Below are 144,179 nucleotides of genomic sequence, written 5' to 3'. Positions count from 1 at the left end.
CATGTAATGTCCAAATAAGCTGACTCAACACCACAATAATTCTGGCAGCTCACAAAATACAGATCTGAAGGTACCTCCTGAGACACAAAAGTTTATGGCTGCTGCATGCACTGCTTCCTGCAGTCCCCGATAAAGTGATCTGAATCCATGTTTAAAATCCTCTTTCTTTCCTGATTTACATCTATTGGAGAAAACTTCAAATTTCCAGCCAAAAGGTATTCAATTCCAGTTTATCCTCGTTCATCGTTATGTTGTGTTTTCCTTTAAATAGCTCTTTTGTCTCTCAGGCATTCACCCGTCAGTTTGCCTCACTTTAATATTTCAGACTTTATGTCATCACACATGACCTTTTCTACCAAGGTCATTAATAAAAACTGGTCTAAAATAATATCAGCTTCTGATGATTTAGTAAGTTAAGAAAAATTTGTCTCAACCAGGACTAAATAATAGTACTTATTTTTCTTCTTCTACCTATGTCTATGAAATTAAAAACCCTTCTAAAGAAAATTCCTAGTACAGTATCTCTCTAATAACAATAAAGATACCTCCACCCATATTGAGTTCTGCCTCTGCAGACCTACAGTTCTCCTCCAGAGTGCTATAGGCTCAAACAGATTTTGTTTGATCCATGCTATGTTCTCATGTAACTTTCTGCGTTATGGCGACCCACTGTGGGAAACCACGTGACAACATACATAATAAAATAAAAATATGAGAAAATATGTACTTCACACAGATAAACAGAAATGATTACAGATATCGTATTAGCATTGATGTAATCTAGGAAGGATATCTAATCTGATTAAATAACAATCCAGAAAACACAACCATATAGATACAGCCACATAGAACAGAACGTCCAGATCAAAAAAGGGAGGTTTTGCTCATTTGGAGTCAAATTAAATGACTGAAATAATGTTGTTCACATTTTCAAAATTTTATATCCCTTAAACAACAGTTAAGAAAATCTCCAAATTAAATCTCTGAAACAAGTTAAAATGTTTAATATTGAAAACGGCAAAAGAATTCATTCAAATCACTGACCTGCTCTTTTCAGTCAAGCCTCATATCTGAATTTGGTCTAAATTAACAAATAAATTTTGCATTAGCATGGCATTTTTAACTGTTAGTATGAAAAACTTTACTCTAATTCTGACCACTGCTTGGCCAGACCTTTATCTTAAGGTTGGCGTTTTGAAACTTAATGGAATTATTAAGGGCATGAATTTACACTGGCACATGGTAGATTTAAATTGTGAAAACATGTGGCTACTTCCGATTCGTACTAATGTCCCCACAAAATGTGTAATAAGACTGTGATTTATCTCTTACCTAAAAATAATGCAAATTATAAAGCTGGAAGAATTTACTTGATACACATATAATTTCCTTCTTAATATTGAGACTCATTTGTGTTATAAGAGGTGTTTTTTAGAAACGGAAATTTCAGTGTCTCCATTTCTCACAGAAGAAGAAAAGAACACAAGATTAAAAAGAATTTTAACATTTCACTACATAAAAAATTTATTAGAGGAGAGTGCAACATTTGAAAGGCTATTACTGAAGTACCCTAAAATCTGTTTCTTGAGTCTAAAAAAAAAAAGGCTTGAAAGTAGACAGCAAAGTGCCAAAGCCTCCGTGGCCTTTTCCTCTTTTTATTCACCGTGCAAATGACCAGCAGCGTGCAAATCCCAGCCATTTCTCATGCAGTCATGGCTATTCCTTTTCCCCACAAGCTTTACAGCTGGATCCAAGTATCTCAGAAAGGGGAAGACCAGTAAATGAAAGAAAACAAAAAAACTCAAAACAAACAAAGAGAAAGGAACTGAGTAAATTAACACAACTGAAATGATAAAGTTTGAGCTGGGTTTGTATGTGGGGAGAGGGTTCAAGAATTCTCCAATTCACTCTGACAGGAAAGGTTTAGAAGTGAACTGGGAATCTTATAGAAGGTCTGACATGAGATACGCTTGGAATATGGTTCTCTTACTTGCCCTCTGCACAAAGATAATTAACAGACAGAAACTCCACAGAACAAAATCAGAAACAATGTTCTGTGGAGGAATTGTCGGTAAGGGCTTTCTCAAGCATGCTGTTTATAAGAAATAGTTCCCTACTTTTTATTTCTGTCCTAACTCTAATTTTTTGGGGGAGGAACTTAACGAGTTCCCCCCCCCCCCTCGTTTTAGAACAGAAATCAAGCCTTGGCACATGGATTTTCCTAATGTGTCCTAGTCTCATTGAAAATAAATACTTCATTTTCAACTCACTGAAACATAGCAGTCACTTCTAGTGTTTTGCAAAGCATTGGAGGACTGGAGCCAAATGTGCTGCTTTGAATTTAATTTAGAGAAAAAAAATCAAAAATAAATCAACAGTCTTGTTGGATAGCTATAGTAGAAATCATATTACATTATGTCCTGGAGGTATGCAAATTCCAGTTCAAATTTTCTCTCCTTTAACATAATCACTTGTTTCATGTTCATCCCTCATGCAGAGCACCACTAATTACAGAACGATAGCGCGTATCAGCCTTTGTGTCACAGTGATATATTCCTCAGTTTGAAAGACTTGCGATATCTCTAATGAATGTTTAAGATAGGACACTTCTCTGCACCGCATTTATCTGAAAAAAAATTAACATGTAATGCAGCGTGGTGCTGATGTCATCACCAAAGTGGAAATCCCATCTGTTTAAAATATAAATGTCACAGGCAGATGTACTGAGCTCGTGCAGCATGTGTGAACAGAAGAGCACATGTATAGATCATCGTTATCTGGGACACCTGACTGAGTGCAGAGGGCTGTCATTGCCCAAAGCAAGCCTTTCCAAAACCAGTGATAACTAAGAAAATACTAAAGCAAGAGCTTTATGCCAATAACCAATGCAATCCTTGGGGATGCATGGAGTTCATGGCTATGTGAACACAAAAACAATTAACAATAATTCAGGAGTGGATACGCATACGAGTTGGCTCTTAGACAGCTTGCAAGTGAACATGGCCAGGTGACTGTTTTAACAATTAGCTGTTTTTATCTTGTAGTAAATGTTATGGAAAAAAATGTTCATTAACAGATGATACCTAAATCCGTGTCAGCCTACAAGAGTGACACTAAACTATAAAGAAAAAAATACGTCCTGCTCCATCTTTACTTTTCCCTACCTCTAACCACAATAAAGCAATATGTAGCTCCAGATGGTTAGGGTACCTGATTAGCGATGGCAGGTTAGCCTATAGTCACAGGTGATGGGCATGCGAACACATACACCGAGTATGAAACTCACTCAGATTCACTCCAGGACAGCATTACGTTCTGTGTAACTTTCACCAGCAAATAATGTCAGCAAGCACTACACAGCAGTGTAAAATTGTATTTGTACTTCAACACTGAATGTACTTCATGTCTCTAGGCCTCTGAGTTCAGTTCAGATATGGATAATGATTCTTTGGGGGATAATCATGCCAAGAAATCAAACATGCCAAGAAATATTTTATATTCCCAAATGAAAATGATCTATATAAATAAAAAACAAAGTTAACTTCCTCACAGACTCCCAGCATACAACCACTCTCTTCACAGCATAGCTGTGAGGCATCGGCTTAAGCAAGCTACAGTGCAACGTGACTCAAGTGACAAACCCTCTGTTGCAAAAGAAGGGTGAAGTAATCTTCAAGCTAATTATTAAGCCAAGCTTCTTTTTCAGGTTACACTGTTCTTTATACTAAAATTGTTAATGAAAGCAGTCTACAAGCTAAACATTTGCAGCTATACCATTTAAGTTTTGGCAGGAATACATGTGAGGACACAGAGTTCTCAGCACAATTAGTTCTGCAAAGTCCCAAAGCTCCTTTGTTAGTCATACATCTTCGGTGATAATGTGGTCTGAATGCCTGTCATAGTACACAAAGACTTACCTCTGGCAAAATATAGATTCAATCCTTGCTCTCCCTTTCCTAATGAAAATTTGTAATGCTTTCCGTTTGCTACAGATTGCACTTCCACAGAAGCAGAGGAAAGATACACATTTCCAGTTCTTCCACAGCACACTTGCAGAACCTCATTCCTCATTTTCAATAATCATTCTTAAATAACATATGTAGTGTGCTGGCACGGAAATGCAGGAGACAATAGGTATGACAGAGGAGGAAAGCTGTGCCAGCATATTACAAACTAGCGGCAAGATCAGTCTGCTTTAGGAAGATACATGCATTCCAACCTGACTAAGCACACAGTGAAGACCCATGGATAAGGTTATGTATTAAGATTACTGTGGTGTCTAAACTAAATTTATATTGGCAATTTATTACTTATTTCCAGTACCATGGACTGTAAGAATTACAGGAATGAGCATTTTGTGATCCAGAATTTGACTGACCACATTTCTTCGACTAGATCATGCCTTGGTATCCTGCTTCAGACCTGTGAGTATGCTTTCCACAAAAATCAAATGTTTGGTAGCTAAAACACTACATTTCTGAATTACGTTGGATTACTACTTTGCAAATTTGGAGCAAACAGCATAACTGGAGGATAGAGAGAAGTGTTTCAAAGTCTGTTTAAATGTAAAAAAGTTCTGAGATACAAAACCTGGTAAGTACTGCATCCTGATCCACTCGTGACACAGAATGGCTAATGACTGCCTCCTCCCTCCAGAGGGAAAACACTATCAAAAATCACAAGACCAAATTAGCAAACACTAGAAGAGCGAGCCCCACACAGATGCCTTATTCTTTGATCTCATCCTGTATGTGGTTCTCCTAGTTTTATTTTCCTCCAAAAGGGATGCTTGTTCTAAGAGGCAGAAAAATAAAAATTCTGTGGACATCCCCGTTTTGAGGCTGAAGTCACAACTTCTCCATTTGAAAGATGGTGGCTTGAGCAGACTAACAATTAGGGCGCTCACACGGGCTACAGACACAAGTTTGTCCATTCTTCTGATTCAGAGTGATCCAGGGTGAACAGTTACACCCTCAGACAGAACAGGGCTTTGATCCAACCACCTTCTCCATACTGTATAACCAATTTACAAAATATCTCTTATGGATAAGTAAACCCAAACTTGCAAAGAATGTACAACTAGTTACAATTAATTAATTAATTAATTAATTAATTAATTTTATAATTACAAAATTACAACTAGTACAGCAGAGAAAGTAAGTCGCAGAGAGAGGATTCTCCTACGACTATGTTTTAGACCTTTCTGGAAGGAAGCCAGTGTTCGGTGTTGGACTGGCTCCATCACTACATGGACCACCGCCTTCAGGGGCACTAGAGCCTGTGCACTGTCCTCTCTCTTTTTTCACCCTCCCCTCCCCACTTCTTCTGACCACAATGAAGAACTTCTCCCTTGAGGAAGAAACTTCAGAAGGAATCAACACCAGACTGAAGCCACCAGGAGCAACTCCAGAGCATTTTACACAAGAACCAATAGAATATTTTAGAAAATTTGAATTTACCTCATGCATGCAAAATGGCTGCTTGTTCAAGCTTTATTTCACCTCATGAGCATTCACCTCAGCTGCTTCCGCAGCAGCAGCCCATACTTCTGCTCTTTGATCTCACCTACTCTGTTCTTCTGCTCTTTGATCTCACCTATTCTGTTCCTTCCACACACTCTGTTTAATTTGCAGGACAGATCATCACCCTTCACATTCATCCTCCTTCTCTAGAAAGAAAGTGTAAGAGGTTAAATAGAGTGGGCAGCTACCGCTTCATTCATTCCACTTACATTTTACACTTCTTTAATGAGTGTAAAATAAGTGTAATGAACCTTTAACTTCAAGTAAGATAAGTGTAATGAACCTTTAACTTCAAGATGAATTTTGGATGCAAGTTGGAAGATGAACTTTGGATGCAAGTTGGAAGAACAGAACTGATGACTCAGAGGAACTGAGTTCAGAATGCTCTAAAGGAAAAAGAAGACATAAGCAGGAACAGCACCGAAGAGAACGTACTCAACTTAGAACAAACAGAAACTGAAGTTGAACACTGATAAGGAAGAAAAATATCTACTACTAAATAACTTAATGTAATCAGCAATGTCAAGAATGGCACTAATCAGCATTATGTATTAACCAATAGCTTTGTTTAATCAACCATGATGTAATGCTAGCAAGCATATAAAAGAGGGAAAATAAAAATCGACTGGGTCCCTCTTCGGAGGCACCCAGCTTGAGCTGCTTTTTACTACGCGTCCAACTCTTTATTCTTGAGATCCCAAATTTTTCTTTTACACCAAGTCACTCTTACCTATTTAGATTTCAAGTTCTTTAATAACGGTGCTATATATTACTCCTTGCCTGTAGAGTACTCATGATTTTGTGGTCCTGATCTTCACTGATATTAAGGCACTGCAAAAATTAGCAGTTACAACAATAAATGTTCCACTTAAAGTCCAAAAAGACATGGCTATGCATGTATATGTGCTTTATCATCCGTGACTGTGGGACTTACTTCTTTAGCCTAAGTTGTTTTTTTCTTTAAACTTTTCCTTTTTTCTTCTGTTCAATCTCTAGTTGTAATCAAGATGGCCGTCCTATACAAGCCAAAAAGAAAAAGCTAATCATCTCCCTACTGGATTAATCTTTGTGGCTGCAGGCAGGCAGGCAGGCAGCTCCTGGGAAGCCCAGTCTCACTCCCATACATATGTGAAACATCTCTCTCAATAGACCGCTGGTTAGCCAAGGCTGTCAAGAGTGGAAATTCCACGTCCACCTGGGCAACCCTAGCCAAAACTGAAACTTACCCATGCAGGAGCCTCAGCTTCCCAAGGAACAGGCAATGTACGAGGAAACAGCTGGGATCTACTCTGCCCTAAGTATGTATCTTCCTGAGGTACTGCAAAGCCTTTTAGTGCAGGCTTTTAGGAAGCATATCCTGCTGTTTTCCTGGCAGCTAGTTAGTAACTGTGGTGCACATGTTAAAGTTGTGCATTTATTAGTTTATATCACAGACTTCAAGTGCTCTGCAACCGAATTTCATGCAATCTTCCAAGCTCCAGAGAACATCTATTCTCATTGTTGGCCTCTTACAGCGTCTAACATGCATGGGGCCATTCATAATTAAATCTACCACAACAAAATGAATTTACAGGAAATTTCCTTTTTTTTCTGTCCGCACTTATTTGTAAATAACAAGTAAACTGCTTTTATTATCTTGTCTTATTAAAAGAAAATAGGTAAAATTTGATTAAAATTGGCAGTGCAGTGCGTGTGATTTCATGGCAGTAGTTGAACATGAAAACCACCTAGGAAAGGGAATAAATTTAACTAAGTATATGCATACCAAATTCTTTGAAAGACACCCTTAGGTGCCATACATTGTCATAACTCCACTGGTGTCTGATCACCAGCAAAATGGTGGGAATCTATCCATTATGAATTTATCAAATATACTGCTTTATCAAATGCAATAGTTAACACATTTGCTTAGGAAACTCTATTTATTATGTTAAGTCTCCTGACAAATACTCTTTCTACAGAAACAGTGGAACAGTCTTTTGTGAATTCATACGCAGAACTTCACCATGAAACAAAAATGATAACTGATTCATTTCCATTACTACCACTCTGCATTTTTTGTGCCAGGAATGTCAAATCGACATAAATATTCTGACAGACAATCACAAGTAATTGTACATTGAATCTCACTGAAATATGCACAGACTAATGAAACAGTAATAGGAACACACTACAGAACAATATTTTTAAACCCATTTGAGATCATTTGTAATGCTGATTTCTATAAATTCTGAATTATACAGAAATGTGGCATTAAAAAGAACATGAAAAGGTAGACCAAGAGCTGATTATATTGGAGCAGCTATGATACATCAATGCTGTGCATTATAAATTGTCAGTATTCAGTACTATGTATTATAATTTGATCCACAATATTATAGTAGTTCCTGTATTGATTTTGGCAAATGTTTCACCAATGTGTAACGTTAATTGCAAATTAGTGAGGTCTCATTTCGTAAATCTTTGGTCAAACAGAGATGGGCCTTAACAAAAACCATGAAAATGGTATCAGTGCTATGGCATTAGCACTATGTGCCAGTAATATAGCATAGACGGGAGAAGAAGCTTGAAATATCCCTTATATCAGGCTCAAAATCTCCCCACTGTTTTTGTCACAGATGTGTGAAGCAGTGCCACATGGGCTAATGTGTTCGAGGAGGCATACATGACATCAGATGCCTAGCATAGGCAGCTGTGTGAAAGGGAAGGTCCCCTCCACGAAGCGTGTGGCACATAACAGACGTGCGTAGGAGCGGGTGTTTTTTAAGCATGTGGTACACGCGTGCCCCCAGTTTGTTTCTTCCTAACTGATCCACTGTGCCAGCCACATCTGAAAAACAGTTTAGAAGATAAGCCTATTAGCTAGTTCTTTCTGATGGTGTCATGGAATGGACAGAAGCCACAGCACTGCTAACACGTGGGAGGAATCCCGGCATAGGAACCAGTTGCCTGAGTTTGACCCTCAGTGCAAGAGATTTAGCAGGTTCATCAGTTTGAATTTCTTGAGTGGTCCCTTGTCTCTAAATTTGGCTAAAGCAAAGCTCAGCATCCAAACTGAGATAGGAAAGCCCAAGAATCAGATACCAGCAGGTATTTAATTTAATATTTAAGCTTATTGATTCCATTTTCACTAACCAAGTCACGAGCGAATAAAGACTAACCTCCACTGACTTCTTCAGCACTGATCAGCAGCAGTGCATATGGCCTCAAAAAGTAGAACTGAGATGCTCACACAGGCTCATACAAGTAGCAGCACAGCCACAGCAGCATTTTTGGGTTTTACTTTGTAAATAAGCAAATAACAAGAAACTAACGACTGGAAAAATTAACAACAAACTTAAAAGACTGGAAAGGACTGTATCTCACAATCACAGAATGGCTGAGGTTGGAAGGGTCTCTCTCGTACTGGGAGCCCAGCACTGGACCCAGCACTCCAGGTGTGGCTTCACCAGTGCTGAGCACAGGGGAAGGATCACATCCCTCAAACTACCGGCAAAGCTTTTCCTAATCTAGCCCAGGATACCATCAGGCTTCTTTGCAACAAGGGCACGTTCTGGCTCGTGTAATACATATACAGACAGATCATGTAACCAAAATCACGAGAATCCCTCCTCATGAGACTGATAGCTCTTGACTATCCTGAGGAGATGTGACTTACAGATTCCTGGAGACTAGTTTTAACGTTGCTTGGAGAGTCAGAACGTGATTTTATCCTTATCTTTTGAAGGGGAAAATTTTCTGAATTTTAAAGAGAAAGTAACTTGTACCAAAAAAAGGTACAAATACATACAGGAAGGAGTTTTTATTACTGTCGATATTCACAAACATTTAAAATAGTCAGTGAATTTAATAAAATGTTGATTCAAACATCCGTAAATCTTGAGCAGCTAAATGAGGTGCATCTGAACTTTAAAATGGATGGGGAAAAACATCTGTTCTAGGTTTATATAGTTAAGAAGGAAAAATATGGCAAAAAACTTCCACTAATGTATCCAAAAAGCAGGCTGAACCAAAAGAAGATGCATTCCAGTGAACTGGGAGGGAATACATTTACAGTAAAGGCAATTCAGGACCATAAAGATGCATACAGGAAAAAAAATCCTGTGTCTTTCCTCCTTATCTTAAGAACGTTGCCATTTTCAAATAAACTGCTGAAAGAGTTTACCTCCTCTAACAAATCGGTAAATAAGGTACGTGGACCAAATTCATCACGGGCAGCAGTCAGTGGTAGGTGAGTTAGTGCTCAATATTTGCAATTCAAAATTTCTATTGAACTATCCTATGACTGACACTGGTCGCAACAGAGCAAATCATTTGGGGGCTGGGAACGATACATTTTTCTTAAAGTTGATGGCTCAAGTTCTGGACAAATCCCCCAGGAATAGATTTACAACAGATTATAGCCTACTAACCAATCCAAATCATAGTGTGGTCTCCAATGTTGTACATTTCATTGCTCTTCTATCATGGTTTTGTCCCTATATTCAACATCCCTGAAAGTATTCATTTAGCTATCTTCACTATTGTTGGTCATGGCCTCACTTCTTTCATTATTCTCTTCTCATTTACATGACTATGGACTCTCCTAGAACTTGTTTGAATTTCCTTTGCCAGATCCAACTCAGCTTGGCTTTTGACAATTACCTTTATCCCTAAACTTCCTGGACTCTATGATGTAGCACTTTCTTCTAATTAATTCCTTTTTCCATTCCCTGTAAGCTGTTTGTTTACTCCTAACAACCTTTCATCCCGAAATTTCTCTGCCTGGTGAAAGTCCCTGTCAACGAGGGATTACTAGCCCACCCTACATTTAGGAACATGAGGTGATGCAGTACAATCATTGTAAAGGGACCTCAAATCCATCTTTATGCTGAAAGTATCAGCATTCACAGAGGGGAAAAGCACTCTAAAACATTTAGCTTTAAGAACAAAAAGATAATGGATGATAACAGCCTTCTTGTTCCCTCGGATTAACCACTGTGCTGTCCACAATTTCTACCAGAAGTAAATGCTTTTATTCTGTACTTTTCATCTACTCTTGTTTTTCCAGGATCCATCTATTTTCCTGGAATGTGTTGCCTGTATCTGAATATAAAATACAGAGCAACTTCAAACCACAGTGGTAAGAGCTGCTGTATCAGGCACAGAATTACTTTATGTCTCATTTTCTCCGAGTTAAAAAAGAAGCTAATTATACAGCAGCCAGGGCGAAACCTGGGTTCCAAAGAAAAACAGATGCCCCATTTATTAACCTACAACAGCCTTTTCAGAGATCTCAGGCATTTGGCTACTCCTTGCAAGTCTAGTATCATTTGCCACTTTTATCTCAAGCTGTGGCAAGTCATAGGGAAGTCTTCAGTGGAATGGATCTCGTAACATCCCTTTGAGCTGGGAACACAGGGCTTTTGTAAAAATCATGAAAACACAACATCCCCAAACACACCTTGACAAGCACATTCAACTCTCGAAGTCTGCCCACTGTTTGGGTGGACATTCACAATAGCTAGACACTGTGGTAGAAACTGATGGAGCCCGGACGACAGTACAGATCATTTGGCTGCAGAAAATCTGTGATGGCTGACTTCCAGTCTAATTTTCTGCTTAAAAAAAAAAAAAAACTGACAGTTTCTAACATTCATGGCTGCAAAGGAAAAGGTCCACCAGCTCTTGGTCATATGAGACAGATGTAGTCAATACAGTAAAATGAAAAAATCTAAGACAGTGGTCTTCAGCAAGTACGCTCTGTTCAGTGGTGTCTTATTCTAAAAGACTGTGCTGCACATTTATTACAGGTTTGACCTTATTCCTGTAACTCAATTTATCTTCCATAGCTATCGTCGGTGTATTAAGTAGATGTGCTGCTTGGTCAGAGCCACAGCATTTGACCCTTTTTCTGTCAACCCATAGTAGCACATAACTGTGATCACTGAAATACAAAACTGCCTGGCATACTTCACAATTGCATGCATCCTTGGCAAGTACCTGACAACAGTTCTTTGATACACTCACTCACCTGATGGACAATTCATAATCTTCAATAGGGTAACTAAACAAAACCAAAACCCAAACAACCTCGCAATTTTAGGAAAAAAAAGTTATGATTGAAAGTACCATTGACCAAATGACCAGGTGGGGAAAGAGAATCAAAAAATGTTTAAAGTTAGTGGGATTCCAGAATAGGCTGCTACAAGGTGGATCCTGGTTTTGGTTTATTTATTTTTAGTCCACTCCAATATACTATTAAAAAAAAAAAATCAAGAAATAATTAGCTTAGCTATTTTCCAGGAACGAGCAACTGCTGCTTTCCTGCTCAAAATGATCAGACAGAAAAATCAAAATAAAATCCCTCATTATGTTCACCAACAGAAATTATACTTAGTTGAAGGTATACTGAGAAACTCCACCAAGAAATCTGAAATGTTTTTAGTGGTGCCTAGTGGCAAACCCCTATAAAAGCATATCTGAAAAACTGTACTTCTGCAGCAGCTTTTTGACCAGTTGCCAAATGAAAATTGACTATATGCTCTATGCAGCCATGAACAGTTTGACTCACTTTTCCTTTTCCCAAATGTGCCCTTAAAAAGGAAAAAAGAAATAATTTTTTCAGATATGCTGTTACTTTACCAATCTTCACCTGAAACTGCAGGGTGAAACTGCAAAGTCTATTAGCTGTAGAATTGCAAGAGATATTTCCATTAAAGAAAGCTGTGGTATCTTATCCTTAACATAATAAAAAGCATCAAAGGAGTCTACAGAAGAAGTACAGTGAATGCACATTAAAAATAGACTAGGTCAGTTTCAATATTGTTCATGTTCTTAAGAAGTAGCGGGGAAGACCTTCCAAAACAAGTGAACTCCTAGTGAAAACTTTTTCAAGTTAAGAAGAATCTGCAAGACTTGAGTAGAAAAGACCTGGCAGCACTGCTTAAAAGCCCATATATCTTTAAATCTTTATTAGAGAGGTAATATTATTATTAAGCTGTAGGTGAAGCAAGAAATCTCTCTTGTAAAATAAAATATATGCTGCAAGTGTTTAGAAAATACTTTGTTTTTGCTTAGTAAGTGCAATGTCTTCATGTTACCTACCTCTCACAGCATCATGTGAATTACGTTCATAAGTTCGACCCAAAGAATGTGAAGAATTTGTTTAGGGAAGGACAGTTTCTAAAATATATTAGCATTTGCAATGATGCAAAATTTCTCCGTCATAAAGACTTAATGTAGGAGTATTGTTAATACCTTGCTCTTCTTATAAAAATAAGAACATCCTTTTTCCTAAATCCTTCCTCTGCACAAACTGCTCCAGTTGCAGGACCTGCATTTTCAGTTCTCAAAAGTGAAGGAAATAATAGAGAATATATGAACATCTGAGAGTGTCTTATATCTCAAATAATGCAAAAAGTTCCGGACTCTGTAGACTGAAGTACTGCTTTGGCTACTGAATTCCAGCTATCTCTTTGCTTCCAGATAACATTTCTTTAGAGTATAAACTAGAGAAAAGCATTGTTTTATTCTGAGAGTTACCCTTGAAAACTAAACGGAAGATATGGGAGTCTAACCATGTCTGTGTGCATGTGTGAGGGAGCATGTTACTGAGATGGTTTAAATTTAATTGAGGTGCTAGCCTGAGATAAGACTCTCTGACTAAAGTAAATCAGCAGTTCTGAGGTCATGCAGGAGGCACAGGAAATCCTGGTATCCCACAGCAATATCAGGTCAGCAGTGTTTACAGGAGTAAAGAAGAGTGAAATGTTATTTTTGTACCAAAGACAGAAAATACAATTCCAAACACAGAGAGGAAGTGGTTTATATTGACCACAGAGATGTTATTTGAATGTTATCAAATGTCTAATCCTAAATTCACTTCAATATGAGTAAAATCTAATTCTTCCATTTTAAAATAATTGTCCTGTATTTAGCTGTGATAACAAGGCAAAACAAAGTTCCTAATCTAAGAAAGAATCTCAGAAAAAAGAGAAGGAATAATTGCCACACATAGATCTTCCTCTAAAAGGTCCGCGATGTCACATATACAGTTTTCGCTAGGAGGCTCATTATTGCAGGAACGAGGAATAGAAATTACTATGAGTCATTGAACACATTCCTGATACCAGTCAAAGCCACACACTCTGCAATTTAGCAGCTAATCCACTTCTGTTGATTAATACTTGTACTTAGGTAGCAATTCAAGGTCAAACAGGTCAGAATCAAGATGCGCTAGGTGCTGCGCTAATACAGTCAGTCAGTGACGGTGTTGTGCTGCAGAGTGGGCTGAATAACCATTGCTAGGAAACACACCATTGTTAATTGTCCATAATCATAGTAATCTCCCTGTGAATTAGCAATTTACATACCATATCTACAGAATAAAATGTACCAACGTATACTGCTGTTAGCTTCATACTTACAGGGTTCAAGCCCTCTTTTTAATAAACGGAAGAGTCAGAAAGTGAAAGCCGAGCATGTAATAGGTACTATTGCACATGTAACTCCCAAACATGAAGGCAAAAACATTTATGTGAGTTCCTTCACAGCCGACCAAGACTCATTTCTTTGACTATGGGCCTCAAGAGGTCTGCCAGCACTTTTCTTTCTCTAAGAGGATATTTTCAAGCCTAGGAGAGCAAAATGCCCACTTGTTCACTGGCTGAACTTTGGACACTTCCAAAAGCCACTGTCCGATAACTATAGTGGAGGGACCGTTCTGAATGCAAAACAGGATCCAGCATGGGGTCTATCTAGATTGTCCCCCTTTGCATGCTCTGGATATTTGCTATTGTTTGGTTAGGAATAAACGTCTGTGGGTCTCCTTGTGTTCTTATGCCTTCATTTTTGGTCAGAATTCCTTGAATAGAAAAGAACAAACTGAAAAATCAGGAAACAATAAGACTCCAAAAGGTTCCTACTTTGACCTGTAATCCTTAGCATCCCCAGGCTCCTAAGGATAAAGGGCACTAGTATGAAAAGCTCTAGCAGCTGTTTTGAATAATCTTTCTGGAGAGCGTCTAAGGCCACCAGAGATTTTGTATGTGTGAATGGAAGGAGAGGATCTAGCAGGTTTGAAAGTCAACAGCAAAGTGAAAAAAAAAAAAACAGTTGAGCAGAATAACAACTGAGACAGAAGACAAAGAGCACTGAACTGAAAAAGCAATGAAGAAGAACTATTACATTGCAAGAGCGAAAAAAACCCACTGACTATAACCAGACAACAGTACATCTCAGGTGCAATGTGGAAGCGAAGTAGGAAAGTACTAAGAATACTTTTGGAGCGTATTCTTCAGAGATTCTGCTTCCCTTCTACTTAGAATATGAAATGCAGAAGCCACATGAAAAGGAATGACCAAGTGTGTCAGCCACTATACCACAGCATTATTTCGTCTAGGAAGGAGTCAGAAGAAATAATGTATTTTTGAAAAGTGCCAAAAGCAAATCTGTATCAGTATCTGGCCCTCTTCCCACAGAGGGTGTGAGACACCTATTCTGAGATTGCCACTAATCGCAGAGGGAAACAGAAATAAGGGTATATGGCATTTGCTAGACCACCCCTTTGTCAGAATTAAATTCACCAAAAAGTTCACAGACTCGAGTCAAACAAATGCTTCCTTCAACTGTTTCATCAACGTAATTTAATGGTTTTAAACCTATATGGAAAACATGAGTGCATTACATCCAGTGTCTGGTGAGCCCATGGCAAATAACCACCTCTCTTAAGAGAGTTTGTATTTGAATCTACCTATTGACTGAGACCCTTCTCCAACCAGGAAGTTCGTTCTAGGCTCTTCAATGATGTGCAAGGGTGCAAACCCAACCTTGCCTGAGAACAACCGTTCTATCTAGATATTCACCATTCTAGGACAAAAGCTAGCAAAAAAGATGGATTTCATGAATATCAGATGCAAACCTGTAATTCTGCTCTCTGACACTACAAAACTTGATCTCAACTGGGACCCGCCCAGCCATCTTCCGTTTGCACCCAGCTAAGAAAATTTGGTATCAGGTCTTTATTTGTCACTTAATTTTTACCTATTCCATTTGCAAATACCCTAAAATCTCACTTGTCCACCTGGTAGGAAAAAGCAGTTAGAAGTTTTGAACCTTTAAAGTTTTCTGGTCATGAAGATCTGGACAAAACCTGACAGTTTCAAATTCAGGTTAGTACGCAGGATTTGATTATCATAACTCACAGAGATGTCTAATTTGCATTAGTGTGCCCATTCAAAGTGGGCTGTTGAAATGCATCTGAAATTCTAGCACAGCACTGGATTCAGCACAGTAATACTACCTTCTATTCCAAAGATGCTGTTAGTAAATTAAAATAGAAGGACTAGAACAAAACAAGACACATTCGTAAAGAAGAAATAGACATAGCTCACAAGAAAATAACAGAAAGGGTTATGGGTTTTTCACCCGAGTAGTTTTCCTCAGAGATGACTGGATTTTGTAAATTCCACAGAAATCTGTCATTTATACAATAATTAAAGAGCCCAATGGAGAGTTCTGAGCGACATATTTTAAATATCATAAATTAAAAATTGCCTGCCTAAAGCTACTCACATAGATATTACTGAGGTAAGTATGGAAACTCAGCCAATAAACATAGCAAAAAAAAAAAAAAAGGAAGGTAGAGGACTTCTGTCCCATCAGAACAGCATTCTGCAAATAGTTCAGTACTGCAAATGTGATTCTTCTCAATAGGACAATGTGAGAAGGTAGTACTGATAAAATTAATTGCAGGATCAAGATCTAGAGGGAGGCAGTAAATGTATGAAGGATAAACAGAGGATTTAATTTGACAGGCAGACAAGAAGTCACATCTCATATTTTGAGACAGATCAAGGAACAGTCAGAAAGGAGTTCAGTACAGAAAAGGGGAACAACAGATCTTTAAACAATGGATGATATACTCTATTTTAGAACTGGTGAACCGTGTAGAAACAACATAATAGCAAGGAAAAAAGGAGATGGAAAAGGCAGACGCAAGCAGAGCCATCACAGACATTCAAGGTAGTGAGGGCTTCTGAACTTATTACAGGAATAAAGAGAGCTCATGAAAACATTGAAGGCAAGACAAGACAGATGTTTTAGCTGCTGAATTTTCACTGCATATGCAAGAGAGAGACAAAATACAGAATTTATGACAAAGTGAACTGTAGTAATAAGATGGGTTGTGTGGCTGAAGATGGAGAGAAGATAGTATGTTTGGAAAAGGTAAAGAAAAAGAAGTGGTAAGATCTAGTAAAAGGTTTAATGTGACTGTTCAAAGGAACTGCTCAAAAATTATCCTGACACAACGAACTGGTGGACAAGGGAAACAGTGAAGCTGTCATAAACGAAATGAGTGAGGGAGCGGCCCAGGAAGGAAGTCATCCCCACAGCACCATCAGGAGATACTGACAATGAGATAATGAGATGAGGGATTTAAACACTGTAATAAAGCTTTCAAAAATGTTGACTGCTCAAACATAGTATTAGTACAAGTAATCTGATACCTAAACATATGCAAAAATATATTGCTACGTCAGAGATACAAGAATAAGATGTTGCATCTCTCACTATGGGAAAAGTAAGAGATAAATAGGTCTCATTTTGTGCCATCGTATAAGGTAGTCTGTCAATAATGCAATTTGTCAACATTTTTGATAGGAGTGTTCCGTGCTGTGAAGTATTTGCTTGGGAAAAAACATTCTAGGAGATACTGTTCTATTTCGTTTGTTGCTTTCATATAAGCTAAATAAAACCTCAAAAAAATCACTGCACATTTAAACCTTTTATTTTATAATTGCCAGAGTTGTCATTTTCTTTTTTCAAACAATATCTTTGAATGTACTAAACATCCAAAAACTCATATTATCAAGTGTTTATGTCCATAACAGCCCTTGGAAAACTGGCCCTCCCTGGTAACAAAAGTGGTAAAAATCATCCTTACTGCCTCTGCTGTCCTGTATTCTCGGAACAGTCAGGAAATTAGAAGACAGTTGTCTCATGGGTAGAGGTGAGTTACAGGTGACATGCAGTCAATCCCATGGTAACTGTATTTACAGCATTCTTAATGGTCTTACATCTGCAAATCATTTGAACAGAATTACTACACGGTTTTAACAAGGTCAAAGTGACTTTTCTTTCAATACCATTCTTGAAAAGATCTGAGTCAATATCCTTCTAGAAGAGAATAGTAATAGAGAAGGTTATTATTTTCATTTGTATGAAATAAATGCTGTACAGACACAGAAAGACAGCCTAAGCTAAGGGTAAGATTTAACAGGCAGTCAGAATGAATGGGATGTCAGGGTAGGGAAGATGAGGCAGTTTCACAGATGAATTTTCCTACTATCTAAATGTATATATAGAGATTCTTTTCAAAGACACAAGGAAATTCTACATTTTATATGCAATGAAAGTATGTCCTCAAGAAAGTATGCACGACACTTTAACTTCTGACTTTACGTAGATGTTTCAGAATGTTTCATTCAGTGGAATTTTCTTGATTTCAAAGGGATCAAATCAGCTCCAAAATCAGAAACCGTCTCTGAGCTTAATTATTTCTGTCACTGTTTTTTGGAGAAAACAATAAAGAATATGAAGGTCAGAACTAATGAGCTGGGATGTGATTCTTTGTGCTGTTTAATTACTGCAAGTATTTCCCTGCCAGGGGTTTTGGGTAAAATTATTCCATGCCCCTCCTCTCTTCTCTCTCTGCTTAAAACGTGAAGAAATAGATTTTTCAGAGTAGCCAAAACAAATTTACCTGTTGCCATTTCAGAAGCTTTTGTGGGTGGAAAAAAAGAGTTTATTCTGTCAATAAGCTTGTACGACCTTAAAAACATGTTTGTCAATGTGAAGAAAAGGGAAAGTTTTACTGCAGTATTGGTGCTATTTCTTTTCAATATTTGGTTTCATTGTATGATCAGAGCAACAACATAGTGTGATGTACATCAGCTATTTATGTAAGTGCTGTAATGCAGTCACAAGCAGACAATATCTTTCCATATAAATGTTATAAAAACATTTAAGAGAAACATGATATTCAAGTAGGAAAAAAGAAAAAAACTAGCACAAAATCTGTTATCAGTTATAATCTGAAAGAATAAATTTAATATCTTTTCAAATTGAGAGAAAATGGCAGATATTTTCCCAGAGTAATTCAAAACCATGAAACAAGTTCAGTCATGACAAGAGAAGCAACTGTAAATACACATCTATAGTGAAAATGAATGAACACTTGTCTGCAACCTTAGGGCTTAAAGAAAACTCTTTGCCTGCTAGAACAGCAATGATCCATCCTGCCTATTTAATGAAAGACACATGCGTCAGCATGATGTAGGTGCGTAAAGAATTGACCTCAGTGAGAAATTCAAACTGTTCCCTTGATGGAAGCTGTCTTAAAGATGTGCACGTTGCACCTTATGTGAGGAAACCGCTGGGCAGACATGCTTCCGATACTCACAGCCTGTGCCCTTCCATACTCCCTACCCAGAATAAAGGACAAAAATTAAATTTACCTCAACATACCAAGAAAAAATTGAAAGAAAGACACTTCAGTTATTTACTGTCTTCTGAGAAAAGAAAAGAAAACCTGCTTCATAAAACTGTTCTCTAAACCCAAGAGTAAACTTATTTAAAAGAGGCTATGATGGATAGGAAATACTCAACTAATCAATTATAATGGATATATTTTTTCTTTCCTCTTCTGTTCACAAGCTGTGTAGGAGCAAGTTGTATAGTCTCTCCCTAAATCACCACACCCACACTAAGTAGGGCTTACATTGTTGTAAGCGTAAGACGGGCAGATATTTTTACTTCTACTTGGGTTTGCCTCCACTGATTTTCCTATACTGTCTGCTCTGTTTTCTCCTATTTTACTTATTTTGTAAATTACAGGCCATAAAGATACTCCTGAGTTCCAGAGCTCCTCCACCTACTTGGAATACAACACTTCACAAAAGTGAACGTAGCACAGAGCTCAGGAAAGCCTGTCTCCTAAAAGGAGCTCAACACACATACACTTTTTGTGTCAAAGAGAAAAGCATGTATATGGTCTCCTCAGTTCCCGTATTTGTTCTGTGCATGTTCCTGAGCACAGGTAATTCAATTTACTAGCACAATAACCCCATTCACAAAAGTACGACTAGAAAGATGTTTCCAGGGTTTTGCATTACCTGGCTTTGCACAGGGTTGGTTACTACCTGACACCAGCAATTTCTTAGTAAACACCTTCTTTTAATTACCTCCCCTGAGCTGGGATTCGGGGTAAGTTCTTTCTGAAATAAAAAAACAAATAAAAACCCCAACAAAACAAAAGAATAGTACTGTGTTGGCTTTACTTTGCTGGGGAAAAAATTAATATGGGAGCTTTGTGGTTACACTATAAGAAGGTGACTTACACTCTTACGCTGCCACCTCTGCCAAAGTGAGTTTGTCCTGCAAAAGGTTCTGCATATAAGCCTGACCTATGAGGAGGGAGGCTACTGCAGAGCAGACAGGACTGGTAACCCGTAATACAACTGCCAAATATGACATATGTTCCAGATCATGCAACAGGGAGAGACTGAAACGAGTAACAGCCCCCTTCATGTCCTGTATCACACCTGCACACAATCCTGAGATATGCTGCTTACTTCTATATGATCTAAGATGTTTTCACGGCTTTCAGTGTGCAGAGCACCCGGAATGTCATGTCTTCAGACTCAGAACAGCAGGAAGTCAGAAACCTACTTCTCAGCAAGGGTTTTACTGCAACATTCAGTAGCTGGTGCTTAGAATTGTACTGAAAGGTTAGTCTTCAATGAAGCATAGCATATTTTTGAGAAGTAAGCACTTGAGATTTTCTGTAAATGTCTGTAACTGAAAGTAAATCTAGGAGCTTGTATTTACTCATTCAGTTTTCAGCTGGTAAGTTGGATATAATTATGTGAAGTTGATTAGCTTGTTCTGAACATGATTCATAGCAACTGTAACCTAACAAAAATTTATTTTCAATCTTTATTTACAATCTCAACTCTTGATGGGCCGTAAGAAGGAAAATCAAAATTGGGTTTTTCAGGATTTTCTGGGGAACACTCTTTCTTCAAACGGCTTACCGTGGTTGATGTTATTAACCTTGCTGTACCGTGGTTTTACCAGTGGTCATAACTTATGCTAGTAACTGAATCAGGATTCAGAACAAAAGTCTGCAAGTTAGTGCTGCTGATTCTTTTCTTATCACTCGTAACTGAAAACAGGTGGATGTACGGGCTAAAGTAATCATAGTTTCATCTTGCTAAGAGATTAATGTTATCACCTCTAAAAATACTCTGGTATAGTACAAACCTCTGTTTTTTTTAATTAGCTCTTTCATTAGCTGTTAAACAACACTTTACTTTGACAGCATTACGCAAACATTCATCAGTTCATTCCCAAAGCCATCCTCTGAAAGCAGGTATCCTCATTGTTATCCTCATTTGGGAAAATATAGCTGAACAGACTTAAACTGAATTTAAGTTTATAGTCCAGGAGCTCACTTGTCCTCCAAACCAGTGCTGGATTCATCCTGAGGTCACTCTCTTTACAAATTCCTCGCCATTAAAGGAGGTTATCCTTCTTTCAGTACATGGGAATATATAATGTGCTATGGTCTGCAACACTTGATTATTCTACCAACCTTCATTTTCAGTATCACAAAACATTGATTATCCTAATAAACACAAATGCAATTTTTACAGTTTTTTCCCCCTCAGAATATTAATCTCAGCTGAAAAGAATTTAGGAAATTCATTGTGCTGTGCAGAAACGTATCTGAATGACTGAACTTCAGTAAGGTAACTCCTTATAACAAATCTGTGATATAGTAACAGATCCGTGCTGTAATTCCCTATTCCAGACCTGCAGGGAGTGGGAGGAATACAAGTGCTGCTAGGCTTGGGATTAAATTCGTTACAGGAGACAAAGGCAGGATTTCCTGTATCAACTCAGTGCTGAACAGCTGCCTCTCCACAGAATGTGTATTAAGTCAGTTTTATGTCTCAGCTTCTTCATTCTGGAATAAAATGTAACAACTTGAGAGGCTCCCAAAAATGATTCTGGAATCCATGAATCTACTGCTTGTTTTATTCAAGGAGTGGGTATCTTCAAGCAAATGGCAAGACGGGTACCAACAGAGAAGAAACTGAGATGTCTTATTCTTGTTGTTGAATTATCAGCAACATCCTGCACTGTTTGCTACTGATGCTTTGGCCAGTCTGGGGTGCTTATCTCTATGATGTTTGAACAACATACATGAGTTGGTGTGGACCTATATATACCACAGAGATGAAAGTTTCTACGTATTAATTTTTGCCCTTTGTCCCACAACCCATCATTTAATTCAAAGGAGAAGAAATCTAAGAAATACAATATACATTATGTGTAGTTTGCTGTTAAAAAGAGAAATCTTTCCACTTTCTAGTATCAAATAGATCATGCATCAAAAAAAGCTATGCTATTATCCAGTTCCTTGTTTCCCTAAAATGCAATGGCCAATGACTCACTGTAGATCTAAAAATAGCTTTCATCTTGAATAAAATGTATCAAGCTGCTTATTTATACACAACTCCATATTTTCAGCTCCTCTCTCAATAAAAATGATATGCTGGAGGGAGAGATCTATAAAAAGCTTGAGTAAGACCTGAAGCAAAGGATCCCTCCCGCTCCTTCTGATCCTGCAACTTCAGTAACGCATATGGATACGCAAGTTCATAGTCTTGATGAGAGTGCAATCCCCCAGGTGCATATCTAGGTTTAACTCATGGCTCCATGAAGTTGTGAGGGCAATGACTATGGGTAGGCAGAAATTCACAGGAAATAACTTCCACTGATTGCAATCAGAACTGGATTAAGCACTTTAACCATCTCTTATGCTGATGCTTCACTTGAGAATGTTTCCTGTCACCACAGAGTGCATTCACGTAAATCTTTTATTTGGATCAGCACCGTACCGTTGAAGAGAATCACCTGTCTTCTCCATCTACTGCTCTGTATCACAGAGCAAGATTGGCGTGCACAAACTGAATTTCTTCAGATGAAACTAAACTGAGAGATGTGCTCCAAACGCTAACTGGCTCCTCACCAAAAAACAGTTAGTGTGAACATAGAGTCCTTAGATACAATTGATTTACACTACAGGTCAGCCCCTACTGCTAACATAATCCCTGTTCGCTAAAGCAGACATAACTCAAAACAGCTGTGGAGCACCACAGGGTGGCATATCAAGAAAAAAGGAATGATACTCTGCATGTGAAACTAATTGCTGCATCTAGAGCTAGAACGGATTGGTGTTACCCTTCAGAACACATTAAGATTGCCCTCAAAAGATTTACAACTTTACCATATATCTGCCATAATTAAGATTTAGCAGTTACAACATCTTGTTACATAATTACAAGTATATACTTCTAGTATCGGGAAAAACAGTATTTATTAAAAATAAGGTTAAATTGAACTTTCGATCAGATGTTCAATTCTTGTTTCTTCAGAGAACATTAAGCTACTAGTGGTGGTGGGGAACAATGTTGTTTATTAGCGTTACCAGACAACGCGTCAAAAGACACAGCAGTTCCAAGAGCAATGTAAGTCAACGAGCAATGGAGTAAGTAGTTCATCTGGCAGGCATTAAGATTAATATCTTATCTATATCAACTGTGTTTTCACTAATTCAAAAAGAAATAAAGCGACATCAATAACATGAGAACAAAATATAATTAACTAAGACCATTAGAATCTGCATAGTCAGGTTTTGTTCCTCATTATGTTGCTCACCCATATCTTTGCATTTGGAATGGAATCCCTTCTTGTTCTTGATTATCTTTTAGTTTCTGGTTAGGTGTTACAAAGGAGAGATTTAACACTCACTATGCAGTTCTGGCAGGGTGAAAGCCCTGTCATTCTCAACAACTATGTATGGCTTTTGTGCAGACTATATAAGGGTGAGCGGAACTGTCCTTTCTTTTTCTTACAAAATCAAGCCATAACCTGCCCCAAACTAGGTAAATCCATCTGCCAGAGACTTATGTTACCTTTTATCCATACACTTAACTTCCTTTCCTGCATTTTTTTTTTATTCTTGGCTGAAGGACATACAATTCAAAGACAGTAAAAAGGTGGTGGTAGCGTGAGCTGGTTTAAGTGAGAGGGGAGAAAAGAGCCAAACCCACATACAAACGATCTGAGGTTTTGGACACAACTGGTTACAAAGCATTTAGTAAGTTATTTAACTCCTACTAATATAATATATTCAACACCATCACAGGCCTTACCTTTTCCTCTACACTGCTCTTCACAACTGCTCTACACTTTAAGGTAGAACTGTAAGATCCTTTTAAAGGCAAAGGACCAACAATAACTCCAGCTGCATGGGACTGACATGCTTTGAAAAAGAGAAGTCACTAGTGACTGAACACATGGGGTCTGCTGCTCTGTTACCCAGAAAGTTCTTGTGCCTTTTGCACAAGGCATAACAAGTTGTGCGGCGCAGCTGATTAACTGCATACAGGTGAGTATAAATTACAGCTGTCTGACTGTCTCACATCCCTGTATCTGAGCTAGGAATATTACTGGTAAATTCACTGTTTCAATAGCAATTCTTACAGGAAACTAAGGGCTAGTTCCTCAGCAGCATCACTGCAACATTATGTAATCCTATCTTTGACCCATTCATTTTATTAATAAGCATTATCTGAAATCATTTTGTGCAGAATTCTGTCTCCTTTGAGTCCAGTTTTAGCAGTTGTGGACCATCTGGAGGAACAAAATAGGAAATAGGTGACTTGCTTCATCATGCTTGAATTTAAGAGAAACAATATGCCTTGAGTTTTCAATAGCTTCAAAGAGGCAAGCAAGCAGTGTCCCCCAGTGTTCAGGAATGCAAAAACAAGGTGCAGAACGCAGTCACAGCAGCTAAAGCAGCCATCTCAACCTGAGGGTCAACCATTTCATTGTATTGTAGCAGACAACATTGGCTTTAGAGGGAAAACAAGGCTCAGGATGACAAGGACAGTAAACCGCATGTTCTAATGCCACTCAGAATGAAGACAACAAACTGTAGAGCTGCCCGAAACTGAACCTCAGAAGGAATGACAACATGTTCACTTGCCATTCACTTTTGAATACTTTCAGCATAAAAGGAATGCAGGAATGGATAAGCTTTCTGGGATTTCAAACATTGCTACCACGTTTAGTAACAATTATCCCAGAAAAAACAAATGTCCTCACTTGGATTACAGAACAATGAGGTTTGTGTTCTTAATGCAGTATTTTCTCAAGGTACCAATCAAAGCCAAAATCAAAACCAAATCCCAAATACAAAAACCCCAACAAAAAAGTTTCTCTAGTCTCAGTACTGTGCAAACAAGCAAGAAGAAACCATGCTCTGTTGCAGGATAAGTTTATCAGGACAGATGAAACAGAAAAATGGAAACAGAAGGCCAAGGGAACAGTGAAATGCAACACTTCGCACTGTAGCAGTAAAATCAGCTTCCACGTTTTTAGCGCGACAAGTTCTTTTTTCTAGATCAATTTTCTTGGTGTTGCTATAGCTGTGTGAACCACACACTTTTTACAATGAATGATGCCACTGGGGAGCAGCATTTCCTTCTGCAAGAAAGTGGGCATAAAGCAGCTCCACTGGTTCCAGGCTAAACTTGATTAACTCAAGACAAACTTCAGCAGCTGTCCAGGATTACCTCCCTGTCTGGGCTGACAGCACAGTGGGACACAATGGGGTGTTTGTTTCTTGCTACCCCATGAGAGAAGGTTCATAATATACACTTGCCAAGAACACAGAGCTATGAGAACTGTTTGTTGATATGCTCATCTCATATATGGGCATTCTAAAGAACAGAGGTAAAATGAAAGGTCTGAAAGCAGAGACAGGACTGGAACTTAAAAGTTTTGACACGTAACTGTTCTTCTAATCATTAGTTAATACTTTCTGCCTTGAGAGGAAGGCAACTCAATAGCGGTAAGATTTCCCCATCTTTACCCTTTATTTGCTGAGATATGGTAGGGGAAATATCTCCACTTTTTTTGTAGTGTCCATTTAGTCCTGCTTAGTTTGGTAGAAATGCTTTTGCAAGAACTTCCTCTAATCTGTAACCAGAACTTCACTGTTTCTTTTTTCTTCATGTTACAGTACTTAAATAGACAGAAGAAATTTGGTTTTCTACCCGTTAATTAGTAGTGTGAGAAGTAAAAATGAGCTTAGCAAGTGTGGGCAACAGCCCTCCGCTACAGACTTGACTACTGTCAAGTATGCTGACATATATGACATCATTTATCTGCTAGCTGTCAGGGTCTCTTCCAGAATCTCATACTTATTCCACCATTCTGAATCTGTGCTTTTCAAAATTATTTGATCAGGGCGTAATCTTGTAAAGCACTGACATCTTCCTGCAGAATTCTCAGTATGCTCAGTTTTGATTGAAAACTGGTTGGTTAGCACATTGTACAAGCAGATTTGTAGAGAAGCTTTTCAATTGGGCTTTGTTTGAAACTTAACCGCTAAACAGAAATGCAATTAAAATAACAGAAAAACACTACTTCTCTTTGTCATCCAGCTCTTTAGGAGTTTGCTCTTTTCCACAATGGTTGCTAGATTCCTCTGTGCAGCTATTTTTGTATTTTACTCTCTCAGGTGCTTTTATGACAACCTAAGGCTCTATCACAGAATTGTGTGCATTTACATTCTGTGTATACTGCACATGTGTAGATGTATATACAGTTACCGCTTTGGGGAAGAAGTAAGTTTAGTGAGCATTTTCAACACATGAAGAGGAGGTTATCTATTTAAATATACATATGTTTATGGAGGAGAATAAATTCTTCATAACTAGATAAAAGGTCTAATACAGTATGAACGTTATTGCAAAAGGTAGTGTTAGCCACTGACTCAAGCAAAACATCGCATCTCCTTTCCTTTCCTTAAGGGTGGCCATTCTGGCTGCCCTAACTGCAAACACTAGAGTGGACTGCCTGTCACCTCTGGAGCGCACGGCAGGTTTCAGCAGAACAGAAATGGCATCTAGCACCTGGTCCTTACAAGGTCGGGAGTCAAGAAGGCACTAACAGCACTTAACATTCTTGGTCATAAAGAGTAAAGAAACAGAATTTTTCAACAATACCTTACACAGTCTTTCTGGTCAGTTTTGAAAAGGTAATGTTCTAATTCTGCATTTGTTCAGGAAACCTCCATTCACTTTCATTGAATTATTCCTGATTTATATGGCTGAAAAATCAGAACTTTTCAGCACTAACTACAAACATGACAGCGCTCGACTGCTTCTGAATGTTTGCCTTAGATCTCATCTGTGCATCTATCCCCACAAGCAGATAGGCAGATCAGCAGAGTGATGGAACCTGACCTCCTTCCCCATAACAGTCCTTGATACCGTTTAGTCTTCCAGGCCCACAGAGCCCACCTCAGAAGTTAATTCTATCCCAAGTGGCTCCCAGGTCATTCAGAATGATCTCTAATTCTCATGTCAGCCACAATTTAGAAAACTATAAGGTATGTATGTTACAAGTACCAATAAGAGCAGCAGTAGTCCAGACTGATATTCTTCTTTCTGTTCTCCATATGGATACAGTCACTAGAACAGAGAGAAACTTTTCAGCTAAAACTGTTTGAGGGCAAAAAAAATAAATGAAAAGTCCAAGCATCAGAGTATGAAAATTTTTGCCCATCTGCACCAATTTAACATAAGCATTAGATCTGAAAAAAATAGGGCAAATTTTTAAAAAATATATAAACACTGCCGCATTTCTAAAGTTACATTTCTTGAGTTTCCAGTTCAGAATGACTTTGCATTTAAATTCTTTCAAGCTTATCTTAGCATACATTTAAAAATGCTAAAAAAAAGAAGGGCTGCTACTGCTAACACGCAGGGGTGCAAGAGAGAGTTAATGTACCTCAGTGTACTCCTGCAAAGGGCAGCACAGACACAACTGGAGCACTCCACGAGGGCCTGGGCCCCTGTAACACAGACCCAACAACAGGCACCATTTGTCTCAAGAATTCAAGCGCACAGGCAGGCACTGTTACCAGGGACAATACAGACACAGATAATATGGGTAGTGGATGGCTAAAGCCACAGTCTTTGTATAGAATTCCTTATAGAAGGATACTACAACATAAACTAAATTTTTCAGGCTCAGTCCACAGAACGATAATCGTTAAACACTTTTTTCCCAGCTCTGACACGTCGCTTCTTTATGTTGAATTCAGCATAGACCTCATAGCAACTTAACAAGAAGCATGAAACTTTTCCTCAATTAATGCCAAGGGCATAAGAGACGAAAAGGATATTCGTAGTCCTCTCCCACAACAGAATTAGTTTAGAAAGCTTCAGAACTCACCAAAGCTCACAACTAGCACATGGAATAAGTAGACATTGTTCTACACTAGGACAACATGACTAGATTTCATTACTTATTCACATTCTTACATCGGTCTGAACATCTGCATTTTGTTGAGATTTCAAATGTGCTTGTTCAGCCAGGATTAGAAAACAATTTAGCATGTGTGAGAGAGGGTTCTGGTATGACACAAGGAAAAAAACCAAAGCTTGATAATATCTCTTATGATGTCATTTAAGAATTTTTACTTTTCATTCTACTCTTATGCACCTTATTTATCTCTTTTTACAACTCGCTCATGGATGTGTAGTTCATAGTTCTCGTCTCATTTTCACTCAGGTAAAATTCCACTGACTTCAGATAGCGAGGTTGATTTGACATTCTGAAAAGAAAGTACTGTATACTTTTAAGCAAAGGTTAGAACAGAGTGATTAAAGATATATTGTTCTTCGTTGCATACAGATACCTCTCTGCCAAAAAGCTGGAGATCATGTGAGGGGGAGTGAGATACAAGCATATTTCACTTCTGCTTTGTTCAGTCATGATATATTAAGTTCAGTTTTTCCTGATAATACTGAGCAGTTTGGTTCTATTTTTATTTTGTCAAACATGGGATAAAGATAATGTCCCTAAAAGCAGAGTAAGAACATCAGAACACCTTTTGCAGCCAAAGTTCAGCCACTGGAATCAAGGAACCCAATCTTTTTAAAAGGCCCCTCAGTACATGCACTAATGCCAGAAAATAGGTTTTAGACTTGATATTTTGGCATGCTAATGCATGAAGCAATGAATTAGAACTCTGTATCCTGTCTAGAGATATAATGCTATTAAAAGAGTTCAGGGAAATGGAGCCAAGATGCCTTAGCCAAAGGAAAGGTTTCCTCTCAAGAGACAGTTTGAGATAGTCTTGAATTAATTATAACAGAATTTGGAAGAGACAATGAGATTTTTTAAAATATGGAAATCCTTACTCCTTAAATTAACTGAATTTACCTAGGAAATAGAGGCAAAAATTAAGGATGTTAGGAAGCATTTGGCAAGCTGTCCTTGGGAATATTGAAGGATTTTGCTTTAGGAAGAGCAACCTTGACATCACTCTGCACTTGCTATTAAGCAATCACTTGACTATAAGTTTTGGCGCTACACAGCTGTCTCTTTTGCAGCACAAGTAGAGGGGATACAGGTGGACCGCTGATCTGCAAGACTGCTGCTCCTGTACGTTCAGGATGGTGGGTGAGGTATGAGAAGATGAACATCAGCCCATTTTTCTTGTTGTTTTAATTTCTTTCGCAGCTCTTGATAGCTGGTAGTGTCAGGTTAATGGAATGTTTGTCCTCTCCTTTATTCATTGCCAGGGTTACTGTAGCACAGGATATGGGGGGCATTGGAAAATTACAGAGAAGATGACTTCTATTTTTCCGACTTGCTTTTCTTTTTTCTTGTCTTTCTTAATTACTTGTAAATTTATACTGTCAATGTAACCTTTCCTCTCTGAATGTCTCCCAGTTTCAACTTAGTTGCCTTCACTGGAGAGCCTAGCAGCAGAATTATTTTAGATAGCTGGACATACATGCCAAAAAAAAAAAAAAGATACTATAAATAAACAATCATTCTTTCTCACATACAGTGTGCTAAAAAAGCCAAGTTCTCCTCTTAGTCGCACGTTAGTGTGTTCACAGAAACCCCCACTAAGCTCTCATACCACCACTGAAGACAGTGGAGTTCATGTTAATTTTCGTGATTAAGCGGTAAGATCAGGCTGGAACACATCTGGCTGAATAAAGAGAGTGAGATGTAGGCATATTTCTTCACTAGAGACAACTATTCCTTAAATGAAATCCTCCCATCGCTAGCGAGGTCTGAAGCTGATAAATATCTTGAAACACAGAACACGGTTAATAACCCTGTTAATAAAATGTTCACATTGCTGGGTCACATTAATTTTCCAAGTGCAGATTTCCGATTGACCATAGTCATCCGACATTCTGAATATGCAAAGTGATCTCCCCAGTTAAAAATTCTTTTCATGTGATACAGCCAAGACAAGTGGAACGACTGCCTGTAAAGTTCTTTGAATCCTACAAAGCCTAGATGTTATTTCCAATACAGAAGCTTCACTTCAAAGGACTGGAATATAGGAACTACTCTGAGAAATGACAAGTGGCAATCAAGCTAAAAAAGCAGCTCAGATCAACTGGTTGACTTAAACGCACTGGTGTTTCCACACAGACAAATAAAGGGATATGGATAACAGTGACTTTCACATTCCACTGTATAAGTTGTTGCCTGGAAAATACAGAAACCCCCATCTCTGCAAGCAGTATAAAAAGCAGCACATGTTATGTATTAGAGAAAGCTGCCTTAAGAAATGGTCAAAGTGATGAGTCAGTGAGTCTCAGTAACGTATTCTGTTAACTGCCTCTATAGCTGTATGCATCCATTCTCTCCAGTGTAATACATTAACTAATTTACTAAGTAATAAATTCATTAGACTGACATAATAACGACTGGGTAAATATCTTCCCCTTACTGATTAAAAAAACCACATTACTGTAATGAACCGAGTATACTTATTTTCAGACTACACTACAATCACTGCTAATATCCATCCTATTAAACTCAATGGAATTACTTAAGAAAGGATGGAGAGCAGAACTCACCTTTGGAATTAATACCAGTTTTCAGTATGTCCAATGTCAAGTGTTTTGAGTGATTTTACCACATATTTGCTGTCTTATATTTTGCTTTATGTAATGAAACAAAAATGATATCTTGACACAGTATGAGACAAAATGCTTTCTTTCCCAGTCTCTGCTCAATTCAAGTATTTCCTGTGTGCATTTTCCAGAGCAGGTACTTGATTAGATTTTTCTCTCAAAGAAGCAGATTTTTCCACATCTGCTTTCCAGAAACAAATTTTCCTGTTGTTCAACAGTGAATAATCAACTGGAAAGCTACAAAAGTAGAGGACTAATCAGCAAAGAAAAATAATGATTTAAAGGGCTGCCAAAGAATATATGAAGTATGAAAAAATTGCTTTGATTTGGAAGAAACTAGGCTAAGTACAGATCAGTTCCTGTGGGTTTCCAATAGCCAGGTTTTTCTCAGATAAAATGCTCCCAATATTCATGAGAGGTCACAGAGCAAGAGCCTGACAGGAGAATAATTTTTCTCATGTACAAGCAGCCCTAATTCTTGTTACGTTAAGGAAAAAATAAGAGCAAAAGTAACATCTCCATGACAGAGGAAGAGAGTAAAAGTATTTCTCAAAATCATATCAGCATTTAAACTTCACCACCTAAAAGAGAAGAAACTGAAAATTTAATGTAGAGTGAATATAATTTCTAGGAAAAACAAGTTCAGACTGTGACTTGATTCATGTTTAGAGCAGAAAAACCCAGGCAAACAGAAAAACAGAAAAGCAACAGAAATTGAAAGTTCCACATAGACACTTACATGTACCTTGCAAGTGGTATTGATTTGAGCTTCAAATGTTCAAGGTTAAAACATACTGTGTAAATATTTTTGAAACCTCACAAATACTCTGTCAACATTACAGGGCATTTTAAGAATAACGAGAATTTTCCGCATAAGGGCAAAATGATCCTGGAAGACAGATCCACACTCTGTCCATGATCAGTTTTACAGTCTTATTAATCTCAACCAGCGTCTTCATGTACTTGAAGTTAAGCTAAACATCACAATTGAACGGCATCTAACTGCTTTGCTGGAACCAGGTAAAATGCCTAGCACCTTTCAGAATCAAGTCCTCGACAGTTCCCCGAAGAGTACGGAGTGGGCTCAGTGCTTCATGGAGAAGGAGGATTTGTAATTTCAGACAATTTCAACCTCCACAACACACTGAGTGAGCAAACTAGCAAAACTTAACTGATTAATTCTGCAGTATGAGGGTTAAAACTAATTGAGTAAAGTAAGATCACGAAAACACAAGAAAATACAAAGGGGATAATGAATTACACATTTTTTGCCCTAACTCTAACGCAATTAAAATACCATTTTAAGTTATTTTTAAAACTCCATTGGCACAGAAATACTGAACTAATTAACAATGAACGGCACGAGCTCTTGCGTTTCAGTTGAGCAATGCATGCAAGCAAGTTCATGAAAGTAACTTACTGAAGTTAACATTTCTCTGAATGAGATATACATATGTATTTGCTGAATCAAGGCCACAGTTTGCAAGCTTTTTGTTATTCAATTCTATTTGCCTTGGAAAGACAGATGGAAATTATGAACGTTTCTTATCACTAGGGGGAGCTACTGTCACGTAATAATACACTGCTAGCCAAATGCAAACACTGATAAAAAAAATTGGATGCTCTTTGCATAAATTCCACAAGCAAGATCATACAGTCGGGTTCACCAGAGCTGAGTTAACTCGCAGGTCCAGGGATATATTTTATGTTTCCAGGCTTTGCAAAGGGGCCTTCAGAAGGCAAAAAATAGTTGTCTTTTATGTCTCAGATCTCTTTTCTGCTTAGTTTAGTTTAGCAGTGAGCAATCTACCATGGCTGTCTGTCCTTCTGTGTTGCGGACAGACCATTTTTATTCTTGCTGTGCCCAGATATCACAGGGAACAGCATATAATAAGAGAAAGAAAAGAATGTGGTAGAATAAAAAAGAACTTCTATACTTATTTCTCAACCTGTAGCCCAAGGCCTGGCTCCAGCTGTTCTGACAACAGTTCCCTCTGTGTCCCTAATCCTGCCAGAGGTAAAGATTTCTCAGGGATTTGTGGAGTTAAAAGTGCTACCACTGAATTGACGTGAGTGGGTTTGCATGGGTGTGAGAGGAGAATCTGGCCGAAAGCATGTTTTCTTTTGTTTCAGTGTGGCATTTATACTACTTACCCCATTGCAAGAGCAAAACAAAATCAACCTGCGGAGTTACCTCTTAAAAATCAGCTCTGCCAAATTAGAGATGTCTGTATTGTTCTGGCTGTGAAGGCAGCAACATAAGAAAAAATGTTTTAAATGCACTCCCCTTTGCTTCAAGAGAACTTAATGTCAATAAAGATACCTCTTCTCTCCCTACCGCAAAGGTTCTGATAGGGGAAAACAACTTTTCATTGCCGCTGGGGCTCAGTAGATTACAATTGCCAGGGATGTAGGTCTCAAATCAGGTCTCACAGCCATCTCTGGGATACCCTCTTATGGCTTTCACGTCCTAAGTAGAAGTAAAGTTGCCACAATTTCTAGACGGACTGTCAGCTGCTGGGAACCCAGAGCAGAGGGTGTTTTGTGGCAAAATTAAGTAAAAAGAAGAGCTAAACTAAGCCTGGATAGTACAAGAAATTTTTTTTTGAAATCAATGTTTTCTCTGTACTTGTTTTTTCTCTGTGCGTGTTTTAGTTCTTCTGGATGAGCAGATGAGAAAACGTAATTTTCTGGCCCTTTTCTTGGCAACACACTGATCTCTCTGTGATGGAGTCCTTCCCATGTCTTGCCATGATATCCATTATTAGCTAGTATTTATGTTTTCATCTTTGTGAGAAACTTTATATGCTACAGAATAAACCTTACGTCTGAGCTGTACCTCTCATGAGAAATATGGGGAAAGACAGCTTTCAAACCCGCCTTCTGCATCCGCCTGCCTCCTAGCTTTACCTCCTCAGGCTCTCAGGCTTCCCTCACTTACGATACTTCCTCTAGCTGCCTTTACGCTCTTCTGAGCCTTAAGCAGAACTAAACATAACAGCACTTTGAACATCCCTCCTCCCAGTTCCTGTCATGGTACTATAAAGAAACTCGCATGGTGGGATTAACTCATGGGATATATGACATGCTTGGACCTACTTTGGAACTGGGGTCACAATTTCTGCCCTCAGAAGCTTAGAATTTTTAATGTTGTCAAGTGGGTGGTGGTAGCAGATACCAACCGTGAAGCATAAAATCGTGACAATAAAGAAATGCTGCCTAAAAGTATGGATTTTAGCTTGGCTCTTCCCAAGCCTTCAGTCAGCGATTAAGTCTTGTCTGAAAGCTTAAGTCTACTGAAATGATCGCTATCAAAATATTTTTAACAGCTGTTTGCCTCACGCCACCCCCTTTCCCTCACTGAGAGGACACGCTGTCACATTAACATTCTTCATAACTAAAACAGCAGTTGCAAATTGCAAACGTTAAAAGATATAGCTGCACCATGAAAGTTAAAGGCAGATCAAATACCCTGCCTCTTAACAACGCCTTTAACAGAGCAGAGCTTTTCCTGCCTCTTCAGTGATTACACAGATAATTACTGCTAATCCTGTTTGGCTCTTTATGTTCATTACAGAACGTGGGCTGCAGTTACTGCTACACATCATACTATGTCTGCTGAACAGATAGATGTCTTTGTACTTAAAGAGATTTCATTGTGACCACCACCAGTGACTCAGGGCTAATTAGCATAAATCCAAAAAAAAAGAAATATATATCACAGATAGAATGTGTGGGAAATAATGCTGCATATCTATAGCATCATGAGGAAGCCAGCTTATTTTCCTCTTTCTCTTTAATGTTGTGATCTGTTGTTGACTTAATATAATATTGCCATCAAAAAAGGGAAATAGTTTAGTCCTATTAGTTTAGTACTATTAGCCCTGTAAGGACAGCATCTCCAAATTCAGTGTTAGCTCCAAAACCACCTGACGACCCAGGAAGTCTGCCCAGTTCACTGCTGCGATCTCTACTAGCCATACCAAACTCTAACCTGTGTCTATATGTTTAAATGAGTTGCAATCACAGGTATATTCAAAATTAAGTTACTTTTGATCTCTTGTTTGATAGCTCTGGAAAATCTATTTGAAACCAACAGTCTTGGTAGCCATGTTACAAATAATAACAGGATTTTCAGAACTCTGTCTCTCAAGACTGTATGTAACACCAGCTCATCTGAGAGAATTGTCCCCAGGTTCTAGTCATCTTTCTTAGTAGGGAGTTTACTTTGAACAACACTTCTAACTCTGCAGGCATACCAAGTGGTGTGCTACGAGTTCAAATATGCAACTTCTATTTGCAGTAGAATTAAGGAAGATTTATGGTTCTACCTCCTTTTCCATTAGTGGATATCAAAAACTTCCAGCCATGAACTCGCTCAGGCCTGCGAGGAAGACAACTATTTATAATTCTCCATGAATAGGTAAGGAAATTGCAGCTCAGAATGAGGAGGAGGTCAGCATAGCAGAGTGCAAACAGAAACTGTGAGCTTGCAAGCAAGGACTGAATGTAATCCTTTTAAAGCACTATAGGCTATTCTTTAGTAATGTCCCACCATCATCCAATGGCCAAAATTTTTAAGAGGGTGTTGCCCTGTTTGGGAGAGTGAAGTGAGAATTTCTAAGCAAGTTATAGGGAAGACAAGAAAGATCACTTAGAAACCTCTTTCACTCACCCATGACTATTTTGGCTACATCTGATCATTTTCCAAAAGGAAATAAGAGCAGAGCTGGTCAACATTGCTACATTTTCATTTATCAATTTACAGAGAAAGGAAAAATACTGATAACAATTTTTTGTTATTTTCTCTTCCTTCATATTCTGATCAGCCTTAAATGGGGACAGACATGAGTCTATACCACACTGCACAAAGATCATGTCTCACTGCTCTTTTTCAGAGGGACTCCAGTTAAGCCCGGGTCTACCCCACCTACAAACATATGCAAACTTGTACTCTAATGTACCCTTCTGATTCCCCTCCTGTGCAGACAGTGACTTGAAAGGAATCCCTCTGGCTCACTATTACATAAACAAGGTCAGAGTTACACCATGTGCTTCTTTCTGCACCTGGCAACTTTGCAGGAACGAGAGCCAAGAAGCTGGTGCAGACAGCTCTAGCTGCAGCTATCCACACTGTGAATGTCTCTGCCCAGGGGTTCAAGTTAGGAGAAGGCACCTCAAGCTGCAATTTGACCCATTTATGTGTGGCCGAAGCGAGTACTGTCTGTGATTAAATACTACACGCTGCCATAAACTACTCAACTTCAAAGAGAGATTTCCACAAGAATGTGGGTGTCTGTGGGAGTCGGCATGTAGAAGAATGTACATGGATTTGAAAATAGGATGAATGTTCAACTTTACTTCACTTTTAATTCCAGCTCATCACTACATGCCAAAAGTCACTGCCCTTCAACACCTGTTTCAAAGCCCAGATAAAAAAGAGTTGGCAATTTCAATCCAGCCAATGCTGACAATGTTGACAGCCACCGTTATGAGCATCATGCTAACTGGCAGCTTCAGCGGATGCTCAGAAACCATGTGTCTGGAAGTAGAGGCTACTCAATTTTTCTCCTGAATGTTAAACAGAAGAATTTCAGCTAATTTTGACGTGAGCTTGTTTGAGAAAGTTTTAAATAAAAGCTAAATTAGGAAGTAAGGGCTGTGAATGCAGATTCCACCCAGGATCCAGCTCAAACAGAGGCATGTTGACTGAATTGTGAGAGAATGACTCCCCAAAGCTATTATCTGTGTAAGGAGATTTCTATTCTCCAGCACTGTGAAATCAGCCTTCACTAGCATCAAATGCGCTCCACTGTTTTGAGGGGGAAAAAAATAAAAATTTGGAAATAAATTTTGCAGGGAACTCTGCTAGTGTGAATGATTCTCCATCATCCCATCTTTTACATGTTTCTAGTAATGGGATATATATTCACCTCTGTAAAGTTAAAGAGGTAATTACCACCCACTTAAAGCTCCATTTGGAGAGGAATAAAAATAGCCTGGTTAACAGCAATCTGGCCCATTGTTTAAAATGATTATTAGAAATGTAACTAGAATAATTATTTTAGTTTCACTAATAATATGAAAATCAGGTACAAATGTGCCTTTGAACATTCTGTGAAAATTTCCTCAGCCATTAGAGCTAAGAATGTGGTTTTCTGCAAAGATCTGTTCACTCTTTCATGATACTCCTTCCCTCTTCAACTGACCCAGTCAAAAGAATATAATAATTCTGGAAAAAAACAAATACTCCCTGTGTCACGCACTCTGTGACATGCAGATATTTTGCCTCTAATCATACAAATTTGAAAAAGGGTGAGATATACATTTAAAATAGGAGGCATAGTCTGCTGTGTGATTTGTAGCGATATTCTGGAGGAAACCATTATCACCAACTTTGAGAATTTCAGATCGCTGTAGATTTTCAGACAGAACCTATTTTCTCAGCTAATGTCCCAACTCCTGTGCAAAGTCTCAGGCCATTAATTTTTCCATATTTAATAGAATGACTTCTTCCCTGTTTAAAAAATATTTCTATCAGACTGATTCTTTGTGAGAATGCATGTAAGGAATTCCTTTTTCTTTTAAATATTAAAAATTTAATCATAGAATTATGTGGATGTTGTTTACTTGACTGTAGTAAGGCTTTTGACACTAACTCCCATCACATCGTTATAGACAAGCTGATGAAGTGCGAGCTGGATAACTGGTCAGTAAGGTGGGGTTGAAAACTGGCTGAACTGCTAGGCTCAGAAGGTTGTCATCAGCAGCACATCATCCATCTGGAGACCAATCACTAGCAGTGCTCCCAAGGGGTTGATACTAGGGCCAATACTGTTTTGCATGTTCATTAATAACCTGGGTGATGGGACCAAATGCACCCTCAGCAAGTCTGCAGATGATATAAAACTGGGAAGAGTGGCTGATACACCAGAAAGTTGCTCTGCCATTCACGGGCCCCGACAAGCTGCAGAACTGAACAGAGGAGGAGAGGAGGAGAGGAACCTCATGAAGTTCAACAAAGGGAAATGCACAGTCCTGCCCATGGGGAGGAATAAACCCATATACCAGCACAGGCTGGTGGTGCCAACCAGCTGGAGAGCAGCTTTGCAGAAAAGGACCTGTGGGTCCTACTGGACAAGTTGAAGGTGGGCTAGCAGCGCACCCTCGTGGAAAGGAAGACAAATGGCATCCTGGGTTGCATTAGGCAGAGCATTTCCAGCAGGTTGCCCGTCGTGTCACTGGACACCATGGAGAAGAGCCTGGCCCCATTCTCTTGACACCCTCCCTTCAGAGACTTGTACACATTGAGCAGATCCCCCTTCAGTCTCCTCCAGGCTGACCAGGCCCAGCTCTCGCAGCCTTTCTTCAGAGGAGAGATGCTCCAGTCCCCTCATCATCTTGGTAGCCCTCCGCTGGACTCTCTCCAGGAGTGCCATGTCTCTCTTGTACTGGGGAGCCCAGAACTGGACACAGTACTCCAGGTGAGGCCTCACCAGGGCTGAGTAGAGGGGCAGGATCACCTCCCTCGACCTGCTGGCAACACTCTGCCTAATGCAGCCCAGGATGCCGTTGGCCTTCTTGGCCACAAGGGCTCAAGCTGGCTCATGGTCAGCTTGCTGTCCACCTCGACTCCCAGGTCCTTCTCGGCAGAGCTACTTTCCAGCAGGTCAGCCTCCAGCCTGTCCTGGTCCATGGTCCATTCCTCCTCAGCAGCAGGACCTTGCACTTGCCTTTGTGGAACTCCATGAGGTTCCTCTCCGCCCGTCTCTCCAGCCTGTCCAGGTCCCTCTGACTGGCAGCACAGTCTTCTGGTGTGTTAGCCTCTCCCCCCAGTTTAGTATCATCAGCAAACTTGCTGCGGGTGCACTCTGTCCCTTCCTCTGGGTCATTGATGAATATATTGAACAAGACTGGACCCAGGACTGAGCCCTGGGGGACACCACTAGCCACAGGCCTCCAACTTGACTCTGCGCCATTCACCACAACCCTCTGAGCTCGGCCATCCAGCCAGTTCTCAAGCCACCTCACCGTCCACTCGTCTAGCCCACGCTTCCTGAGCTTACCTGTGAGGATGAGATGGGAGACAGTGTTTTCAAAAGCCTTGCTGAAGTCCAGGGAGACAACATCCACTGCTCTCCCCTCATCTACCCAGCCAGTCATCCCATCCTAGAAGGCTATCAGGTTGATCAAGTATGATTTCCCTTTGGTGCATCCATGCTGACTACTCCTGATCACCTTCTTGTCCTCCACATGCTTAGAGATGGCATCCACAGAATCACAGAATCGTTTAGGTTGGATGGGACCTCTGGAGATCATCTAGTCCAACCTCCCTGCTCAAGCAGGGACCTCTAGAGCATATTGCCCAGGATCACATCCAGATGGCTTTTGAATATCTCCAGGGAAGGAGACTCCACTACCTCTCTGGGCAACCTGTTCCAATGCTCTGTCACCCTCACAGTGAAGAAGTTTTTCCTCAGGTTCAGGCAGAACTTCCTGTGGTTCAGTTTCTGCCCGTTGCCCCTTGTCCTGTTGCTGGGCACCACGGAGAAGAGGCTGGCCTCATCCTCTTGACACTCCCCCTTCAGATACTTGTACACGTTGATGAGATCGCCTCTCAATCTTCTCTTCTCTGGGCGGACCAGGCCCAGCTCTTGCAGTCTTTCCTCATAGGAGAGGTGCTCCAGCCCTCTAATCATCTTGGTAGCCCCCCGCTGGACTCTCTCCAGGAGTGCCGTGTCTCTCTTGTACTGGGGAGCCCAGAACTGGACACAGTGCTCCAGGTGAGGCCTCCGCAGGGCTGAGTAGAGGGGCAGGATCACCTCCCTCCACCTGCTGGCAACACTCTGCCTAATGCAGCCCAGGATGCCGTTGGCCTTCTTGGCCACAAGGCCACACTGCTGCCTCATGCTCAACTTGTTGTCCACCAGCACTCCCAGGTCCTTCTCGGCAGAGCTACTTTCCAGCATGTCAACCCCCAATCCAGGATCAACTGTTCCATTATCTTTCCAGGGATGGAGATGAGGCTGACAGGCCTGTAGTTCCCTGGCTCCTCCTCCTTGTCTTTTTTGAAGACTGGAGTGACATTAGCTTTCTTCCAGTTCTCAGTTACCTCTCCTGTTCTCCATGTCCCGTCAAAGATGATGGAGAGTGGCCTAGCAACAATGTCTGTCAGCTCCCTCAGCACAATGTCCTCTACATAAAGAAACACCTAAAAACATGCTTTGCAAGTGCATGTCCCCACCGGAATCTCACAGAAAATAAGTTAAGACCTCAAGTAAAAGACTTAAACTACATCTGCGCTGCAGCAGAATGATGGTGGTCAATCACAATTCTGTGCTAACTGGTATGGCAGTGATGTCATAGCAAAGGCCTACAGTTTCACTGTGCCATTTGCTGAATCTACTATGCATGGTCACAGTGCCAGTAACACTATGATTAGGGAGCATTCACAAGTGTTTCTTTTGACTGTAAGACTACTGTTGGTGGGCATTTAGCACAAGAAACATAGTTCATCCTCACAGTTTTGTGAGCAAATCTCTGATTCAAAAAGGCACTTTTTTAATCCACTCATTTAAGTGGATCCTGACAAGTGTAAAATAAAAGTAGTAAGAGAATCAAACTTCATTTCAGCCCCAGGAAAACAAATCTAAACTTTCTAAGAATGTCAGTTATTGAAAATTTTATGGGACAACATTGCCATTTCTTGCAATGCTTGATTTACAAAAAAAAAAAAAAAAAAAGATCACTTCATCAAAATCCATGCTTGATAATAATAAATTTATGAGATAATAAACGTGCATCAAATCAATTTATTATCTTGCAGTATACCATTGCGGTGACATAAACTAGCGGAAATGTGGTCTTTTATTCCAGGTCATGAAGAAAATCTGTTAAAAAAATGAAATTTTTCTTTTTTTGTTTGTTCAGGTTTCATCAAATATATCAGCTTCATCAGCTACAATTCAAGAAATTAGAAGTTGGAAACATTATCCATATCAAAAGTCATTCTTTGAGCAATGGCAGAGGAGTAAATGCTCTGTCTGGACTTCTCTAAGTGTTTGGTAATAATTTACATACCACTTACTGTCACCAGATTGGCACGAGAGCAAATTCCAGAATCTGCTTTGGTGTTCTATGCCGTGTACCATTCTAGCGTACGTAACTGTAACACACACTTCTGTAGGGAGTGGTATTGGTTAGTTTCACAGAAAGGTCACCTTATTTGATGCGGAGGGGGAACTTCCCAAAACATACTGTCAGGGAACAATTTAAAATTGAAAAGTTTCCACCACAGATTTAGCAAACCATTCAAGAAGAGAACCTGCTGAGATTTAACTTTACCTTCTATTTATGTGGGTACTGACATAAAATCTGGAGAAAGCATATGAAGAAAATCTATATTGCTATCAAAATAAAGATGAAATTTCTTATTATCATGCAAAATCTTCTAAGTTTTGATACAGATCTAGTGCTTCTTAAAATGAGAAGTTCCCATTCAGCAAATCTAAAATGCCCAACGTTTTAAAGCCAACTGTTTCTAATTGGGTTGCTGTACTACGGGAGCAAGAAGAAGAATATACCGTCATTAGATTGCAATGAACTTCAGAGGCTTTCCTGTGGAGGACTGCAAGATGCATCTAACTTCATTCACTCTGAACCTTAGATTCAAATTCAGCCAAAAGCTTATAGTTAAATTTAGTCAATTAATCTAAGAAATACGCCAATTCTGTGAAAAAACATCAATTTGGTTGCATGCCAATACAGATTCATAAGCCTCTTCACTGGAGCCCACTTAAGATTTAGTTCAAGAAATAAAAAAGATTTGTGAAGTTTCACAAAACTTTTATCAAGCATGAGCTAAATGTTGAGCTTCTGATAAAGTCCGAAAGTAAGTCAGCAGAATATGAGTTAAAAGGCTTACTGTGAGCACGCAGAACAGTCTGAGCTATAATTATTCCACTGGATTTAGAAAGCCAGATACTACTCAGATCTCTAGGACCTTAAACGCATTAGCAGAATTTTATGAGAGCTTTTACAGAACTCTCTATACTGCAACTAGCTACTTCCAGTAGTCTAATTTCTATAGGAACCAAATATACCCAGTTAAAAGAAAGACAATAAAAAGTAAAAGAGAAAAGCGTTATTAAATTATTCCCATTTTTAGTAATGGTAAAATAAAAATCCTTCAATATTCTAATCTTATTGGCTTTGTGGAGAAAAGTCAACACTAAGCAAGGCCCAGCATTAGGCCTACGTAAGAACTGAACTGCCAGTGCAATTGGAGTTTAGGATGTGGACTGACTGGTCAAACAATGCAAACAGATTAAAATTAATGAAATTTTATATTAGACTCTGCAGAAGAGGAAATTTCCCTTCCATGTTTGGAACTCCCCTTGATGTTCTATACAGGGAACTAATTCTGACCTGTTCCTTTTGAGATCCAAGGGGTAAATCTAATAAAAATAATCTTAACGCAAAGTAAGTATCTATGATGTAGTTTTTATTCAGAAGAATTTAAAGATGGCCTTCTACCTCAAGACAGAAGGTGTAAGAAAACATTATGATAGAAGTGAGGGGCAGAACAGAGATTGTTATTCCCAAATCTAGTGATTCTAACCTTAAATGCCTTGGTAAAGTGAGCAGCATTGTGCTGAGGAATCAACCAGAATTCTGTTTTCTCTTCCCATCCTGCCTGAGCAGCTGAATGAAGAAAAATATCAAGAATGGCCAAAAATGCCTTTTCTCAGGCCACTATGTGTGGATGCTAACCATGACACCCAAAAATGTTTTGCAGGAAAATAGACGCTGGATTGTCATAATATCACTCTGATTTCTATGGCAAGCTTATTTTGGGGTTTTCCCTCGGGAAATTTCAGGATCTGGTCTTTCACCTTTTCCAGGTACAAAATAACCACTAATTTCAGTGAAGAGGTTTAATGATAGCCTAGAGCTAGAATTGGGGGCGGGGGGGGGGGGGGAGTTTGTTTTACTTCTTAAAATTAATCTATGTTAACACCTGCTGAGCAATCTCCCTCATCTTTTGTAAAAAGGTCTGCAATAGGTGCTGACATCTGGGAAGATAAACATATCACATACGATAGACATGTGGGACAGAGAGAAGCTGCAAGCCTGCTATTTAATGCGAGTGGAGGAGAGTATTTCACTCATAAGGGCTCAAGTTCTCTATTTATAGATCAAATAAAGAAGAAGCAAGCATAATGCGATGCCTCCTCATCTGCCTGCCAATGACATCAATGATTACCCAGAATGGCGACTCCTTCCGGGTAGATGGTTAGGTCACTTTAAATTCTCTCCTTGGCAAAGCCAGCCAAATAGGCTCAGGAGAGTATTTTTTTTGTACCTAAAAGGAAAAACTGTTGACCAAAAGAAAACAGAACACAGTATTCTAATGAAGTGAAACTTCTTCACATAGGCCTTTAATTGTAGCTAACAGAGATGGCAAATAACTTGCTTATTACACCCAGGAAATCTCCCATTCTCTCTTAAACTGAATGCCCCGTACTTTCCTGTATTTCAGAGAGTCTTGCAGGTGTGTACAGAAAAACGGAGTTTGTGTGTAACATAATGTAACTAACCAGTTTTACCCTTTGAAAATCATCATGAGCCATGAAAATTGCCTGACTCATTTTTTTTCCCCTATGTGTAAGACTTTACAGTAAAATTATCCATGAAACCCATAGTGAAACACTGCTGTTTGTCAAATTTCAAATATATATGAAGATAATTCTTAAATGTCCCATTCCCTTTATGTACTGGGGTATAAAAATGTTGCTTTACCAGTATATGGAACATTTATTTAAGCATTTTAGAATAGCTTCTGATGACAGTAAAATTAGTCTTTGCCTTACTGTTTACTTTTTAGAGTTCACGAGTGCTTTCCCTCTGCAACAAAAAGAGCTGAAATCCAGTTCCTTTGTAAGCTCAGAAGTCTGTAATTTCAATTTATACTTTCAAAAGACCAAGACCAAAATTTGAAACTATCCACACTGCCCTTATCAAGGACCTGATTCAAAGTTCCCTGAAATTTAAGTCTCCAGTGATTTTAATGCAGTTTGGACCAGATGGCAGAAAAGAAAAAGAAAAAAATTAACAAAGAACAGAAAAATAAGGAACGTGCAGATCCTATAAATGACTTTCTGCACTGAGCAGTCCCTATACAGGTTAGTAGCATTTGCAGGGTTCAGTCCAAACCTATATACCCAAAAAGACAATGACACAAGCATACCACTCTCCACTTCAACTGTCAGGGTAGTATTTCTTTGTAAGATGCCTTCTGAGACAACATGTATGCCAGACTGTACATTACGCAACTGAAAAATTAAACATTCAAAGGTTCCTTTTCTAGACTGGCTGGGCTTAATTCATTCAGTACAGCAGTGGTCTCCCAAGATTCTCTTAGCAAACTAAATGGGTTAAACTGATGAAGTATTTTTAATGTGTGTTGACACAGATCCAGGATGAATGTACAGTCACATTAGTTAAGTTGGCCCTCACACGTAGAAATGTCTTCCTCTTTTATTATTTAAGGCTTCTGTTTTTTAACATTTTATTATGTAGAGAAAAGTACATCAAATACTAGCTCACTGAGAAAGCATTTCTGCATTTTCTGCAAAATCGCACTGCAAAAACCATTGAAAGATGTATTTGTTTCATTTTGATGATTTTCCTTTACACTGAGTTTGTACACAACCTTTCTCCTTTTCTTTTCCTTCTTTCTTTGTAGGGGTGCAAGAAAAAAGGAAAGTTAAAATAACTTTTTGTCCTCCTGACTATTGGAAAGCATTAGAGGAGGATCCTGAGTTTATGCCCAACCTAAGATGTCCAAGGGACTATCGCTTTATGCCTCTTTCAATCCAGCTATGAACTTGGGTTAAAAGACGACTCACAGTTAACCACGTGCTGCGTAAGAGAAGAGCTTTACTAGGAAACTGGCACTCTCTTGTGGTATTTTCTGATGCCCTGCCAGCATGTCTGCTCTGTCAGACACTAATAAAAGATATTTTTGATTCATGCTGCATATGTGGTCCTCACAGATGAGGCCACCCTATTCATATCCATTAGTAGCAAAGGAGAGTTTCTAATGAATCACGTGAGTGACGGCAAATCAGTTTCATTCTTGTGTTTCTCCAATGCAGGCTTTAAAAAGCTATAGATAGAAAATAACTTTGTTTTTGCTGTCTCCTGCTAATAAAAATGACAAAATTCTTTCACCGTTTTAGGTGGCATTTGCCTTATGTCAGTGTTTATGACTTTTTGACATTTCTGATTAAGCTCTGTGACCTCTTGATGGTCTCACTGAAGGCTGTACAACACCACAGACTGATATGAATGAGGTAGCTCTGGTACTTTGGGCACAGCAACATGACAAATTGCTCCACGGCAAGCTGTGCTGTGAACCTTTTAGTTTGTGCTGAACTTTTTAGTTTATGCTGAACCACACTGGACTAATTTAGCTATGTTGCAGTAACCTTTCATTTTAGTTTTAGTCAGCCAGTTCCAGGTTTATTTTCAACTACAGATCACTATGAGAGTAAACTGTGAATCTCATCAAGAGTGTCAGAATATTCACAGTGGAAGCCTATTCACAGTGGCTCTGATTTCAGCATATAATTGTCAATATATGCAAACAGATAGTGAGAGAGGTGGGCTTGCTCTTGAAACACTTGTTTTCTAAAGATCAAAGTCCTGGAAGTGCAGATAACAGCCTCTCTGGCAAGGCAGCAAGATTTTGTTAAGAAATCAATAGTATTTTAAAAGAAATTTAGACATAATATTCATTTATGTCTGTGATAGAAATCAGTGGTACCATTTGCAATCTCTGTGGTTTTAGTCCACATAGTGACAAGCAGAGAAATATAGTCTAGAACAAAAACTCAAACTGTGATTTTCCTTATCTTCATTTAAGAGTACATGGTCGCACGCATTTTTCAAATATTTTCAAAGACATCTCAGCAATTCAGGAACATCCATTACTTTTCAAAAACTTTTCTAACTGACATTAAATCCCACTGTAATATAGTGCCTTGACCCTTCACTACCAATCTGTCCGAATATTTTCCTTCACTGGAAATTGCAACTGTATTTTGAATGAATTAGGAGGCAACTGTGTTGTAACTTGGTCTGGCAACACCATTATTGTGTTGTAAAGGATTTGAATTTGACCACAAACCCTTGGTACAAGGAGGAATTCCGTTTTGGTGACCTGAACCGTTTTAAAATGTAACAACGAACACTACCCAAAAACCATGCCAGGAACACACAGACACAGTCTAATGATTATGGAAAAAGAAATCTATGCAAAAAAAAGTATACGTTTTAGGAGCAATGTAAAAAACATGACTGAGCACTAGATAACTTTCAGCTTTTTTCTAGAATCATGCAGATTTCTTGAGGAGTGGGAGAGGGGAGAGAAAAGAACCAATACAGGCCTGATAGCCCCCCTTCACCCTGCACAATCAATATGATTTTTATTTATCAATTATAATAGTCCCTTCTCATAAAGTCTGCAAAAGGTAACTTAAGACTCTCATTCCCTTCTGGAAGACAAGGGGTCTGACACGTTTACTGGGACAAGTGCGTAGCGAAGCCTCTTTTGGCCTCCCGAACTCATTGATGCTCATCTCGTTTGGTGTGCTCTGTCTCCTTCCTGCTCTATACCATCCTCTAGTCTTTGCTGAAGCCTGGCGTTTTTAGACATATCTTGCTCTAATAAGGTGATCTCAGCTAAAGACTACACTGCTACATTACTCAGACTCAGTTTGGCTCTTGGACAGCTGCTCTGAAAGCATTTCTCTTTCTACAGCTGACACTGATACACTCTAATAAATCCTTTTGCCAGGGAAGGTATGACATTTTAAGTCCATTTCTTCCTCTCAAAGAGGAAGGTGAAGGATGGCTGGGGCTTACAGCATTAGATTGTAATTCATAAGTTCAGAAGTGTTTGATTCCCAGTACAGCATAACTTTTCCCTAACTATCCCTTTACTGCATAACACAGGGATTTCTTATTTGAGATCATGCTTAAGACAAATTTAAATAAGTGTGAATTGACAGATATTATTGCCAATCTCTACCTGTGACCCCACAAATAGTAAAAAAAAAAAAAAAAAAAAAAAAAAAGGAGTACTCCTCTACCATTGTTTCTCCTCGTAGCCTCCACAACCCCATGTTTCCCAGCAGAAATACCCTAAAACAAAGTTTCTGTCATCAACTACTTTTTCCCTATTTGTTGATTAATTCAGTTTGGCTTGGTTTCATTTTCATTAGTAATCCATCCTCTTTGAAGGAGCATTCAAACTCACCTACCATCCCAACTCCTCCCTAAGTAGCAAAGGAAGAGGAGAGAGGTTAAAATAAAGTGGGAATTTTATTTGAATAGTCTCACCAGGATTGAATGTTTAGGCTAGTAATTTAACAATTTTGCTAGTACAAAGACAACACTGAATTATTTATTTTACTAATGGTAGCACCAATTATAATAACCCCTTCTAAAAGAGAAGCTGGACTGCATGATAAATTGGCACTGCTCCTGTCTAGGTGTTGACATAAGGTAAATGCAATTCCTCTCCTGAGCCTGTGAAAATAATGACTACAGGAATTAAGATTAAAAGATTGTATTACTTGCTTTTTAAAAAGCAAATGAATTCAAAACATTAATTTATACTAAAATCTTCATTTCTTTTTAGCTTGCATGTTTCATCTAGTCACAGGGAAAGATGAAAAAAGCAAGAAATGATCAGACTGCCCATGCAATTTGTTTATTGACAACCTTCTCTAAGTTTATGAGGCAAGTCCCCTGGATCACAAAAAGCAACATGTCTTTGTTTTTACATAGACTAATGAAGCTGAACGCTGACAAATTTAAACTTTCCCATTATACCTCTAATTCAGTAATTTGCTTAGAAACATGGGAGAAGGTTATAAAACCGTGGAGTTAAGGCTGAACAGACCTTTAATGAGTTCAAGTGTTTCTACATTCTGGAGTAAAACAAATAGCCTAACTTTGTGAGTGCTTAGAAATAATTCAATCTAAAAATTACACTCCTCTTTGTCAGAAGGGGAACCTATGTTGTGTATTCCTGCCCTGTCAGAAGCTGAGTGCAGTGCAAAGGGGATGAGCGGGGTGAGCCAAGGCCAACAGGGCAAGTCAAACAAGAATTGACAGCGATGAGCCTTGGCATGGCCCAAGGATTAACAACTGACAGAAGACGACTATCTGAGGCTGCTGGTATCATGATTATCGTCGTGGTCTGATCTGTTCGGCAGCCTGTGCCTATACCCTGCTATAAAGCCCCTCAGTGACAGAGATCTGAGAGGTGGAGGGGAATCATTACATAGACATACAACTGCACACAGAAGCAGAGTGCTGAGGAACCATTACATGTTTGTGCTGGGCTGCCCCTAAAGAGCCCCACACTGAGACTGTCTGAGGGGGTGCTGCATTCCCCGGGGCTTGACTGAGCCTACTCAGTCCCACATAAGGCCAGTCCCACATAACTTTGTGCATGTGTGTATGTGTGATCACATGTGTGTGGAAGTGTGAGAGAGAGGGAGTGTAAAGCTCTTCCCTACACACCCTATTCCTCACTTGGTCCATTTCATAAATTGAGTTTCTTAGTCTCACGTTGTTTGGTGTTCCTTTCCTGATATGACATTATTGAAACAGCTACAAATCTCTCCAAATCCTCCGTGAAGTTATTTTTCTACCCAACCTCTCATCTAGAATACTGTCAGCATCCCTTTTCCAGCCAGATACAAGCTGTATTTTCTTCTTGCCTGAGTTCTTTAATTCCTCTTCCATTCCCTCCATACTCACAATAAAGACTGCAATTGCAGTCTTTTCAACATCTTCAATTATTTTTGGCTATGTACCTGGTCTCCCCCATACACAACAGACAGAAAACACACACACACTTACAACGGCAAAAGAAGCTGGTACACAGCTACAACTCATACTCCAACTGAATGATGCAGTATAATGAAACTGATAGTTCTCCTTAAGGGAAGAATAATGAAAACGACCACTGTAATAGTATCAGACCGTGTGGCATCAGGAGTCAAAGGAAATTTAAGTCACACTTAGCTTTGAAGAAACTTCTCCCTTTCTGAGTTTGAATTTGAATTTTTCTGAATTTCTTCAACTTAAAACATGGGAGTGTACCTGTCAATTTCCACAAAGATCTCAAGCAGGAGTCAAATTCTGTTTCCAGTTGCTATTATTTTAAAAGCACTCAATTACATATCCTGTATTCTTGAACTGAAACTCAGGTATGTTTTTATATTAAAAGAAAGCATTCCTTTATATTAAGCTGGGCCCTGACTACTGCTAAAAACACTTAGAAGTGCTATGTTCCCATTACAAGTAATAAATAGGGAATTAATCCTGTATCACTTTTCCCTGTGTCCACACCCCGTCCCTCCACCCCTTCTTCCCAGATGAAATTCGGATGCCAGAGAAAAAACAGTGTGACATTGCTAAGCTTGTTTTACTAAAAAATATGTCATATTTGCATATATTATAAACAAAGCTACAGATTTAACTCTGATCAGAAAGACAACGCTTCCATACAGAAATTTCCCTATTTTAAAAAAATGCATCAGTCTCGTATTACAAATAACATGAGCATAAACAAGTTTTATTGTTATGACTTTAAATAAAATCCTTCTCCCCTTCCAAAGGTTTATATAATTTCACACTTACAGGACAAAATCCCAAAAGTTTTTCTAATGGGATTCAGTCACAGCTGCTCTACCACAAATCTAGCAAATTAAAATGTGCAGTCAGATAATTTGGCTAAAGAATGCAAGTTTTGGCTTAATTTACTTCACGTGAACCAGTCTGTATAAACATTAACCACCACTGTGTTAGGGAACTTTTTCAGAATATGTATATGGACAGAAAGCAAGAAAAAGGAAAGAGGAAACACAGCAATAAAGAAGGATGAAAGAGGAAGACTGCAGGAATATACAGTGTAACTAATGATGAGAATTAACAGACAAATAATTAAATTCTCTGGAGCCAGAAAAACACTGGAGGAGGCGGCAGCACACTCCCCTCAGCCAGATAAAGTAAGATCACAAGTTGATGATAATGAGGAAAGCCCACTGGAACCACTGAAAATAAAAATGGGAGCAGGAAGCAAGGTACATAATCTGGCATAATCCATGTAGTTCGAAGGGGGATTTAAATTTACCAGTCCATGAAAGAATGCAGTTTTTCAGTCAAACAGAGTGATTGCCTTGTAGTCTTCCCAAACCAATTATTACACTATTTAAACGCAATTCTCTCTCTGAAATGGCCATTCCTGAATCCTGATAAGATTCATCCATTCCTGACTACATACTTCTTCTGTAAGATACTTGTTTGCATCATGCCAGCTAGCAGTGAATCCTAGGTATAGGCGACCTATAAAAATACTGCAGATCTTAGCAGGCACTCATAGCTTACAGCATCAATGAACTTTCTTCAAACAGCTGAATCAGGATTAATATTAAACCCAAAGGTAATATATTTGCACATGCCATATGAGCTATTTCCTACTCTTGTACCACTAGCCAAACTGGCAGTGGGCCATTCCTAATAAGAATACCTAAAGAAAAAAAAAAAAACTACTATAGAGTTTACCTCTCACTTGATTAATCATAATGAAGATAGTGGGGGCTAATAACAGGAGAAAATTTTCTGTCTTCTCCCAATACAAGCAACCAGATGACAACTAAAAGATGCCCACTAAAAGAGTCCAAGGAGACTCGCACGAGTTTTTCCTCCTCAGCTAATGTGTACATTAGGTTTGCATTAGCAGTAACACACAGTAATCAAGCTAACCAGAGGCAGGCAAGGAATAATCATAAACAGGAAGCAATTATAAGGCTTAGAAAACGAAGCTGATGCACTGCAGTGACATGAACTCCCAAATCAGAAGGTGCTACGTACTATTCTAAGTAAGAACAGTGAGGGAAGTGCCACTCTCTCCACCTATCTGACACACAAAGACAATCCTGGGATGGAAATCCTTTAGCCTTATATCCAAGCACTAAGCCCAAATTCCAGATATCAATCACACTCAACTACTAACTGAGTAGTCATTGGCACCTTGGAAGATCACATCCAAATGTCATACTAAGAGTTGTTCAATAATTGACACAACTTGAATTCTTCTGCCAGCAGTTCTGTTTGCCACACAGAAATATTATTTCTTAAACAATAGCATTATCCCAACGCAAAGCTAACACCTGTCTTTATGCATCAGATGCCAGTGTCTGTAAGAATCCTAGGAATGCCAGTCTTTCTGGTTGCTTAGTCATCATGTTGTGCCATGAAGCACAGCCCTACAAAGCTGCAAGGGAAGAGCAATATCCTCTGCAGAACACTATAATAGCAAAGGTTTTCTTTGTAATCTCCTGAACAAGTAGCAAGATTGATACTATTTTGTAGCCACCCAAACTGAAAGGCTCTGGGGCGGAGAGCTTTCCCGTTGCAGTTGCACTTTGAAGGAATAGCTTCTTGAAGCCTTGGAAGAGCTGGTTTTATTTTAGCAATTTGCACGAAATTCCTTCCTGTCAGATCATACACACTGATTACACCAGATTGTGCAGATATAATTCAGGATTTTTCCTGTCCTTGGTTTTAGACCTCGCATTTATATCCCAGTCCTACCATAAGAGGTGTATGTAGCTGAAAGCTTAAAAGCCAGTCTTCTGTGTTTTCCTCCTCCATAATGTCTCTGTGGCTTGGGAACTGACAGCTTCTCTCCAACAGGGCTGGTTGAAACACAATCCACAAGCTGGCATTTTACAGACCTCTACCTTCCTCTGGTTATTTGATAAAATTGTCTGCCAAGTTAAACTTTGTGGATATAACGAGAAATGTAACACACACTTTGATCACATGCTTCACTTTCCATAACACAGTACTCATACCACACTCAGCTACTGGAAAGGCACAACAGTGGACTATGTGCACTAAATCAGGAATTCTGTGGCGCACACGTAAGCTACCCCGACTGCCAACACTGAGTAACATCGCTCCACTACGAAAAAACGATTAACCTCATATTCACTGTGGATCATATTTCAGTAAAGGTCAAAAACTCACCCAGCCTCCTGCTATACATGAGTGTCTTCAAATACTAATAACCTCTGTCATCAGTTTAGCTATATTGTTATTTCTCAGTGGCATATGCCGTCAGGAAAAATAGGCTCTGTAGGCACATACTAAAAACCTTCTTCTCAAAACTATTATTCAGTAGCCAAGTCCGACCAGAGTCATTTCCACACTGGTCAAGAACAGCAGGAAAAGGGAGGGGTGCAGAGGCACTGAGTATAAGCTATGATTATTCACCTGACAGGAGACTAGAAGGAAGTCTAACATGCTGAATTCTTTTACTAAGAATTCTGTGGTTTAGTTTGGCAAAGTGCATATGGTGAGGGTAATAATAATAATAGTAATAACAATAAAAAAACAAAATTGAGAATAAACAATCTACCTGATATCAAGTAATCACAGTGTGGGACCCCCCCCCCACAGATAACGTGAACCCTCATACAGATAGATCTGTGTCTTCTTTGGCTTTCCTTTCCTCCCAGTTAAGTCCCTCCCTACCTTGCTGAGATATGTGTCTGGAGTTTTGTTTTTCCCCATGCAGCTCTTTCAGGTTCATCTTATATGCCTGATTTATTACCATTCCATTTGCCATACCATCTTAAAAATGCCAAGATCTGTCCTTACTTTCATTCATGGCTATATTTTATGCCGGACTCAGTCCAAAGCAGCATATCCACTCCTATGCTCCCACTTCCACATTTGTAATATGAACATCAACCACTTTTGCTCTTATGTTGGACTTTCCGGCCATGCTTAGAGATACTAGGTAAGACAGACTATGCCTAAATTGCAAGGGAAGCCTTGAAGCCAGATACAAGACCAACTATGCCAGTTCTGAGACTGACTGCCCTCCAAAGACCAGAGTGAAAAACCCCGTGATCTGCTCTGTCCCTTAGAGTACACTTGAAGGTTACTTTCTCAGTTAAGAAAGTAATTCGCTTGTGCAACTTGCTTGCTTGTGCACGTTACCTGTGCTTGGTTACAGACATGCCATTGTTTTCATATTCTCGACCGTCCTTGCTGCAGGTTTCTCTGACCAAAGCCAAATAAATAAAATAGCTCCTGTTTTTTCTTAGAAGTGGTCCAAGATGATTTGCCACAAGAACAGGTGGGATTTGTAGGCAGCTTGAGTTCTATCTGTCTATAAAGGCATTATGGGCATGTGGACATGTGGTCTTAGATGTACCTTTGGCTTTGTGACAGTCATGGAACCACAGTCCTAGAACACAAACACAGTTTAATTCCACCTACTGACTTTCCCACTGTCACCACTATTACCCCGTAGCAAACATGAGCTACAAAGAATCAAACGGATCTGTACACAGCCTTCCTAAGAAAGGCTGAGTGTTTTAAGATGCAAAAACATGCACAAAATTAATTTGATTGGTGCATGGGAATGCAGTGAGCATGCGAAAATTGGGCTTCTGACTTCATGAAAATCCATCACAACATATGCTCATTAAAACACATTTTTTCTTTGAAAAACAAAAAATCAAAAACCAAACAGATATAAATTGTATACAGGTACACTGCAGAGATTAGTTTGATTCCCATTACTGGAGACCAATATGGTCTTAATCGAGACCAAGACCATAAAGAACAGACGGATCCGAAGATCACCAGAATTAGCTCCTGACAAACAATAATGTCAGTGAGATTCAAAGTAAATACTAACATCGAAGGCAAACATATGAATGAGTCCAGGAGAGAATTAGTAATACTGAATTAGCAGTTATTTTGCAGTTATCATTCCATAACAATTGGTTAACATAGCCACGGAAATTCATATATTGTGATGTAATATTGTTTCATTGAAATATAATTCTGTCAGCTGGACACAACAGAAAGCTGTCAATACTTTGTTACAGGGATAAAATTTGGGCTTGGTGGTAACTCAGTGCAGAGACCTGTAGAGTTGCACCTGTCATGGTTGTAAACACATTCTTCTGAGATGAAACTTTTGCTAACAAGGCTCATTATATAGCCTGCACGCAAAACAGCTCGAGGGTGGCACTGCCTCCCTACTGGTTTGCCACCTGTTGCAGCTCAGAATATTACACATCCAGTTACCATCCAGTCCATTCTGTCTTGACCTGTTTCCCAAGGCCCTCGCAGTTTTCATGTACTACTGCGTGGTCAACGTATAGACACTAGTTACATCCCCAAATACCTTGTGTATTTGTGGTCATATGACAAATGCATATCCAGCTGTGTCATAGGAGAAGAGTGTTATTTACAATCCCTTGGGCATTTTTAAGAAATTTTGCCCTCCACAGTAGTAAGGCTGGACATCACTGCTCTAGGGAATAATCTAGCTACTGTGCTGGTGAAGCAGTTTGATATTCACACATGATCAGATAGCACATGGTATATTTCCTTTGACATTTTAACAGAGAAGCTACATAAGACCTGATAAACAAAGAGTTGTGATTCAGATATTAAAAGCACAAAAATACCATAGTAAAGCTGTACTTCAGTGCAGACTTACTTGAACAATATGTCTGCAGGGGGAAATACTACAAGCAGTCTTTCAGGATTACAGTTGGTTAACGGCAACCTTTTCACAAAAGGTTAACTGGACACTTGGTACAGACCTGTTTCAGATTTTGTACACATCTGGTTTACAATGGTGCAACTTAATTGACTTCACTGAAGTCACTCTTGATTCACAAAAATGTAAATGAGATCAGAGTTAAGGCACATAGGTAGACATGGATTGACACTTTACTGTGCTATTAACATCCTGGATTATAGTCAATAATCCAAGGAAGCTGAGTATACTCTCCCAAGAAGATGGTGTGATTTTTCTTTCCAAAGCAAGTTTGTTAACGTTAAACGATAACGAATGAACGGTCCATCTACAGTTCCTGTTCCTGTGACGTTTCACAGTATCTCATACATATTTATACCTGAAGATTCATGCATTTTCACACTAAACAGACAAATTGTTCACATAATCATACTCAGAATTCTACCTAATTTACAAATGCTAATGTCCTTAACCACACATACAAGTTAGGTATCTGCATTAACAAATGCCACTTAGATTCATTTAATCAACCAGGATTAACTACTTAAAAGCTAGGTTGCAACTAGTGGGCCAAAGAGTTCACCTTCAAAAGAGGTGCAGTGTTCCATGGAGCTTAATAACGTTCCACACGGAATTACTAATGTCTTCATTCCTCTGAATCTATGAGGACTCCACTACTTGCAGCCAAATGCCTATCATTATGACCATCAATAAAAATTCCACAATGTATTCTCTAAGTCTAAGCACAAGATGTCCTAAGTCTCTGGGTAGCATACTGACTCTCAAATTGAAGCTCTTCAATTTACCAGAAGTCTGATGAGCCTGCTTGCAGCACCTGCTTGCAGTGCGCATTATGGCAATCACACTGCCAACAGTACCTTTCCAGTACTGCCAAGCAATGATAAGAGAGCCTTCTTCAGTTCAGCGGAGGTCCTGGAGCTACTTGTGCAGCCTTTCACAATTCAAATCTTGCTCAGTTTTCATTTTTCCACGTTGAATCACTAGAGTTTTCGCAGAACAGATATACTCCTAGAAAAGAGTGGTGAGAGTTCCTATCCACGACGACAGACTCCTAGAAAGAAACTGCTGCGATGAAAAGCAGCTGTGCAACACAAGAAGCTCGGAGGAAGCCAGAGAGAGAAGCAGAGACTCCAGCCTAATGCAGTATCCTATTCCAATTGGTTCCCTAGCATAAAATGTACAGGGAATCCATTAACACATACATCCTCAAATATTCTTTCATATAGTCTGAAAAGGGAAAGCACTGTGGGTCTTCTAAGTACTATTCTGGCTGTTGATCAGGCCAAACAAATGAGAATTAATTCTGTATATGCTGTATAAAGTCAATGTTTCCTCTCTCATTTATGAGATACCTAGCCCTCTTACTTTTCTGAGTTTTGGATTAAGTGTGCAGTTACAAAGAGCTGTCTGTTCATGGCTGCACATTTTTAAGTGCCTAGATAAAGGGTAAAGCCTTTGCTTCATTTTTGCAAATGATCACCCTGGTTAATAATTCTGACACCTGCTGCAGCTGCTCTATCTGCTGCAAACAGAATGGATAAGATTTCAATTATTGCTCAACAAAAGATATTTTGTTGTGACTGTATATTTGGACTCTGAGGTTCATGGTGCCAAACACCTGCATTTATTCAGACAGTTGTGCAAAAGAATAATATTTTGTGATTGCCTTGTCAGATACCAACCTTTTAATAACTAGGTAACTAGTAAAAGTCAATTGGGAAATCTGCTGCAACATTCCATTTGTAGCGTTCTTCACACATCGTATAGCGAGCCTGAATGAGCAACAAAAAGCAACTTAGCTCATTATTAGGGCAGCAGCAGAACAATTTTGCATTAGCTCTCTGTTCAAACACCCATGCACTGCATGCCTTTTTCTGGTATAAATTTGCCTAGTTTGCAAGCTGACTGTATGCAACTGCTCAAAAGCACTCACAATGAGCAACAAGTGCGCATTTCAAGTGGCTATCACTAAAAAAAAAAAAAAATACTGCTTTTAAAATGCTCCCTGTGGGTTGTTCACCTACTAGAAGTTCACCTTAACTGCCTGGTGCCTCGCCTTATTTAAGTCTTTTCATAATACAGGAACTACATACTTCATTCACTTTCTAATTAAGCCCCACATATTACTGCAATCGCAGCTTATTATTGACTCAATTTGTGAAATAATTCTTAGGGTAGACCTTCAAGATTCAAGATGTTTTCAGCATCTTGATTTTGGTCTCATGTCCACATGTGCCATAATCTACTACCAGCACCAACACGCACACTGGACTCTTGCTTCTCTGTCCTAGAGGTTATCTTTAACTTGTGATCTTTGTGCCTGTATATTTGTTTGGGTTTATGCTATTGTTCTATTTCAGATCTTTTTTTTTTTTTTTTTTGGGGGGGGGGAATGACTGGGAATGTATTGTGGGAAAATTTAGACACTTCTTCGCTTAGACAGTTTTTCTTTCATACTTTTTCACGTCAATCCTGACTTGCTTCCCTTTATACGGAAAACTCAAGATTTGCCCCTTGGTTCTGTTCTAAGTGGTATACTTTATTTACGAGCACAGGTAACATATTTGGTATACATCTCTTAAGAAACAGGACTTTTCCTGACTTACCATGTTTAGATTGAAGGTATCTTATGAGCTGAAAAACTAATAAAATTTCCAGAGACCACTGCTGCGTCCTATACCTAGAACAGTAGTGTGACTACTGAGCTTAATTCATCAGGTTACTCATGTTGCCAGAAGCTCTACAAAAGTATTTTAGCATTGACTTCTAAAGTTTTTTTACTCTAAAATATTTTCCTCAGTTAAGGCAATAGAGATTAAGCACAGAATTGTATCCATATATTAAAATATTTCTTTCCTGTAAAACTGCTGGAACACTAATTACGTTGCTATTCATCATGTCCCTCACTTTTGGAAATTCCAGTCAAGCTCATCCATGCCAGTGATACCAATGATGTCCCTCTTTAAAAAACATTACAAGAGACATAGCTGAGGTAGAATAGATGAAATAACAGTTCTTCCACTGCATCGTTGTGGGAACTTGGAACAATGATGATTAGCTGTAGCATGGTGCATAGGTGGATGTGTATTACCCAGCTGAATTAAATTTGAGATGCTGAGATTTTCCTCACAACAGGAAGCCACAGCCAGTTAAGGCCGTTAAACTGATACCATTCAGATTTGATAAGAGCTACTCCGAACCAATCACTTTTCTACTGTTATACTGACTTCTCATCCAGAACTACTCTTGAACTGTTCAAGTTATTTTCTAATTTCACATGCATCTGTCTGAAAACAAGAAAAGTTTGAACAAGCTTGACAATTTCTGGAGTAGTTTCACACTTAACTCAGTTGGTATTCATGGAAGGTGAAGTCATATTGCATCATTTCCAACATTTACACATCTCCTCTTGTTTTGTTTCTTGCGTAGAATAAATGACTTCCATATGTATTTTGAATTTAACGAATGCATCAGAGACTCTTCATGATCCATAGTAATTACTCTGCAATCTAACAAAACAATACAGTTCCTATTTTTTTTCTTAAATAGAGAGCAGGGAGAAGTTTACGCAGGGTTCCAGCTCCTGCTGTGTTTTATAAGAGGGGTTTTATGAAAGTACAAGAATATAAGAATTAGCTCTCCGGCTCTGATCCCTAGCAGAACTAATTCTTATGTTTTTGTTAGAAATGCCCACTACACTGGGCAGACTTCAGAGGAAATGCTAAAAATGCAAGTATGGATTAGGTCTATAAGGCAGTAATTTTCTGACTCCTCATAATCATGGCTAATTTATACCAAACAAAAAAAACAAAAAAAACAAAAAAAACCCTGAAAGCTCCTATCTTTGATTTTAGATTAGTCTTAAAGTTTCCCATACTCTTAATAAACACTAATCTGCATTTTAAAGTCTTCATGATTATTTTTAATAACCATTTCTCTTGTCAATAATGAATACAATGAATGCTCTATGTTGCTGAAGAGAAAAGCATCATCCCAGAAAGCTGTGTAATTTTTGTTTATATTTGCCTTCATTATTTTTGACTGTGTTGCCTTTATACTTCTTTTCAAGTGTTATAAATTGGCACCAGCCTATGCGTAAAGGAAAAGGAATGGGAAAGGTGAAAGGTGATCTCTAAAGTCAGAATAACTTAAGAGATGAAGACAGAAAACAAGCACAGAGATGGAAAAGAGGAAAATTACAAACTCTGTTTGCTAGAGCAGCGTTAGAAACCAGAACCAATTTTCATCCAGGACTGCTCTTACCACACTGACTTCATTGTTGGGGATAATACTGACAGAGAAAAAATACTTTCCAAATGTTTAAATATTAATAGTTGAATTACCAATTCAGTTACCAATTAATCTTTCATTCAAAGCTGAAGACCAGATATCTCCTTTCTATCCTGAATTTTCTAGGAATGGGGCTATGCCCATTTATATTTCAGTGAACAAGTTATTTTCTAACAGTGGCAGAGGTTCAAAAGGCCAAAAGCACTCCTTTGTTACAGTCACAGCACTCCTTTTTCATAGTCACATGCTACTGATGTTCACACTCACTTTATGCATGCATCTCCACTCATGAGTTACATTACTAAGGAGAGCTTCCACAGTGATGCATGTCTGTGGTTCCCAAGCAGCACAACGCTGCCACAGTGTTCCAGACAAAACAGCCCAATAACAACTCTCATCAAGGAAGATCCTAGAACTCCTGTAGTTTTTCAGAGCACGTTCTTTGAAACTGAATCTGTCCACATGAAGCATTGTACAGAGACTGCACCGAGCCTGAGATGGTATGTTCAATTATTCAACACACCAGCTATTTCATATCTATATTTAATTAGGCAGCTTAAAAGGAAAACAAGCACCTCCTATTTTGGCAAAAGATTCAGTGTACTATCAGTATTTCTGGTGTCTTTCTGCTCTTAAGTTCTTCTTAAAAGACCTTAAGGTTCACGCACGTCACTTAAATAGACTTTTCATGGCAGTGCTGCAGGTTCCAGAAGCTCAGCTAAAGTTTACCAAGGAGTTAAAGAGGTTTTTATAGCACAAATGTAGGAACAGCTGCCGAAACAGTTTCTCAGGTAGCGCATGAAAACTCTCCATTCTCCCCAGGGCCATGCTTCATTCCCTCTAAGAATCACATTTAGAATATTGAACAGTTGCATCACAGACATGGGCTCTTTTTTGCACTTACCCTTTCCAGTCACCTACAGAACAGCCAGGCACAGACTAGCCTTTAATTATCAAATAGAAGCATCTTCAACTGGATCAAGTAAGAAAAGATGCAAGAGGAAATCTTTCTTTAGATTTCTCCCTTAAAAAAGAATAAATTTTATATAGGATCTTAGCATCCACGGGATACAGAGTAGCATATGAAAATTTCCTATGTAAAGTACAAATATTCAACACAGGAGGAGAAGCTACTTAATACAAGAAAACTAATTGGAATTTGGGCTTATTAAGCCTTTGCCCTATCCGTTAAACACACCAGCTAGAATGCCAGGTATGAGATTAGGTTTTGACATAGTAACACCCAACTACAAGGAGTTTAAACAAGTTTTAATTAACCCTAAAAGAATTCTCGTACAAAGGCGTTGGCAGAGCTGAGAAATGCCATTTAATCACTGACAAAAGCCAAATTTGTACAAGCAACCCCAGGGCTCTTAATCTAGATTATGGAATTGCAAAGAGTAAATCAACAGAGACTTCCACAATCATATGAGTCCTTAAATCAAAGTCAATTTTGTGGAAGTATATACAATTCTACCAGCTTCAATGAATTCATGTCTACCTTGCACTAATCCTGAATTTGACCCAAACTAAACAATCAAAACTTGAATCAGGATATATAGCACATGGTACAGTTTCAGTTACTTTTTGGAAAACTGAGTGACGCCAGGATTTTTTCTTCTCTTTTCTTTCAACTCTTAAAATTAAATATTTGCTTGGTTTGTCTCAGAGCTACTGAATTTTTACATCCTTCCAACAGCCCGCTCAGCTGATGGCTATGCTGCTTTTATACTGTCATTTTATTTAGAAGGCACAGTCCATTAACCCAGTAATTTCCCAATAAGCTTGCTCCTGAATGATCCAGATAGATAGCATTTGCTGCCCAAGTCGCATCACAGAGCTTTTCATTTGTGTACATCTACCTCTGTTCTGTTGCTACAGCTGTTCACGCTGAGACTTGTCATCTCAGAACTGTTTTATTCTCCACATTACTCTAAATCTTTGGATCAACTGGAAAATGGAGGTGGTATAAAATAAAATGTCCTGCTTTTTTTAAGCTGAGGGCATACAAAACAGAACACTCCTTGCCAACAGCAGTGTTTGACCGAATGGAATTTAAGATATTAACTTTCAGCTTTAATGTTGTAAGGAGTTGAGCAGATAGCTAAGAGAACAGTTTTCTCTCCAGACAACACTGTCATGTCCATAGTCACGAGAGGCAACTAGCGGTGAAGTCCCCCAACTGGAAACTTTTTGGTAGTGTATTCTCTATACTCTGAATCAGGCATATGATTCTTGGTCTTCCAGTGAGCCAATCTGTTAACAATCCAAGAAAACTGAAAATACCACCTTTCTTTCAAGTATTTAAAGGACAGACAGATAGAGACGAAAGGATTTTGGTATTAATCCACTTTGTCACTACCTAGCTAGTGTAAAGACTGAAGAGCATTTTATACTATAGCCGATTCTATTTAATATTGTGACAATTACATGAGAGCTATGAACATGACTTGTAAAGGTGAGTTCAATCAACAATTAAAACTATGTTATATTAGGATTATAAGCAACTAATTTTAAACCCTTAAAATAACAGGTTCTCTATCATTACAAAAATTTCTATTGAAAGATTAGAACATATGTGACCAAAACATACCAGTTGTCAAAGTATTTAATATCACCATTGTTAGACTTCAAATCAACATATACTGTGGAGGGAAAAATCAACATATACTGAGAAAGAAAGAAGCATCACTGACATGTAGCATAACATCTTCAGAAAATATTAGCAGTTCCTGAATGGATTATTATTTATTTTGCATGCGCAGTGACCTCAAGTGCATGATATTTAATTCATTACATCATACAATCTGCCATTAAAGTACTGTCACCAACTATGTACACATAGAAATCATAAATACTACTAGTATGTAATTTTCGGTAGAAGTTAATTTTTAGGTTTTGTTTTTTCAATAATGCACAAATACCTTCTTTGGGTAAGCATTAACAAAACAGTTAATACCTTAATACGATATAGAAAGTGGGGGAGGTGGGCTAATTAATTTATAGAGGCTCAAGCATGAAGATTAAGGAAGACTTATACAAAAAGAAACGACAAAGGAATGTGAAGAAAAGCTCTTCTGTCAAGACTGTCGAGGTACCCCTAGGAAAAAATCTGGTAAACTTTTGAGGTGAGATAGCAACCAATCATCAAGGAAAGGCACGAAGTGAAGAACTTTCTATTTCCAAAGGTGACAACAGTATCCAGCATCACTGGGCAAAAGCAGATGAATGACAGTGCCTCAACACCAGTCCTTTCTAAGCACTATACTAAACTGGCATCCAGATATAACTGCTTACTAAATAAGAGTGGGATTTTTTTTTTTTTTTAAACCCACACACTTCAAGCAATTACACAAATGCTAACTGGACTTCAGTTTTCATAAAAAAAACTCTTCAGTTGTACTGCTGAAATGGTTTGTTGAATCCAGGTGTCAATTCATATCCAGAGGTCATCATCTCACAGATGAGCGTGTAACTAAAAATATAGTGTCGCATACACAGCTGAAATAGGGCTATCTGAACAGATTATGGCTTATAAAGCTGTCACAAAGCATTTATGCATACTGAGACTCTAAATCTAGTCTGGTCTCTAAACCACACAAGCCTGACACATGGCAATTTGGTTCAGGCTACAGAAAGAGCCCTCCACAAGCTGGGAAAATGATGTCTGGCTTTGAGTCACTCAGGTTTTATAATCTCATTGAAATAAATCCCTGGTTAGTAAGAGTTGCGTATTCACACAGCTGGAATTCTGCTCCACTCGATTACATGAACTGTTATATTAATAACATGACCTGGGTTGAAGTGCTGAACCTCCAGAAACAAAAGCCTTACTAATTATAGCGTGAGTCAAATGGCTGAGAATCCCTTGACCACAGTTGTCAGAACTACAGAAGGATCAGGGCAGTTAAGAGTATATAGCCCGTGAGGTATACAAAGACTTCTAGCTTTTAAAAAAAAAAAAAAATTAATTTTGAAATACAAACATTTCTTCAGCTCCATTTAGTAATCATCTAGAACATAAACACCTTCTCAACCCTCTATCTACATCTCTCCTATAGATCCAATTTACCTTGCCTTCTGCTGGGTCTGTTTTCTGTCCTAATTCTCATTGATCCCTTGGGAGGAGACCAGGAACTGTGCTTGAAACTGAAACAGGATATTCCCTGATAATATAACCAGCTTTGCAACTGGGCCTATAGTATCATACATGCCTCTATCTGAAATAGATGACTAGATCTCTCTTTGCTATCTGTATAGTACAGTTCACTTAGTGTATAGATCAGTGAGCGACAGAGTGGTTGCTGCACAGAACGAAATTCTATATATTCTGAGTATATAATCAAGCTGATTGGGTTTCAAGCGTTACTATATTTTAATCTATTACAACTTTAACTATCAATGCCATTAAAATGGCTTTTATTACATAGATAGCAAAAACTTATTTTTCTCCTATGCAAAATAGTATTGAAACACTGGATCATATTCAAACATTTGTAAGTATAGCCTTAGAAAGGGTAAGACTATGGAAAAAAAATGAAGTTTGATTTCCAAATCAGCCATTGTTTTGCTTTTTTGAGTTACTTAATGTTCCACTCCTATGAAGAGGAGCTCCACTAAATCTAGTAACAATAAAGGGCTTTGAAAAACATTGTTTTCATCTGCTGGAAGTTGCAATAGAGAAATTTGAATTTACGTATTTATTTTAAAATATGTAAAAGAGAAAAGCAGATCTTGGGATTCCCTCCATCTTACTGAGGAAAGCTGCCACTCACACTTCCCTCCCCCCCCCCCCTTTTTTTTTTTTTTTTTTGAAACAGCACAGCCAGAACAAGAGGAAATGCACGTAGAAAAAGGTGCGTAAATGATTATCAGGTAAAAAGGTGTGTAGATCCAAAGCTTAAAATCAAGAGAGACAAGAGGGGGGGTCACACTGGTCATGTAGAATCTCCGATATGACCAAGCATGACTGTGGGACAGGGAAAGGTCCTTGCCTTCTGTTATAACTCAGCGAAAGCTGAAAACAGCAGCATCTCTGAGAATAAGGTCGTTAGCGTTGAGTAAAAAAATAATGCAGAGCACTGTGAGACATGAAGAACTGTTATATTCGTGTGCTGATTCCAGTTTGCAAGGATCCTCAGACTGTCTCCCTTTTCGTAGGTAATAGAATAATTCTACTTTAACATTAAGTTGTAAAGAAAGGCTGAAGACAGTAAGGAGCTGTGTCTAAAGCATGAGAACAATCCCTAAAAATTTCCGTTTTATTAACTCATCAATGTACTTCATATAAATAAGGGCTAGATTCTCAGTTCACATTAGTTGGCTGAAGATTCAGCTTTTAAGTCTTGGACTTCTTTTGACTGGGGAGTCGTATGACACACCTCCTGTCCCAAACCACTCTTCCTGCTCATATATTTACATGAATTTTATTCTGAGATCAAATCCTTGTGTTTTGAATCCAACTATTCCAGATGTGCTTAGAAGATATGCTTTTGATGGGTTTTGGGCTGCTTCCCAGTCTTCATTCTTCTAACGCTAAACTATTCAGATTTCACCATGTGAGGATGCCCTTTGACAGACAGTCATATTACCATGGCAGTGCTTCGTATTTCAGAGCACCCATTTCATCACAGGCATTGCTCTCAGCTTCAAATAACTTCTGCTTCGGTTCAGTCAGTGATACTGCACTACACTACTCCATCATACATGGGCAATTCACATTCAGTTAAAATACAGCATTTCAGCAAAAGTCACAAAGCTGGCGGAATAAAAATAAATGAAAAACCCTAGCAATAGCAGCCGACTGATTGATAAAGAACCAACATGTTCATAGAGGCCTAATTAAATCCATTTTCTGGTGCAGTAAGGGGGAAAAAAACTTATAAGATGGGTTAGAATTTTCCAAAAGCATGCAAGTAATTTAAGAGCTCAAGTTCTAATGGAAAGCAGGTGGGACTTGCGCTATAAATGACTCCAGCTCTAGAAAATTGGAAGTATTCACCAAAACTACTCTGTCAGGTAGCCACCAAAAAATTTCTTCTTTAGGAAAATACTAAAAAGCATGAACCAGAAATGTTAATTTTTCCAGCAGGGCATAACTCTAGTATGCTAAAGTTCATCTTAAATTGCACCCAGAAACAAACAAATCATCATAGAAGTACATGTTATCTATGCCAACTATGCTAGAACCTTCTGGGGGATTTTAGACTTCCTTGCATTGCTTCTTTTTTACTTTAAAAATACTAAACAAACACCAAATGAGAGTACCTTGAAAAAAATCCAGCAGCATTACAGAAACACTCACATGCAGAGACAGAATCAAAGACAGATTTCATATGTGTCTCATGCTCAATATGAGGGAAATACACTGAAACACAGTGTGCCTAATATTTTTAAACTTAGGAATTTTGTTTTCAAAATTCCAGTGATTTGAGTGGCAATCAAATTCCAGTGACTTCAAGGGTACCTCTGCCTACCCACCCACATATTTAGGTTTTGGTACCTTAGCTTTTCTTTCTGGGTCCTTCATTTATTACACAGTGCCCTTGCAGAATTTCACAGGAGCTACTTCTATCAAGAGTAAAATAGTAGCATTTCAAAGCACAGGATAACAAGGACTGTGTTTCTGAAAATGTGCAAGCTTCCATACGCTTCCATCTTCTATCTTACTTTGGCTATCGTTAGAGAAGAATTTTAGTATTTATAAGAAAAATGGGCCAGGAATTCCTTTTAACACAGCATTTTAAAGTTACTCCTGATAGAGCCTCTGATTAGCCCCAGGGAAGCCATAATTTCACAGCAGGGTATTAATGCAGTCTTCCATTAAAGCAGATACATATAAACAAAGCATGTCACAGCTTAACAAAAGGAAGAGTACAATTGCATTTGCAACTAAAGCATGTATTATGACTGGCATTTTCTATGCTAATTTTTTTCAGTTGCAATAAATAGTAAATAAACCTATTCATTAATTTTAACAAAATCTGTTTGCAACAGACAAGTCAGTAGTATCATCTCTTCAGATGGTTCTTTATTTAACTAAGATGTGCTTCTTATATGAGCAACTGAGCTCTTTCTAAGTCTAGCAAACGGTCCAGCAAGGCAAACTTTCAAAACTTCAGAACTTCTAAAGCTCTTGAGTCTCAGCTGTGATCATACATGGGACAGACATACAGCTCTCAGAGGGGGATAATAATATTGATTTACAAATATAATATTTCTCAAATGTTGATAAGGCTCAAGAATATGTCACAAACCTATATCCCACTCTTCTAAATGCTTTCTAAGCTTTGTGTGCATCTCAGCTCAAACAACTGAACTTCAAGCGCATTCTTATTTTAATAGAGTCCAGTATAGAAGATTGATATTTTATATCTAGCATGATAATTACTTGTCAATACCTTTAAGTTAGCTAACGTTAGAATCTCAGAATTCATCTTAACAAACCTATGAAAATTTAAACTGGATAGCAGCCAATTCAAATTTCTAATCTCTTAAAATGCTACAAACAGAAATGCTTAGTTTTTAAATCCCAAAACAATTTGTTTTATTCCCTCTAATCAATATTGGGCCACATGAGATAAAAACTTCTGTTTTAATCATTACTAGCAAAAACATCTGAGGAATTCTACCTTCAAAATCTCCATATAGCTGAAACGTTAGGATGACTATTTCAGCAACGATGGTATTATACCTCTCAAAATCATAAGCTTACATCTTTCGAGCTTTAAATATGCTTGTAATAGGCAAGCTGCAGCCAACATTACTGCTACTGGAGACCGTTCCTATGTTTATCTGAACGCTAGCAAGGTTTTTCCACCGAGTACAAGCTCATCAGAAAAAAAAAAAAAAATCAAAATAGATCATTTTAGCATACATTTAAGTCTTTTCTTTCACACACTTCAAAATTTATCATTCTACCTAGCTGATCTTGTAAAAGATACATCATCTCATTTATCACCCCAGCAAAGTTTCTGATCTTTAACACTTTGCCAGCTGCTTAATTACTTAATTACCTCTACCACATTCTTCAGCACTCTGTTCTTCATGCTTTCTTCTGAACTGCTTTCATGTAACAGGACAGTTCTTTGATAAAATCTCTATAGCCTCTAATTTGTCATCTTTCAAATCCCTCCTTAACATTTCTCTGGTAGGATGCTCTTAAAAACAAACAAACAAACAAACAATCAAAGTGGACTCATTTGATCCTACTCCTTCTAACAGTTCCCTTCTCTTCCATTACTACCTAACTAGTTCTTCCCTTAACTAAACACCATGTTCATATACAGCTAAGAAAGCTCTCTTGACCGTTCAATATACTCAGTTTTCATATGCGGTACCTCTAATGCTCTTCCTTTACTTACGAGTTTTTACTGTAATCCCTCCTGAGGAAGAGACAGTCATTTTTCTGGGTTTAAACAGCAAAGGGTATAAGTGATCAGAATCAAGAACATATACCTTCGTATGTGGAAATGAGTACAGAATTTGGTCAGGACACGTCCTTATCAAAGTCCATATCCACATTTTTCTACCACACGTTAACATAAACGGAATTTTAAGGCTTGATCCACCAAAGTCAACGGAAAGATTTTGATTAAACTTGACAGGTACTGCATCAGGCATCTGAGCTATTACATTTCCAAGACAGGGCATATGTGAACCCATCTCTAAAATGACAGATTTCACGAGGCTGCAAAAGAATGACAGGCTTCAGTATTGCTATGAGAGGTATTTTTGAACCCATACATTAAAAAAATCATGCAATGAATAAAATAATTGAGCAGTGAGAAGACTGTGGTAAAGACGACATTTTCATAAGAGGCATGGAGAATATGAGAAACTGATCTAATGTGATCTAATATTAACAATAAAAGATATGTATCTTTTCATTATCACCACCATTCCATATCAACTAGGATGACCATCCAAGAAGCCTGAAGTTAAGCTATCCAAGATGTGGCAAGGTGTGCCAGTGGTATTTCACAGAACATGGTAGATAACATAGGGAAAAAGTGGGAAAGAAGTATTTACAGACATTCTTGTGAAATTTTGTTTTGGCTCAGCCATCTTAAACTGAACAGAATATTGTTTATACAGTACAAGTGAATTCTTAGCTGTAACCAAGAATTACTAATCTGAGACTAACATACACTGAGGACGAATTCATTTTATCTCAGGTGAAAACAGATGCAACTTACAAACATTAGAGCATTCATTCAGTGAAAGACCATGAACATAGCATATAACGTAGTTTGAACTGATCTTTCCAAATGCAAAACAGCCATTGTAAATGTTGCATAAGTAAATGCAATATATTTACCAAGAATTGTCAATAAATGCTTGCATAAAATATAAATCAACAAAAAAAAATCTGCCTAGGAACAAATAATAATACACATCAGGAAAACACAGTGTGAGGTTGTGAGGATGGTCAAGACCAGATGAACAACCAAACAAGTGTACTGTCTATGTTGAAAGAGTAAATAAACACGGCTCTTATCTCCCAAGATCTTCCCCTGGTTCTGTTATCACCGGCAACGTTTGTAAGTTCATTGTGAACAAATTCACAAATGAGCAAGGTTGTCTTTGCTGCCTGTGACAGCTTATGTCAGATTTTCCAGAAGGGTAAGTGTAATATTGGTATCTTCTGGCAGATTCTTTCAACATTTGGGCTTGTTTGGGATCATCCACAGAAGGAAAGGGCTGCTGGAGAGATACACCATTCCCATATCAAAAAAGCAGAGCAGATTAGCTATAGAAAGCGATTTGGGAAACTGCAGAAAGATTCAGAAATGCTGTAAAACTACATACACAGAATAAGGAAAAAAAAAATGCTAGTGAGGACTTTCACTGTTTCGTAACCAATACTTTGCACGATTTGCTCACATAAATTAAGAACAACGCTGCTGAGTAAATTGTATCAATATACAAACCGCTGTGGAAGGAATTCTTATTTATGATGTCATTTAAAGTCAATTTGAGTCATAATTCCTTCCTCACAGAAACCTTTTGAGAAACATCCTCAGAAACTGTAAGAAAGGTTTTGAAAGATAAAGTTTTGACTAATATGCTGCCAGCTGTTGTAGCAAGATCTGTCTAAGTATTTCTCTAAGCCCTGTCATTTCACCAGTTCATGAGATTCAGGTCAGTGTTCATCTCTTCCTGTATCATTTATACAAAGATTGAACTGGTGTTGGTTCCCCAAATCAGTATTTATTACTACTCACCGCTCTCATACCACTCTAAAACTATAGTTTAGCCTTAAAGAAAGCAATCATAAAATGTGCTGGAATAAGAAACTGTCCAACAAAGATCTAGAAAACATGTCACATGAAGAAAGACTGACCTAAATAGGGTAGTTCAGAGAACGCTGGAGGACGATCCGAAATGATCTTCGAATACTCAAAAGCGAGTCACAAAGAGGAAAAACAGATCTCTTCTCCAAGTCCACTATGAATAGAACAAAAAGTAACAGGCCTAAATTGCCACAAATGAAATTATGAAATTTAGGGTAGGCATACAAAAAAAGCTTCTCTAATGGAAAGGACCACTGAATACGAGATATCCCAAACTGATTATGAAGTTTCAATCTGTGAAAATTTTTTGAAGAACAATTAGTCAAATAGCTTTTGAGAACCCAAGATGCCTCCTTTGGACAGATAATAAAATGACCTCTTGGGAGTCAAATTACTTCTAGTTATTCTTTATTTCTGCCAGTGAAAGTGAACAGCGTCAACTGCTATGATATTGGTATTAATGATATATTTTCAAATTAAGGTAAAATTTTACTATTACAGTGCAAGCAATTGGATTTTCAAACCCCCCCAACTTGTAACCTTACTTTGTTAGCAAGAATTCTCTACCAATTAAGACACGGCAGAGATTTATATTAGTTCTGAGTATTTCTCAGCGTTTTTCAGTACAAGTCTTGCTGGAGTCAAGGTCAAATCATAGTAACAGTATATAAAACAAGAAAAACTTAAAGGCCTATGAAAACATTTGCAAATTACATTAATACAGTATTGCATCCCATAAAAATTTTCACAAAAATAAAAACTTAAATTTTCAGTATGCAGAAATGAAGAACAGATGTCAAAGTTTTCATATAAAGACATTTGAACATTTGCATTTTCTAAACATTTACACATGGTGAGAAGGAAGTAAGAATTTGCATGCGCCCCTAATAGGTAAGTACCATTATCACCCAGAATTTCTTCTTAATAATATTTAGTTTTCTCCATCCATAGGACCTAAAATGCTTTGCAGAGGCAGACACAGGTACCGTCATCATCAACACAAATGAAAAAACTGAGACATAAAAGTCAAATTATTTCCCCATGGCTGTACTGCAAGTCTGCAGTAGCCCCAGAAATAACACAAAAGCCTCTGTACAACTAGTTCCCTGTGTGTGCATCTACTAGGTTAGAGTGATTCCAGTTACCAAACTCACGGTAAAGCAGGGGTTGTGGCAGAACTAAACCCATGACTTTCTCTAGACTTCTGCAATGTATCTACAAAACCTGCTACAGTTACTATGTCCTTCTCATAGCACAATATTTCAAGGCATGATTCCTTTATCAATCACTTGTTTCTCTTGTTTATGCTACACCTGGCATCCTTCCCCATCTGATACAGCACTTCATATTTGCTCTTTCTCTTTATATAGGAAGGGAATACACTTAAATGGTCCACAAACCAGGTTTTTATTTTATTTTATTTTTTTAATGTTAATATGGCATTCCCTGGGGTTTTCTCACTGAGTGAGAGAGAATAACAACACACTTCTGGAATGGGCTTGGTGCTTCAGCCAGATCCTCTATTCTCACTTCCGCCTGAGTCACTCTCTGATCCCCTAGGCTTCTCCACAGCTGGGTGTCAGATTATTTTGGCTGGGAGCTATACTTGCACAGTTGGTACCACCTGCTGTAAATTCTTCAGTCCTTGTTATCTCTGCAGCAGCTCTTGGCCTTTCAAAAGCTAATTCAGTGAAAAAAAAAGAGGAAAGGACAGTCTGTGCTTGATGTTTAAACTGCAGTTTTGTTTTCCAAAAACTCTTCAGATTGATAGTTCCGAGTATATTTTAAGAATTCACAGTGTGACACAATGAACTATCAACTCCTGCTGCTGCTATTATTTAAAGGCGGCCAAACTCCATACTGTTAAGTTGGATGAACTTATTTTAACTGCAGGTAACAGAGCTACTCTGAAGTTGTGTAAATAAGATCATAAAACCTCTTTGTACCTCTTTATTTAGATAAAGAGCAAACTATTAGGCACAAGGCTGGCTATAGTATTTTTCTGTTTACTCTACTAGTCCCAACAGTCACCATTTTTAGAAACACCTGTCTTTTAGTACTAAGGACGCCACCCGCCAAGTAATGGAGAGGTAGGAAAGATACTGAGCAATTACCAAAATGACTGAATTTACATTCTTACATTTAAACAAGACTTACTTAAATTCACTCAGCTGCAAGACCTGAGCATTCAATTGGAATTAACAGAGACTTAACATCAACAAATGCATTCAGATGGATAAAGACAAGAGAGAGGGGTACGGATCCAAACTAGACTGATACACCGATACACTTTACAACTGAATAAAATTTGGATTTGACTCTAGAGCCAAATTTTACAGGTCAAACACACTGCTTATCCAAAAACAGATTTGAACAGCTCAGATTTAAATAAGGCTCTACACTCTCTTTGCTGAAGCTCATAGCTATCGTCTTTTTATAGGATAATCGTTGAAAGAAGAGAAGAATGAATCTAGCCATGTTTTGGGCATCTCCAACCTTGAAAAAAAAAAAAAAATAGTAGTCTTGTGCTACCATGAGAGAACTAACAAATTGTTTTCTGTCCTTCCTTGGGGGATTTTTTTTATTTTTAGGTCATATGTAGATTGCGCTTTCTCTCTGCAAAGTAAATAACAAAAGTTTGCTGTCTCGATTATGGCTAATAACAAACCAGGACTTCCATAATAAAATATAGTAATATAGTTTGACATTTAACAGGCACTATCTGCTCTCCCTAAGATCTATGAAGATTCCGAGGCCTTACGTATACATCTCCATATATTTCAAACAGGTAGAATGCAGAAATATAAAGACTTAGTGATTTTTTCTTAAATGCAATTATGCATTCTAGAATCAAAAAGTGAGCTATAAATACCTACAGTATGATGCATATATATAGTGCTTGGTTAATGTGAATTGTAACGTTAATTTATTATATGTGCAAATTCTAATGCTAAGAGAAAGTATGCATCATACAGTTTACATCAGCCACATTTCACCAAGATGATTTTGAAAAATCTATTTTCACATTTTAAATTATAAATTCTTTGAAACCTATTCTTGTTTTCCAGGAAATAAACATTTTCCTATTTCTTATTTCTCAGTTTTTCTGTGTATTTAGAGATACCCTAGTTGAAATCTTTCCTTGCCTAAACGGGTGTTGTCTTTAAAACACGTTAGGAAATGTAATAGGTTGGAAAACTCTCAGTAGGCTACTAAATCCCTTTGCAAATCCTGGCAAATTCCCAGACTGCCCATTGTCACAGAGATAGATGGCCTAATTACAAATCCATTAAACATTTTAAGTTCAAGGGTCTGATTTAACCCTGAAATTATTTGATCTGCCTTACACTGCTTGCTTCAGTGAAACCGAGAAGAGTAAAAAAAGAACAAAGCAAATAAGAACATTAAGTGAAAACAGGGTCAGAGAGCTGGCAAACTAAAAACAAAGAGGGAAAGCAGAAGCAGGAAGAACACTTACAGGTAAGGGGAAGAAGGAACACTGTTTATATTGTAGAAGCATTACATCTACATTCTATCTTTTAGCCAAGTGTAAATAAACCAAGAAAAGATACTAAGAGGCCAACATCATGCCCCCTTTCCACATAACAGTGCTATGGGACGAGTTCTTTGTTTCTGCTCTCAGATCTACCAAAGACGGTATGCTTAACCGGCTAGATCCAATCACTGAAAGTGAATAGACGTCACTGTAGAATTCCACCAGACACAAGACCGAAGACGCCTTTTAAGCTGCATGGTGAGCCAATAGTTGCTTTTATTGTATACGTTCATTTCACATATGGTCCTACCCCTTTGACTGTGCTTTATGAAACTAAATCACAGAATGATTAAGGTTGGAAGGGACCTCTGGAGATCATCTAGTCCAACCCCCCTGCTCCAGCAGGGTCACCTAGAGCACACTGCTCTAGGATCGCGTCCAGATGGCTTTTGAATATCTCTAGGGAAGGAGACTCCACTACTTCTCTGGGCAACCTGTGGCAGCGCTCTGTCACCCTCCCAGCAAATAAGTTTTTCCTTATGTTCAGATGGACCTTCCTGCGTTTCAATTTGTGCCTGTTGCCTCTCGTCCTGTCACTGGGCACCAGTGACAAGAGTCTGGCCCCATCCTCTTGACGCCCTCCCTTCAGAGACTTGTACACATTGAGCAGATCTCCCCTCAGCCTGCTCTTCTCCAGACCCAGCTCTCGCAGCCTTTCTTCAGAGGAGAGATGCTCCAGTCCCCTCATCATCTTAGGAGCCCTTCGCTGGACTCACTCCAGGAGCTCCATGTCTCCCTCGTACTGGGGAGCCCAGAACTGGACACAGTGCTCCAGGTGAGGCCTCACCAGGGCTGAGCAGAAGGGAAGGATCACCTCCCTCCACCTGCTGGCAACACTCTGCCTAATGCAGCCCAGGAGACTGTTGGCCTTCTTGGCCACAAGGCCACACTGCTGGCTCATGGTCAGCTTGCTGTCCACCAGGACTCCCAGGTCCTTCTCTGCAGAGCTGCTTTCCAGTAGAAAGCTACCAAAGAAGCACCTAACTAAATGACTTGATTTTTCAGAGCAGCAAGGTGACTTAGGATGTGATCTCCTACTGTTAAAGTTACTAGAAGCTTTACCAGAGACTTCAGTGAAGGCGGGACACGTTCTCACTTAGACAATCAATGCAGATTTATTTGCCTGTTTTCAGACTCATGCACACACAAGTTTTACCCTTTTGTATTTCAAGGCACTCCGCAGAAGCTGTCAACTGTTAGGAAAAAACTATTCTTTTCCTCTCCCAGATCTACTGTTTGATGTGATCTAAGATGCATAGTTCGGAACATGACAACTCTCACTGTGGCATGACAGTCCAGAGAATCAGGGTTTTTTTCCTCCCCATTTTCTATATGTACTTGCGTTCTGCAATCCTTCTACTTTGCCACTTGGGGTTAAAAAAGACCAAAAAGAGACATTTAAGTCATGGACTTTGCTCAAATTATGTCACTGTCCAGGGACGTGGAGCCAGCTAATCTGTGACACTGAAACAGAACTTACTTTTCTTGCAGATTCTTTGCTTATGTCATTTGGATGAGGAAATGTAACTTCAATATAGGGCGCAAACAGTAAGAAAGGACAAAAAAGGAAAACTGTATGACTGCATTAGTCACTACGCCAGGCAAGGTGGTATTGGCTCACTCTTCTGTTAAGTTGTGAAAGACTTGTTTTCTGGTGACCTAGACATTACTTACAACAATTGTTAATTTGTCATTCTAAATTTTGGCCAATTTCTTTCCTCTCATGTTGAACAATACTTTCCAGTCTTAACAATCCTCGTCACCGGAACTGTACTCAACTTTCATAGCAAACATGGCCCTTAGTGTTTAGCATGTTATTATGTTTGCAGTCTGTCAATGACTCATTGTTTTAACAGAATATGGCAACGAAAAGAATCATACCCTTAGGCATGGCATAACCTGGTTAGCAGCTGTACCGATCTGACATTTTTCCAACCTACTGAGAAAACACATACTTTACAAGCGGTCCTTCGAAGAGTTTGTCTCCTGACAAACACCTCTTCATCTATCAGGGCAACCTAACGCGATCAACATCCAATACTGACCCGCAACACTTAAGCGGATTGCTATCTCACAACTTCCGCAGAGTGCTGCTATGCCCTACTATTTACTTCAGAAATACATGACTACTTTGATATTCTCAGCAATAATTTAAAGTGTAGTTGGACTGGACGCTTTGATTTGTGCATGTGAAGTAAGATACACAAGGCAGGCATACAAATACAAAAAAAGTCTTAATAGTTTTATCAACAGAAATAATTTATATTCTCCTTTCTCTGCTGTACTTATAATTTTCATACCAAGACATCTAGGAGGAGATACCTACTCCTAGATACTTACAATACTTACTGTTAAGTATTGATGACCGTTTATTACAAGCCTCCACAAAACGTAATGAGGCCTGAGGTTTTTCAAAGGTACTGTAGCTCTCCGAATTCTGCAACAGCCGTGGAGTCTAAAATATTTGTTCTCTAAACACATACAAGTAACTATCACACTTCCGGCATATTTGACCTTGAAGAGGCAACTCACATGAGAGCTTGTTTGGGTAAATGTTTTCACAATCAGCTCTGTGAGAATAGCTACACTGTACGGCACAGCAGTCATCAGCTTTTCAGGCTTTACATAGTATTAGTCAAATTTCTGAGGCTATATGCAAGGCCAATTATTACCCTGTAACTTCAGACCACTCTCAGAATCTGCTCCTGGTTATCATGAAAAAATTACTCTGTCTTTCCTAAACAGCACGCAGGGCCAAGCCAATGCCTGGCAAGTTATTCTGTGACCACAGTTACCACAATAGGACACAGGGACATACCAGTAGGCACATACCTTTGGGAAGTGGTATCAGGGCTTGGAGGGAGGACCTTGGATGGCCAACAGTGCTTCCAGAACTTCCACGAAAGAGACGCCACCTTCCTGGCACCAGATGTGAAGCTTGTCTCACTGTTCAAGGAAGGACAGGAAAGTAAGGGAGGCATACTATTCCAAAAGCAGATTGCTTGTGCCATCTGGAGGCTGCTCCAGGTCTGAGGCAACTTGGCAAGGCATTTGACAGATCAGGTGACACTACTCATCTGCTTAACTTTTTTCATCTCTTTCTCCATTCCATTCTTTCTTGCTTCTCTGATAATTAAGTCTGAGTGCCCTTTTTCATGTAATGGATCATTTCTGAGACCTTATTTTTTTCCTACACAAGTCCAGCAAAACATGACCTTTAATCTACCTTTCCACCTTATATATAAGACTGAGTTCCAGGGCAAAAGCACATATTCACGGATGGTGGCAGAAGTTTCACTATTTGCAAATAAAAATAATGGGTATGCAGAGATCAAAAAAAAAAAAAAACCACAAGAATATCCATCCCATACTGTGGGTATTTTTTATTTTCATTGATGTCACTATTAGATTATTTCTGCTGTATATTCTACCAATTATTATCCTTACTAGAAACCTTCATAGCCATTTATTTGCAATAAAAATATCTTGGCACGAAATCTATGAAAAAAGTAGATCCATTAGTATAAAAACTCTGTATTTGTTGAATTTGAGTTCTTAGAAATCATTTTATGTTTTAAGATGCCCCTTAAACACTGTGCAAAGGTAACTTGCACGCAATTAAGGATGGGCTTCTGCTTTTGATTTTTTCTTCTAGAATTTTCTTCCATTAAATGAAAAAAGCTTTTTCTTTCATTACTTCTAGAAAAATTCTGATGGATTAACATCCATTAACATCCAAATTATGACACAAAAAGAACTAATATCTCAGCCACTGGAGAGAGAAATGAATTTTATTAACTGAGCAGTAGTTTTGGTCTGTATTTGCTTAACTCCAAATATCGTTGCTCTTTTGGGAGAAAGAGTCCTCTACGAAGGTTTCAACACCCCTAGTTCTGTCGGTAACTTAAGACGCTCCACTGAATTTCTCCAACCATTCACGCAGTCTTCCAGCAAATAAAAGGACTGAATATCCTGATACTTGATTATGAAAGCAAGAAAAGATTATTCTGTTGGTGAGAGAACAGATGATGTTAATCTCCATCTTATAAAGGATGGAAGAAGAAAGAATAAGATCTGTTATCCTTATGGGCTAAAAAGTCAGGAACAGTTTCATGAACATTTTGACTAGTTATTGTCTGCCTGTCTTTTGCAGCTTTTATTAAAAAAAAAAATCCTCAAAATAACTCTCAGTTTTCTTCTCTTTACAACTTCTGTGGTATTGCTTCCTTTCTTTGAAATACAATATTCAAAGTACAATACAAGAATATTTGCGGCAAAACTGGGGGCTACTCACCATTAAAATAACACCTGGACTAGGAGCAGGCTTTTGATTTACTGCTGCCAGCCCACTCCCTATGGTGGGTATTTTTTGTTTGCATTGAAATCACTATCAGATTGTTCCTACTGTATATTCCACCAACTAATATCCTTACTAAAAGCCATTTTGGTAAACTGTGCTGTGTAGTTTATTACTAAGAGAATGTAGTAACAATTTTTTTTTTTTTTTAAAGTTAAATGAAGCTGTAATGTGACTCTAAAGTAACCAAATCCTGGTTTTAGTTAAATTAGAAGCATTCGTATTATTTCTTGAAATATATGCTGGTGTAATAAAGAGAAGCACATAGCCTAAGGGGGGTTGTTGGGCCAAACTCTACTTGCTGGGCTTGTTCTTTGAACTGAGTTAGTTTCTCAGGCGTTCAGCGAAGCGTTGAGAATTACTCTAACATAACCTACATGGGTCAACAGCCTTGCATTTGAAAAACAGGTCTATAGGAACTATTTAAGGAGGCAGCAGTAAAGCAGTTCTCACTCTAGATTTTGTAAATGTTCATTGGTAGTCTGACTGAGGCTACAGCATGGAGAAGCAGATTCCCTCATGAGAGAGCAAGGTCAGATTCCACAAGCAAGGAATACAGCCTAGGCCCTTGAAAAGTGCCATACTTCAAATAGAACTAAGCGTTTCCAAAAATGAGCACAATATTAACTAGATTTAAAGAATTCACAAGAAATAGGAGCCATGGAAATTATTAGCACACTTTATAGACAATGAAAATACTAAAGAAGACTGCAGAAAACAGCAATAATAAATGTGAAGAGTGGTAGAAAATACGTGTGATGCTTCTATTCCCACTTACTCAAATTTTAAGCAAAAGGGAATCTAACATTTTCTTTTTTAAATGTTACCTCTTGCACTTTTCAGCACATAGAATTTTTCAAGACAGCTCAAATACGAGATAATTTATCAGAACTATATTTTTAACGAAATAAAGAATCCAAACATTGATGTAATAGTGATCTCTGCATGAAACAGAGGAACCGTATTATAAAAATTCAGTCAACCATTGCATAACTAAACAAGAAACAAATGCAACTCTAATATGCCAGGCACCATAAATAAAATAGAAACACTGCTTGTATCTCTAAGGTAGCATCTGCAGTTTAGCCTGTAAAAGTCAGCTAGCATAAAAAAAGGGAATATCACATTTCTTTAAAAAAAAATTTCTTCACGAAGTTGATACACCATAAATTTTCTGTTCAGTTAAAAACAAAAGTCAATGCTTTGTTCCCAGTCTATCAGAGTATAGTCACAAACTTAACATTTTTGTAAGAGGAGGAAAAAAAACACCTTCAAACAGGGAAAAGAAAAATGAAGCCGAGAACATTATGATACACTGAAGAATGACAGAAGACTAATACTGAACAATATTAAACACATCTATGTGAATGCTAAGCAGCTTTACCCACAATGTTAATTAAAAAAAAAAATCAAATCACTCTCCTCATTCAAACATAAAGCACACAATATTGCGTATTATAAAGCCCAACCATGCAAGGCCTCAGAGACAGTCTCAAGGCAGCATCAGTGAAATCCTTCCAAGCATTCTACCCAAGCTGCCTCTTCAGTCTACCTGACTCTACCTTTCTGTGACACCCCGTAAGTCCCTTTCACAAGAAGATTCCAACAAACATCCACTTTTTCCCTTCTCAGATTGGACGATGGGACTAAGATCTTCAGTGCTCCACTGCCAGACCATCTTCATGTCTAGCAGGTACAAAGTGTCACTAGCCTGGTGAATCTTACAAAAGGTCTCCCTGCTTTGCAGAATAGTTGAACTTACAGACACGGAGTCTCTTGACATGATGCAAAAGGCTGACAGAGTTTAAACCTTATCTATTTTGACAAATTTCAATTCAAGTGTGGAACATCATCTTCTGAAAAAAACAGTAGTAAACTATTAAGAAATTTTATAATCCAAAGTTACCTCGAATGGAATTATTGTATATGTGAAGCATTACCAGTCATGCAGATATTAGGTTAGCAGCAGCAGGACTTGATGCTACCGTGACCTCTATAAGAAACATAACTTCCATTCTAAATTTCCTACTTACTCTTGCTGAGATGCAAAATTACCAACGACTGGTTACTGTGCTGTCAAATGCTACATATCTACCCTGGCTCACGTGACAAAGTCAGAAGCAGACAAGAGCCAGAGAGGTGGAACAAGCACCTCTCATGGACGCACAGCCAGTTTTATTCCTGGCATCAGAGTTTATACCAACGCTGATGCCTCTGAAGACTATGCAAGACACTCAGTTGGATCCTTGGAGGAATCCAAAATAGCTGTTTTGTATTTCGGTACAATAATTTGTATAAATTGGCTTGCGTTCATGGCCTCTCTGTCCAAGGGTGGGAACTTTCATAAGCTCGCTCCATAGCTTCCAGGCTAAAGTCCTCCGCAGCACGGAGCAAGGCTGGTCAAATAACTAGATTTGTTGGTGGCTGAGTCATCTATAGATTATCAAAGAGATCAAAAAAGCCATGCTCCTTTATTTCTTGGACTTAAGTTTAATTATCTTGTGCAGACACAGCAGACATCACAATTCAGCTTCAAACAGCAGCACAATCCAATATATTGTTAGCCTTAACCTCGTTACTTAGTAGAATCTAGTTGCTCTCATTTAGCCTGGCGAAAAACAGACCAAACAGACACTTCTGAAGCTTCTAATTCAAAATATTCTCTACATTTGTGGTCTTCGCATATCTCCCTGTTCATGGTTCACTCTTTGGTTAGCAACTGCTACTGACTCTCTGACATTTCCTGTGGAAAAACAACCCCAAACACGTCCCACATTATGATCTGGCCTCCAGCACACAAGCCCCATTTCTTGGCGTATCCTGCACTTCCCTACCACAAGGCTTTCTGGCAATAAGCTCTGCAGTAAAGACAAATAGGAAATTACTAGCCCCAAGGCCTAAGAATAACTAAGGTGATATAAAGGCTAACAAAACACAAAGTTAGTCATTCAAGATGACATAAGCAGAAAATGTCTCAGAAAAAAAGAATGTGTACATTTAAAATGTAATACATTCCCAAAAGAAGCATGAATGGAGAACTATGGCTCACCATTTTCCTAAGTGCAATGACACTGATAACTATTAACAGTGACTAACCACTATAGCAGCATTTACTACAGCACTATTTAAGCTTGCACAACAACTAGCTCACACTGCAGAGCACCCTGAGGCCTAGAAGGGTTGTAACTGCACCCGCCCCAGTCCCAGGCATGAGCTGGGCTGGCCCTCTCCGCTGCAGGAGGAGGCACAGGTTCCCGCTCCCTCACCACAGCACCAAGTAAAACCCAAACCCTGGGAAATATTATTACCTCAGTTGCTGCCAAGCCTCCTGCCACCTCCTGAGCAGCGCACACCACCCTTAACAGCAGAGGCCACCCCTCCTGTGCCTTCCACAACCTTCCCGGGTGCCCCTTGGCAGCTCCCCACCCCTTCCAGAACGTTCCCGGGCTCCCCCTGGCAGCTGCTGCCTGCCTCACCCCGCCCCTTCCAGAACGTTCCCGGGCTCCCCCTGGCGGCTGCTGCCTGCCTCACCCCGCCCCACCCCTTCCAGAACGTTCCCGGGCTCCCCCTGGCGGCTGCTGCCTGCCTCACCCCGCCCCACCCCTTCCAGAACGTTCCCGGGCTCCCCCTGGCAGCTGCTACCTGCCTCACCCCGCCCCACCCCTTCCAGAACGTTCCCGGGCTCCCCCTGGCGGCTGCTGCCTGCCTCACCCCGCCCCACCCCTTCCAGAACGTTCCCGGGCTCCCCCTCACAGCTGCTACCTGCCTCACCCCGCCCCACCCCTTCCAGAACGTTCCCGGGCTCCCCCTGGCGGCTGCTGCCTGCCTCACCCCGCCCCACCCCTTCCAGAACGTTCCCGGGCTCCCCCTCACAGCTGCTACCTGCCTCACCCCGCCCCACCCCTTCCAGAACGTTCCTGGGCTCCCCCTGGCGGCTGCTGCCTGCCTCACCCCGCCCCACCCCTTCCAGAACGTTCCCGGGCTCCCCCTGGCGGCTGCTGCCTGCCTCACCCCGCCCCTTCCAGAACGTTCCCGGGCTCCCCCTGGCGGCTGCTGCCTGCCTCACCCCGCCCTGCCCCTTCCAGAACGTTCCCGGGCTCCCCCTGGCGGCTGCTGCCTGCCTCACCCCGCCCTGCCCCTTCCAGAACGTTCCCGGGCTCCCCCTGGCGGCTGCTGCCTGCCTCACCCCGCCCTGCCCCTTCCAGAACGTTCCCGGGCTCCCCCTCACAGCTGCTGCCTGCCTCACCTCGCCCCCCCCACCCCTTCCAGAACGTTCTGCGCTGTGGAGCTCGAGCGGCAGTGGTGTCCTGCGTGAGTGTTGCCGGGTCGTTGCGGTGTGCAGAGCTTCTCCCTCTGGGCCAATGGCGGTTCGGAGCCCACGGTGAGATAAACAGTGGGAAGCACTGTGTTACGGTATTGACTGACTCCTTACGTTTGGTACATCTTTAGTTGTTTCTGGTCTGCTGGTTGTGGGAATGAAGGCCCTGCGGTTTTAAAGTTTACAGGAAAAGCCAAGTGTGACGAGCCTTTGTGTAGTCACATTTGAACGGTGCAGGAAACCCTGCAGTTAATTCATTGAAATTCTCTTATGCCTTGCTTCTGTGCTCATGTTGTTAGCAACTATTATGTTTTCTGCGTACATCACACACGTAAAGTTTTACCTGGTTTTACTTTTCACCTATTTCTTCAAAAAAAAAAAAAAAACTGTTTTTTCTCAGTAACCCTTAAAACCATGATTGCCATTATGGCTGCAGAGAAATTCAGGACCCCCAAAAGCCTGTAAGCCCATGTTAACTAAAGCATTTAACGTGGGTTTTAGGCAATCTTAAAAATAGGAAAAAATACTTTTTTTCAACCAAATATTTTTTCAAGCTTGCAAGCTCCCTGCAGCTCAAATACAGTATGAAGCTTGTCAACCGACAATGATAAAGCTTTGTAATATTATATGATTAGACCTGAAAAGTTTAGGCAGCGTAACAAATATTTTGAGACCTAGCCTGTTTACTTTCTGCAGCGAGAAATCACCCAAACATTCATTTGAATTCATTATAAACCTGCTGGAAAAAACTGAGTATGTACTCAGAGTGTTAAGACTTTAGCATCTAAACTCTCTCACAGTCCAACTGCACTGGACCAAGGAAGTTAGGCAGAAGGAGATTTTCCAGGCGATTTCTTATTCTGCCTGTGACACAGGAGGTGACAGAAGAAGAATACGCAGGATTAAAAAGAGTCAGAATCACACAGGCAACATTAACGTTGGTAGTTATTTGCCTCTTGAGTGTTGACTTTGTTACTTTGGGGAAGTGAGCTTTCCCAAAATGAAATACAATATGGTTAACAATGTTTTGTAGTAATGTAAATTACTTCAAATTTCCTAAACATCATCCAGAGGTCATATTGACAATAAAAAGCCTTACTGTTGTCGGTTTGGACCAACTGGAGAAAACAAGATTGAATGGGTTATTGGCTTTTCTTCACTTAACAGCCTGTGAATTGAAGTTAGGCTATTGTGTCACAGTTTGTTTTTCAGAATGCTGGACAGTGCATCCATTTTTGTATGTTGTTCTGAACTACCTGGGAGCACAGTTTTCCAAGAGGCATACTTCTCTAGCTACAGATTTTAAAGAAACAGTATTACTGATATCAAGATATTATATTATCTCCTCAATTTAAATTAGTATTGGGCAGAAACCTTTATTTTTCAATGTCAGATACTAATTTAATGACAGTGTACTCGCCCATTAACTCTTTTTTTCATCATCTGACTCTGTAAATGGTCTGCTGTTTTACTTGGTTCTATAAATTTATTATTTATTTAACCTGGGGGTTGTCCATGAGAAGTACACAGAATTGTCACATAGTAATGTCAGATTCCATTCAATTGATACCTAATGGCTGATCCTACAAACTCTTACTCCTGCCCTCTTTCTCACTGAAAGCAGTAGGACTACTCGGAAGGGTTTATGCAGACGAATTATTTATTATAATCTCTAAATGGGAGGGTTTAATTACATTTTCAGTTCAGAGGGGAATCTTCTGTTGTGGGTTTGTTTTTGTTTGTTTTTTTCTCTTAGCTTGCACTTAATCTACAGAATATTTCTCCTAATAGAGTGAAGCTATAGGTCTCATAATTAAAAAATGATCAGATACATTCTTGATCTCTTCTTGACTAGGAATTTGTATCGGTGTAAGTTGCTCGTATGCTGAGCTTGAAGGTCAGTGGAAGAAGGAACTTAGTGCTTATACAGCGTACTGAAAACCTTCTGGTCAGCTGAAGGACACTTCAGTGAGTAAGCAGCATACGTTGCACCGCAGTAAATAGCTGTGAATAGTGAGCAGCTGAAGAGCCATCTTGTAGCGATATGTTATGACTATGTTGATCTAAAGATTTTTCAGCTATATCATAGGCCTGCTGTAACATACTGTCTCCTGCTAAAAACCTTGCTTCTCTAATTGTCCACAAGAGCATAGATAATAGGTTTTAGCCTCTTTCTTAGACAGAATATTACACTGTTTACTTGATGAGAGTTTTCTCTAAATAACATCTGAACAGGAATTACAGTATTTGACTCACAGATCACACATCCTTTAGCCTGTGTATATACAAATGCCTAATACTTCTTTTCCAAACACAAGGTTCTGCAAGAGTGGGAACTCTCACACTGTGCGTGAGGCATATTAGCCCTCTTTGAATTGTTTACAGATTTCCAATTGAAATCCCAATTGATTTCCAATTTTCCCCCCTTTCTCTCTCTTTGAAGTGGGCAGTTACACATTTTTGATTTACCTAAAAATATTATTTACCTAAAAATATTGAAACAAATCCTCTTTTGCCATTTTAGTTCAGACTATTCATCTCACCCTTTACTTTTCAAGCTTTGCCATATTTAAGGCCGTAGAAGAGGCATCTAGTTACAAAATCACGTGTATTTTTAATGATTCATCTATTTTTAGGGTGAGTGATGAGACTTTGTATTATTTGTGTCAGGGAGGACTTTAAGGCACTAGCTAACTGTCAGGATTGCAGGAGCAGATGGCTTGTTCTAGTAACCAAAATGGAACTTTACAAGAATTAATGCAGGGCAGGTTGAAACTGAGGTAGTACTATTCATTTGAACATTGATTCTGGAAATGATAGAAACAGCATTTTCTCCACTCTTAACTGTAGGAAAATGCAGTATTTTTGTTCTGTAATCTTTTTTTGGAATGTTTTTCCTATGCTTGCTACTTTTATTGCCTCGTCTGTTCAGTGAATAAAACATTTTTTTTGTTCCTTTTTCAGATGGTCATTTTGCAAATACGCTTCATTTTAACATCTTCTCAGTTGATGCCTATATCAGCCTCCCCTCTTAATTGCATCTGCTCTGTGGATCGCTTGCTGTGCAGTTCTAGGAAATGAGTTCCCAGTTTCCACCTTAGAGAGGAGAAAGGGTGCACCTCTCTAGTAGCAGACATCTTAGTGTGTAGCTGGTAATAAAAGATTGCAGAAATTTCAGCTGCCATTTCTGTCTTAGATGTAATATAGGTGCCCTGAGGAAGGCAGCAGAAGCATGTGGTATCTGGTTTGGGACAGAAGAATGACAACAATTTTGTCTTCCTTCTTCCCATATTTGCCAATTTGTTAGTAAAAGTGAAACTTAGAGGTCTCTTGATACTTGGTTTGCTGTTAAATGTTAAAGCAGAGCTCAGGGCTGCCTCTCTCTCCATGCAAAAAGTCAAAGCTTTCTCTCTCGAGAAGAAATCATTAAGCGAATGAGGGCACATGATCTTGCAGAGAATATGTGACTGCATTAATTTGACAAAGGCAGTGAGTTTGCATGGCAATAGGCATCAAGCATTGCAGGAATTAGACCGTTAACGTTCCTTGTGCATCCCCTCTTTCCCTCTCTTGAACTGAGTGGAAAGAAATGAAAAGCCTGAGAAGGAAGGAAGGTGCAGCCTGCTCTTGCACTCCAGCTCAGCTGTCGCTTTGCATACGGCCTCGGTGCCTTTCACCCTCCTCCTGCGAGAGCGCGGCACGCAGAGGTGGCTTCCCAAGTCGGGAATGGGGCAGCTCCATCGGACATAATGCCCATCCGCACTGCCTGAGTCCAGGCTGCAGCCCCTTCTCTCTCTTCTACCTAAGCGCTCAGGGGAAGCTTTGCGAGGTGAAGAGCGTGGTTTGTTGCTGTCGGGGCGGGGGGTTGTTTGTTTCCTGCCCCATCACATTTTTGCGATCGCAAAGAGGAAGAAGCCTTCAGGTCACCCGGAGAACTGCTCGTCCAGCAGCCCAGAGACAAGGGCTCCTTTGACTGCAAGCACTTTGCGCGGCGGCGGCGGCGGCGAGCAGCAGCCAGGCTCGCGCGGCGGCCGGCACGGGGAGCAGGGAGCGCCTGGGCTTTGATGTCCCGGCGATGCCGGCGCCCCGCGCCCCTGCCGCAGCCCGCGGGCGGGCAGGGCGCTGAGCCCCGGCGGCGGCCGCCCGGCGCCCCGCCAGCCTAGCCTCCGTGCCGCCTTCCCCGGGGCCCCGCGGCGCTGCCCCGCCGCCTCGGGGCGCCCCGCGCCGCCTCCGCCCGGCGCTGGCGGGGGATGTGTGCGGTGGCCCCGGGGCCGGACCGCTCCGAGCGCCAGCCGGTGAGTGTGGGGTGGCGGGCGCGGCGGCGGCGCGGCACGGCACGGGGCCCGGCAACTGCTTTCCTGCCCCAGCCGTCACGCTGGGATTTCTAGCCAGTCCCGAGCCAGCTCCATCCCTAAGTTATGGGACTCCCCAACGCGCGTGCTCTGGGCACCGGGAAGTTGGGTCTCCGCGGCGGCGTGCCGTCTGGGCGGCGTGCGGGACCGGCCGCGGGTCGCGCCTCCCTTGAGCAGCAGCCCTTGTTCCCGGCACACCTCGCTACCCCGGGCGCGCTGAAACGCCCGGTGCTGGGGCGCCGGAGCCGAGCGCCGGCGCCCTGCCCGGCCCGGCCGGAGCGCGGCGCGGCACAGCCGCGGGCGGCCCAGGGCGCCACCTACCGGCGGGCCGCGGGCGCGGCCCCCGGCCCGGCTCGAGCCCAGGTCAGGGAAGCCGGCACACCGGAACAGGCTTGTGCGCGCCGAGCGCGGCTTCGAGCTCGTCCTCAGACCGCCCCGGTACTCGTTAAGGTGCGGGGAGCGGCAGGAGGAGGCAGTAGCCCACACTTCGGCTTACCAGAGTGATGCCGGGTGGCACTTGTTAGTCATCCCTAACAGCTGTGTCTTGCTCTTACAGACACAGACATGGTGTAGCTCATCCACGTGCATACGCTCTGTGAAAGTTAAAAACAAAAGAAAACAAAACTATAGTGATTTTGTGGCATGCTCCATGTTTCTGCAGAGACTTGGCTCATAACTAGGTGAGCCACAAGTCAATTTTTAACATATGCATTCCAAAAGGAAAAGCTAATGAATTAACTCCATGTGCCACCTAGGCCAGGATCAGTCAAAAAATTACAGCTGTCTGTTGTATCTAAGCTTTAGCAGGCAGCTGCTGGAAGGGATCAGAAGAGCACTAAGAGAAAGGGAAGAAAACCGTAATACCTCAGTTTTTGTCTGCTTAAATTATTCTTTCATTTTTGCTGTGCTTGCAGTTAGCACATAAAAAGCTTTTACTAGGTGTTCTTTAATGCAGACGCAATAGGCTCTCCAAATAACTAGAGGTAAAAAATAGTCAGTGGGATGCTTTTAAGTATGAGGAACACTCCTGCAGGAACAGAAAGATTAGCTCACTTGGAAAAACTCTAGTTGACTAAAAGGAGCATATTTGCACATGAAAGGTACAGTATTTATTGTTCCTCTACTAAACTATTTTCAGTGCTTTAAAGACACTTGCACGTCTGAAGACAAGCATCACTTTTTAAATTAGGCTCCAGGTGTTCAGAAGATTCTGAGGACTGGTCAGCATTTAGTCGATATAAAACCCTTTTTTTGCTCCTTATTATGACTGGAAGTGAGACGGGTGTAATGGTTAACTTGCTTTTATGTTATTTGTGATTTTCTAGTTCACAGTTAATGCAGGGCCAATTTCTCCAAACAGCCTCTAACTTTTATCTGTGAGATATTTCAACTCTGTGTCTCAGAAACCACTTGCTGACTGGACCAAAAACTTACTCTTCAGAGCAAAATAGTGGCTTATCAGGAAAGGTGTAATGGTCCCTATAGGCTTGCAAAGATAGAGGCTGGACAGACCTTGCAGGATTCCACCCTCCTGACCCACAGAAGACCTATGATTCTGGGACCACCCACTGCTTAATGTTTCTCGATGTCCTGAGAATAGTGACAAAAATGGAGAGGAGACACTGAAATAACAATGTTCTCTCGTTCATTTAGATAAAACACTGTTATTGTGAGAGGGTCCAAGGATCCATTGAGCCGGGTACTGCACAAACTCATGGAATACAAAATCTCTCTTTACTTGGGTCCATGAAACTGCATTATTTGACATCTAATAGAGATGCTCATCAGTAAACATACACACTTTGATTAAATGTTTTTTTCAGTGGAGGAGCTAGTTCGTGGACATTAAGGATAGAAAGAGCTTACTGAAACTAAGGAATGGGAATCAGAAATACAAGGTGCAGAGCAAAAGCAAGGGCTGGACATCTGCAGTAGCTTGAAAAGACAAAGATTAATACAGGCCAGCAATACACAAAACAGTTTAAAATAGCTGAAGTTCAAATCTTGAACCTGAATGTATGATATGTACCAGCTGAGAAGGGTTCCTTTTTTACTGCTGCTATTCCTGCTTATAGAAAATAGGAAGTAAAGGTTGTGATGAATACAAGAGGACTTGTGATGAATACAAGAGGACTTAAATGCCCTGACCTAGCCCTGCACCACTGGCCGAGCTTCCTGTGACTGAGTCTGGTCAATGTAGGTGTTTCCATTATTCATCCCAGTGGAACACTCATATTCTTCCCTATGGAATGGAAAGAGCAGGGCGAACTCCATCTCCATGACTGCTGTGAACTGAATGAAACTGTCAAGAATTTCCATTCGTTGCTATACGTGCAGGAATTGGAATCTGTATCACCAGAGGACGTGGTCTGGTCCTAAGCAAGTGAGAGTCACAAGGACAGGGCAAAGAATTTTAGAACAGCAGTACTGCAAAAGTAGCCAAAATAATCTTTACAGAATCTCAAAACTTACTATTGCATATACATTCTGGGAGTGAGCATGAATGAGTGAGCATGAACTCCCACCAGCAGTTCTGCATGTATGCATTGTGGTTACTTCTAATTTACATTGGTCTAATCTCAAATAAAAAGGACCTGGTAACACTTCTTTTAAAAACAGCGTGAAGACTCATCATCTTTAGTGTGAATCTGACAGGATCTCAGATGAGCCTGTTTTTTTTTCCCCCCTATTTTTAGTGACAGCTTTAAAGCTACAGTCAAGAATTGCTTACGTGATTTTTTAAAATGACAGCAAAGCACAATGGCATATTTTGACCTTTGGCATTAGATCAGTAATTGGGAGATTAAGTTAATTTTTATTCAAGCAGTAAGACTTGCCTTTTGCTTGCTTGTGAACTCCTGTACCATCGTAAAAGATTAAATTACACGGGTAAGTGTTAAAACAGGTGTTGGTTTGTTGGCTTTCCTTTTCTATTTGGTGGCCTCTTCATGTGAAGGAAGCACAATTAGTGGTATGTATCTGTATTTTTAATTTCATGGCTTACATTCTTCTAAGTGTTATAAAGTAACAAACTTTGTGTTTGGAAGGCTCAAACCTCACCCAGGAAACCTTTTTGTTCCTGTGTAGTTGAGAAGCCAATTTCAAGACCTATGACTCAGTGAAGTCCTCAGTGAATTTTCCCTTTTCTTTTTCAGACTCTGGGTTATGGGCAAGTCAGAAAGCCAGATGGATATAACTGAAATGAATACTCCAAAACCAAAGAAAAAACTGCGATGGAGTGCCCTGGAAATAGGGCTAGCTGTTGTAGTGATTCTGCTAACTATTGTAGCTATCACAATGATAGTTCTGTATGCAACATATGATGGTGAGTACATTAAAACTAACTGTCCTTGAATGAATAAATACATTTGAATAGGAAAGTATTTTAAGAAATTACACAAAAATGTTTTAACAAGCAGAATACAATTGTTTGAGCAAAAGAAAATATTGACGTTGCGGTATATTAGAATGTGTTACAAAAGACAGTATGTTGCATGGTATATATAGCTGCGTTACAGAAAACATTCAGATAATAAAAAGCATCTGAGTTCAGCTCAGAATTACTCACCTGATAATACAATGCTTTACCTTACTTAGTATATAAAATTACTAGCTGCTACATCATAGCATATTATATATATACACACATACATACACACATATACATATGTGTGTATATATATATATATATATATATATAAAACTAGACGGTATGACACAGTTATCTGAAATGTGAAATTGCATCCACGCTTCTTACTGCTGAAGACTGACACAAAACTGCTTTTTTCCAACAGGGATTCTGTAAATTCATTTGTTCCATGAAAAGTTGCGGTAAACAAAACATCTGTTTGTTCTGACTTAGCAATACTTCTGTTTGTAATCAGTGCTTCAGTAAGCAAAAAACTCTGCAATATACCACACTTCTGAAGAAAGCCAAAATTACAATGCATCTTCTATATTCCTGTACATATATGAAAATCATATTTTTTCCTTTTTCAGGATATTGTGGAAAAGATTCTTAGGGAGTATAGTCATACTAATGGATTTTCTGATTCAGTAGCCATACCAGAACATTTGAAAATAATTCAGTTCAGGCGGAAATACTTTGGTAATTTTTGCAAAATACAATACAGAGAAGCACAAGAAGTGCAATTTACATTTTGGATCAAACTAGAGTGTTTTGTTCCATTAGAAGTGAAATGCTTTTTTTTTCATTTTAAAGTATTTAATGGTTTTGTTTAAATTTTTTGTTATAGTCTAGTTCAATTATGGAATGGGAAATGCCATTCTGAAAAGAAAAATAAAAATTGTTCTTTTTTAAAATTCTCAAAAGGAAACATTTTCATGTTCCTGGACCTTGTATTTTGTTTAGAAGATTTCAGAGTGAATGTCTCAAAATTATCACACAATTCGTGCAAAATCTTCTCATTGTAGTGAATTCCTAAATTCAAACTGAATTTGCAACTGTCTTCAGTCCCCGTGAACCATTTTTCTTATTCCTTATTTCTCATAAAAATATTATTTTGCCCAGCTCTAAATCAATTGATAAACATTTTCCTGTGATGACTACAAAAATTCCACATGATGGTAGTCACCCAGCACTGAATGACCCTAAAGGGATGAAGATGATGGTATTTTTAGAGCCTGGTCCTATAAACATTCACTTAGTGAATGCAAGGTGTGCTTTTTATCTTTATCTTGCTGTATACGACAGTGAAAAGCACTTCTAAAGTGACCGCGTCAATGAAAATAAAGCCGACAACAGCATTTATTACACTGACTTTCCGTAGAAATTAAGGGCATGACTGTCTCCTTTTTTAGATGGGGTTTGCAAGACATCAGACTGTATAAAATCAGGTAAGAATGAAAATATATTCCTTCTAAATGTATATACTTTTAAACAAAATTATTATCTATTATCCCTGTGTAATGATCCCAGCTAACTACTAACAAATATGGCGGCACACTGAGGCATGAGATCTGCTAACCCAAACAATTTTCTTAGCATATTTCTACAAATGTAAAATCTTGCAATGTGATATTATCAGCTCTTACAAAGTCAGACTCTCTCCGCCCTGCAGAATGACTTGGCCACACAGTTTACAAACACTGTGGCCCAGTCACAGAGGGTGGCAAGAAATCCAAAATGGAAGCTAAGATTGTGGATCGTTTCCCAGCACCCCACATTGTGACCTCCCAGTTTATCAATCCTGAACGGTAGAAAATAATGATTTTTTTCCAAATCCAGCTAATAAATTTGCATGCCCCCTGTTAGCCAAGGGAAAGCCCTTAAAGTGAAATATTGTGCGTTGTGTGCTGTATTTTGGAGGTTTTCAGCATCGATACTCACTAACAGAAGGGCATCTTAAACACAGTAACAGGTACATATTATCTTCACGTCAAGTACAGCTCACAACTTTGGCACAGTTTCTGCACAGCATGACTGGCCCCTCTGGAAGTTAAGAGCAGAAAAAACAGAGTCTTAGGGAGACGCCAGAGGCCTAGTATGTCAATAGGAAACTTATGAAAGGCAATGAGGCGGGAGTCATAAAGGAAATGGGTTTGACAGTCAACACAACAGGACAAAAATGAATGTGTTTGCAAGCCAAAGTTTGTGTAATTTAAGCAAAGCATAATCATTAAGGAGTCTGAGGTGCACAGCACCCCAACGGCATCCTTAGGCCCCATTTAGACTTGCAGACATGCCAGAAACAGCGTAGAAGGGTCATCAGATTATTTTCCTTGTTCCTCTGGGACTGCTATTCAGGTCTCATTTTAGATAGCAGCCAAAATAGCCAGAGTAGTTACCTCACACTTCAGTGCTAGTGGAAGCATTCGCTCGTCGTGCCTCAGTGCAGTCCATTGTCTTAGTAACTGCGCATTGCTGTCCACACAGTCTAGATAACTCTTAGGAGTTATTTCAGGTGGTAATCACTGCGCCTTAGTTACGCCTCCAAGGTTTTTCTCTGCCACCTGAAAGCTCATACTGTGGTTTGGAAAGTTATCAAATTAGATACCTAACTTGATTACAAATTTTCAATATTTTAATTGAAAAAAGGAATACTTCTCAACTTTTTCCAACTTTTCAACGCAACACTTTTGAAAAACTGTTTGAAAGGGGTTTAGCTAGCCTCTTTACCTAATGAGGAATGAACTCAAAAAGGAAGAGTGGTAAATAGTTTGGAGAAAAAATGCCTAAGGTAAACTAAAGAACCCGTAAGAAGCGATTAAGTTAATTAGGTTGAACAGTTTTGTTCTTTCATGCTTCCATTCAAAGTTTTAACAGGAAGCAAAGATTTAAGAAGACGAGTACAAATATTGAATGCTAGATTCTCAATACAGAAGTAAACTTGTGAAAGGATTACAGTAAGGACAGCGATGGGGAAAAATGGCAAGTTTACAAAGGTATGTAACAGGATGAGGAGAGAACATTTTTTAAAAAAGAAATATAAATTGTCTCAATTCAACAGAGATAGTGACAAAATAGAAAATAAGATAAAAGGGTAGCTAGACTAAAACTTTCCAAAATTAGAAATATACTGGGTGGTTCTATTACCATAATCTCTTTTCATTTTCCATGAAATACACCTGTATTCTATCCACAAAATTATCCTCATTTATTATTGTCTGCCCTGTATTCTACAGATTATCTAGTGTGAACATTCAAAAAATACATCCTAGAGAAATGGTGAGAGTTCTGTCTCAAAACATGTAAAATGCCAGCCCAATACTAGAAACATATTCTATGGAAGCATTTTCTAATGAAGCCAATTGACATAATAGAGCTTTTCTGTAATCCACGTTCTGCTGTCCCTGTATAGGATACGAAACCTGATCCACTGCAGGCAGTGGAACTGTTCTTGTGAGTAAATACTACTACATATGCAAGAACTGCACATTCTGGTTTGGAACAAGTAAAATTTCCGACAGGGGGAAAGACAGCTTTTGCATTTTACCAGGTATTAATGTTTGATATTTACACACCATACTGTAAGCATCTGGGGAGGCAACCAGTGTGTCCGATTAAGTTTTAATCGCTCTAATTAAGTTTTAGCTATGGGACTATACCTCAAATAAGATATAAACAGATGCAAAAGCAATGATGTCCAATCGGAACACCTAGTTCTGGCCTTATTATAATCTGTACAGTTAGTATGCACTTCTGCCTAGCAAGGGTCAGTTATCAGAAGCAGCTAAAAATCTGTATGGTCTATCGGACTGCTGTAGCAATCATGTTTTTGTTTTGCTTACAACAAAAGAGGCAGTTAGGATCAGGGAGCCGCCACATGAAGCTCAGATGTGCTAGCCGTTACAGAACTCTAATTCAGTTCCACATACTGCATCTGACTGTAAATGTTTTACAATGGATAGCTCAAAGCAAAGTTGGGAATGACCAGCCTGAATTTCAAATTGCTGAAACATTTGTTAAATGAGCCAGGAATTCCTCATCGTACCATGGCATAATGCATTTAAGGTAGAAACTGCTATGAAAGTGCTGGGCTTTCTCCACACTTACCTGACCACTAAACAAAATGTAACTGTCAGACTCTGTTAAATGGGAGGCAACTGTCGGTAAGGTCTTACTCACCTAAAGGACTTGTTTGATTAGATGGCCACTAGTGTGAGTGGGTTCTCAGCTCCACAATCAGAACCCTGCAAATCAGAGGTCCAGAAGGGACTCTGGCTATTCAGTGCTCAAAGAACTTCACAATATTGTTCAATGAGTTTGTCAGAGTTTTATCTTTTAATAAAAAATCAACTTTAGTTTAAAAAATATAAAGTGCTTTAGTATAAAAAATATAAAAACCCAAGAAATAACCTATGTTATTAGTGTTTAAGAGTATTCTTAACTGGGATGAGTCTGCAAGTTTAATATTATTTCAAGTCAAGATTTCATAACAGTTCCATGTTTAAGTAGGACTTCTCTTCCAGGCAAAATTATATAGATAGAAAGCTAGAAATATTAACTCTGGAAAATATACTGAGGTCTTTCAAGACGTATAATTAGGAGTAGGCATGAGGTGAAATGGTAATGCCTTAAACCAGACCTGAACAAAATATTGGAAGTTTTTGCAATGAATTTCAGAAATTTGCAATAGCTACAAGCCCCTGAAAAGAATAAAGATACTGAGAGATTGTTTTATAGCACGTTTAATAGAGGAACTTCAAATAAATGACCAGTCAAAAATGTAATTAGATTTTGATTGGATATACATGAGGTAAAATATCAGTAACTGCATGAAAATGATATCAATGTTTGTGAAATCCACTCTACTGCAATATATGAAGATACGATCTAATTTGTACATTTCAGCATTTTTTGAATACGCTGACACACTCTCTCTTAATTTTCTTGAGCTTACGTAGGACAAACTGATGAGAATAGGGAATTTCAATATCTCTCATACCAATCTCACTTAGGTAAGCACTTTTTTTTTTTCCTCCAAAATCCTCCCCAGGTCACTGGTTGTTATATCAGCTTATATTACTTTATTTGTCAGCTATTAAAAGCAACAACTGGCAATTATGATTACTACAATAAAATTAATTATCAAAAGTAATTGTGATAAGGCTCTACATTCTTCAGTAATAGCTAGAAAACTGAATAAACAATTGAGAAAAGGAACAAAGCCAAACACTTGCTCATCAAAGCAATACGGAAGACTAAAGAAAACGACACCATGCATTATCTGCATTTGTATAGGTATGAATCATCCTATATTGCAATTAAAATAACAAAGTAGTCATCAGTCTCACGTTGATCATTTCCAGAGCAAAAATGTCTCGGTGTATACAGCCATGAGCATGTCATAAAGCTCCTCTGGGCGCAGGTTTCAACTCATAAATAACTTAGAGCACGTTCAGGATTCTGCCCAGCTTGAGTGGTCCTATTTATTGACTTCAAAGGGGTGATTCATGTGCTCGACATCAAGCTGTGTGCTTCAGGGCTCGGCTGATGACAAAATCACATTTCATTGATTTTTAAATATACCCATGGTATCAGCCAGATAATGGATGACTGTCTCAAGAGAAAAACTTGGGTTCTAGATGTGCAAGTAACACTCTTGAAGAGAATACCTAATACATAGGTCTGAGACCTAAGTGAAAGACTACAGTTTCCATGACTGAGCTCTGATACGTTCACAGTACTTGAAGTTTTGATTAATATTTGGTTAGTTTGTATTCTTATTAATATTAGTTAGTCTGGGCTTTAAAACAGAAATGTTAAGTAATTGTTTTTGTATCACAGTAGTAGGCAAGAAAAGTTGCACAGAATCTGACTACAAATAGAACAATCTGATGCCAAGGTTAAAGCAAGGTTTGATACTACATAAATCGATAATTTGCCAGGTGTACACAAGATGTGGGTTTTTTCCTGTTTCTCTGCAAAAGTGACAGTGGATAGGAACCATCTTTTCTTGGCATCAGAAGATTCTTCCACGCTACCATTACCTTATGACAGGGCTGGCGTACCACGCTGAACGAGTCAGCTGTGATGTCCAGTCCCAGCTATTAGAGTCATTGTTTTTGGACTAACACATGCCAAAATAATCCAAGGGACAATGCTGCCCTTTTGATGCTGCTCCAGCCTAGCAGAGGGACTCATAAGTATACCCTTAAAACAGAAGAGTTTGACAGTAATTACCAAACTACTTCTTATATTACAGCAAATAGCTAGAGCTAGGACAGGAATAAAATGAACCATTCAAAACATTTACCTTCCCTTAAATGAAATAGGACAAACTAGACAAAGAGCAAGATACCAGAGTTTACAGAATCACAGAATGGTTGGGGTTGGAAGGCACCGCCAGAGATCATCTAGTCTAAACCACCCCACCCCCCTCCCCCCTGCTTAGGCAGGGTCACCTAGAGCAGGTTGCTCAGGGCTGTGTCCGATTGGGTTTTAAGTATCTACAGAGAAGGAGACTCCACAACCACTGCGGACAACTGTGTCAGTGTTTGACCACTCTTAACAGTAAAGAAGTTTTCTTATATTTAAATGGAATTTCTTGTATTTCAGTTTGTGCCCACTGCCTCTTGTCCAAGTTTACAGGCAGAAGGGAAACCCCTTGCTCTAACAGACGTAATGGTAGGGCTGGATGCTGGGATTTCTCAAGAACCGGTAAAAAAAAAACAAGCGTCATACTTGGTGAACACATGATTGAATTCCACAGTTTCTGGCTGCTGGCATGATCCTGTATACTTCCAAATTGAAGCCAGCCTGCCATTGACTTCAGAAAGAAAAGACTCAGGTGCTAAACACTGTACCTATTTTTGGTGGGTTTTTTATGCTGCTTAGCAGTCCAAAATTGAAAATGTGTTGTGTTCATGGTTTTCTTCCATCTTCCAAGCACTGGAACATTGTAAAACCATCAGATGTTGGCCTCAACTATAACTTTCCTAAGCAAATTGACGATTCCAAGAAAAACAGAAAATAAAAAGCAAGTAAACATAAATACTATAGCCTGCCTACACCTCTCATTTCCACCAGTGCAATAGACATGGAAAATATTGAAAGTACTGGGGAAATAACTATAAATATTTGACTCACCCATGTGGGAGGAATGAACACTTGTAATCACAAGTCTCACCATTTACTAAAAATAATGTTTGAAAAAAGGGAAGGATACTCAGTATTCTGGCAAATGCAAACATATCACTAGCTGTTGCTTGGCTCTTGGCATCTCTCCCTTCCTTGACAGACTTAGTGCTAGAATACTAGTGGAGAAAAGCTAGAAAAAACTAATGGTTTGAGAAGAATACAAAAAAGAAAACGGGCAGAAGGTTTATTAAAAGCAGCTGGGAAACTGTCATCAAGAAAAGATTTCACTTGAGAAGCCCATGTCAATGGATCAGTCAATGGCTGAGTGGTCTTTGACCAGCCACTTTAATAGGGTCAACAGGGATACCAAGAGGCGGTACCAGTTCTAGGAGAAAATGTGGAGTAGGTCTAGAAAATCAGATGTAGAAGAGAGAGTAACTGCTGTGAATATTAGTCAGAGGATGCAAATGGTTTGCAATTGTAATGACTGAGGAAAACATTAACAGGAAAACTTTCCTGGCAAGAACTTAAATGATACAACGTAATCATTATTTTGTTGAAATGTATTTGATTCAGCTGAGCCAACTTCATATTTAATTATTACTTACATTACATTACATTACTCAATTGTAGTGTCTAGATTGAAAGCAACTCCCAGATTTGTCTGCCCCAAGTATTTTGACTTGGGTCCACCTCTGCACAATAGGCATATTGTACATGGGGAATAATAGTGCAGGGATGGTGTTGTGGGTGGGTGTTTTTGTTCGGCTTTGCTATATGCAATTTCCAGAGCGCAGAACACCAGCTCCAGCATGCATCAGTTCACATGGTATGTTTTTGTTCTCAGTGTTGCACTTGTATCACTAATTGAAAGTTGTTTCTGAATGTCTGTTCTAGACAATTTACTGCGGACTATGTACTAAATGGTTTCTTGGATAAAATGTAACTGAATCATTTAAGTTTCTTTTTGTATATCTTCTAGAGTACTTCTAATCACAGTTAGACTTAAGATGCTGGTCACGAGGAACGCCAGTCATCTCAACCCCAGTAATCTTTGAAATGTACTTCCAGAACAAATTCTTACCAGTTTGAAAGACAGGCACAACGCACTTGATACCGTTTCTAAAGGCCTTACGGCCATAATGGCCTGGTATTCCAAAGCTACAAATGACTTTTGTGCCAAAACCGAGCAACCCCAAATGAGAAAATATGTGGAATTTTGAGGCATTAGCTAAACATTTCAGGGGTGTCAAGATGCATCTCAACAGGCTTAGGCTGAGGGTCTGGCTAGAAATTAAGAGCGCTAACATCTTCAGCCAACGTTTATCAACCTACTTGCATAGAATTTAGCAAAGATACGCTGCTCTGTACCAGCTGTCCAGCAACTTACTAAGTCTGAATTTATGCCTCCAGAGGCCATAAGGATTTTTAAACTAATTTCTACATTAAATACAATAATATTACATTTATGCTGCTGCCATCCTGAACACCTACGTGTGCCCTTAACTTTACATAATAACAAATCATATTGATTCCAATTATGTACATACTTTTAGGACAGGGATTTTAATTGTAATCTCCTAACACCTCACAATAGCCTGCACAAAATCAGTATTCATACTTCACTTTCCAATTTTGAAAGTACTGAGTGCATTTTTCTGAGCTGTTTTGAATGTCTGAGGGATTTCCAGGGCGTGCTGCTCATTCAGAAATGCAATAAATACTTTATCATAATTTCTCAGTTGTGAGTCTTCTGTTTATGCTTTTATGAAGAAATGTACAAATAGCAGGGGCTCTTTAGATAACTGGCAACTTGAGGCATAATCTCATCTGAAAACTTAAACTTAATATGCCACTACAGTGGGGTTTTTAAAAAGCTTTTATTTGCCAAGCATAAATGTAGAGAAACATGTTATTTGTGCAGTTCTGCTTTAAAAGCTCCTTCAGGGTTGAATCTATTTTAGTTTTTTGTTTTTAGTGACCATTTCTCTGTTTCTATTATTCTTTTCTCCCCTTTTCAGATATTGTCTCTACAGTTTCAGATTTCAGTTTGTCCTTGCTCCATAATCCCAAATCCTTATGGAATCAAAACACTGTGGAGTTGGAACGAACTACAAAAAACATCTACTTCGTTCCCTTGTTCAAGCAAGCTTAACACTGCCAATGGCAGTGTTTATCTCTCTCTCCTGTTCTGTTCTGCCAGTACTAAAGTCTCCACAGTTTGGAGATGATCTATTTCTAGAGCACTACTTTCCTTACACTTTAATTATTAACCTAAATCATCAGGTTATTGTGTGCTGAAGTCAAAGGCCACTGCTGCTTGCTGAATATGTGCCTTGAACAGATTGGACTGTTCTTTGCAGGAGACTTGCGTTGGAAACTATTCTCCTGTCTTTGTTTTCTCTTCTTTAGACTAAACAACCCAGTTCATTCACAATTTCCTAAACTTTCCTAATATTCTAGACCTCTGTTTACTCTTAATTGCCCGATTTTTATTTGCCCCACATTTCTGATTAAGTGTTGAGTTTGCAGTACCCTTGGTTAGGTAGCTTTTATCTATGCTGAGTAGACCAAATGAGTAACATTATTTGTGCTCTAAATGATATTACTGTTTATATTTTTCAGAATGAGGTTTGTCTTTTCGGCAAAGTACAACGCTGCTGGTTTACATTCAGTTTGGAATGCACTATGATCTTGAGACTTCTCCTGTACCCTAAGTGGTCCCTCTCCATTCTGCATTTACATGTAGCACTTAGTATTACTTCATATTTATTTCCACTGATTATTTTTTTCAGACGGTATCATCTCCAATTAGTCAGGAAAATAATACATGGTAAGCCCATCCTGCAACAGAATCTGCAGTCTGTCCCAGCTTCTTGTCACCAGCAGATTTAGCAGAGAGTATGCTTACTGCATTATACAGGTGCTAGGCCACAGCAGATCCATGTGGAATAAGACTGAACAGATCCTTTCATTTCGAGAGGGAACCAGTATCTATTCTCTGATTATGTTTACCCCCTCAGTGCAGACAACATTAAGACTGTCTTTTCCGTTATTACGTACATATCTTGTATTCCAGAATGTTAGGTGAGTGTGTATAAGAATATTAGGTCAGATACTCAAATCTCCTCATATATTTTGATCTGTATCATCAGCTCCTTCTCCTGTGCAAGGACTTCCAGCATCTCTGCAAGTCTTGTGCCCTGAGAAGATAGTTAAACTAACATGACACAGCCTGGCAAACCCATACTGCCTTGTTTTCTTCTAAGTTGCTACAAACTGCTTGACTACTTGATACAGGACTTTTCCAGGAACTGAAGTTCCTCTGAGTTGTCTGTAATTTCCTGATTCCTCCTTTCCTCCTTTTAAAAGACAGGTTCCATGTTAATTCTCCTCCATTCTTCTGATACCTCATCCATTCCACACAAATTCCCAAGAATGACAGCTAAATTACCATCAATATTTTAGGAGGAGATTCACCTCAGTACAAAACATCTAACTCACCATGCACTCACCATGCCTGCTCCTTCCTCACTGGAGGCTCTGATCTTGCTCTGCTGTAGGTTGTATTAAGTAGTGTAACCATCTTATTACACTTGATCCTTATCCTGAAGACTGTTCTCAACTGCCCAAACATCCTGCCTTTTTGCTTGTTTTCTTCAAGAGAGGGGAGGAGGACAGATGGCCTTTCTTTCCTTTTGATATGGGTCCTGAGAATATTTCCTGATGCCCCTAAGTGAAGTATGTTAGATGATAGGTATATCCCTGGAAAAGGAAAACCTACGCAAAACATAATGCAGTCTTTTCATTGTTTACCACTATCTTTTTCTCCTTCAGATAAAATGACTGCAGTTTGCGACATGGTGTTGTGGTCTTATATTGAGCCTTGTAATAGCAAAGTGTGGTGAGAACTTTACCTGTGCAGGCACTCAAATATCCTACTCTCCTGGAATTTCTAACAGGTCTTTTATTTTGGAAATGAAGATCTTCCTTTCTGCATGTCCAGTTTCCTCCATTCTCTAGATGCTAACCTCCTCTGATATGTCTTGTGCTTTTAATGTCTCTTCTCACCACATTTCAATACAAAGTGTGAGTCAGTGAATGAAACACTTTACATTTTATTTAGAAACCTAGTTAGTACTCAGAATGAGGAGCAGGAACATTAGAGTCAGTTCACCCATCAGTAAACACAGGCAACAGAAAAATACAGAAGTTACTGGAAGTAAAATAATTCTATTTTGTTGTTCACTGAGTAGTACTTTGCTCGATCTAGAATATATTAAAGTAGGCTTCAGCCTATTCTAAACTAAACGAAGTATATTTATTACTTTCAGGATCAAAGCAAAAACCATATTCATTTATTTCCTCTAAAGATTCTTCATGTGTTGATTTGTCTGATATTACAGCAGCCCGAATTATTGAGAACATGGACACCACTGCAGAGCCTTGTAAAGATTTTTACCAATATGCCTGTGGAGGATGGCTAAAGAGGAATGTCATTCCAGAAACCAGCTCCCGTTATAGTAACTTTGACATTTTACGAGATGAACTAGAAGTTGTTTTAAAAGGTCAGTGGGGTTTATGTTTGTGGACTATATAAAGTTTCTTCTTTGGCTTGCACTTAATCCTAACAAGATGCGCTATCTAGCAAAGCTTAAAATGTTACTGAATATTTCAGTGCCTTTGTGTTCAGTTCAGGGTAAATCCACCACAAACTGTTTGTTTGGAGAATGCTTTGGAAGACGCTCTTGTTACGACCTTTCTGATATCTGAATTCCATGTGCTCACCTGCACATGTTAACAGCTGAAATCCACATTACCCTCGTGAACTAACACTAGCAGCCAAGCTAGGTGAAGAAGAAAGAGGTCTGCCTGTGTCCAAGTCAGCTGAAATGCTAGAAGTTGCTCTCTGGCAGCCCTAGGTCCTGTATATCTGTATTCCATCAGCTACCTGCCAGAGGGCAGGCAAGCAATTTTCTCACTAGGCACATCACAGACTGACCAATACTACTTTTTCTACAAAATGTAGTAAGGTCAAACTGTCCACACTCCCCTTTTTAAGATGAAAATGACACAGAGACCAAGAAGTGCCTGAGTTTACATTCATGCAGCATTCTCCAGATCATTCTCTCCAGAGAGTGAACATCTTTACTGTGTATAGCTTCTGGTTTTGCCAGCTTTGCAATTCATGGATGTCAAGGTGTTCCGCAGGCTTCAGTTTCTGTGGAGCAAATCACTTGTAAAAGAGCGGCAAGAGTGGGCTGCCCCACAAGGGGAGGCAAGTTGGAAGCCAAAGGCGACAACACGGCAGGCAAGGGCAGAGGCCTCACAGACAAGGGGCTCAGTCCCACAGGACCCAAACCCAGAGCAGGTCTGGGGATGGTGACCCACGTTCAGCCAGCAGTCCCATACTGACCAGGTAAGTCCACAGTGATGTTGCAGGCAAGCCAGCAAGGCAAGGTCAGGCCCAGCAACGTACAAGGCCAAGTCCAGCTTAACTGCAGTGGAGCTCAGGCAAGGACCATGGGCGAGGGGGGAGCTTAACTGCTGCTCCTGGCCAGCAAGCAGAGAGTGCTCAGGTGGAGGCTCCAGGTGAGGCTTCTCACAGCAAGGCCTCACAATGTAGCTGTTTTCACAGAAGTCTGATCCAAGGTTACATAGTTGTGCCATATCAGAGCAGACCCCGAAAACGTGCAGCTAAATTCCTTGCTGCAGGGAAGAGACTGAGGATTAGGATTACAGAAAAAAATGGTTACAGGCTGGTCAGTGCAGTTAGAGCCTGTTGGGGCACTTAGGGCCCTGGCCGCAATTCCCTTCACCCTCGGTGAAACCTTTCTTAGCTTGGTAACTAAAAACTGTCACTGAAAAGCTGGGGCATTTCTGTTTTGCAGAGGATCATCTACAGCGTATCTACCTGACTCCTTTAGGCCCAACGTGCTACTACAGATGGATGCAATTGCAAGGCTTATCAGGCATATGATATTCAGGCACGCCAGCTTTTGAATGCAGAAGCTTCCCTGGAATCTGAGATGGATAGGGAGCACTGATCCTCTGTCCTCTGGTCCTTAGGGTGGTATCCTCTACGGTTCCTTCACTGTCTTTCCAATATAGATGAGATATTAAGATGTATTTGTTCTCTGTGTATTTCAGATGTCCTGGACAAACCAAACAGTAATGATATAACAGCAGTGCAGAAGGCAAAAACTCTATACAGATCATGTATAAATGAAAGTAAGTTCCTACTGAATTTATAGCATATAACATATGTAAATATCATCCACAGATTCACATCCTCCACTGTCAGCACTGCAATGCTACTCTACTCCTAGTTTCTGTGGCAATTCCAGTAAGATAGAGAAGAAATTCTTACCCACCTTCCTGAACATTAAAATATACCATTTTGATAGAGTTAAACGTCAATCAGCACTGTATCTCTTATTTTACTTATTTTGCTATTTTAGGTGAGATTACATTACTTCAATTATCTGATTGCTGCATATATCTTAACTCAAATCTTTTCAGTTAAATTTCTTTTGAGTTGACGTCTTTTGTAGAAATTATCAGGAAAGAGTTAGAAAACAACTGGAATACCGAGCTCCTAGAAAGACATAGGAGATAATTTATTCCAAGAATTTGAGCTAGATGCTGCCACTAGAAGGAGGAACAGTAAAGCAGTTAGCAGTGCTCCCTAAATCACTTCTTTCTATAGTTTCCATAAAGTAGTTACTTCTCAAAGCTATTATTTCAAGCTTTTTGCTGAGTCAAAATATAATAGTTCTCACCGTCAGTGTCCCAAGGATTTGCATAAATTGTTTGCAGTAATGACTGAAACATATTTTAAAAATTAAATGTTAATCATACATGGAGCGTGATCCTGTTGTGATGATAGTGAAAACAGATTTCTCAGCTTCAGTATTCTGAACTCATTGTAATAGTATTATGTTATTTGTAAGCCTTAAAATGTCCTGGTAACTCATTCTATTTTTTCCACAAGCTACCATTGATAGCAGACGTGGAATGCCTTTAATCAGTTTACTGTCAAATGTATCTGACTGGCCTGTAGCAGCAGATAACTGGGAGTCTTCCTATGGTGAGTTAATCTGTGTTTATTTACTTTTCAGTTAAAATTTCTAAATTAGTGTACTAGTCATTGTTTACCAAACACAGAGACTGAATATGTATCTTTCATTTGCCTAGGTACCACATGGACAGCTGAGACAGCTATTGCACAGCTGAACTCTAGATATGGCAAAAAGGTCCTTATTAATTTTTTTGTTGGCACAGATGATAAAAATTCCACAGCACACATCATTCATGTAAGTCTCCCTGGGTGGTATAGCCTTGTTGATCATAAAAGTGCAGCAAAATAACTAGAATCACAAATATAAACGGTAACTAGGAGGAAAATGAGTGAGCTGAATTTTACTAGTTAGCCACTAGTAGATGAATTTGTGAATCTCTGTAGTTCTCAAACTTAATTCAGTTTTACAGCGTACTATGCATTCTCAGGCTACACATCTTTACTCCTGGCACTCATACATTGTTATTCCCAATAAGGTTAGCATAACTGAGACATGCAGAGATATACAGACACAATATATATGTACAATGGGCAGAAAATAGACATGACCTCTTACATAAGCGTGCAGGGAAACAAATATGAAGCTGATTTCCATGCACCAGGAAAAAAGCTCTGTTACTGAAAACATGGACTATCGTCCAAACAGCCAAAAGACCCCAAAGGAAGGGGCTTTTCAAGGTGTCCAAATGCCAAATTACTAATGGGACCTGCAGTCAGCTGACACAGATATGAAAGTGGCTGAGGACATTTGTGTAAGGAGTATGTCTTGAGTGCCCTGCTGTAAACCTGAGATGATCTCTGATGACGGAAAATCCCAAGGAAGACGGTACTGCAGGTGGTGAATCTTCACCAGTTACTCTTGAGATGCAACTGCTGCAAGAGCCATGATGAGCTAATCTTTCACGTAGATGGGTGGATAGATCCTTCACGACTTTGCATGTATGAATTTCAAAGATGCAGTAACTGCCTTGCTTGTCTGTGGACTGTTTTGTCTTCTGTTACATCCAGTATTTTAGCACAGTATTATACACGGTATTATACATCATTGTTCAGCAACAGAAGAAAAGACTGAAAAGAAAGACAAAAAACGTAAGGAGAGTGAAAAGAATTAAAGGAGGGCAAGAGAATGGGACAGAAAATCCCCTGTGGCCAGCCAGCTGTGAACAGAAGATAATCTTGCAAGAGTGAAGCATCAGCGACCTATAATTGACCAAAGACTAGTACAAGGGCATGTCATTTGGTCTCTAAGCACATTTTGATTCTTATTTGTATTTACAGATCGATCAACCTGGACTTGGCCTGCCTTCTCGTGACTACTATGAATGCACTGGTGCATACAAAGAGGTAAGACAGAGCTGACAAATCCCTAACTACTTTTTAAAAGCTTTTATCTGTATTTTCAAGGCAGGCATATCCTCAGGCGTCGGAATATGCAAAGATGACGCTCAGAGGATCAGTTCTTCCCCAAAGAGAGTCTAATACTACCATTGGGAAAAACCACTGGGAGAATTGGGGGAAATGGGAGCAGAGAGGTTGGTAATAATGACAAGCATTGAAACAAGACTGATCTATGAAAAAGGTATCACAGACTGGAAACAGAAGCTCTAACACGGATAAGCGTGTAAAAAGGCAAGAGATTAGGAGCTAAAGAAAAGGAAGTTAAGAGGATATACAGGGATGAGATAAAGGGCGAGCAGAAGTAAATGAGCAAGGAATGGAAGCAAAGTGGACCACATGTCCTGAAGGTGAGGTGTTATAATATCATGCCATAGATATCACAGACCTGGTCTGATCTTCCTGGCTGCACTGGGAGCCAAATGTTTTTTATCCAGGCTCCAGATGCTAATATGTACCAATTGTCTCTGCGCTGGATGAGAAGGAGGCACGTTCCTCTGGCCTCACTACACACCAGAAATCCCCACTTGTTTCCCTTCCCCTTCTTCCCTTCCCTCCTTTGCCCTCTGCTTCCCTTCGCTTTTCCCTATCACTCCCCTTCACAGTCTTCTGTAATCACTGAACATAGATGTGGAAGAAAAGTAATGGCTTTTCCACACAATTCCTGTATGATTCTGCAAGTCAGAAGAAGAGCAGCTACTTGACTTTTTAGGACCTCTTGGAAGGAAATAAACATGATACAATTTAGCTTTGTAACGCAGCTTCTGCCAGGCTCCACGGCTGAATCAAGAGGTACCTCATAACTGTCAAAGGCAAACATGTATATTAAGGCAGATAAACTACGAGTGCTAATGGATCGCCACTGTTCTGTCACTACAAGAAGGATGCCATTTCTCAACTATGACCTGTGATGCATCGATTGGAAGATGCCGAGGATGTCAGTGGAGTCCAAACAGCACACATTTACTGCTGCTCTCGTACCACATTTCCCCTAGAATGGGGGTGCATCACCAGAGTGAACTGATCCACTAAATTTTATTTATTTATTAGAATTAGCTTATTAAGCAGGAAGACACAATCTGATCATCCTGGGAAACGATTTTTATCACTAAGAGGCTTAGAAAGGAAAAAAAGGCAAAGGGAACCACTCAGAACCAAAGATCACACTTTTCTGCATGACAGATGTGAAAAGATCAGTCCTCTAAAGTCAATTTCTAAATCAAAATGCAGCAGCTAACGTATATGATGTCATGTAAAACACTTCAGATAGATACCTATAATCTCATATGTATTTCTTTAATTGATGTTTACTTATTATTCGTATGTATTTGCATTAACCTTTTAGCACTGACATGGGATAGCCCCTATTGCTAGTCACGGATACGCTTCAAGTCCTTGAGGGCTTAAGTATATGTACTTGCTGAAGTCAGACAGCAGCTGACACTGTGCTTTCAATTAGCCAGTTTTCTACCTCGTCATTAGATGGAGAAGTGATAAGAAAGCATACAGAACATTTTGGTTTTGTAGCTGTTTTGCTGACAATGCTACTGTTAATGCTACAATTAAAACTGATCACATTTAATTACAGATCATATGCTAGCAACAACAATCATTCACGAATTAACTGTTCAGAGAATCTATTACTACATGTCTTATAATAGCGTCTGGGAAGCTGCTCCTGTATCATGATTCCCTCCCCTCCTTCTATTACGTCCTCTACAGCACAAAAAGACAATTCCTGCTCTTATCTTCTGACCTACCACCAAGTATTATACGACTTTCTACTACCGGAAAGTAGAGAAGGAAGTATTTTTAAAAACAAAGACTGATCACTGGAAGGCAGATTCATAATATTCCTACAAGCACGAATACTTCAAGAGAGTGGTGTTTCTCCCTTCAGTCCTTGCACCCTGATAGCAGCCTTTTCTTGGCTCTTGTTTCCTGCTGTGTCATTCTACTCTTTGAGCTGTACGTAGCAAACAAGATAGCGGCCTCCTGTACTTTAATCTCTGGCTTTGTCAGGACTTCTCACCACAAAGCTACAAATGGAATCTGCAAAAAAAAGAGGTTTTTAAAAATCATTTTCTCTTTTAAGAGCTATCACGCCTGAGCTCATACAGGAATTATTCTGACACCTAAGTTCCTATCAGAATTTCCAAAAGTATTTATAGAGGCCATCTGAAATTAGCTGACTTCTTTGTCTGCTGATTGACCATGTCATGATCTTCATATTACACCAAAAATAAAGTTCATTGATGATGGTACCTGAAGATCTCTGTTGACTTACTGGTGTTTTCAGTTATGTCTGCATTGAATTTTTAAAAACCTGTTTACTGATTTGGATACTTAAAATGGTATTTGCAGTCCTGGTAGGCACTCTCTTTTGTGACTTCTCATTCTAGCTGTCAGGGGTTTCATAGCCTTTTCTCTCTGGTAAAATAATCTACCTATCTGGATTAAAAAGAACACCGAGAGTTTCGTCCTTCGGGGTGCTGCAAGGCACCTTCCTTTTTGAAGTCAGCTGTCAGTACTTTTCATGAGCGGTTCAGAGGTTTCCAGTGCGCACAGCCTGTTATAGCGCAGCGCTGTTGGCAGGTAGGAGAGGCTGACAAGAGGAGGCACGGCAATGGAGGGAGTTGTAGAATGGCTATAGAAATATATCATTCATTACAGGGGATGGGTCCTACTGCCTTAGGACCTGAACGTACTGAAATACCTCTTGGAATAAAGTTTGCTACCTGCATCCTTTAATAATCCAATTATTTTTCTGTAGTTGCTTTAGGAGATTAAGTTATTCTGCATAAAATCTGTATATTTAATTGCATTTAAAAAGCATACTGAAAACCGCATTTCTGTTGAAGAGAGATTGTGGATTATCGGAGGCACTACAACAATATTCAGTTCTTTAAAATATAGTGCGAGATCTGTAAAATATAGTGAGAGATTGCAGATATTTACAGTGTAACATTTAAGAGACTGTATTTCAATATTTCTATTCCTATCCTTGGTAAGTTCAGATATGTTAAATTTAATACATACAATACTACCTATAGTATATTTAGATATACTAAATCTAGATACAGGGAAATGATTTCTAAACGTGCCAAGGAGCAGCAGAGGAGTTGCACTGCTTCTGGGAGTTAATTTTCCCACAATGCTAATGCAACACAATTCCATCAGCATTTCTCTTGGCTTTATGTTTCTGGGAACACTGCTCTTTGGGAGCAGTATTTTTGGAAGTTACAGTTAAAGTGAGCTAGAAAAACATGGGTGACGGTTTAAATATGGATGTCCAAATGTCTCATTTTAATTAATGAAAACACCGTGCGGTGGTCGACAGCGTTTAGCTTTGAACAGTACTACAAATCATACAGCAATTTTCCATGAGAGAATTTTCAAAGTTAATTTCCATTTGTGATAAAACAGTATTTCAGAATAAATTACTACAAAACTAAGAAAGGGGTGAAGAAAAAATAGTTCATAAAGATCATGATGAAATCTTCAAGTAATCAAGGTACGCTATACTTTGAAGAGTTTTGTCTTTAAATTATGTGTGTTCTTTCTTGCAGGCATGTTCTGCCTATGTTGATTTCATGATTTCTGTAGCTAAACTAATCCTCCAAGAAAGAAATATTTCTTTCAATGAGAGCAAAATTTCTGAAGAAATGAAAAGAGTTATGGACCTGGAGAAAGAGATTGCCAATGTAAGAAAAAACATTTTTCAAGTATCCTTTAAATAAATGACTTTCTTCTTAATGCCTAAGAAAGCCACTTGTAAACTGAGTTAAGTTTCTGGCGAATGTTATTTTCTGGGATCAAACGCTGATCAAAAATGTGTGGAGCCTGGCACACCTAAACGGAACACCTAACAAGAGATGCCTTTGAATGAGCAAGGGAAAATACTTGAGTCAGCTGTCTTCCAAGCAGCAAAATGCATTAGCCTAACCTGCGCACAAAAGTCCTTCAAAAGAAGAAAAAGAGAGCGAGAGACAGAGGCAGAGAGAGACAGACAGACTTGGTTCTGTGCAGTCTGTTTTAGAAAAAGTGTCCTGGGAGACGCTTTTGGGGCCTCTTTTCTCTTTGTCCTTTTCTCCACTTCTGCAGTTTGGTTGTCGGAGCAGTAGATCCCCAACCCTTGGCCTGCCATACAACACAAAGTAATCTTTGTCCTGCACAAGCTGTTCCACACTGCTGATTGTTCCAAGTGCATTTTTAATCAAATGCTGTTCTCCAAGAAAGTATGCCTTGGAGAAATAGCTAGCATTTAAAAATGCATGGAGAAAAACAAATGGAAATTCAAACATTCATGAGCAAAAAACACAACCTGTGATTATTAAACATTTCAGAAGGAGCTCCCTGAAGCTGAGTATGACTGTAAAACAAGTCAAATACAAATCTAGCTTCAGTTATTTTTCAAGTTACACTGACAGTAATGACATGTGTTTGGCAAACAGAGACTTTTCCCCATTTATATAAATTATAACCTTCCGATTATCTTCACATTTTCCTGAGAAACACACCTGTGGACCTAGATCAGAGACGGAAAATAATTAAAAGAAAAGGGATTTACTGGAGAAAGGTTTGAAGGGGAGTAAGAAAGGAAACTGCAACTGAAATTTTTCTACGGCAGTTACTGCTAGTAAAGGCTACACGTGTTGATGGGTAAGCTGCTGTTGCCCAATAATTTTTTAACCACTTTCACCAAAGCTTGAAAATGCAGCACCAGCCTGAAGGTTACAGGAAGAGAGATAGCATTGTGCTCACAGGAATTTGTGAAGAAAATAAATACAGAGAAAAAATATTAAACGCAGCATAGATTAGAGAGAAGAATAGGAAAGAGGGAGTAGAAGAGAAATCTGGTTTTTAAAAAGATGGAGAAAAAGAGAATAAAGAGTGGATACGTCTCATTTTTCCACAGCAGATGGAATGGGTGAAATCTACAATTTTTGCTCCTGACAAGTCAGCTGGAGTATCCCAGGCAGGGGACAGGCAGTATCGGTGAGAGTAGTTCATCCCATGAACTACTCCCCTGGATTACAAAAGCAGTCTTCTCCCATAGTCATTTGCGTGCCTGCATTTTCTCTCCTTGCTATCAAAAAATATCAAGGTAAAAAGGAAGGGGCAGTTGTGAGGAGAGAGTGCGGATGCTGTCACAAGGCACTTCCACATGAGAACAACGGTATGAAAGGGGATGCAAGAATGTATGGCAGACACCTGCAGAAGCATCTTAGCAGAGGACACACTGAGGTTTGAAGAAAAGAACAGAAACATATTCAAGAGAGTATTTAGAGACCAAGGGAGTAATTTGGATGCAGTAGTTACCATTAGACCTTGTTTTTGTCTGTTCTTGGTATGTCTGTATTGTCTGCACTGTTATCCCAGAGATTTCTGTGCTATCTAGAGACTCCAGTGCTAAACCTGCCTCACAAAAGTACCACCACAGTACCAGTTCACTGGCAGTTAGCCAGTTTTATTGTCCGTAAGAAACGGCTCTACTACAGGCATCAAGGCATTAATGTATGCACATTCTTCACAACGCCCTGGTGCAAAACTGCATTCCCTAGACTAATACAAAGCTTACGTGAGTTATGACTCCCTTTCTGTACAGTGGTTCAAGTAAGCGCATACTAGCTAGCGCATGCATCCTGACCAGAATGTCCACATTACGTTCCTGTCACAGCACGCTTGTCACCCTATCCTCAATAAATACATCATCTCCTTTATTCCCTTCTCTCAGGATTTTGCGCCTTGCATCATCCCATGGACATTACTCACACATTCTTGTGTTGACCGTACCTATTGGTTGACCGTACCTACGGTAAAAGTAGGCCGTACAAGGCCTGCTTTAACTAGTGCTTCGAGTACTATGGTTCTGTGTTCCAATTAATGTTGCTGCACAGCCTGTGCTATTGAGGCTTTAACACTAAACAAATGCAAAAGTAAAGCTCCGTATTGTCATCAGAAATTTAGCTCATTTAATCTATCCTTTTATTTGCTTGTCCATAAAACGCTGTCCATACACATGTGCAAGATGCTTCCCAGTTACGTGCTCTTCACATAATGATGTATCAAGCTAGAAACATTTTTTTCTTTTTACTTACCACTTCCCAAAATTCTTGCAAACTGACTCAACGCACATAGTAATTTTCTAATGTTTAATTCTGACAGGCAACAACAAAAGCTGAAGACAGAAATGATCCAATTCTGCTGTACAATAAAATGACATTGGCACAACTCCAAAACAACTTCTCAGTGGAAATTAATCATAAGGTGAGTGATCAATAATCTAGTATTTTAAACACTAATATATAGCTGATGGGATTAAACTACCAAGTCTGACAAATGATGTATTTTAAAAGACAGTTCTTTCTTGGGCTTCGACACATGTGAAATTAAACTGGATACCTGAAGTGAACAGCGCATTACCAAAACACCGTGCTTCTGTACCACCTGTTTGTCCTTACTCCAAGGTAGATCTCGCCCCTCTGCTTCAATATAAAAAGATGGAAAGGAGAAAGGAAAAAAAATAAACACTGCAAGCTTGACCTACCCTAATGGCTTCGGGATGGTGAATCTTGCAACACTTGCACACACACAACCCTTGCTGGAAATCAAGACAGTATTATTTGCAGAACGCAAAGAAATCCCCTTCCTACAACGTACTACCACAGCAGTGTGCTTTACGGAAGATCCAGAGGGCTCAGGTCACAAGTTGAGACTGCAGCCACCAATTTATTCACGTATGTTGTAGTGTAACAGTTTAGGCCCTCTCTGTTTACCCGAAGCTGCAGATTAAGAACAAAGTCCTGTGTTTCCATCATTCCATCTGTAGAACAGGCTCCCAAGGCAAGCAGAAAGCAGCCCATGAAACAGGAAAATTCCCCCCTTCCCTCCCACTTGATGTTTCGGCTCTACGTTTTCTCTTACCCTAAGCCATGTGCTGTTTGCAGAGTACAGCCTTTAATTAATGGTACCAGAAAGCTGAGGTTAAGAATATCCAGGGATTTCATAACATGGGTGTGCCTCCTCAATAACAGATCATGTCCTGCTAGACATGGGTATTTCTATTATAAACAACTTCTACTTCAGTACCTTGCACACAAGCAAGTTAGCTTGTGTGTTACATGGCAAGCACCGAGGTCTGACTGGCAGGAGTGCATTACTGAGTCTTTTGAGGCCAGTAAGGTACTATGAAACATTATTACTCCTGTCACAGTTTCATTATCACTGCCATTTTACTGACTTTAAATTGTTCAACCTTAAATTATATGAAAGTGCCATTCTGCCTAGCTTACCCAATTCCTCATTTCATAACTTACCATCTCCCACAGATCTTACTCAAAACAATTGTCATTACAGTCATAATGTCACAATGCACTCATAATGTCAGAAACAAACTTCTCTTGTTCAAGAAACGGTATTGCCCTGGTTATTTTTAGTTCCTGGAGAGTACTGCAGATCAGCAATAATCATGCGCTCTAAATTTATCCAAAAAATGCTTAAAAGACACATGATGGGAGTTAGTAGTGTTGTTGTAATGGTTCTAAGGATAGAACAGCAATTATTCCTAAACTTAGCAAGCAGTTTGCTGCTTCTCCTTCAAACCTGAAAAGACTGCACGCCTGAAAGCTTATCTGCTTTCCCCAGCTCCATAAGTTTGTCTGATGAAAGGTGTGACCTCTCCCAACAGAGCTTTCCTCTCAAAAGATAGACTGGGAAAAATCGCCAATACTTTTCAGACTAACAGGCATAACAAAAAGTTCTTAAATTAACAAAATTTTCTTTATTCATATAAAATACAAAGATGATCTGCTTTTCTTAAACATAACATCTTTCTTTTCATTCCTAAAAAACAGTGCCTCCCTGATCTGGTGAAAGTACTGAGTAGCTCTACAGTTTTGACATCATCCCTGACAATTTTCAGCTTCTACTCTAAATCATTTTCTCAGTCACACTGTGGCCCACAGAGGCTTGCCTCCGGTGGCCGTGGATTAGTAAACTGTGGGCCATATGGAGAACTAAAAGCAATGTACCTAGAATCAGCCATAACATTAAGTGTCATTCACTTTTAAAGTGAATGGAGAAATGGCTGGAGGAGTATACAACACTGTACAGTGTCAGAACTCCCAAGCTGAAGCATCTATCTGTCTCAGCCGGTGCCATGCAGAGCAAGACAAGTAACACATTTGAAACTTGTGTAAATACTTAGACTGCCACCAGCTGCAGGTGCAAACTTCTTGGGTTTTAGGGGGTAGGTTATACCTCCCATTAATATTACTTCATTGCTTTGGTTATGTGATAGAGGAACAGCCATGTGGCTGCACACAGCCTAGCCTCTTTCCTCATTTACAGCACAGCTGCTTCATACTCTTAGTCAAGAAGCAAGAGAATGATTCTATGTTCTCCTATCAGTCCTTTTACTCATCTGTTTTCTGAGGCCCATAATATTAACCAAGTAATTATCACAAGGAAAATGACTTTTCTTAGTAGAAAACTAGTAAAAATTTCCAGTTGAGAGTGCCCACGCACTAAAATAATGCTCTTTTCAGACTAGACGGACACTAACAAATAAAAACTTAACAGAAAACAATTTTGTTCTGGCTCACAGAAGTTACGTGGGCTTCTTGCAAAGGTGGATACTAGCATAAAGAAACTGGGGATTTAGAAAGAAAGAGAAAGAAAACCAAAGAGAAAACTATTCTTAGCATGAGATTTGTCTGTCACATTGTACTGCAGACTGAGCTGCTATCAAATCAGTTTCTTTTCCAGTGTCAAGCAATACAGCATGCAGAGGAAGTTTCATTACAGGTAGCAGATTTAAGTGCAAGTGTTTTAAAGCCTATTGAAATAAATCCTTTTAGGTACTTCTGTGTACTTCAGAACAAGCCCTTGCCATAGGCTTCAGAATGGATTCTCATATACTCCAAGAATGTCTTACTGCCCCATAGCTACAGAACCACCGTGTAATGAAAATCAGGCTTTTAGTCATGCTTCATTTTAAAAGTTCTTAGCAAAAAGGCAACTGAAATTTTGCTTAAAATTACATTTCTGCTTTTCTAGGCTAAAGGAAAGGATAGGCAACATTTTTAATTGTGTTACTTTGAAAACAAAGCAATGTCTAGACCCCTTCTGCCAAGTATCATCTTTGTTTTCATAGGATTTTAGAGCAAAAGAAGAACAAATGATCCCAGATGATAGGTTGCTATTATGATAACTCCATTTACAAGTATTGAAACTCTTAGGAAAACTAAAGGCAGAGCATTTGTTTCATTCAAACATATTCAGACGGGAAAAAATGGGGTTAAAGACCGTTTCTTTATGATTAACCATACAATAATGCATATGGCTTTTCCAGGTATTCAACTGGTCAAAATTCATAAATGCTATAATGTCAACTGTACAAATTTATGTTGAGAATACAGAACAAGTGGTTGTTTACGACCCAGAATACCTTATCAGGCTGAAGTCTATTCTTAACAAATATACTCCCAGGTAGGTACCTTAGCTATTCTTTTTATTTGCTTTTTATTTCCGGTACACTTCAAAAACCTAAAAACATTACCAGCTTACTATTGTTGTTTCGTTACACAGAGAAATTCAAAATTACATGATCTGGCGATTCGTAATGGATCTTGTAAACAGTCTAAGCCGTAACTACAAGGACACAAGGAATGCTTTTCGTAAGGTGCAGAAATTCATCTCTCTTTTTAAACTGTAAAGATGACCTTTATGAACCACAGAAGATAAATGTTTTATATAGCCGCACTATATAAATATTTCTTATGTTTTGAATTTTGCACACAAAAGCTAGAGATCTTTGCTGAAGCTTCTGCTGGAAGATCCATGTCGTTTAGATGATACATGCCTGATTGTTGGAGTGGATTTGAAAAGCACTGTTCTGGTACTCGGTCTCTGTGTTTGTCTGAATCTAAGCTAATCCTCTGATGACATGGCCATTTTGGTAATAGAACAGTACCATCTGTTTGCAAATGATTACTCTATAGCTCTGACTGACTTGTTACAAACTCTTCGGCATCCAAAAGTAATAGATTCACTGTCCAGCATTATGAGCCCAATACTGTTATTCAGTGATTTAATCCCGCAATTATTTTAGTGCTTTTAAGGAAATGATGAGCAATCTCACAAACATACAGAGTGAAGATGAAAGCCTTTACAATTTCACAGGTACAACTTCCTACTCTGTAGAAAGCCCTCTCTACATTGTTAAGCCCCATTAAAAAAAGGTTTAAGCTATTTTGTTATATCTATTAGGGGCAGAAGAAACATTTTAACACACATACATAACTTTTTAAGGGGATTCTGCTTGTTACAGAACAAGTATAATTATGGGAGAGAGTCAATGAATGCTCAGTGTGGTTGGTTTTATATATCTGAACATGGTAAGTCTTATTCATTAATTATTTGGCTATTTTCCCTACTCATGGAAAGTATAAAACTGTTTCAACATAAAGCTTCATATTTGCTTAGTATGCGTCATCAAGGAATACAATGTTTTGCAACTCTATAATGTACAAACTAAAGACATTCTCCACTGCCTCTTAGGACTTTGATGAGTAAGTTTCAGTTAGAAAAATTTCACTGTTTGAAACAACAACAACAGAAAAGATTTACCATAGTCTTATGTATAAAAACATATAATTTTTGAATAATTGATTAATAATAGGTGCTAGTGTAAGTAAATCAGCATTTGTTTTGTTAGTTTGCCTTCAGATATAAACATTTTAGGACAGTTATGGGAGATTCCTCGAATCTCCCATACTGTTTTTGCTGGGATGTGTGGCCAACTGGTCACTTCCACATTTAGAAGCCCATTTGTTTTAAATACAGAGGGCTTAAAATGTGCCACAAAAAGTGCCAGTGTCCTAGCAAAAAGATCACTGGATCTGCAACCAGTCCTCTAAGAAATCAGCAAAAAGATCTAACCAGATTACTAGACTGCACATTTAGATAAGCCTACATGTGTTACTGAGGCTATGCTGTGACTCTAAATCACTCATGTCTTTTTCTGCATCTCAAGGCCAAATTGTAAGTTACACAATAAAATTTCTTCAAAATCCTGCCCTTCCAGCAGCTCTACCATCAAGAAGCCCAGCTACAGGGGTGGAAGAGCACCCAAAGTAGCCTGATGAGCTGTTTTAATACTTACAGCTACTGGAACTGCATCCTGAGGATACAATCCCTCCTGCCAAAGAAACACATCCGTATCTTTTTTTTTTTTTTTTTAAGATTTACTTAAAGAGGAAGAACTATATTCCCTAGTGTAATTGAGAATTTATGCTCAGTGACATCAGGAGGTTTAATTTCTAATTGATCACCACAGTATACACAGCAGTCTACAGTAATGCACGGCAACCGCCTGCTACGAATAAGGAATGCAGATAAGTTTCTGTTGGTGTAGAAAGTATCACTTTGTTTTTTGTTGTGCATCTCTGGTGACACCAGGCATACTTTAAAAGACTCTAACTGAAGATTCCTGTGAAGGGCAGTCCTGGTCTGATGCAGGTCTACCATGTTCTCAGCCAACCTTCACATGCATGTCATGCTGAGACCAGTTAATCAACTATGATTGATTAACACTGACTTTTTAAATTGCAGACAACTAAGGGAAGTCTGAGCAGCACAATCTCTGTTGCATAGCCGTTCTGATTTTGTGGCTTATTTACTCTTAATATTGCTGAAATTTATTACTGGTTTTGCTTTGTTTGCAAGTTTTGAAGGAGAGGGGTTGCATTTACTTTTGCTAGTCGAGCATATGACTTCTGATGCAGCCTGTATGTGTGCAGGGAGTATCTAAAAGAGAAAGAAATGGACTAAGGACTGGCACATTCTCTACTCCATTCGGTTATTCTTCATCAGTAATGAATTACAAAAATCTGAAAAAGCTCCAACATTACAGGCTCTTAAGGGAGGCCTGCAGTAGATATTTCTGTACTGTGTTCTACTGGTAGCATTTTCAAAAGACTCTTCCTGTGTCTGCAATACTTGAAACATTTATGAGGGTGAAAGAAACATTACTAATTTTTCTTTCCAATACAATTCAGTTCAAAGTGTAGCAGTTACGGAGCTTTTAACACTGAAAGTCACTGGCCTGTGTCTCTGAAGAGATGCATAACGGCCTCATTATGCAAGACGAACTTCTTCATTATGGAATACGGTTTCAGCGTTGCCCTGTAATAGGATAACCTTCTGTTATATTCCTTGCATTCACATGTCATACTATTATCTTATTCTCTCAGTATTATCACTTATGTATAAATTACCATGACAAAATCCTTGCACACCTTGCATCAACATCACATAGAGTAAACAAGCGTGTCTACCCCCTCTACAGTGGTTCCTGTAAGCCCCCAAACATGGGAGGCTCTAGCAGAAGAAGCTGTAAGTTGAGGAGCACACTAGTATAGCTGCTGGGTGGGTGGAAAACACAATCTTACCCCTGAAGGAATGAATTCACTGCGTAATCGCAACGGCCCTGTCAGAGCCAGAATTGCAATTCAGATCCCCACAGCAGTGGAAGTTGTGTGTCAGTGTATTTCTCTTGAACTTCTCCTATTCTTGACTTTTACTGTAGTTTTCTTCTCTCTACCTTTCCATGTCTGGGAGGGATAAAGGATATTGCTAATTATTCTTATATTTCCTCAACCTCCGACCGACGTTCCCTTTGCTAAGTGAGTCCACCTAATTTCCATAAATAGTAAGTGAATTAAATGCATGTATTTAAGGTCAGTTAGGCTCCTCTGAAGTGTGTGTGTATCTGTCAGGCAGTCACTATGCTCCTTCACCTTTTGCTGGCCCTGATGTCATTGTTTTATCTAATGTTTATGTTTCACAGGCACTTTATGGCACAACATCAGAAACCGCTGTTTGGCGTCGTTGTGCAAACTATGTCAATGGCAACATGGAGAATGCAGTGGGACGATTATATGTAGAGGAAGCATTTGCTGGAGAGAGTAAACATGTGGTAAAGCTTTCAACGCACTTAACCCGCCTGCCATCCAAGGGGCTAAGTTTTACTGGACAAAGACTTAGTAGAGATTAGTTTCCTATTAAAGTGTAGCAATCCAATCTCATTTCATTCTAATGTCAACAAAGATGTCTAATTATAGTGAACAAGTCTTGGAAGTGGTTATAAGCCACCTCATTTGGCATAACTGGAAGCTGTTCCATTACTACACCCAATGTGAAAGGATCAATTAAAAAACTAACCACTCTAAAAAGACCCATTCTTTTCAGAAGCTGCTCAGCGCAAGTGAATCATTCCGTTGTATAGAATAAATGTTGTAGACTAGATCATAACAGAATTATCATCTAAGTGATGTTTCAACACAAAGAGAACCAGTAGTTACAAAAAGCAAATTGTTATGTTCAGGCTTTTTAAGGCTCATTTGACAATCAGGGTAGAAATTACTTCTCAACAATGCATCAGGAAACGTGAGTGCCAGCAATCTGCAACGATGGGATTCGATGTTTTGCACAGGATAGCAAGACAGGCAATTAGCAAACGGTACTGTGAACGGATGTCACTTAAGATTAAAAGAAAGCACTAAAAATACCATGGAAGGCTTCTTAAAGCAGACAAGATTAAAAAATAAGACATTAAATTTGATGGCCTTTATTTAAAAGATAATGTTTTATCTTTTACACCGTAACATAGGAATGGTGTATTTCAATAAAACTATTTTATAAGGCATATTTTCCAGAGAAAACATACTTAGTTTAAATATCTGAAATTACATCTTATTAGTGCTAATACTGTGCTTAATACACACTTCACAGTTTGACTGTCATTACTAGGGTCCGTGTCTAGCCATGAATTCCCCATCTATTCTCTAGGATTACCGGTCTTACGAAACAAGTCTGTCCGGACTGTTCATTCTTACTAGAGAACCAATACAGTCACAGCTTTTCCCTTGAGCCTGACACTACACATCCTGCCAACATGGGGCGCAGGGACAGGCAGAACTTGGTTATTTCTATTTGACCTCAATCACACAAAAAAATTGCTTCTAACCTGAAGTTAAACCTTAGTTGCTTCCTATCACTCCTACTGCAATCCAAGCTAAAATACACCATTTTTTGTGGCTGACACACAGACAGTAATTTGATCAGATACACAACAGCGGATGGGGTAGCTGACAGAATTCTTGTCACCTAATTAACTCTAATTTGTACTGCCTTATTAGCTCGTGCCCATCCTCTTTCCTCCCACAAGACAGGCTAAAAGCACTACTTAACTTGACCTCCAGGTTTTGTGTCTGGCCTCTAAACAGCGCACGCTCAAGCTACTAGTGCAAGGAAAACATCCCTATAGTAAACAAACTATGTCTTTGGAAAAATAACTGGATCATTTTATGTGCATTTGTAACATATTGACATTTTTTCCAAGGTTCAAGAAATGATTGCTGATATACGTGAGGTTTTTATAAAAACCTTAGATGAACTTACCTGGATGGATGTAGAAACCAAAAAGAAAGCTGAACAAAAAGTAAGTGAAATCTTAAGAGATTTGAAATACTGTATATTTCTTTAAAAATCAATATTTCAATTGTTAGTTTTCCTAAAGAAATCGAGCAGTCACATCTTTCACTGCATGTAGGTATATACACACACACTTAAAAACATATATGTGTGTTTATGTAAGCACGTGCAGCTTACAGACTTCCTGTATCAGAAATGAATTACATGGAAAATGGCCGCTGTGGAGATAAGCACAAAAGACAGGAGAAGTCTATACAGGAGATAAAGACCTTTCAGGCCAATCAGTGATTAAGGGGGAAGATGATGAATACCTACAAGAAAGAAATACTGAAAATGGGAAGGTATTCTTTACGGTCATTTGACCAGCTGTTAGGATCAATGGGACAAAAACAAAATCTCAAAACATATGACTGACATCATCAGTGAGTTCTCTTTTAAGGGAAGTCAGGTCAAGGAAATCTGGATTACACAACAGAAATCAGAGAGCCCTAAACTGGGAGCGAGGTAACTGAAAGAACTGTTTACATCCCTAATTTGTTATATTGCAGAGGTAGTCCAAGTTTTTCAATTTTGAGTTTTTAATGATATTTAATATTAAAATTTCATTTTAAAAATGGAAAATGTTATGTTTTTATTAATTATAGCACTGAATCTGGCATTTTTATCCAAATGTTGTTATAACATCCTAGAAAAAACTATTTAAACATCTGTCAAATATATTATTAGTTTATCAATCAACTCTTGACTGTATAGTCTGCAAAAAACCTACTATGGCAACAGATAACTAAGATAATCATGGCCATCTGGTGGCCTTATACCGATTCTCATGTGATCAAACAGTAGAGACGCAATTATGTGAAATGGTACTTATATACCACCCTGGTGATAGAGAATTGCCAATAACAACACATATCAATCAGATATAACGATACAATAGCTTCAATTCAGGAACGGCAGTAGAAGTGAGGCAGAGCACTGCAAAACCTAAATGAATTCTGTGCTATAATTAGACAGAGACAGTATATGTACAAAATCTATCAAATACTTGCATTGTTAAGAACAATTTAATGGACAAAGTCAGATGCAGACCATCTGAAAAGCTAGTATCAGAAACCCACATCCACTCTACAAGTTGCTTACAATGTTCACTTTTTTGTGGGAGTAGCCTAAATCAGAGAACTACTTGTATAAATAATGTGATTTAACCGCTACATATATTAAGACATATTTACATGGAAATATCAGAAAGAATTGCCATAGAATTATTTGCTGTTTGTTTTTTTTTAATTATTTCTGACATTGCCATCAAATAAAATGAACGTTTAGCTATCAAAAGAAACAGAATAAGGCTAGGGTTAAAAGACGTTGTCCAAGATTTCAAGTATTTCAAAATTTGGGGACATTTAAATGTATTGTTTTACTCTCATATAAATGTGTGAGCTGGTTAAGAAATGTGGAGGTTCTGGAAACGTTAAAATGTACTTTCCTGTAACATACTAAAGTTAAAAAACTTCTAGTCATGAATTTTATTTTTACTTTAAATGCTATGAGATATATCAAATATTTCAGGTTGACTGTTTGTTTAAACTAGACTTTCAACTGACAAGCATAGCTGAAATCTGTGTTTCGGCTGCACTGGGCATGTTTCTGTAAGTTTACTCACAAAAACAAAAACCAGAACATATTTTCTACAATCTTCCACTGTAATAAAGTAAACCATTAAACTTTATAGTGCTTTCAATGAATAAAGAAATGTTAATAAAAGCTATACATAGCTGAAGTCCTGCCTTCTCTGCAGTTGCTTCCATATTGCATTTATTATCTAATATATTATCAATTTCAACATATGGCTGGATTTGCTATGGAGATCAAATTATCTTTTTCTTAGGCAACAGCAATTAGAGAGAGGATTGGTTATCCAGATGAGATCCTGACTGATAACAATAAGCTCAACAGTGAATACCAGGAGGTAAGTATCCCCAATAGGCAGCATGATTAGGAAGGGATCTTAAAAGAAAAGCTGTGATTTTGCCTTCACACCCACGTGGAATCACGTGCATCTGCATAGAGTAATTCAGTCTTGTGCTCAGTTGGAGAGGTGTAAATAAAAGTGTATTAAAACCCACTGTAGTACAGCTGATCCAGTATAGCTAGAAGGTGATACATATTTGATGGTATTTCATGGGAACATACAGATTCTAGAGGAATTAGACGAGACTAGAACATGTAGCAAATGGTGTTCAGTATTTCTAAATCGGCATGGACTGATTTAACGCTGGTTTAAGTGGCTACAAGTATACATAATTGAGTTAATGTGCCTGGTTTTCCATGGATTGGAACTGGCCCCTGATGTGTGACACTGGACAAATCGTATAATTTAAACCGCATCTTTACTTTTTCAATGCAAAATGTGATCTCAGTATTCTTTTACCTTGCAGGTTCACTTTAAGAATAACTCCACTAACATGTGTAAAAGACATGCACCTTCAGGTAGAATATGCCTTAGCTGTTGTCCAAGAGACTAACACTTTTGATTTTGAAAAGTATCAAGAGGTATAACAAAAACATGTTTTTAAAACAACATCTGGGCCTTATTTTCAAGTGTTCTTTCTAATGTGGAATAACACCTTACCAGGCTGTTGGATACTGGTTTCAAGCAGGCAACTCTCAAAGGTCAGGGTCAAAACTAACTAATGCTGAACTCAATACATATAAAGAGGGAATAGAGACTCTGAAGAAGATCATACAGCCAGTAACACATACCTAGGTACAGTATCCACTCGGTGATGTAGCAGTGCACTGTAAGTCAAGTTCTAATTGTAGATCAAAAAATACTCTTAAAAATGCATTGCTGAGGTCAGCATGCTCAAGACTAGATTTTCCACATCCATCTGTCTTTTGTAGCAAATCAATAACACTAATATTAAGTCTTTTTTCTCCCCTCTTTCTTTTTAGTTGAACTACAAAGAAGATGAATACTTTGAAAACATTATTCAAAATCTGGTATTTAGCCAGAAGAAAAGGTTGAAAAAGCTTAGAGAAAAGGTGGACAAAGAGGAGTAAGTATTTAAAAATACTGCGTATAGCTTTTCACGCAGTTTCCACAGCAAGAGCTATTTGGTTGGAGGGTAATCAGTGATGATTCTCTTCCTTGCAGAGGGGAGCTAGGAGGGCATTGCTCTTTTCTCAAAGGCTGGATCTACGTAAGCAAGTAGTGCAACAAAATAGGAGCACGTCTTTAGAGCAAAACAGTTGGTGCCAAAGAGCCAGTATCCACACTGTTCCCGTTTCAAGGGAAAGGGCAGAAGGCTGAGTATTCTGGAGTAGCTCTCCTCTGGTTCCTTGGCTGTTGGAGTGCGTTGGGTGGACTCCTGTAGTGCCCCTTTTGCATTAAGTTCATTTGGCAGACGAATTTCATCTAGGTGAATTTCACTTCTCTTGCACAGAGGCTGCCAATCAAAGCGAGAATAAATGAGGACGATAGGGAATTTACTTCAAAAACGCACTCCTGCTCTGAATTAAAATACTTACATAGATGTGCCAAAAGACCAAAACAGCACATCCCCTAGCTGTACTGGCTACTCTTCCTGTCTCAGCTCTGAACCATTTGGAAGTTAACTCAGCCAAATCAGAAAAAAAGGCTGTGGTCACCATAGGCCACGCTAACTGAATTTACAGGAGTGTTCTTTTGAATAAGGACCACAGAGCCGGCTTTATATTGAGGAGAGAATGACAGAAGTGGCTTTCCCAGTCCTAAGAGAAGACTAAGGGGAAGTCTTATCGCTGTCTTCAACTACCTAATGGAAGGGTATATAGAGCAGCCTCCTCTTCTTAGAAGGGGACAGTGGTAGCACAAGCAGCAAAAGAATACACGAGTTGGAACATGGAAAATTCTCACTAGATGTTAGGAAAAACTTTTTTCACCATGTGGGTGGTCAAACAAGGCCCAGAGAAGCTGTGGGCTGGAGATACTCCAACCTTGTATGGACAAGCCAGCTGATCTAGTTGGCCCTGCTTCTCAGGGCAGGGGGGGCTGGACCAGATGACATGCAGAGGTTCCTTCCAGTTTCCACCTTTTCAGAAGATGAAGTATACTTCACACCTCTGCAATGGCCACTATGAAATTCCCAAATACTACATTGCACAAGTAGTTTAACTAGACATAAATATCTCTAAAGAACAGAGACAAAAACACTAGAACAAAAGCCAAAGTATACCTCCAGCATGTACCCTCCTTGTGACTCTCTTCCTTTAATCAGTCAAACAGATCAGAATGTCAGATGACTGGAGGATCTTTCTCTCATCTTTTTTTTCTAGACTTCCCATGCTTTCCGAAGGTTTATTACACCCGATCAAACACACAGACCTACAAGTGATGGTCACTGGTGTCTGCTTTGTGGAACATTGGGCTTGTAGTTCATAGCTTTTCACAACTATAGTCATTCTGGATAAATAGTTCCAGCTACTGCTTTTGCTGTTCTGTACTTACATATCATTAACTGAAAATGTATGCTCCACCTAACAGCCACCTCATTTCTGTTCTAACCTCAAGCTTTGAGCTTGGCTTGTTGAGTTACTTCAGCTTAATTTAACACAATTCCTGTTTTGTTCTCACAACAGTGGATCAGTTAGGAGTAACTACCGTAAATTTAATTGCATTCAAAGATTACATAAGTGAACCCAGAAGTATCAACCACACGTGATTATTTTCTAATAGTTATCATTTGTTCTGCACATAAATTTTCACCTAATCACAAATCAGGATCTTCCACACAATAAACTGGGTTTTTTTCTAGTTTAAGTAATAGACACTGTCAGAATACTTTTCATCATTTTTTATGACTGGCATACGCAAATACAACTATCACATAGATCATCTACAGCTTCACCCTGTTAGTCCAAAGTCTGCTATGAAAAGATATACTTTCATACTTTCAGCATACTTTCCCATACTGTTTGTTAAGTATAATAAAACTAGCCGACTCAACACAGCTCCCTGCTTAACTAGTTATGTAAAAGGAAAAACCTCTCCATTACAAATCAGCATATTGGCGCATATCCTCCGAATTGCTAAGACCTCCAGCCTTTAATCTAAAACCAAGCTCCAAGACTTTTATTTTTACTTTTTCAGTCCTAACAATTCCTTGACTAGCGACTACGTCCCAGTATTGTACTAGTGCGGGACAAGGCCCACAGGCCAAGAGGCCCAGAGAGGCAGATTAAGCAGATCAAGCAGGCATAGCTGTCCATGGTAAAACACACTGAACAGTAAGAACATTATGAAACTGAGAGAAAAGAAACGGCTCTGCTATTAACAATGCAAAAATCCCACAGCCTGTGTATTTCTTGGTTCTGCTTCCTGATTCTGTAAATTAAACCTTTATGGACTTCCTGAAGTCCTGAAGTGGTAGGCAGTTTCTGCCAGCTGTATCACCTGCCACTACTGATAACTTAGCAGCTCTCCCCTCAAAATAGTCACTCTTGTGTCCTCCTTATCATTTGAAATATTTTGGCAAAAAATTTTTTTTAAATCAGTAATTCAGGTAAATATGGGTATCCATAATTTTAATTATTGATAAATCCTTGCACAAAGGATTAGAAAAAGCAACCTTTTGAACTCCATTTTGAGGTTTCATTGCAACTTGATTAGGCTCTTCTGGCCTTCCTTTTGAGAAGCAGAAGGTATGAATCAGGCAAATGAGGGGACCTATGCTGATGTCTTATTACTATTCACGTTGTTGACTGCTTTCTGTAAGTAGGATCGAAATTCAATAAAAGCAAGATGAAGGGCAAACTTCAGAAACCAGTCCTTCTTCCACTGCTGTTAGTACTTTGCTTGCCTTATAGATAGGAATTTCACTCAGAGAACATGAAGCCAAAAAATACGACTTCAGTCATGTAAGGCCCTAACCATTGTATACTGCCAAAGAGGTGATCTCATTTTCACCGAGATCTTTTTCTGAAACATTATTAAATGCATCTAATAATGACCTACACCATAAGGCCACCCCTTGCATGTGATTCTAGGAATTTCATCGGGCGACCACTGATGGAAGCCAGTAAAATTGTAAACTGTAAGCCAAAAAAAGGGTTAAGACTCTTCAGGTATTTCCCCCTACTTTTGGCCAGACCCAAAAACGATGCTTAGGGCTTTCTGCAAGGAAGGGAGGTATTACTGAAGCTGAACCATAGGACTGTTAATTAAGGCCTGTTTTCTGCCACAGATCTCAAGACGATCTTTGTATGTGCTTTCATTCCTCAAAAAACAGTTGTAAGGAGAATATTGCAATAGTTTCCAATCTGATACTTATAATGCAATGGTATTTCATATAGCTGGATATATGACAGTGATAGGTGACACTGAAATCCTTCTAATTAAGCATGCTGAACAACTTTAAATCTCCATTTAGTCAATGACAGCTGAAGGCACAGAATCATCTCTCTTTTATAGCTCTTGAAGTTCTCCTTGGTCAGATGGGAAATTTTGCTCCATTGCAGATTTGCTGATTTTTCTTTGATGGAGGGGTCTCAAATTATTACTGTATCATAAATAAAAGTCCCGTCATCCCCAAATATTAAGATACCAATATAACCTCAGCTTCTATGTTTCAGTTTCTTTATATGGGAAATTTTGCCTGTACAATGCTGCAGTGTGAACAGAAACAAAAAACTAAATAGCCTTGATAACCAGTGTGGATAATAAAGAAGTGCCACTAAGATGATCAGTGGATCAGTGCGTCTGACAGATGAGCCAGAGGTTGAGAGAGCTGGGATAGTCTAGCCTCGAGGAGAGAAGGCTCAGGGGGGATCTTATCAACGTGTATAAACACCTGATGGGAGGGTGTAAAGCAGATGGAATAGACTCCTCTCAGTGTTGTCCACTCAGTGGTGACGGAATGAAAGGCAGCGGGTGGCGCAAACTGAAATATGAGAAATTCCATTTAAACATAAGAGAAGACGTTTTTACTGTAAGAGGGTGGTCAAACGCTGGAACAGGCTGTCCAGAGAGGTTGTCAAGTGTCCATCTTTGGAGATACTCAAAACCCAATTGGATGTGGCCCTGAGAAACCTTCCCTTGTTGACCCTGATCTGAGCAGGGGAATTGGACTAGACAATCTCCAGAGGACACTTCCAGCCTCAGTTATTCTGTGATTCAGTTTCTAGGCTTGTTCCAGTACTCAGTTAACCCTGCCATTAAGAACTGAATTTCTAACATGTATTCTTCTGTATTATCATTAGGTGGATAAGCGGAGCTGCTGTTGTCAATGCCTTTTATTCTGCAAGTAGAAATCAGATAGGTAAGGTTTACCAACTTATTCACTGGATACAGCTTTAATGGCCAAATTATACATATATATTTTCTAAATAAAAGAAGTGAAATGAACTTAATATTATGGGGGTTGCAGAAGGGCCCCAATACAGCAAAATTAGAGGTTCCACGGCTTGAGAACAGTGACTGGAGCATTTTCATCTCATTTTCTGTATGGCCTCTGTGCAGAACAAGGAAAACAGCTTGCGATTCAGCTGTGAAAGCAAAAGCAGTGCGGTGTGGCTAGAAGTTCACTGACCCAATACATTTGGTGGTGCCAGCCATTTTCAATGGGATGAGCAGGAGTTGCAGTAACTCTTTTTATCTAAAGGGAACAGTGATTCAAAGAAAACTACAGCACTTCCCTGCCATGCAGTAGATGTGGATTCCGTTCCTTGGAGCCCCTTCAGAACCCCTTTGTACAAGCTTACTTAGTATGGCCTTCGAAAGGATGCTGAATGACGTCCTGCTGGTTAATGAATACACCAATTCAGTGACTGAACTTAAAATCCTGTAACATTTTGCACGTTCAGGCCAGAATCAGAGTCCTGTGCTTGTTCTCATTGAGCAGTACCTTTCCTCTGTAATTACCGTTATGGAAAGCAATCAGGCAGGTCTAGAACAAATGTCCTTTTAACAAGGCAACCAAATATGCTCTGCGTTTGATGACTGAGTAACGCTGAAATATTAGCGCAAAGACAGCTTATCCTCATTTTCTATTTTCCTCATCTCCAGCAGCTTCCCATACACAACTGTAAGATCTAGCGCTCCGAAGACAGACTCCAGGGATGCAGCTTCTCAGGAGCTGTGCTGAGCAAACTGTCCCAGTTTGGACCAGGAGCTTACAGGGTTAGTGCTTCTGGAGCATATGTTCACTGTTCCAGAGCTGCTTCGAGTCCCAGGCCATCTGACAGAAATCCTGCATGATTTCTGTCAGCACCTTCTCTAAGCAAAAATAATCAAAGACAGTTTGAACAAAACATTTAGGTGAACAAAACATTTAGGGCTCAATGAAATCAGCTGAATGAAAAGAGTTTTCTCAGAAAATTTCTCACCACCTATCCTATGTTTAGCACTTCAAGATCTATGGATGAACCACAGCATATCAGAGCTCCATACTAGTATTACTTTTAAGTAGTCACGTTTAAATTGTAACATTCTCAATTGTTAGCATTGCCTATCTTAAATGCAAAGTTCTACTATATATTCTTTTAAATATGGCTTAGTAAAAGTTTAAGGAATTTTGAGGCATCCTCAATTGCTGTTCCTCATGGTGTCAAGCGTGACAGATGACTTCAGATTTATGGTCCGTCAGATGTGTCATCTCCACTTAATTCTGCTTCTTTTGTGTTGGAAAAATGAAAATGTAAGCCTGGCAAATTAAACCAAGAACAAAGCAAGTTTAAAAAAGACGGGGAAAAGTTCAGGAAAAAAAAGTTTTAAAAAGTTCAGTAACAATGACATAGTTTTAGTAATGCTTTTGGGTTTGAACATTTCTAATGTCAGCCTACCCAAAACCATGGTTAAAAATAACTTAGAATAAAAGAGAAAGCATTAAAAATGCTTTTAAAGAAATAAAAAATCAGCTATAGCTAAAGACTAGAACTGCATGGAAGCAGCAGAAGCTCTGGGGCTTCTCCTCTTGTGAACAGTATCAGCTCTCTTCACAGCGGTGCAAAGTCTGTCCAAGAGTCTCCAAGCATTTTGTAACGCTAATTACGCCTGTTATAATCTTCCTGTTATACGAGTTCTACAGGTATTGTTATCCACATTTCTTATCCACATTTCTTATCCACATTTCATAAATTGCAGTGTCGTTTCTAAACTATGACCCTATGACACTATGACCCATGTATCACTCCTGAAAATAAGTCTGAAAAATGAAGGACCTTGTCCTGAAGGCCTTTGCACAGAAATGAAACAATATTATTTCTTGTTTATTTATGAAGGCTTCCAAAGAAAATATTTGGTGGAGACATACTATTTTCATTGCCAGGGATGAAATGACCATTTCTTTTCGGTCTTCAATAATAGCTGCCTATATAGTCCTATTCCTCTTATCCAATGGACCATTAAACCAAGGTGAAAAGTGTCAGGCACTCTCTTCCACTGGGCTCTCACAACGTTAGTGTCAAAAATGATATCACTACCCTGCAAGATTGCCACTACCAGCAGGAGTTTCAGTAGCCCCAGAGGTAATTTGAAGCTTTAATCTGGGACTATATATTATTCTTTATTACACTGCGAGAAGCAGTCCCTGCTTTGTAGAGTGTAAGCAGAGCTGCACTAAGCCAAATGGATGCACTTTTCTTCGAGCTTTTATAGGGTGTGTTTAATATGGCATACTAACATTTTCACGGTAGGTGTTTTCTGTGCAAAAACATAAACTAAAACTTATTGAGCACCCCTGATCATATAGTTACCAAGACTATTCCTGCAGGTTTAAAGGAATAACATCAAACGTATAATGGGAAAAAATCAATAAAGTCAAGTCAGATTTTCCAAAGGATTTCTATTTTTCTCATTTTTAATTTCTTCTGTCCCCACTGAAGAGTTAAACAAGCTAAAAAATAGCCATGTAGTCCTAGATTTTCAGATTTTAACTGAGTTAGATGATATATTAGACAGATGCCTGCAAATGTGGTGCTGATTTCTCCCACTGGTCTCCAGTGCTTTGCAATTGCTTGCACTTGTAGAAGCACAAAAAATAATGTTTTGAGCGTACAGGGACTGCAGCATTAGCAGTGTCACCAACAGGCAGGCTAGAATGACGGAGGAGGCATGGAGAAAACTCTTCACAGTGGAGGAATCATACAAGGGACATGAAAATACAGCCCACTATTTGTGGATAACCAGTGTAGTGCTGTTCGCACAGGAATTCAGTAGGCATACAAAACTCACCTATTTTTAGGTTTCGTATCCTAGTCAAAACTGGTGGTTTGCTAAGGTTCCTGAGCTTTCACAGTTAACCCAAACTGCTCTGGCTTTGCAGTGGGTTCTAAAGGTAAAACATGAAACAAGCACCGTGAAATCCAGTACAGGCTTAAAAAAGGCAAAGTTGTGTTGACTTAAGTGACCAGTGCTGTTTGGTTAGGGATGGCAACCCAGGGCTGTCAGTTAGGCCGGAGGTGAGGCGAAGCAAGCATTATGAAAATATTCAACGCTCAGAATAAAAACCTGCTCACAAGGCTTTGTTTAAAATAGCTTTGGTCAGTATCTTGTAGAAAAGGAATTATAATTCGGAAGACTGAAGCTGATGACTGGCAGTTAATATGAGCCAGAAATTCTTATTTCATTCTTCAGCTATGGCGTGTCACAGGATAATTAAAGCAGCATGATCTTTAGAGCCGATGTCCGAATTAGCTTAGTAACACCCTTAAAAAGAATTCCCTTTGAAAGGGAGCTTTCTGCAGGACGTGTAGGAAATGTACAGCTCCATTATTATGCTTTAGTATGGCCCTGATCCTCACTGTAACATCAGCAGCACTGATAGGAAGGAAGGTACTCAACCTCAAAAAGAAATTAGAGGAGCTGCTGCTGTTAAGTTAGCCCATCTTATGTTTCTATAGGGATCCAGCTACCTCTGACCCCGCAGGCAGGTGTGCACAATTGAGTTGACCCATGTTCTGGCTGTGTGGGGATACTGTGCAATACTGTAATTCCTGGTGAAAGCGTTACTGTTCCCCAATAGGTTCAAGAAGGAAAGTAACATGTTCTTCTGTCAGGGTGCACAGAGTTTGAGGGAAATACTTTTTGCCATTTTCCATCTCGGATGTTCTCAAAGTTGAGAAGTACAATCTGCCCTTTATATCCCAAAATAGTTGCACTTATCTCTTTCTTCTTTAAATCTCTGCTTGAAATTTATCACATAGGAAGAATATCTGTCCACTTGGGACCTGTGTTACGTAAAAGCAGTCATGGAACATGGTTTTCAGAGGGCAGAGTGAAATAAAAAAAAAATCTAAGAATTCTGACAGCATACTCTTAAAAATAGAGGAGGTGACTGTGACTGTGCGTTAATTAAACTGAACTGAAAACCCTGGGGAACTGTCTGCCTTCAGCAAGGGAGGATGGTCTTATATTTTGAAGAAAAGCATAGACTGAGCTAACAGAGTTAGAGTTGTAGTATTCCAAGCCACCAGGACTGAGGTGTATCATACTGAGTAAATGCCTTGCTAGCAGCAACCTCCAAAAAAAGAGTCTCCTGATGCTGTACTCTATAAAATCGTTCCATATTGCCAGTCATTAAAATGGCTTACCACACAGTATGGCATTTGCGCTCTTGTCTTTACTATCAGTATTTCCTGATAACAATTAACATCAAAACATTTGGACGTTTAATTCCATGTCAAAGTAGCAATGTAATAGAATGACTGTCAGTAGGCAGCAGTTTGCACAGGACAGCAGTAACGGTTTCTTTTCCAGCCTGTTTATTAAATTTCTGTCTTCCCATAGTTTGTTCTTCTCATGAGAGAAAAGGCTAGAGCCGCACTGAGATTTATATAAAAATGCAAAAAGTATGTTTTAATTTTCTGTGTGAAACCTATCCTCTTAATTCCTCCTTCTGTTCAAGTTTTGTGATGTTACAAGAATCTCACTCATGATGAAAATTAATACTTTGTATTGCTGCAACAGGGTGAAGTATAGGGAAAAGGCTCGAATGAGATATAAAGGATAACATAATTCTTTATTTTATACCTAAGAACAAAGTTTATTTTGTGTTAATTCCTCATTTAAAGAAAGATCACAATTGCAACGTGATTTCTTTTTGCTAATTTGATTTTTTTAAAGGCCTAGAAAAATGAGCACAGAGGTGGGTGAAAAGAAGCTCTTTGTTCCAATTCTTCCACTGCCAGCATGACCTATTTTTATTGATTCTAGTGGGAGTTACTAATATTTTCAGTGGGAGAATAAATTCCTCTAACATTGACTTCTGGCGGGGGCAACGATCAAATAATTTATTCATTCTAGAGGAACACCCTCCCACCTTTCATGATATTGTGAGATTTCTTTAATAAAGATATGTAAGTCTGAGAATGCTAAGTGCTGTAGAATGAAAAATTGCAAGTGCTTCTTTGCAAAGCAAAATAGTAACAAAGACAAAGTAAAAGCCAATTTTGCAAGTATCTGAAGAGCTATTTTTCTTTACCCTAGGCTGGAGGCAGGGGAGAATGGGCCCACTGGACTGCTTCTACTATCCTACAGCCTCTATGATGTGTAAATTCACATAGCGTTTCTGAAAAATCTGAGGGAATGGCATGACTTTATTTGGTAGAAGCCTATAAAAAAGGCCTGTTCGCACTGTGCACACAGGATAAGACGACAGTACCTTAATCACGTTGTTTTTTTGCAGTCTTCCCTGCTGGCATTTTGCAACCCCCTTTCTTCAGTGCAACCCAGTCCAAATCACTGAATTACGGTGGCATAGGCATGGTCATCGGTCATGAAATTACACACGGTTTTGATGACAATGGTAAGGCACTGAGTTTCTAATTACAAGACTTTTGGTACACAGTATGTTCTACAAACTTGAGTGCTTAATCAGTGCAGGGCGCAGATAAAGTGAAGTTGCCAAATATCAGACCAAATTTGGATTTATCAGGCTTAATAGCGTTGTTCCCCATGATGATTTCCAAGAGTACCAGCCAAAGAATTCCACAGAGACTACTGTAGCTGCAAGGCTGCAGCAACAGCACAGGATATGGCGGCACACAAGAGCTTTTCAATTTAGTCGAAGGTCCCTTACTTTTCCCAAAGGCTCCATCAAAAATATACTCATTAGAGGGTAGAAATGATCATAAGCTACGAGTGATTGCGAACAGGGTGTATTTACTAGGCTGGCCTAGGTCTGAATTCAAGGGTCAAGCTATCAGACCACCGGTCAGCCACGTTTCATTTCTAGACCCACAGCTCTACCAGTCACAGGTAGAACACGCCAGGCTTCCTAAGAGAGCCTTAATTCTATCTTGTAATTCAGTGTGAATTGTTTTCTTTTCCTCCTTAGCTGGAATAGAGCCCTCTTAGAAAAAAGAAAAATAGAAGAGCATCATCTGTGTGACTGCCTCATTAGGCAGAAAATTTTCACATGAGTTATTCTACTCTACTTGCTACTCTTACTGCATCAGAAACCTCTCTTCTTGTATACACAATTCTGTTAATGTATTCTTATAGGCAGAAATTTTAATGAGAATGGAGACCTCATAGACTGGTGGACTGAAGAATCGGCACACAATTTTAAGGAGCAATCGCAGTGTATGGTGTACCAGTATGGAAACTTTTCATGGGACCTAGCAGGTGGACAGCACGTACGTCACATTTATATATTTGTATCTACCAATGCTATTTTAAATGAGAAAACACAAAATCTTAAGTCCTTATTCACAAGTGCTGTCTTGGCTTACAATCAACACTGTCCAGCCCCTACATACACACACACATACACAAAGGAGAAAAGAGCAAAAGAGATTCTTAAAGATAATGGTAAAAAATCCACACAGATGCTGACTGTCCTGGAAGAGGCAGGATTTACATGCTGTATGAGAAACAGTCCTTGAAGCCTTTGCACTGACTTTGGCCCTCAAAGGCCAATTCCCTGAGAGAACAGAAAAAATAATTTATACGGTTGAAGCTGATTTCTCTGAAGCTTGATGCACTAATAATATATATCCCTATTGAAACATATCCTGCCTGCTGCTCTTCTCCACTCTGAAGTTTCTTGCACTGCTGCTCTTCTCCACTCTGAAGTTCCTTGCACTTTCCCCAAGACAAGCATCTGGACCACACAGCAAGAACGTCTCAGAAGAACCAGGGTACAGCAGGGGAGGAAAAGACGATATGCAGGTTTAGGAGAGGCAGTCAGTCTAGATGTGACTGCATTTCTGGCACTCTGCACACGTTTACAACGATAAAGCTTTCAGTGCAGTATTTGTTTCTGGAAGCTCTGACTTCACAAGCGTAGTTTGCAGAATCATGTCTGTTCTATGTCCCAATAAGATCAATGTTCCATTAACTCACAGAAACAGGCAATAGTTATGCTGGAATTATTTGTGCTGAACAAGAGCCCTGTCTGATTCCTACTGAATACAAGCTGCAAAACTGCCACTAGGAAGGGACAGGTACGTCTACACAGCACAACACTTCGCAGCATGTCATTCTGGGGAATGACCAAATGCTCTGCTAATGTATCCTCGTTGTTTCTAGTACACAATCTAGCTTTAACCACTTGAGAGAGAGCTTAATTATCTCTACAGTGATCCCGCACTGGTACCATAGTGATTTTACTGTTCCAGGCTGGCACTGCAAATATTTCAAAGGTATAGATAGCATGATTTCATCTACAGTTGTTGGCTGAGGTACCGATATTCTGTCAGCATAGGTACACACTACACACCAGGGCAGTTTTTATTTCACATTGCTGCATCTTCCACACAGCAAGTAAATACCAACTCCCGGCGATAATTACTGCACAGTAAAGAAAGCAAAGAGGTTCACTACAACAGCACTCAACTGCACTGCATTGTGAAAGACCAGTTACTTTCAACATCCACTTTGTTTATTTTGAACTTCATTAAAGAACCCTGCAGCGCTGAACTGCAGCACCACCTAATTCTGTAAGGAACAAAATTTCTCTTGGGTGGAACCTTCTGCAGTAAGTGGTGAATGAGAAGACAAGTACAAGGAGGTATTTCTCCAGCTACTACGGTCTATTTTTTACAGGCTGACAATACGTTCGGTCATATAGAATAGGGAAAAGATAAAACTCCCTGCCCTGAGCATGTCTTAATCTGTTTGCAACTGCTGGGACCACCAGAGTCCATTAAAGATAAAGGAGAAGAGTATTTCAACATCCCTTTATTTTTCTGCCATTTTTCCACACATCAGGTTTAATCTAACGATGACTCTTAAGTTTCATAGCTTTAGATATCACAGCCCAAGGTTTGGGCTAAGGGTCAAAAATATTTCTTAAAAATAAAATGACAGGTCCTCCGTTGCCAAGGCTTCATGATTTAGCGATGCTTTACTGCTTTACTAATACTATACCAGCTACAGAGTTATGTTCCAAGTATGCTGCTAAAAGAGCTACTTAACTTGCCTCATAAACAGCAGAAGACTTGGTGACTTTACAGCAGATTTGCTGATGCCTGTTAACTAATGATTTAAACTATCTGGAGTTTGGATTCCACTTGTTTCATGTTACTTGTACAGACGGATTCTGGCCTTTTCCTGTAACTGGAAGTGTGATAAGAAGCTGAGGGTTAAAGACATGGAGAAAATAGGAAGAATGAATGAACAAATGAACAGGCATCAGAAAGTCTGAGCAAAAGAGATAGAAAAGCCCAGAAAGCTGCCTGTATGAGAAGGAAGAGGATTAGGGAAAAGAGTTAATATCTGCCTGGGTTTTGAGACAAGGGAGGTAAAGACTTTTCAGAGATGTTAAGATAATCTTCGGCTAAAACTTCACAGTTTAAGGGAATTCTCCCTTTTAAAAAGGGAAAAAAGTGCAAAATGTGGCATTAAGCATACTGAAGAAACTCTTTACTTGGAGCAAATTATATTTTTCCTTTCTATCTTTACAGCTGAGTGGAATCAACACACTGGGAGAAAACATTGCTGATAACGGGGGTGTAAGACAAGCGTATAAGGTAAGAAATATCCATTTTTTTTTTTTTTATCTCAGCTGAAACCAACACAGATTAAGAAAATTCATTTCAGAGCCTTTGAAGAAGCAAGGTTTTTGTGTTAGGGACAGGACTGTACCTACTCCGTCGCTGAGGCATGGTTTAAAGCCACTGACTAGCTGTTTTTATTTCTTTCATCCTATTAATTATTTCAGAATAGGTATTATCTGTTCCTAGCATACTCTGGCTTTTTCAGCCCACTTGCTTTCTCTCTTTTTTTTTATTGTTTCCCTTTGCGAATAGGGAATTTGTAGAATGAAAACATTTAATGAATCAGTGTCACATTCGGACCTTCACCTAACTAAAGCGATGATACAGAACAGCTATCTGCCTCTGGCTATCTGTCTTCACCAGCTTTTGTTTACTCTGGGAAGGAGGGACAGAATGATGTTGTTCCCAACTCTATCCATAAAACAGTCTCTGCCTACATGGGACACTAGTCAGCACAGCCTGTTCAAAGTAGCATCTCATACAAGGGACTTGAGTGACCTGCGCAGGTATCCAAAGATGTCAGCGACTCCTGCTGGACTCCTCGTTCTAAGCTTTCCACGGGGAGCCTGTATGCTTTTTCTTTTTCCTTTCACTGTCTTCCTGAAACGGATACTTAGCTTCTTAGATTTGCCTCCTTTCAGACTGGAAGTAAAAACAAAGTAGAGGTTTTCTCTTTATGACTGCAGACTAAGAGCAATCAGCTCTTCCCTGCCCTTCTGCTGTTAAACAGAACTTTTACTTACCAATCTGATGCTGCAGGCCTTTATAACATGATGTTCCCCCTCCTTTCCTCAACGCTTTGTTCAACAGTGAAACATTCAACACTTTCGACAACTGCAGTGCTATGATTCCTCAACAGAGTGCCCCCTGGGATGCATGAGTCAACTCACGCTTTTCAAAGTTATCACCACAGCTTCTGCAAAGCCATCAGCAACACTTAGTTCACTGGAAACATAAATTTGTGAGGAAAAATTCAATTACTAAAGAGAGTTTAAAGTATGATTTGGCAGCCTAAAGGAGGTGTCAGTATGGCTTATTATATTAGTCTGACCTTCAATTAACAGAACATTTGTGTATAAACAAAACAGTCCAAACCCATGAAAGAATATACCCTGTCTGAAAGGAATGGGAGCAGCCAGAGGAATAAAGTCAGAATTTATTACAAAAAAAGAATTAGACATTCAGAATTATTATGACAGCATATAAATAACAGAAAAAAGGTCCGGAAAGAATTCTGAGAGCTCATCTAGTCCACTACTCCCTCCCTAGTAGGCAGAATCAACTGTATCTGTATCATTCAAACAGTAAGAGAGATTCCAGGACCCCCTGCTTGCAATTCAAGTGCCATTACAGCTTTGCTTACAGCAATGTATTCCTTTCTTTTCTGCAACCTTTTGCATATTTGAAGACTGTTACATACTTGAAGGCCAAGACTTCTCTCCTTTAGACTAAACAAACCCAGATCTTTCAATCTTTCCTCATAGGTCATGTTTGCTAGACCTCTGCTCATTCTTACTGCTTTCTTCTGGACTCTCTCCAGTTGATCCACATCTCTCTTGAAGTGTAGTGCCCAAAACTGGAGACAGTGCTCCAGCTGAGATCTGGCCAGTGCCAAGTAGAACAGAAGGATTATTTCACGTATCTTATATAAGACATTCCTGTTTATCCATCCCAATATGATCTTTGCCTTTTTTTGCAATACCACGGCACTGCTGGCTATCATTTGGCTTGTGAGCCACTAAAACTTCCAGAGTGCTTTCAGTAGGCCTGTTAGCCACTCATTCCTCACCTTGTACGTGTGCAATTGATTGGTCTTACTGTGTAGCTGTTCAACACTGAACACTTACACAATCTGAACACTTACTCAATTCATCAGCATTTTTCTATCAGTAATGCTATACTAACAATATAATTGACATACGGTCTTCATGAGAAACATGAGAAAGCAGATGTTCTCACTACTGAAAGGTTTCAAAGTCTTTGCAATTTATTAAAGAACAGAGCAAAACCTGTAAGTTTACTTCTAGTCCATTAAAAACATTCAAAATTGTACAAGGACAAAAATTCTACCTTTCATAATGCAGCATTAGATAAATAACAAAACTCTTTTCTTCACTGCAGAATGAGCTTTATGCTAGTAAAAACTGGATCCTGCGTTGTATTCCTGTCAAATTGAAATTCTGCATTGTACACAGGAAAAGGATACCTTACCCTAGGTGTATTACTTTAGATTCTAACCCAGTAGGTGGCAAAAGCAATATGCAATGCATTTACATAATTAACTTTTGAGAGAAAAACAAGTTATCTGGAAACAGAACAGCACACGTGTTCTATAGAAAAAGAGAAGAGAAAGATTTGTGCCACAGCTGAAGCTTGTTAACCCACACCTTTCCACTCTAATGGAAAGACTGAGAGTAAGGAGGAAAGATGAATAAACAGAGGAGGAACGAATCCTCTGGTCACATGTTAAATGCTTTGGAGATCACTTGTTCCTCCTCAAACAGAGGCAGGCTGGGGGACTCAGCACACGCAGTTAGCCAGGGGGACCCCCTCAGTACGCTGTGGGGTTTGCACGCAGGAGTCGCAGAACTACGTGAGACACTTCAACTGTGCTAGTTTCTGGGACTGCGCCTAACGGAAGCACTTGAGCATCGTACTTTTCCATGTGGGTCCTTACTACGCAAGGTGCATACTGAGGGTAATTGACAGTAATACCTGATCCAGAGAATCTACTGAAGAGCTGCGGAGGATGACTCTTCACATAGACAGTTAACTCTGAACTAACGACAGATTTGGAGGCTGATTTATCACACAGCTTGCCGTAAGATGACGTTAGAGAATCTCATAGCCGTTTTCAGTATAGAAGATACTGTGTTTTCGGTATATATTTTTTTTGAAATGGAACAGTCCTGCCTTATGCAGTCATTAACTAATCATTAATCCTGTGACTTTCCAGAAAATATATAAACAGTTCAATGGAATTTGATACATTAATTATTATAAAGCTTGCTCAAGTACAGCACTAACTCTCTGTAGCTAATAATAGCTACTTCAGAACACAACTGTCCTCCTTTGCATTCTTAAGTTTTTCCCTATAAAAAGATGCATAATCTAGTTATCTGGTTTACCCGTCTTTCTGAAATTACTCCATTAACTTTTTCTTTTTGTACTATAGGAGATTCCCTTCTTTAAGCTTGTTTCTCCTATTATTTAGTCCAATACAAGTCAGGCAGTTTCACTAAACCCAGTATAAAACACTACCATAAAGTCCATTCAGTGAGAAATCTGCCTTGATAAAATCAGGCCACTGGTATTCCAATACTAAGAAACGGCTCCTCCTTTTTGTGCTTAAAGGTGGCATGCAGGAAGATGGATGACTAACATAGTCCATGCTGAATTGTGTCAAAGACTCAATGTTCCTTCTCTCTTCATTTCAACAGCGTAAACAGGAAGCTTTAACATTTCTACTCAATTCATTTTGCAGGCCTATGAAAATTTTGTGAAAAAGAATGGGAATGAAAAACTTCTTCCTGGCCTGGAAATGAACCATAAGCAGCTGTTTTTTCTGAACTTTGCACAGGTATGTTACACTTCTTGATTGAAGGCTGTAAAAATAAATAAAATCAATCAATCAATCACTCTCAGTTGTGGTTTAACAGAAAATCAGAAAGAGTAGGCTGGATTTTTCAAATTTAATAAGAGCTGGCTAGATTTATTAAGCTGCGCAGTGTTCACTGCAAAGTAGAGAAAATGAAGTCCTCTTGGGTAATTTTCGTCTTCCCTCCATACACGAATACATCCAGGAATAAGTCTAGTAGGCAGTTTCTTGTGCCCAAGTGCCTCTGAAAGTTTGATGATAACAATATTCTTTTTGATAGAAAATACATTTTTTCTTCACTATGTTCTAATGTGAAATGTATTCTCCTAGCATTAAGTATTCCACAGTGAAATGAAAGCAGGTCTCTTCCTGAAAAATCTTGTTTCTAACAAATCCTTTTCTCTGTTATGTGCACAGGTATGGTGCGGAACATACAGACCAGAATATGCCATCAACTCCATCAAAACTGATGTACACAGCCCAGGCAAATTCAGGTCAGCATGTGTAATAGTCTTCAGCATAAGTTATGAGTGCAACACAGCTTTTGACTATAGATTTCAAAGAACCTTACGGCAAGGGGTAGGTGTCGTTTACCAGGGCGGATTTCAGCATATACAAAACGTACTCTGAAAATGGTTCAGAGAGCCACAGAGACTGGCCCTCTAGACATCACCGCATTAGCACAGCTTTGCGCTGACAGAAACAATCCTTCCCAAAGAGCTCCACAGCAGAATGTCCTCCCCCATGAGACAGTGCAATTTAATTCTGCCCACAATACTGAGAAGCTTTGAACACTCTTTGTCGCAGGGACACAGACAACATCACCTGACTTCTCCATTACCTAATGCGCATGAGAGCTATAACAGAGTCCGGTCACTGTGCCTGGGAGCCAGGGTTCTTACAGAAGTCTCTCGACTCCCATGACAGTATTTGTAGAAATAAGTGATAAAAGCAATAGTTCATGATAGGATTCTTATTAGGATCACAGGCTATGGACAAAATTCTGTCCTCCACTGAAGATAAAGGCAAAATCTCCAGTCATTTGGGGAGTACAAGGATTTTACTCTGCCAAAGCATGAAGAACAATTCATCTTCCCATAAACAAGAAAACAGACATGAGAGAGAAAGGTCCTTCTGTTGATAGCCCTTGTCTAAAGATGCTCAGTTAGAATTAGAAACCCCTCTGCCATCTAGAAAGATTTTTTTGTTTTTGTTTTATTCAGAGATGATTGGTGCATCTTTGGTGCGTTACTTCACAGTGCCTGCAATCCCAAAACTGGGGCACTGCTCTGCCAGGTGTTACTCAAGATCACTATCTGTTCTCTCTTGCAAGGGTAGAAGTGAGTTGTAGGTGGAAGATCACTTACCCTCAACAGTAACAAACCCATACGCTGTAGCGCTGCAAGCAAATCCGTACACTTTGCCGTGTATATCCTTCAGCCTTCCCAAGAATAAGGTGGGCTTGACGACGAGAGACACACATAAATACAGGATGCTTAGCTGTTGTCCAGTGTGGAAGTCTCGTTGCCAGATTAGGATCTTTTCGATCTAACTTAAGCCAGAAACTTAAGCCAGAATAACCTGTTCAGCAGTAATTTATCAGTGTTTTTGCTCTAGTAAGTCTGTCTGGACAAGTCCCATGAGCTCAAGGAGCACAGTAGACACCACAACATCTGCTGACTTTGAAAGGCTGTGTGTCATCTCCAGGATTCACATACACAGTAGCCGATTTCTTTTCTGATACAATTCAGCACATTAATTCCAATATCTTTCAATGGCTTTTCACCAAAGAGTCATTCTGTTTATCCCACATACTCAAATATTTGGTGAAAGCAGCGACTGTTCCTTCAGTTGCCATGAAGTTGCACTTCACTGTGGGTGGGTTTTTATACTATCAGCAGATCTCCCCCAGAGGCAGTCTACGCATAAAGTCCTACAATCAGCTGACTTTGGTCACAATGTTAATGAGGCTCTGCAGCAGTTCTTCCGAACTTTGCCTCCTCTTTGCATAACTAATTTGTGTGATTCCTGAGCCCTTTAAGTTCAGTAGTTATGCATCTTTGTGTAATTATATTTGTGTATATTCTGGATCTATAATGTTACATACTGTGCTGTTCTTACATCAACATGAAAGGCTATACACTTTATATCCAATTATACAAGTATTCATGACAAATCATACTAGTATTTCTAGAACTTCTCAATTTTCAGGATTAGGCCCACCTTAGAGGTCTAAAACAGAAAACATTTCTGTTCAACAGAAAACAAACAGTCACAATGGCCCCGCAATGTGCTAAGTTTTATTTTACGCCTGCTACACCGACTGCGGACTATTTCTCTTTACAGATACGGCAGGCCATCTTCATAAACATTGTTATTTGCATAGTAAAAATTTTAGTTTACGGACTGACAGCTCTGAGTACTGGACAGGTAGAAACTTATCCACTAAAAAAAAAAAACCGACCACACACGTAACAAGAAGACACCTTAGATTAGGTAATCATCACAGGAAGGTGACAGAATTGAAGTATTTTTTCAGAAAACGTGCACCTGAGTGTTAACACTCAGTATTAAAACATAACAAGTGCGATAACAGTCACAGGTCAAGCCCCGCTTAGGTACCAAACCTCTATGGTCCTAGGGACATTAGTGAAGGAAGCAGAATTCCTATTCCACTGGCATTCTTTTATAACAGATGTAAATAGTGTAGTATTATTTTGCTCTGTTTCTGGCAAAATCCCAGTCTAACGGTTCTAGTCCTGGAAATGCTGAAGGATTGCTGCATCACTTAAACATACGAGGGTTTTTTTTTTTTTTTTTAAATCATTTCTCTGCGCTATCTCCTGTACTGCGGCTGACTTCTGAGGCCAGTTAGCAAACACTTTCGGTTTTGAACTTGCAGAACCAGTCATATTGGTACAAACGTCAGCCTCTCAACTTAAACTGTTTCTGCTCACCACTTCTGTGGACGCTTCCTGCTTCAGTTGAATCTTATCATTACAATTATTCACAGAATAATCACAAATTATTCACAGAATAAGTTCTTCAAGTCATTCCTGATACACAATCAGCACGGATCAGTATCTGTATTTGACATTTAAAGCTGAAGTTGTCTTCCCACGTAGGTATGTGCATGGCGTATCTCCCTTCCTGAAGGAAGGGGCAATTCCCAGCATACGTGTTCAGATATGCTCAGTTACACATTTAAAAACTGCTTTAGCTGGATAGTCTTCATAATCACTTGAAACCGCTGTTTGCATGAGTGTTTTTTCCAGGAAATTTATTCACTGGAATATCTGTGGAGAATGTCCAGAGAAGCAGTATGATCTCGGTTAAACCTGACTGGTTTGAAAATATAAATGAATGTTCGCTGGAAAGTTGCACAGCATTCCTCCCTCCACCTCAGGGTTTTGCTTCCCTTTCCCAGGGGACCTGTTATACAGCCATAGCTATGAAAAATCTTCAGTGAAAACTGAGGACAGGCAATGAAACCTGTTGCTAGTAAAATAAGTGGAAGCTTTGTAAGAGCCATCAGGGAAAAAGGAACAGGCCTTATGGTTTTGGGGCTTGCAACAGAAAAAGTACACAGACTGAAAACACAATATTGCCACCATTTGAGGTGAAAGGAAAGCACTAGTCAGAGCTTAGAAATACAGGCATTTCCCACAGTGTTTTAAGATGAAGTAAAGAAGTTACAAAATGGGAGTGTTTTGTCTGTTTTAAACAAAGAGAATTAGTAAGGCCAAAATGTTCCTGTTTTGTTTTAAAAGGGTCATAGGATCATTGCAAAACTCTCCGGAGTTCTCTGAAGCATTTTCATGCACCAAGACAAACTACATGGATCCTGCTAACAAGTGTCGAGTTTGGTGATGGAACTGTAAACGTTGCATCTCAAGAAGCCTTCCAGAAAAAGAAATTCTAAACTAATTTTGGGAACAGGAGGAGGGAAGAAAATTGAGGGAAATGCGCTAGAAAAGTCATGGTAATTACTGGCAAACAGACAAACGTAAAACAATCACGCATCAAAACAATCTACTTCTCAAATGAATAACTAATACCAATGCAGCAATTAGCTGCTCTAGCTGACTGGCTGCTTTTCCTATGACTGAACCTTACGGAATCTAAATCACTTGACAGTGTACAGTAACGTTTCACTCACAGTTAATCCTGTGCCCCACTGGTCAGCAGGTTTGGGGAGGGGGAGAGGGAGGGGGATTTTTTTTAAATGTCAAAGTAGAACACTATCTCCCACTGCTCTGAGAACGTGTGCTTCTGATCAGATAGAGGAAGGAAATATTAGGCAACACATTGTTTTAGACACCATAATAAGACAATGAGGTAACAGTTTATATCAAAACCGTCAGACTTTACACCCTCTGCTGTTACAATAGATCCGTTCTACCAAATGTTTTCATTTTTACTTGAAACCACTTATATAAGAGGAGTCCAAAGACCTGTTGTAACTAAGTAACTTCTCAGTGATTATTCCACTGTGTTAACTAAAGTCGCTATTTACATGAGTTCATCATTTACTGCTTTCCAGCCAAACTAAAACCGTAGGTAATTTATTAATTTTTCAACATATAATCTGCAATATTGTGCTCAAAGACCCTTTCACAATTTTCTAAGATTTTTCTTGCTTTCTCTAAAGGTTGGTCTTTTTTTTTTTTTCAAGTTTCTGTAATGTATAAATCATAGTTTTTTTATTTAATTTGGAGCTACACTTTTGACTTGAAGTATTGTAATATATTTTCTCAGTGGCTGCCTAGAACTGGGAAATTTGAGTTAATCATGCACTAAGGTAAAGCCTACAAAATTGAGCTCTCCAACTGAATATACCAGCTTCCAAGTTTTCAGACTGACCTTCTCAGTGTCTGGGGCCGAATCCCGCACGTACTTTGTACATGTTCTGATTGATGTCAGTCCTCACATGAGTAAGTTTGCATAGCTGCTTGCAAGAATGAAGCTTTAAACAAGACAGGTAAAAAGCTTTAAATCTGCAATAATAGGTATTGAACATCCTCACGCAGATTGCAAAAGAACTTACTGCTTTGTATATCAAAGCAAATTGAGACTTCCAAAAATAGGTACCAGATACCTCAGATGACTGCTGCAACAGGTATATTTAAAAACCTATGTTCCTTTTAGCTTTCTGAGTTTGTCATCTGATAAAAAACATTTTGATAATAAACTGAAATGATGAGTCAAATGCAATGTGTGTTTCTTATAGGAAGCATAAAATAAAACAAATACATTCTCTGTAAATAAATTCCTGCATCTGCCCCAAACACAGCATGTCAACATCTGTAAAAACTGACAAAAAGAAAATTCAAATAATTTTACCCTACTTTAAAAGGGATGTTTACAGGCTGCTTAGTACCCAAGGAAATCACGCTAAAATTGCCTGCAATAAACTTGCTCTCACAAGATTCTGCCCCAACAGTCTGGTAAAGAAAACACAAAAATTGAATCCTTGTCAGGAACTCCCAGCAGGAAGAGCCACGCTTAATGCAGGAGCAATAGCGGAGGCGTTCAGTAGCAGCCCATACAGCACCAGTGCTGCTGGCAGCATGCCAGCTGTATCTTCAGTTTCTAAGAAGCAATAGAATGATCTTTCTTTGTGGTACACCCCTGATGGC

The 144,179-nt window shown here is 39.2% G+C and overlaps 1 protein-coding gene across 2 annotated transcripts; it reads left to right on the top strand.

The window, feature by feature from the left end:
- The first annotated feature begins 85,275 nt into the window (after positions 1–85,275).
- Positions 85,276–143,769, top strand: MME (membrane metalloendopeptidase). 2 transcript variants are annotated; one of them, XM_068953886.1, is made up of 23 exons: positions 85,276–85,389; positions 88,602–88,771; positions 90,268–90,303; positions 100,396–100,557; positions 102,140–102,220; positions 102,984–103,079; positions 103,187–103,305; positions 104,349–104,414; positions 108,035–108,169; positions 110,634–110,735; positions 113,821–113,957; positions 114,057–114,150; positions 117,319–117,447; positions 118,873–118,971; positions 120,853–120,933; positions 121,920–122,023; positions 126,204–126,262; positions 131,627–131,746; positions 132,445–132,578; positions 134,850–134,915; positions 138,427–138,522; positions 138,958–139,034; positions 142,311–143,769. In XM_068953886.1, exons 2-23 carry the CDS (start codon positions 88,612–88,614, stop codon positions 142,408–142,410), a joined length of 2,253 nt encoding a protein of 750 aa, XP_068809987.1. In that variant the 5' UTR covers positions 85,276–85,389; positions 88,602–88,611; the 3' UTR covers positions 142,411–143,769. The 2 variants fall into 2 exon arrangements, with proteins under 2 accessions (XP_068809987.1, XP_068809986.1); XM_068953885.1 differs by lacking the exon at positions 85,276–85,389 and adding an exon at positions 88,306–88,417.
- Positions 143,770–144,179: the final 410 nt, after the last annotated feature.

The sequence above is a fragment of the Struthio camelus genome, chromosome 9 (genome assembly GCF_040807025.1).
Source record: "Struthio camelus isolate bStrCam1 chromosome 9, bStrCam1.hap1, whole genome shotgun sequence".
NCBI classification, from domain to species: domain Eukaryota; kingdom Metazoa; phylum Chordata; class Aves; order Struthioniformes; family Struthionidae; genus Struthio; species Struthio camelus.
This window is presented reverse-complemented; position numbering and strand designations above follow the sequence as displayed.

Coding starts and splice junctions, on each gene's coding strand:
- MME (XM_068953886.1), top strand. CDS start 88,612: ATGGGCAAGTCAGAAAGCCAGATGGATATAACTGAAATGAATACTCCA. Junction 102,221..102,983: donor CAGATCATGTATAAATGAAA/GTAAGTTCCTAC, acceptor TTTTTCCACAAG/CTACCATTGATAGCAGACGT. Junction 134,916..138,426: donor GTGTAAGACAAGCGTATAAG/GTAAGAAATATC, acceptor TTCATTTTGCAG/GCCTATGAAAATTTTGTGAA.